Raw genomic sequence first — 141676 nt, forward strand, 5'->3', positions numbered from 1 at the left:
GCTTCACCATTTGCTTCAGCAATTAAATTAGTTATTAAATTATATTTATTTGTGCATTTATTGCCTGCGTGACCTTGAGAAAGAGAGAGAAAAAAGCCACAAACAAATATACTAATATATTATCAAATGTGAAATGTGAGTCAGTAAATGCTTCAAATGAATTAACAAACTGGTTTCGCTCAGCCAAATAATTATTAAAATTTATAATTTGCAATTTAAACAAGATGCAAATTAGGAAACTGGCCAAAAGGAATAAGAAAATGATCAATTTAAAATATTATTAATATGTTTTTAACAAATGTTAATTGAAATAAAAAGATGCACAACAGTTAAAAGATATTTAATATAAAAAATTTTATATATATATAAATAATGTTAACTATTATAAGCTGGAAACTGTTGTTAAAATAAAAAATGTTTATAGTTAAAATTAAATTATTAAATAAATTAAAAATAATTTTTTGTAATATTCATAAAATACATATACATATAATACATAAAATAAATATAATTCTTTAACAAATATTTCTGTTGCTAATATTATAATAATAATATATAAAAGAATTATAATATATACAATATTATATATATATATATTATTATATATATATTAATGTAAGTTTTAATAAGCTTAACTTTAATTTTAAATAAATGTATGTACTACATATTTAATATATTAATTATATTACAAAAATCTTTGAATATAATAAAAATTACGATGTAATTACTAAATTAAATATATATCTAAATTAATAATAATTTTATTTGAAATAAACACAACGGTAATTTGTATATATATATCAAATAATATTCATTGTATATAAACATTAACTATTAACTGCATTTGCTAATTAGACTAATTAAATTTCCTTGCATGCGGAAAGACATAAATTAGACTAAATAAATTATAGCTAAAAATAAATTACATTCTTATACTATTTCTATGAAATTTGTCAACATTTCATGCCTATAAATAATATGAGTCACTTGCAATAGACGTGCATGCAACTAAATTTGCATATCTATTTACATGCACTCACGGATACATACGCATGCACACACACATGTGTGTTCTTATTGGAGCAACAGCTGCAGCTGCAGTTTTGGGTCGTCGTCCACGCTGAAGTCGAGTGCCGCTGACGCAGCCAAACTTCAGCTGCATGCGTCGATATGGTGTTCGGGAGGCCGAGCACTTGAAGCCGGCGTGCAACAGCAGCGCAATGATAAGAGCTGCCGGCAATGGGCGCCAAGAAAATACGCGAAAGAGTGGGATAGAGAGAGAGCGAGACCGAGCAAACATAAAGAGCGTTCAAGCACAAACTAAGAGCAGAGCACAGAAGCAGCGCAACAAAAGCTTCAGCAAAAGAAAGAGCGACATAAAGAGAAGAGCGCAAAGGCAAAAGCTCTGCAGCTGTGGTGAACTCAACAATTTTGAATTTTTACTGCTGTCACATTATACAAAATACGTTAAAAAAAAACCTTAACAAAAAAAAATTATAATTATTAATGCTTAATGAAAACCATTTTATATATTTAAGAAAAAAGTATAAATTGCCTTTCATTTTATAAATCCTTAAACTGTAATTAGAACATACATACTTCAAATTTTCCAGAGCCCACAATTGTGTATTATTTCTGGATATAATACATTTCGAGCTCATCGTTTAATGATGCGACGTGTCGTCGCGACGGCGTCAGCAGCGACGTTGGCAGCGGGTGCAAACGCGACCTTGACCGTGAAATTTAAATTTAGAAGCTACGGCCGGCTACGACGTAAAAAAATTGCAAAAAGCTTTTTGGCTTTCTTTGTGTAAGTGTAAATGTGCAGGCACACACAGACACATCGGAGAGTGTACATATGTATGTATGAATGTGTGTATCAGAGCTAAGGGAATTATAATTGCAATTAAGCCACAGGTATACCCTGTCTCTCTGTCTATGTGTATATCATACGTACGTATGTATACCTATTATATATGCAATTTATATGTCTCATGTGCCTTTTGGGATATTTGCGAAATTCGAAATTTTATTTTTATCAGCAGCAGACGCCGCCAGACGGTTTAATTGAAATGTGAACTTGCATGCAATTATGCAAATGGTCTAAGAATACGATAAGCGAATGAACATTTAAAAATAAACATATGTTGGCTTATTAGGATATAAAATAAATATACAACAATGGAAAATACTCTATATCTACGCAACTGATGTTTGTGGATATGTTTTCGTTAAGTAGATCTTGTAAATGGGTCTCCTCAAGAAATATGAGCAATTGTCAAGACTTTCATATATGTAATTACAAATTATCTTAAACTGCGACTTCTCCAAAATTTGCATATAAAATGTAGGCATACAATAACTTTCTTTCTATATAAAGAGTTTAGTCGTACTCTACGACATGTAACAAGTCTTCTTGATGTGACGAATATGAAAATATGAATATTAGAAATAATATAAACAAAAATATTATATAATATATTTAGTTATTAGATGCTTTTATTCCTTAAGCTAATAGCATAAAATTTTCATTTTTAAATATTCATTCGTCTAAAAGAGAAAATAATAATATATGTTTTGTCTTTGATGCATTTAAAATAATCTTAAATAACGACAATTTCAAAATTGATTAAAATATACCGCGACAGTGTCACAGTGTGCCCAGTATTAAAAAATACCAACATACTGAAAAAATAATATAAGAAAATATACTTGTGTATAAATTAAATCTGATAATTATAAACAGCAATATACAAACAAATGGAATATTAAAGCTTTTTACAAAATAGATCGTTTTATTAAAATTTAATATTAATAATTTGGAAAAACATATGTTCCGATTACACATATCTTTTAGCCGCCACCTTTTTGATGGCAGCTCATCGAAAGTTATCGATAAGCATACATTTTTGCAGTTGGCGGATTTACTATTTAGTCTGTGTCTTAACTTGCGTTATTTGATTGAAGCCATATATTTTCCCTAAATATATTAAAGCCGCTGTGACTTCCAATAGTGCTTTGAATTTATATTTGTGTCAGCCTTTAGCAATTGTAAAAGCTGTTAATTAGTTGGCAAAGAACTCTCGCGCACGTGGGACGCTAAATTATTGCACAGCGGACACATTCCATGCCAAAATGCTAGAAGATTCGTTGAGCGAATATTTTCTGTGCAATTTCAATGATGCACAGCACATTGAGGGTAAGAAATAAAATAGAATAAATAAATTTGTCTATTACTATTGTAAAGAGAAAATTATTGCGCAGATTTGCCGGCTGATGAGCGACTGCAAAAGCTGTGGAGCAGCCAAGAGCTGTGGTCAGTGGACGAACTACAGACAATAATAAAACGCTGGCAAGGCAACGATCAGCTGGAGCTGAATAGCATCGAGCAGGCAACAGAATTGTTAAATGACTTCCTACAATTGATTTTCGCCTTTGTGCAAAATAATTTCACTGGACCATTCGATAAGCTGGAAGGCTGCACAGAAATGCTGAATGACCTGAAGTTGGAGCAGAGTGAGGCGATGGAGCAGCTAAAGGCCAGCGGCGAGGAGCTGAATCCAAATGTAAAGACTGCACAATTGTTGCTTATAGCCAAGCAAATGCTCAAAACTCTGAGCGCTGCACAACCCGCATCGAAGGTGAGTTTACTTGGGCCAGATTAAGTTTGAAAATGAGAATAATCTTTGCTAATGCATCAAATTCCTCTGCAGGTCATCTGGTGGTGGCGCCTGCGCTTAGTCTGCCTGCAACAGCACATCCTGGACGACCTGGCGAGTGCTTTGTACGAGGAGTTCAAGCTGGCAGCAGCTGAGCTGCGTCCCCATTTATCTGCTTTCGCTCAGCTGGAGCTACAAGCGCTGCTGCTACTTGAATTAGCCAACGGCTATTTGCAGTTCCATCGTTCCGATTTGGCAGCCGAGGTGCTGGATGAGCTCTGTGCGCATTTGCAGGTGGAACTAAATGTGGAGGGTCTGCTCGGCCTGCGCACCAAGTTTCAGCAGAAGGCGCTGCCTCAGCTCTGTCTGAAAGTGGACCAAAAATCTTCGGAGGAGACTTTGCCCAAAGCTGAGTTGAGCAATGCTACAACTAGTTTGCCACACTTGCTGCTTCTGGAGGATGACACTCGCCTGGAACGTATTCGATTTATAGATCCAAAGGACAACGAGGTGATGACGCTGCCCAGCGTTCTGCAAGTCCTCGTGCTGGCCAAGGTGTGAGTATGAATCGCTATACATAAGTATTCTCGTAACTCTGACTTACGCTATTTCCTTTGCTTTTCAGCAAGCAACTGAAGCGCTCTCAGCCGAAGGATCGTCTGGCAGATGAACAGCTGGAGCCGTATACGCGAACCTTGCTCTATCAGCAGCATGGACCTCTGCAGGTGCGTCAATCTGCGTTGTTGCTCAACTGCATCCAGGAATCCAATCAACGACGCACCGTGGAGCGCAGCTGGAAGCAGTGCGAGGAGTGTGTCAAGCTGCTCGACAACGTGGAGAAGTATTCGCTGCGTGAGCGGCTCTCATATGGCTTCGCCTCGTTCCTGCAGCCCAAGTGGCAGGTGCAGCTGCAACTGGTGGATCTGTTGCGCTCACTTGGCATGACGAAGACGGCGTTGGATGTGTGCCTCCAGATCCAGGCCTGGCAACAGGTCATCGAGTGTTACACCAGCTTGGAGCTGCGCCACAAGGCGGCAGAAATAATACGCCAGGAGTTGGAGAAGCAGCCCACTGTGCTCCTCTATTGCTTGCTGGGCGATGCAGTCGATGATCCGCAGTGCTACGAGCAGGCGTGGGAGTACTCCAAGCACACCAGCGGCAAGGCTCAGGCCTATTGGGGCAACTACTTCTATAGGCGTGCCGAGTACGCAGCGGCCATCGATCACTACGAGCTGTCGCTGGAGATCAATGCGCTGCAGGAGCCGATTCTGCTGCGCTGTGGCTACTCGGCCATTCAGCTGGAGCGCTGGGCAACGGCTGTCAAGTGGTATTTGGGCTACACGCACCTGGAGCCAAATGGATTTGAGTCGTGGAACAACCTGGCCAAGGCGCTCATCAAGCTGGGCGACAAGGAGCGAGCGCACCGCCTGCTTGGCGAGGCGCTCAAGTGCAACTACAACAACTGGAAGGTGTGGGAGAACTATTTGCTCGTCTCGGTGGACACCAATCACTGGGAGGATGCGATGCGTGCGTACCAGCAGCTCGGTCAGCTCAAGCAGCATTTCCTCGACGAGGAGGTGCTCACGCGCATTGTCTACGGCGTTGCCAGGCAAATGGAATCCGAGTCCACGTCGCAAGCTATGTCCAGTTCGCTGCGTCGCCGCTTAACACAGATGATGGGCCACCAGTGCATTCAGCATGGCAATGAGCCCCTGGTCTGGGAACTGGCGGCCCTGGTGGCAGCGACGCCCATGAAGAAGGCCGAGCGACTGGTCAAATGCTATCGCGCCTATACGGCCAAGGAACTCAACTGGGCGTGCCAGCCGGCGCACGCCAAGAAGGCGCTCAATCTGTGTTTGGAGGCAGCCGAGCTGTCGATAGCCGCCATCAAGGATCATGCCGCGGACGAGAGCGAGACCATGGTAACATCGCAGCTCAATTCCTGCCGCCTGGCGACCACCTCCTGCCTCAATGCGCTAGGACGCAGTGGGCCGGTGAGCGGTAACAAGGATCATGCGGACCAAATGCAGCTGCTGGAGCAGCAGAACAAACAGCTCGCCAATATAGTGTCCCAGCGCATGAATTTCAAGTCAATGTAGATAAGGTTTATTAAAACGTCTTTCATATAATCTATACTCTATATATTTCTTCTATTGTATTCCATTTTCTATATTCTAAAGCGTATTCAGCTTCGTGGTGATGAGGACGCGCACGCTTTGATCGAAGGCGCCGGCAACAGCCAAGCCCAGCTTGTCCGGATGCCAGTCGAAGCTGTGCACGGGCTGGGAGCTCAGGGTTACAGCGCTGATCATATGCAGTTTGCCGGCGACGCCTTCCTTGTTGCCATCGGCATCCTGGAAAACGCGTCGATCCGGGTACTCGTACTTCCAGAGGCGTATGGAGCCGGTGCCGCTGCCCGTCAGGAAGACGTCGCGGTTCTGCGGTACGTGGCGCACGGTCCAGACTGTGGCCTTGGGACCAGTGATGACGCCATTGGAGCCCACGCTGCGACCAGCATTGCGCTCCTCCACGTAACTGAATCCCTTGGTGGGGTGCTGGGTGCGCATATCGTAGACCAGAAGGCCGCCCTCCAATGTGGTCACGGCCAGCTTGTTCATGGGTATGTCACGGCGATCGAACTCCAGGCCGCAGATGCCGTTCCTAATGGTCGCCTCCCAGCGCACGCCCATGGCCCGCAAATCGAATAGCTTCAGGTCCCCGTTGTCGTAGCCAGCCGCAATGAGGCGCTCCTCAGCGTTGAAGGTGTTGCCAAAGGCAAGGGCCCAGCAGTCGCGCCGTAGATTGCTTCTATTGACGCCGTCACCCATCTGCGCTGGCGGCGATATGTCCACCACGGGCTCCTGGCCCTGGCGTATGTCCCACACCTTGACAGCTCCATCCCGACCGCCAGTCACGATTTCCGGTGCTCCACACTCCAGCTGGGTGCCGCCAATCGCATCGATGCAGTTTATAATGCCCGTGTGGCCTTTTACATTATATACAGCCATCTCGGGGCGCTCCAGATCCCTGTGTGGGAGGACTATATATGTATTGGCATCTATTATAGAGCTAATTAGCCACTTACAGCACTTGCAGGCGCCCCTCAAAGTCGCCAATGGCCATGTGCCGGTTGCGCAGCGAGGAGGCGCCAAAGGTGCCACACTTAAAAGCAGCCTTCTTCTCCACTGATTTGACCTTCTTGAGCTTATCTTCGTTCAGCTCGTAAATGTCCAATATGCCGTGGCTATTGGGCTTGGAGCCAAGCACCACGAATTTGGCCGACAGGGGTATCCATTTGGTGTCGTATACCGTGTAGGCCACGGATTCGTGTAAATGTTCAATCATCTGTGGCTTGTCCATGTTGCTAGCTTTTTTTATATATTCAATTCTGTCTTTTAAATGTTGAGTTTCGAATCTATTGAAAATTCAAAAGCAACTTGTTTTCGGAATGTTGCCATGGTTCCTTTGATAACATTCGGCCGACTAATAATCGCCGGCCCGATAACACGCGAAATACAGTGATATCGATTATGTTGAAAGAGTATTTTAAAATATACCACTGACCAGTGAATATACCCTGTTGTCAGGCAATTAGTATTTATGAATTTATATTTTTATATATTTAAGGATATCAGTTTTACCATATATATATTATAGTGTTTTATTTTGTAATTTAATCGAAGCTTCCGTATATTACAATTTTAAATTATATTCGTTATTCTGCAAAGAGATACCCGTCTCCCATGGGCCATGGACTTGAATTAATAGTGAGTATCTCAACTATCGATAGCTCGTGTGAGACTATCGAACGTGGTTTGATGCCGTAACAGCGCAAAAATATAAAGAGTTGGATTGTTAAAAGAAAACATGCTGCGCGCAGGCTGCCAATTGCTCACTCAGTCCACTGTGGCTGCCAAAACAGGCAGCAATAACTTTGCACTGGAATTTGTCAGGTGGCGCCGCAAACCGCGCTGGCTGCCAGTGGCCAAGAGCAAGCTCTTCCGCGTGCCAGAGCGTAAGAAGCAGAGCGAGGAAGAGCGCACGGAGCTAATGCGGCTGCACAATCACTACAAGTGAGTCTAATAAGATAGAGAAAAACATTCATTTATAACATCTCTCTTTGCCATACAGAACCCAGCTGCGGTCAGTGCGTCAATATTTGCGGGAAGAGGTAGTGCGCCAGCAGGAGACATCCACTGCCGATCACATAGTGCTGACGCCCGAGCAGGAGGAGGCCGAGTTCCAGCGCTGCGTTGAGGTAAACAACGCTTGGAACGCCAAGATTGCCAAAGAGCGTGAAGTGCGTTTGGCCAAGGAGCGCGAAGAGAAGGTGGCCTACGTGCAAGAGCGCCTCGAGGCTGGCAAATTGCGTGAGGAGGAGCGGCGCGAGCGAGCCAACGAACGGGTACGCTACGAGATTGAACAGTCCAAAACATTCATTACACGCGAAAATCTGGATGAGGCTATTGAAACGGCGCTGGCCAATCCCGTGGATCACAACTTTGCCATCGATCTGGCGGGCAACATGATAAAGGGGCGTAGCACGCAGCCGCAAAGCAACTAGGACTAGGAGAAATACTTGTTTCGTTACATTTATAAAAAATAGAGTTTACTCGGTAATCAATATGCAGTTAAATAACTTAATCGCCCTATATTTACAAAAATTATTACATGCGCCTAAACTAAACTAAACTAAATCTAAATTGGATTCTGTTGTCGAGTTTGGCGAGTGCTACGTGGCAGCAGATGATCCCGTTGCTGCTGTGGGTAATGTAGACGTTGCGGATTTTGGTTGTCGGGCATCTGCCTCCAGCTGCTTGAACAGATGCTCCCAATCGGGCGTGGCCTTTAGCTTGGCCTGGATGGGACCCAGATTAATCATGTTGCCGCTCCTTTGCTCCCGATTGCTGTTGATGGACATGACCTCCTGAAATACACAAATTTTAAAATTTGAGATCAGGAAATTTGAGGCAAATTCATCTGCGACTTACCTGAAGGAAACCTGAATCTAAGCCTAAATCTAAATCGAAGTGCGTGTCACCCAGCTGAAGCTTAACCCGGCCGGAGCGATAGCGTAATATCTTGCCTATTTGACCCTCCTCCAGCTGCGTTAGCATACTGTGCTTGGGCGTGCCTTCCCGTCCCGACGTGGGTAACGGACTATTGGGCTGCTCTGAGGCGGCAGCACTCGCCGTCGGCTGCTCTGTGCCTGCTGCTGGTGCTGCATCTTCACCTTCGTCTGCCACGCAGGGCAGCACGTTGGGCAGTTGCATGATAAACAGCTGCGATTGGGGCGCGTCGAGAAAGGCGGCAATACTGCGCGGATAGCGTCCATATTGTGCGGGTGGATCCTCCGGTCTGGACTGCACGTGCAGTTGCTGTAAATGATGCGCCACAGCCAAGGAGTCTGTGAAAGGGGAACTTGAAATGATTTGGAAAATTGCTTTGCAAATTGCTGCCTACCTGTTGCATCCGCATTTTCCCTTGGTATGACTGAAGATTCCTGTTTTAAGTTCAGCTTTTGGCTGTTCCAGAGACCTGGTCAGGCAGAGTTTTAATAGCTATTAGCTTATTAGGCAAGAATTCGTCCACTCACCCTCCTTTAGCATCACCGGTTTGAAGTTCAATTCAGTCTTTTCAAGGTCACTTTCCTCCTCCTCGGACTCGTCGTCTTCGCTGGCATCGCTGCCCACTAGCTCGCGTACTCGCTGATCGGGCGTCTTATCATCCTTGCGCTTTCGTGACACCGCCACCTCTTCGCCGCCGCGCGCATAGGACGAGCCGCCGCCACCGCCGCTTGAGGGTTTTCGCACGTGCACTGCTCCAGCGCCTTCTGAGAAAACGCCTGTTGTTTGAATGAGTGTTGAATTACCATTGCCAGCGCCACGACCACGAGTTGCACCACCAGCGCCACGAGCACCGCGACGACCACCGCGAGGCTGGGTAAAGTCCTTGGACGTCTTTACATTGCTGTAGAAAAATGTACTCGCATTAGTTTTAATCCTCGACTTGCCTTAACCAAGAGCTACTCACATGTTCTTGTTTCGCACTGCATTTAAATTGGGGGCAAATACCTTCTTAGTCGCCGTTGCCCCTCGTCCACCCAGAGTTAGATCTCGAGCTGGCGTTAACCGTGACATTCCGTTGGACATGTTGCTCAGTGGAGTTGTTGTCGTTGTTGTGCTGGCTGTGGCCGCTGGCTGGGTCGCTGTTGACGCTCTCTTGGCTGGCATTGTTAACTGCCGTTCGGCACTGCCGCTGGCCAAATGCGGCCACAGAAGTTGGCTATAGAATTTATGTTGATTATTGAGAAATTCAACGAGCTGGGATTTGACGATGATTGAGGTTAATTGAAACAGTGTTGTAAAATGCATACCATACACGCACATGCCGATAAACATGCTAAGCGAACCGATGTATCGCCGCACATATTCAGTGTTACCGTATCCAAGGCAGCTTGTACTGCGTGCTTTGCAATCTGCGCGGCATTTAAGCTTACTGTGTGTAAATATTTATTTATTTATTGTTTCAAGTGATGTGTAAAGTGGTTTCATGCATCCACATAAATGTTCTGTGTGTTAGTGTAACTTGTTCACATCAAATACGCCTCGCATTGCAGATTTTCGTGCCGCGCGTCTGCTAAGCTGAGATGCCGATCAGCTGTATGTGTAATTTGTGTAATAAAGCCGAATATATCGATAAGATTATAAATATTGCAATTGTTTTCGCGGCTTGATTTTGTTGTTTTCAAAATATAAGATCATTAAATGCAATTGATGGTGTGATGTTCTTTAAAGTTGTGTTTTTGTGTTATTGTTCGGCAACATGCAAGCTCGTGTTTAATATTAGCTTGTTAAAATAAATCGCATTTGCGTGTAGTGTTTGTGATTGATCAGCTGAATAGTCTGTAAAGGTAAGTACATATTTACATATATTTATAGACACGTTAATTCTGTATGTAAATAAATAATGTTACCTATAATTAGATATGCAATATGAATTCTAAGTTGCTCTGTGGTTTATACGCACACAAATTCAGTAAGAATACAGGGTATTACGCTTTCTACTATGTGCCATTTATGCTCGATGCTAATGCCATATGTTTACAAACGTGTTTATAATTTGATACAATTGCTTTCCATGTCTCTCTGTCTTAATTGAGTGCACGCAAACTTTTAAGCAAACAAGTTTAATTCATATTTTATTTTTGCTTTAATATCACTAAGCTTACACTATACTTTATTTCCTGATAATCCTTTTAAATATCGGACTAGATTAAGAAATGACTGATCATAAAAATACATACATATATCATTTCTGTATTATGTGTCTAGCCGGGTATCTAATCTTCGAGTTCGAAATCGAAATGTTCTATCTTGTTGGCAAAGTTCAATAGAAACATGTTAACCCGTGAATAATACTATTGGGCACACACCTGCTAATATATCATTGTCAATAACGACTTATGGGCTGTTCCTCTATAAAGCATAGTCCATGCGAACTTTGAACAAACAAACCTTTCTGTCTGCATAGTTTATGCTAACTGATTGAGTACGATAAAAATATTTGAATCAAAAGAGAATTAGTTGCATTAGTTCTTATCAATATTGTTTGACTTGGCTGATATCAACGGATTAAGAGTTGTTCCCTTTCTCTATTCTCTCTCTCTCTCTCTTTGTCTGCGCTGGGGAGACGATTCAGTAATTCTCTGTTATTTGTGTGTTAAAACAACTAATGTCGTAACTGATAAGCTCAGGTCGTTCAATTGAACGGGGGAAATAGTGAATTTCATAATGCCGCAAACGTTTGCGCGCTAGTATTTCGGAAACACTCGCCGCGCACGGACGCATACGAGGGCAGCACCTGAAACAAAACAAAAAAAAGAAAAGCAAAAACATGGATCTAACTGGAGAGAAGACAGCGGCAGAGGCGGCTACCTCAACAAATCACGATGCAGTCTATATAGCAAAAGCTTTGGCAGTGGCATTCAATAGTGAAAGCTTGCGAGTGGAGAGCTTTCACAGTGAGCCAATTATACAGCGTGGCGAGAACTTCTGCAGCGTCATCTATCGGATAAAAGTTGAATTTCGCAAGAGCGATGATGCACCGTTAGAGCAAGGCAACTACGTGCTGAAGGATTTGCTGCCCATTGTGGCCGAGGTGGGCTCCAATGAGAAGTTAATGTTCCAGGAGATATTGCCCGCCATGGCAAAGATATTGGATAAGTCTTCGCTGGAGGAGCACAAGCTGAGCGCTGAGTAAGTGAACTCTCTCATTTAAATATCATAAATATGTTCATATTTGTTTACTTTCAGCTGTCTCTTTGTGGAGCGTGAACCAGGCAAAGAGATCTATTTGCTGGAGGATCTCTGCGCACTGGGCTATGGCTCAATGAATCGCCAAAAGGGCTTGAATCTGGCGGATGCTGAGATTTGTGTGCACAAATTGGCGCAGTTTCATGCTGCTTCGATGCTGCTGCTGCACGAGCAGCCGGAACTGGTAGGCCAACTGTCGCCCTCTCACTATGCCGAGGGCCTGGAAGACCCCTTTGCCCAGGTTATTGTGGTGAATGGCACGGCCTTTGGCGCAGACGTGGCCGCCGAGCTGCCGGGTATGTCCAAAATAGCAGACAAAATGCGAGCTCAACTTCCGGCTGAGTATGAAACGCGCATGAAAACTGTGGTGAATGGCAAGAATACGGCGATGCCAGTCATAGTGCATGGCGATCTCTGGCTGAACAATCTGATGATCAATGCTGAGGAGAAGAAGGCTATTATTGTGAGTACATACATACATATATATGATATATCCAGGATTTATTGAAATTGCAATTCTTTCACCTTTCAGGTGGATTTCCAAAACTGTTTCATTGGCAGCGCCGCCATCGATGTCCAGTTTTTTCTGTATACCAGCTTGCAGTTGGATGTGCTGCTGCAGTACCGTGAGCACCTGCTGAAGCGTTACTATGAAAGCCTCTGCCAGACCTTGACTGCCTTAAATTATACCGGCAACACGCTGAGCTACGAGCAACTGGTTGAGGAAATGCGCCAGTGTCTCTTCTATGCCTACTATGCCGTCGTCTGTGAGCTGCCCATTTGCTGTGCGTCCAAGGAGGCGGGCGAGGACTTTACCGTGGCCACTTTCATGAGCTCCGAGGCTATACTGGCCAAACGTCGCCAGCTGTTCGCCAATGAGCGTGTGCTGGAGACACTGAAAGCAATCTTGCCCTACTTTGATGAGCAGGGCATATTAGACCCGTTGTAGGGGGGGGCAACGATTTGACAGCTTTGCATTTGTATTATTTATAATATTTAAGCTATAGTTGATGGCGATGGTAATGTTCAAGAGAGTGAGAGAGAGAGAGAGAGAGTGAAATCTATCTCTGTTTGTTTCTTTGTACTTTAGTTTAACACTTCAAGCAATATTGATCTAAGAGATCTAAATGTATTCTAAATCAAATTTTCTTCCAAGTTTTATATAGTATTAGGGCATATCTAGATAGCACTGAGTAGAATAGAATTTGCACAAACTTATACAAACTAATAAAAGATTTATATATGTATATATGTATTCAAGTCAGTTGCTAAACAAAGACTTGAACTATTAAATGCTTTCTTCGCTCGAGCAGGAGCTGCTGAAAGTAAAGAGGGCATGACATGTGCCTCTTATGAGCTGCTGTTGGGTTCGAGCGCAGACTTCACTGTAGCCGTGGGTAGCTTTTGCTATTGGTATTGCTATTGCTATGACAGCTACACAAGTTGCATTACTCAAGTGTTTCGGTTTGTTGTGTTTATAAATAAATTTTCGTGTCTGCCAAAGTTTCTGGCCAAGATTTACGAGTAAGAGCTGGCAATTGAATGCATGTGTGTGCGTGTGCGTGTGTGTGTGTGAGCCTTGTTTGGCTGCATTGAGTGCGATAAAGTTGGCATCGCTTACTTCACGCTCCCTGCCCCTCCCCCCTCCCCCTCGTTGAGGTGCAAAATATGCAAATCGCTTTGCAGTTATTCTTAGAAAGTTGTCAGTTTCGCAAGCGAGGCTAAGCCAAGCGTGCAACGGCAACGTGGCAATGTGGCAACGTGGCAGCCTGGGGTAAGCAGTCCAAAATGCACTTGACACCCTGCAACTTGTAAGTTGTAAGTGTTTAAAAAGCAATTTATTGTTTTGCCCAAACTCAAGCAGCTCTGTCCCAGTCCACGCGTTCAGTGCTTTAGTCAGCTTTGCATAGAATTTTCTTGGGCTTCTGGGAGTCTGTGCATATAGATTTCTATTCGAAGCTCTCTAGATTCATTGCTAGGCAATTGGAGTCGTATTTGCTTTCATTCTCTCTCATGGCTGCTGACTCCAGTGGAAATTCCTGCACCAAGTTTGTCTTTCTGCTCCCCATTTTTTTTGTTTTTTTTTTGCTACTGCAGCTCGTCATGGTGGGGCAATACAAATCAAAGGCATAAAGTCCGGCGTCTGCAGCTTGAAGGCATTAATTGCATTCTGCAGCATCACATTGCACTTTCAATTAGTTGCAAATGCCTTAGCTCCCAGCCCCTGCAGTCCGTTCAGCCCCTTCTGTGTGGCTGCAATGCCGCTGGCAAAGTAACAGGAAACGGAAGTTAAGTGCTGAGGCGAGGCGTTAAGTAAAATCAACCCCCGGCCCCCTCCTCCCACACACCCGACTGCAGATGAAAGCAGCAACAAAGCGGCTGCCCAGCCATGACATTGGAGAATTATGCATTAATTGAAAGGCGATTCGCAGGGATGTGCCCTGACTTACGCATAGGTGCAACAACTTTGACAGCAAGTAGATTTGTTTTGGCAGCTCCAGAAAGTTGACCCTCACAGCTACTGTCTGCCGTTGGAGTTGCCGTTGCAGTTGGAGTTGCAGTTGATGCAACTTAAGTTCCCCTTCCATTGCATGCACTTTGCTGCCGGGCATTTTCCTTTCTCCCAATGCAAACAGTCAACTGTCTGCCTCTGTTTCTGTCTCTCTCTCTCTCTCTCCTGCTGCCTGCTGCATTTCAAAATACATTTATGGCTTTCTTTCGTCTTGCATTTCGAGGTTTTTGCCAGGTCGCTCTCATTGGGGTTGGATCGTGCTTTCTGTTGGCTTTAGCCGCACACTCATTTGTTTGTTTTCAATGTTAATTAAGGCTTACGATTACCAAAATTGGCTCAAGGGGTTTGCTTCTCTCACATGTTTCTATCAACTTGCATGCGTGGAGTTGTGAAATGTAATTCTGTAAATGGATTTGTATCAAATCTTTGTGAACGCTGATAGACAGTGAACATTTTTTATCTTTTTATACCCTGAACCCATTGAAAATGGGAAATCAGGGTATAATGGTTTTGTGAAAAGTATGTAACAGGCAGAAGGAATCATCGCAGACCCCATAAAGTATATATATTCTTGATCAGCACGACGAGCTGAGTCGATATAGCCCTGTCCGTCTGTCCGTCCGTCCGTCCGTCCGTCCGTCCGTATGAGCAAAAGAATCTCAGAAGATATAAGAGCTAGAGAGCTGAAATTTGGCATGCATACTCGTGTATACCATAGGCAGTACAAGTTTGCTTTATTTTTACGATAACTTGTCCGATAACTTTTTTATCGAGAATAATCGAAAAATCGACTTGGTTTTTTCAGCCTAATTTTAACACTTTTAGACCTGGAGACTTCAAATTTGGGTTGTATATAAAGTTAATGGATACAAAGATTTTGTAATTTACAGATTTTGGATACCACGCCCCCTTCTCCCCCAATTTGTAAAAAACGCATTTCAAGTACTAGAGACTTGTGCTTTGGAATGTACACATATTTTAACCATATGATTACGCTCTGAAAGTTTCATTAAGATCGTATGTCTACAAAAGAAATTATTCAACAAATAAATTCTCATAATATTGCCCACATTGCAGCGCAGCCCAAGCGCAGTCGCTGCTAACTGCGCAGTCAGCAGAGCGCGTGCTTATAAGTGCATGTGTATGTATGTGTGCATAAAAGAAGTCCAGACTGATAATTATATCATCTTGGAGGGTTCAGGGTATCTCCTAGTCGAGCAGTCTCGACTGGAGCCTTCTTACTTGTTTCATATTATGCTTTATTTTAAATTTGTTTTTATTGCATTTATAATTTCTTTACCCGTTGAACTAAATTTATTTTAATTTTATAATTAATTTTTATTTATTTATTAATAAGTTAGAATTCATATAAAATTAAATCTAACTAAGGGTTAAGCACTGGCAGCATATTTAAAACTTGATGTTATTTCAGATTCGAAAATTCATAGAAAAGGTAATTAAAGTCTGGTTCTTGTTTTATAAATCCTCACTGTTATTAACATTAATCTGTTAGCAGTTACATTTCGCTGCCTAACACTACATATATCAATATGTTTATCCACTGCTCATGGGTATAAATTTAGTTGCTGGCTCACTAAATCTAGCGATTATTTTCTTATCACAGCTTTTTTCAATTAGCTAACACCACTTTGGCAAGAGTTTGAGTAGGAGAGAGCGAGTGAGCGCGGGAGTAGAGTGAGAGTGAGAGTGAGAGTGAGTCTCAGCTTAAGTAAGCGACGTGCACACAATTAAAGGCAATAAATTTGCACATAAGACCATAAATCAAAGTCCGATCATAATCGCAAAGCGCCAAGCAAAACACAAACAAAACCAAACACAATCCTAGAAAAACAGCGAGCGAAAACTGAACTTCCTGACTATCGGATGGATATATATACCGTGCCTATAGTCAACCCCCATTCAGTGGACCCCAATTGACCGCAGTGAGCTTTCTCTGGCTACTGACTGCGGACTGCGGACGGCGGACTGCCTTTATTAATTGTACAACTGTCTCCAATCATAATTAATGAACTTTGGGCACATCCTCTCAGAGACTCGCATGTCCGCTCGGAATTCAAATAAAACTAAAGTCGTTGTAACACAAATGTATTTTGGCACACCATAAATCTTCTGTTTGGCAAATCTGTTCTGGGTATTCGCTGTCTAATGGATGACAGTTTCAATTAGGCACATTAAAGGATTTTCCAAGGCTTATTCTCGCTTGCTTTATGAGTTTCTAATCTAATGTGAGCTTACATGAGTGGAAAGAAGTTTAAAGTATTTTTTTTTATTATTTTAGTCGAATTTACATTTCAAGAGGTATAAGAAAAATTAGCAGAATATATTACAAAAGTAAAACCCTATGCTGCATTAAAATGAGAATTAAATTGTTTGTACTTATGTATACGATTTCTCAATCAGGGACTCTTTTCGTCTAGTCTCTAACTATGAAATTTTACTCGTAAGCCTGTCTAGTTTTCAGTTTTGATTAAAAATATTCGATATATCTTTAACTTTGTCAAGAAATCGATTGAAATCGATATCAGACCATATTTCAATAAATACAATCGACAAGTTTTTTAAGTAATCTATTAAACACGGTATAATACTTTAACGACTTTTTGCACATTTCATAAGTCATAATAGTTATATGATATCAATATCACAAAGTACACACGGACAATAAGTTCTTCTTCTTCTTCTTCTTTACCGACTCCTCCGAAAATAGATTTAAATGAAATCGAGATTTTTTGTAAATAATCTTGAAGGGTATTTCTGGTGTAATCCACTCGCAGTTATCCAACTCGAGCAATCTTATTTACATATCAATTCAATGATTCTGATTTGAAGCATTGCAAACGTTTAGCTTTCTGATCTACAAAGGCGTCAAAAATGGACACACACATAGACTCAGATATTGAGTGTAACTAAATGCTAGATCTATTAAGCTAAGCTGTACTTGTGCATCACCAGCTAAAGCTAATGACTTGCAATAAATAATTTTCAGTTCACAAAAGAAGCCACAGAGAATTTGCATATGAATGCCTGGTATCTCTTATGGCTGGAAAATGTCGTAGTCTTATGCCGCCTTTGCAACCCCTCAGCCCTCATCGCTGGTGAAAAATTGGACAGCTATAGCAAACAGCAAGCACACATGATTACCATTTGAGAGGCTCATTTCAGGGTTGGGGATTTAGGAACAGACCTTTTCTATATACAAACAGCTAATGACTAATGATGCCACAATTTATCTTGACTGATTTGTAAGCAAGTGTTAATGTTTTTTAATCTACGTTACGTCTCTTGCACTATGTAACATCAACCACCTCCCCTTGCTCACCACCCACCGCCCACAACTCACACATGTGTGCATAATTACTTAGACTGAAAAGAGCTTTTGTCATCGTTTTCAAATTATATTCAAATTCTGCCAACGCGAACTCCACTGACAACGCTGATAAATGAGCCACTGAAGGAAAACTCAACTCAACTCAACCCAACTCAACTCAACTTGCCTCGTCGCTCTATGAAAAATTAACGCAATTTTCTTATTTGCATTTAAGCTCGGCGAGCAAGTGGTCGTATCATAAGAGCTACTCCTGATAATTATGTGGGATTTGCATGTGTAATTTTCCACGCTAATGCCTGCGACTGCAAAGTCATTCAGATTGGGAATGGAGTTACTCTGGGTTTCTTATTAGGAAAGAACTCTTTTACTCTCCCTCTCTCTCCTTTCTATACGTTTCTCGCTCTGGTTCTATCCATTATTGCATGGGGAATTGCAATTATGAAGTAAGAAGTAAGAATTCTCTTCATGTTTTTAGTCTAAATCAAATTTACATTGAGAGTTAAAATCGGCAATTAAATCTATAAGAAATGTTCTCTTAAATCGCTTAAAATTATGTGAGCTAGAAGTTAGAGTCTACTTATAGTTCTACTCTACTTATATGCTCTTATCATGACGTATGCTTCTCTTTCTCCCTTTAATTTTATTTCTCTCTTTCACTTTTCGAGTAATGCCAAACAAATATGCAGTATTATAAATATATCATTTATATAGTATATAAATATATCATATATATAGTATTACAAATATAACATTTATTTATATACATATTTCAGCAAGAAACGCTCGACTGCGAAACACCCAGAATAGTGAATTTAATATTTCAATATAAAATATATGCATCTCCTTTATGATTCTACATAAGTGATTTATATATACCATTTCTATATACGTCATATCATGACATATAGTTGTCAATGCTCTGCATCTCTGTACCGTGCACAATTGCCTTTACCCTTCCAATCCCAAACTAAACTCTGTCGATGTAAAATATCATCAAGTGCGCAAATAAATCTAATGCAATTACCTTAAAAGCGCCAAACCATAAAAACATATATGCGCTGACTGCATTTTACAAAAAAATAAAAATGAAGAAGAAGACCAAGATTTTTATGACATTTACGCGCGGTAATAAAAACTAAACAAATTCCCATTTTGATACGAAATGCGAATGGCGCCAAGTCCGAGCCGAAGCCGCTGCTAACTGATTGATGAATTGCTCGACTGGCTGCGGGTTTTAATGGCTTACAAGAGGGGGCTGGGCGGGGCTGGGCTGGGCGTGGCTGTAACGAGACATCTTTTATGTGGCCCACAGACATGGGCCAAAAAACTAATTACCTCTCTTGGACCTAGAGCTCGTCAGCTTTTTAACGGCGTCCGCTTTATAGACGCAGCCATAGACGCTGCGGTTTGGTAGTCGAATATATATATGTATATGTACATATATAGTTTTAATGGCATTTTGCATACGATTTACAATTTGTGCTGCACTGCATCGATAAAGGGACGACCCTTTTGCTTTTCGGAGCACATTTACGACATTCTGAGCGAGAGACCAGCCGGCAAATTTGACGCATAAAAACGCATCGTCGCCAGCATAAAAGTAGCTTGAAAGTTTTTTGGGAATGTGTAGCAAATATATTTCCCTATAAATGTTATTCATAGTGTCAACGCCGGCAGCTACGGCCTGGAGCAGGGGCGACAGCTCTGCTCGGCTCTGCTCTGCTCTGCTCGGCGTGATAACTCAAAATGTGTGAAAAGGTTTTTGACATTTGTGGGCAACAATGCAGAATTTATGGCTGGAAAATGTCTTTTTGGATTTTACTATTAATTATGATTGGACGGCAGTTAGAGATATTTTTTGATAACTCTGAAGGACATAGCTGAGTCTGTAAAGTGCAGTTGGTTTAGGTTTTTAATACAAAATAATTTAATAAGAAAACTCAGCAATTTATTTTTATTTTCTGTTTTATGTCTTATATTTTATATTTTTTATTTTATATTTTATATTTTAAATTTTATATTTTATATTTTATATTTTATATTTTATATTTTTATATTTTATATTTTATATTTTATATTTTATATTTTATATTTTATATTTTATATTTTATATTTTTTATTTTATATTTTATATTTTATATTTTATATTTTATATTTTATATTTTATATTTTTTATTTTACATTTTATATTTTATATTTTATATTTTGTATTTTATATTTTATAGTTTATTTGTTACATTTTATAATTTATATTTTATACTTTATATTTTATGTTATATGTCTTATATTCTCTCTATATCTCTATGTCCATCTCTATCTATATACATATATACATATATTTCATATTCTATAAGTACAGTATTTGGCAATCAACTGAGAAAAGGCCATGTTGAGGCTTTCACGTAGAATTTAAGTTTATTTCGTTCGTCTCTAAGTTTACAGAGAGCCTCAAGTAAACAAATGTTTAAAAATTAATTTAAAATAATTAGAGCTGTTTAGATTGCAGAATCCCCTCGCTGGGCATGTTCTTCTCCTGCCAGTTGTAGTCCGACGAACAGTCCGGCGTGCTAGTCTGCTCATAGATATCGTACTGCTCAGTGTCGATTTCCATGTCGTTATCTACATAGTTCATCTTCTTCATATCCGGGTCGAGCACTTGAGGATCCACTGCAACAGTGGGAACTGTGGTCATCTTAGGGTTTGAAGACAGCAGCTGGGCCTTCAACATTTGCAATTGCTCGAGCTTCTTGTGGATGGTCTTCTTCTTCCACACGTATAGTTTGGGCAAGGTGAAGAGTAGGATGAAAGCTGGAAGCAAGATGAAAGATTCGAGTTAGAGAGAACGTCAACTGAGGCCATGTTCATGCACTTACCCACTACAAGTAAAGTCATTCCCTTGATAAAGTCGCCCACAATATTGAGGCAGCAGAAAATTAATAGCATCTTCAGCGAATCGAGCATATCCTCCACTAGGAACAGCGATCGCAAACGCAAGAGTATCGGATTCAGTTTGGAGACCAAGAGATGAGCCAGCTGCTCGGCGGTCTTCCTTGAGATGGTGACATCCATGTCGAGATAGCGCTTCAACGGATGCTCCGCATTGCCGCTCTTGCGCAGCTTCCGCATGCCCCACACGTAGCAGCAATAGGCAATGCATATCGATATGGTTATGGCACCAGCAACGCTTACCACGCTAATCACCGGATTGGTGGCCATGTCCAGCAGCAGAGTCAACGTGAATATAAAGAACAGCGCCGTCCTGCGCCAATTCTGCCAGAGCACGAGCGCCCGCCATGCCGTAAACGTATCAGGCATATTTTGATCCATTCTTTATGTAGTTAGCTTAAAATCAAATTATTTTAATATTGAAATCTAATTCAGGCAGCAGACGAGTTGCCAACTGTGATTCCTGTTATATGAGATTTGGAAAGTAAAAACAGAAAAACAAAATGAAAGTAAAATCAAAATGTGAATAAGGCAAATAGGTTTGAGAGAACTTGACTTACTAGATTGATAGCAGATCTGAGCTCAAAGACAGCCTGCTAAGCTATCAAATTTCCCTTTTTTAAGAGAGACCATATGTTGCCAGAAGTCTTCTTTAGCTACCTCTACAAGTAATTTCCTATATTTCTTACCCTTTTTCTGCGTGTTTAGCATAAGCAATATCTGTGTCATATGCGCTCCCTTGGGACTTCAGCTCACGTCTAATTTGCATAGAATGAAATTCTTAATATGTTTATTTAAAGCTGATTGCATTTCTTGAAAATATATATACATACGCATACATTTTATGTTTGGTCGCTTTTGATCTGTTGCGCCAACAAGTGTCAAGTTTAACACTCCGACAGAACCTATTGAGACTCAATGAGTTGGGCAAACAGCACTTGCAGCCGAGGTGTCATCGGCAATCGGGTGTTCGAGGAGAGAGCTCTTAGCCTTCTGTGGCATGCCATCGAGTGGCATTTGCCAATTGATTTGTCAAAGGAATTACGCTGATATCTTGGGCAAATAATATAAATCGGTGGCGTTAAAATGACATCAAGTGCGCGACAACCACCCTCAAAATTACAAAAAACCAAAATTGTTGTAAAATACTTCCCACAGTCCAAGTATTCGGCACTTGAGCCCATTCGACCGAGCAAAGCAAATACAGTGTAAGCAGTTCCCTTTGAAAAGTACAAAAATCAAAAATAAATAAGTAAAGTATAAGGTAAGATGTGTGCGGAATAATGGTAATAAATTAATAAAAAGGTAGTTGTATATTAAATATTTTTAAAATAATTTATATGTGTTAAGACATAAATATTCTAGATAGCATTGGCATTCTATTTATGAAAATGCATTTGTAAATGTTTGTATGTAGAACATTGAATTAGAGAATGTAAGGATGTAAGTCTAGGTTTGCTTCATTGTGTGTTAATGGAGTTTTTGTCGGTTATATCAACAATGCAATTAATAGAGAGAACTAGAATTCCCCAACAAGCTATTTTATATACAAATTCATATGTGAGCCAAAGATTTTAAATTAAATTAAGGGAAGTTGTAAAAGAGGGAATAAAAACACAGATATTAATTGTAATGAATGAATGAGCACCATAAAAATTACAAACTTAAAAAATAAAATAAAAGAGTTGAAAAATATAAATAATAAAGAGTAATAACAATCTTTAAAGTATAAAATAGAATATTAAAAAAAAAAAACGTTTATCAGGGCTTAAAAAATATAAAATAAGAAAAACTAAATATAAATAATAATAAGAAGATATAAAGTATATGAATATTTGTAAATATATTATAAGAAAAACTAAATAAAATATGTCGATAAAATAATAATAAAATATACTAAAAATAAAAATAATGATCATAATATATAAAATATATATAAATATAATATATAAAATTACAAAGAACATTATAATAATGTGGAAAAAAAAGAATATAAAAATTTATAAATATATGAGATAAAAAATATATAAAAAGAAGTCGAAAAACAAGAAGAAAATATAAATATAAACTATTATAAAAATATAGAAAATATGCAGAAGTCGATAAATATAATATAAGAGCAAAAACATTTATAAAGAAGTCGAAGTTGCCCTCATAGTTCAGCTATGCACTACATGTATTACACTTATACAGCGCACGTTCATCTATTAGCAAGTGCCTTGCAAATCAAATAAGCCTCAGTCAAAGCACACATACCTATACACACACATATATAATACACACACTCACACACACACACATGTGCAACATTGTCAACCATAAATTTAACTAATATACAACTCTGCCCTACCCACCGAGCTCCAACTACTACTTCAACTCCAGCTCCAACCCCAACCCAATTGCTGGCCAAGTCGATAGGAATGTGGTGCAATAATCAAGCCAAGACTCGGCCCAAGACTCGAGTTACAGTTACAGTTAAGGTAACGCATGGCAATGGCCATAAAATGACACTGAGTGTCAGTTTCAATTAAACATGTTGACAGCTGTAAGGGCAGCAGCCTAGCCAAATATTCAGCAGCCAACATAGAGAAAGAGGGAGAGAGAGATAGAGAGAGAGAGAGAGAGATTCAGCACGTCTGAGGGGTTGCTCAGGCTATTTCGATTTTAATACAAGAAATTCCTAGCATTGTTTGGCCATGCATTGTATCGACTATATTGTATATATGTATATATATGTATGCATGTGTTTGTGTGTGCGTGGATTTATTCATAGAGTACAGCATTTAAATGACAACTTTATTCCAGAGTTTCGCCCAGTTTTTTGCTAGCTGGTCGAAGACGTCTCTGATTTCTGACAGCCAATTGTAAGAAAACATTCATGGCTATTACAAATTTAAGTAATTTTATGTGTTCAGCTCCTTCATTTGCATTCAGTCATTTATTTGTTTTGCATGCTCTGAGGATGCTTCAGGTTGATTTTCTTGAGATTTTTCGCACAGTTTCGTGTTGTTGTTGTTGTTCATTGATCAATTGACAAGTTGTCAAATGTTTTATTATGCTCGGTGGACGTGTTGTCGTACTGTCTCCGCTCCAGGGAATTTAGTTTAATTAAACTGCCGACGTTTGGTAAATACGAGCATTTGATGTCCTGCACATGTGACGTTTGCATATTAATTTCCTGTAATTTTGATTGAGTTTTGCATAAATTTGCAAATGCTCCAAAAATCAGAGCAAGAGTCGAGGCAAGTCGAAAGAGACTCTGTTTATATTTGCCGAGACTTACCCTCGCCAATGCTTATGGCCAACCCGTCGAAGCACCTCAGCACCGTCTCATCTAATTGCAGCCCAGCAAATACTAAGAATTTTTGTGTATTTTTCCTTTTTTCTGCGAGCTGGGCTGGAACTGGGGCGATGCTTTGTTTTCGTCACGGCCGAGTGGCGAAAAGCAATCACAGAGCAGTTGCACAAATATCTGGCTGCCGCAGTGGAGGGTCTTTTGTATTATTGGTGAAATTAGAATTTCTCATTAAAATAAGTGTTGCTGCTGCCGGACCCGGTTGACTTGACTTGAGACGTAGTCGCTCCGAGCAAGGTGCTCGGCCATGGCATCGGACTTAAGTTACCAGATTTGCCCACTTCCACGCTTGCCGCTCATTAGTTGCGCCTCAGAGCTGACAGACAGACAGGCGGACAGACAGACAGACGGACAGACAGACAGACGGACAGATGGACAGACGGACACAGACAGTGTCTCAGTATTTGTGCATTTGTATCTTTATTTTTTTTCTCTCCCCATTGTGCAGCTCCATGACAGCCTTGCCACTTGAGTTTCCTTGTCCATTGGGGCAGCTGGGCAAAGCACCTTATAAAGGCATTTTGGCATTTTCAATTTTTAATGGATTCTGTATCCCAGTAATTAAAAGTGCAACTCTTCTTCTATTTCTCTTCATCTAGACTCGTCATTTGTGTCCCGTCTAATAGGCTTACCAACCGAAACACTTGGCTTTAATGCATTAAAAAATATTCCCCATTTGCACTTTGATTGTTGAAGCAGTTGCTGATTTATCAGACGCGTACTCAAGTCAAACCTTTTAGCCACTCTTTGGCTCTAATTGTTGCTAGAGTAATCCAATTTGTGGCTTTTAAGCACATTTAGCAACCCTTTTGCGGGCGGGGAGTTTTGTAATTGATAAGGGCTGCAACTATCGGGGTAATTATTAAAGGGGAAACTGCTCGCAGTGGAAGTGGAAATCTAGCAATCTAGCTAACTTGCCTTAACTCACACATACTGAAGGGAGAAGCATAAATATTTATTTATTTATTTTATTTAAATGCTTTTATTGAGCTTTATTTCCCTTGAATATTTAGTTAAGAATTATTTATTTTTATAATTATTATAGTTGTTAATATTAATATTTATATTAATAGAATTATTATCTTTTGGTTTATTTTTTATATCTAGTAAATATATATATATATATTTATTGAGCTTTATTTCCTTTGTATATTTCGCTAAGAATTATATTTTTAGTATTGTTGTTATTATTAGTATTTATATCAAAAGAATTATTATTATTTTTTGTTGTTAATTTTTTATATTTAGTAAATATGTATATTTTATTATTATTATTTTTTTTGTTTTGTTTTTGTTTTTTATTTATTTATTTATTTATTTTTTGTATTTACAGGTTGAACCAACCTGTAAACACAAAAAAAGAAAAAACAATAATAATAATAAATAAATAAATAAATTACCCCAAAAAAAAAAAAAAATAAATAATAATAATAATAATAATAATAATAACATTTTGACTTAGGGAAATTGTAAAGAATAATTTACATTAAAGAGATCATACTAATATTAATAGTAATGTAATATAAATTATATTTTTCATTTTTATTTTGTTTTAGTCAAACATGTGCACATACGAAAACAAGAAAAATCTAGTCAATTCAAAAATATCCATTATTGAGTTCAGGGCATGCAAAAATTTAAGTATCATAGAAGATTGAAAATAGTTGTTTTTACATTATTATATATTATTGATATTACTAGTCTAAATGACTGCCTGCAACTTTTGAAATATTTCTTCTAATTTGTTTTTATAATATTTGTATAATGTTAATTCTTATTTCTTATTTTAATTGTAATATTTTACTTACAACACAGTGTGATCAGACTATATGATATTTGAAAATACGTGAATATAATATTTTTAAATGATATTACTGTGTAGCATGCCAATGTAAGGGGGTACTCCAGCAAACTCAGTTATAAACGACTCTAGTTTACTTTGATTATACTATTCATAAACTAGAACTAGCATCTACCTGCATCCAGTTGCATCCACTTGTTACTTTTGCACTGAGCTTATTCTAATATCCGCTAGAAACACAACTTCCTCTTTGGGATCTATCGATCTAGCTTCTCGACAATGTCATAAATGCAAAATAGAGGGGCTCCCCAAAAACCAAACTGCAAACCCCATTAATTTACAACAAACGCATTCAACGTAAAGTTTAGCCTCGACTTTTGGCCATTTCGGTCATTCAATGGCGTGCAACAGTGTTGCAAGTGTGGCAAACTTTTGTGGCAGCACACGCACACATATGTATGCTGTGGCCAGATAGGATATCTGCACCAGCTACATTGTTGAGTAGGCAAAAGTTTTGAATTTAACTTTTGCTTGTTTCATTCAAGTGGCGGCAACAACAACAACAACAACAACAACAACAACAACAGCAGCAACAGCGGCTGAAATGTTGAACAAAAACTTTATGCCAAAAGCCACAACAAACGCAACGGGAAACTGTTGCTGTTGCAGTGGGCGTGACAGTGGAAGTGGCAGTGGGAGTGGCAGTTGCAGTTGCAATTGTTTGCTTTCTGCTCAGTTGTGTTATTATTGTTTTGTGGTTTTTGGCATTGAGTAGCTGCTGAGCTGACAACTTTGATTCCCAGTTGCAATGCACAATGCATTCTGATAAAATACAATTTTTGTTTGTTTTAATTAATTCTGTATTATTTTTTTACATTTTTTTAATTTGTATTTTTATTTTCAGCCAGAAACGTGTTTGGCATTTTGTGTCTGTTTAACGTCTTAACTGCAGCTCCTGCGTCCTCTCTCTCTCTCCCTCTCTCTCTGTCTCTCTCCCTCTCCCCATGGCGTTTGCAGCTTCAGCTAGCTTTGGGGAATATCTTTACTTGCATTTGTTTATATTAATTTTGTTTTTTTCTCTATCTTCGTTTTCTTTTCTTCTCTCTTTTCTGTTATTTGCTGTGCACTGTAATTAGCCACGCCCTCCGACTAGTCCCTGGACAAGACAGCTGGCGTCTGCTCTGCGTCTGCCGTCTCCTGTCTCTGCTTGTTGGCCAAAATTGCTGTGCATAAAGAGTTTAAGTTGACATTTTTAGCAACAGTTTGTAATTTGGCCGTCGCGTAACCCTTTTGCCCCGATATTTGCTAATTTTTTGCTTACTTTTCCTTGCTTACATTTTACTTGCAGACTTCAGACTGCGGACTTAATTGCATTTGCCAAAAGGCGCGCCCGCTGCTGTTTTGCATTTAGATTTCATTGTTTGACAGCAGCTGAAAGGTAAGTGAGAATTTAAGAATTTAAGTTTTTAATTCATTTCGTAAACTTGGCTTCTTTTAATGCACTTGTCAATTAAAAAATCATAAAAAATACATTTATTTATTTATACAAATTATGCATAAATGTTTATGGCGCAGCTGCACTTTTATGGCTGGCTTTCAAATTAAGTCGCTCCGGCTAAAAGCCTGCTTCATATTTTACGATCTTTGGACATTTTATGCGCAAGGCCTAACCCTTCGCCCTTAAGGGCGGGGCGCTTTTTGGCACCCGCCATAACTTAATTATCCATATGAATCCTTCAGTTTTATTGCCGGCTAAGGCGGCAGCGGGTCAGCCCTTTTAATTATGATGAGTACTCTGTTGAGCACTCTGCTCCTCCTCACTCTCTCCCTCTCTCTCCTCTTCTCTTTATCTTTGCATCTGTCATATTTTTATTTATCTAAAGTGGCAAATCTTCACGGGGCCTGCTCATTAAAATGACATCAAATCGAGCCTGCCAAATGTTTTATTGTTGTTGCTGTCGTTTTTCCACATTTTCAACATTTTCCACATTTTCCACTTTCCCAGTTTTATGTCCAGCAGCTGTACATCAACATGAATTTATGGTTTGGACCGTTAATTTCATAAGCCCGTGGGCCATGCTCCAACTGCTCTACAAAATTTTAAACACTTTTGATTAAGACGCACATGCAGCCAAAAAAGGCTTTTGTCTTTGCGGTTGGCTGCTTGGCTCGGAATCGTCGTTGTCATTGTTGTGCGGTGGCGCCCGGGCGGACTGCCACACATGCAACGCATTGCTGCGGTTGCATTTGTAGGCGGGGCGTGGGCGGCTCTTTGAAGTAAGCAGCAGAGATATTGCCTTAAGGCTAAGCCTCATTTGTGGTCAAATTGTGTGCTGTGCGTCAGCCTAAAGTCGATTGTGTCAATATTGTGCCATGGCTAATGGCTAATGGCTAATGGGTAATGGGCAATGGGTAATGGGTAATGTTTGCGATAAGGATTTACGTAAGTTGCGGCCGGCTGCCAGCGTTCGATTACCTCGGCTCATATGCTAATTAGCGCCTGCCGATTAAACTTAAAGCGCTGCGGGGCCTTGCGATTTGATGGCATTTAATAGCGAGCTACAGAGCCCATATGGCAAACTTTTGCCAATAACAATGCGAGGCCATAAACTAGCTGTAAAAACACATAAAAATCATAGCATACATTTAGGAGTCGAATTACAAGTGCCACGGCGCAAAGGGGTTGCTGCCGAGTGGCATTAAAAGGAGTAGCTGCGTTTGCACATTAAAAACCCATAAAAATCGAGAATTGAATTGCCAAACAACAATACATAAAGTGGCCCTGAAGATAATACAATAAAAAATAAAAAATAAACAAGGGCAAATCTAAAAGTAAAATTGACGAAAAACCAATTGAAACAATCGATTAAAATCGATCAATGAAATTGAATCACGTGTTACAATTTCCTTAAAGCAATTCAGATTCAGTTACAATCTGTGGAGCATCTAAAGCCTCCCTCAAGATGGTAGACAAATAAAATGTGGCATTACCTTGAAAGGAATTTCGTAGCAGTTTGAGCTATAGAAATTATTTGCTGCTTATATATTTGTCTATAGTTAGTATAAAATATAAATTAAATTGAATTATTATAAATTATATATGAATAGTAAGTATAGTATAGTATAATGTAAAAATAATAATATTATAAATTTTATATAAATAGTTAAATCTTATACAAATTATTTATATAGTAAAATAATAATAAATAAAATATATAATACACAATTAATTAATAATATATAAATAATTTAAAATTATCGTCTCAAATATTTGCAATATAGAAAAAGATATATATGTAGAAATAAATATATAAATATGAATAATAATTAAAAAAATTAAATTTAAAATTATATTGAAAAGTCTCTGATTGCTTTTGAAAATCAGAGCTCACATCCAAAATAATCTCTCAATTCGATAGACCCAGTTCTAGGCATTCAGAAGTGTTTGACTAGAAGATTTACTGATGGCAGGAATAATGGTTTAAGGTATCCAAAATGTGAAGTAGTAATAGTATTATTTTGTATATAATTTATGTGAAATCTTTAAACGATTTAGATGAATTCTGCCATATCCGATGATCAAGACATATCCAAGAAAGTGGTACAAAATAGACATTAGTCTTGCTAATTTAATTATTAAAATTAAAAAAAAAAAAAAAACACACAATTTAAAAATCCAAACTTTAATTGTAAACACTGGAATCTTTTGAGAGAGTAAGCAGTAGAAATAGACTAATTTTATTTATTTCTTAACTGCAAATTGACAGATATCCTAATAATTCAATATAATCTAACGCTAGCAAGTAATTTTCTCCAACTGACTGACAATTGACTTGGGTAAAAGCTCAGCTCATTGGCTGCTATTGATGTCTTGATGCATTTGTAGTCTTCATTGTAGTTGGAGAAGCGCTGCTCAGCCAGGACATGTTAGAATGTTATCTATTCAAGCAGCCTGCTCAGATTTTACGCATTAGTCTTATTCATTTGTTGTTTAGAACTAATCAACAGCATTCGGTTTATGCATTTATAGAACACGCTCGATTGCCTTGCCTTAACATTCCTTATCTATTTTTACTATGCACCGACTGTAATCAATTTTTATGCAAGCGAATTCATATTTCGTTTAGAGTCTTGAACTCTTTCGGCAACGCATCAATTGTCGCTCGTCTTGCTGGCAAGTTCAGTGCTCTCTGTTAACCCCCCTCTGTTAGCACACAGGTCACACACAGCCCCCGCCGCCGTCCGTTACACGCTTACCCCTTGACATTCCGGGCTATCAGTTGGCAGAAGCGAAAACTTTTATGCGCTTGTTAACAAAAGCGTGAAATTCAATGCGGAAGAACGCAAATTTACGACACTGCAAATTAAACTTGATTTTTATTTAAATAAATTGCATTTTATGCGCTCGGCTAGGATATGCGATGCCGTCGCCTCGTCGTCGAGTCGTAGAGTCGTAATAATAAGCAGGCAACGGCCATAATTTGCACCGGAATATGACGGCAGGATATGTGGCAGTGGGTTTTGTTGGCTCGTGTTTGGGCGACGGGCTGGCTGCTTTATGTATTTTTATTTATTACACGCAGCATTGCCAGGAAATGTTTGTTGATTTTCCGCAGTGCGCGCACAATAAAAATCGGGGCACAGAAAAAAAAGCGAATTATTTTCTAGACGAACGCGCGTCGCTCGAATATAAAAAAAAACCCAGAAATTCTACAAATTGTACAGAGTTTTATTGTAGAGTGTTTTGAGGGTATTGTGAGTGTGTGATGGAATTTGCAAGCTATTGGGGACTGTATATGGGATCTAATATATACATATATATTTGTAAATTAATTATATATATTTTATATGGTGTATATAGATGTCATTGGAAAATAAAAGTGGGAAGTTATAAGAGAAAAATACTATTTTTTCACTGATTATTTTAAAGTGCAGTATATGTAGTATATAAAAATCATATTGTTTTTTTTTTTTATTATTTATATTATGTATTATGTAAAGCGCAATATAATATTTTGGATTTGAAAGATCTTTTACAAGACAAAATACTTCGCCTACCTTATTTATTTATATTATATTCTGTATATATTTTATTTCTCATATCATATTATATATTTTATTTCTCATATTATATTTTAAACAATATTTAATATTTTATATATTTTTTTAAATTAAAAAATATGAAAAAATTTTATATATTATAATTTACATTTCATAGTTTATAAATCATACATTTCATTTCAAAATATTTTATTTGTTTTATTATAATATTTTTATTTTTATTTTATTTTATGTAACTGCTATTTTCGTACAATTTTAGATGTTTCATTAACTTGAATGAATTACATGGAAACTTACGAGCAAAAGCCCGTCACCCTTGTTTTTAATGCATATAATGAGTATATACGAGGAACCTCATATTGATAAGGGAAAATGTAAAAAAAATGATCTAAGAGACTTTTTTTGTTATCTAAAACTACCTTTAAATATTAAACATATACAAAATGATTATTCTCAGCAAGAGCATGCAATTTTCGTTCTGTAACTCATCACTCTTACAATTATTGCCAGTTTCTTTTATTTATTTATTTTTTTTTTATACAACCTCGTCGCCGCCGTCATTAAAAACGGAAATGTGATGCGTAATTTGTGCGCCGCGAAGTATGCAATACAGAAATTTTGAATGGAGCCAGGCGAAACGAATTGATAAGGGCTTAACAAAAGGTTCAATGGCTAACGCAGATGTATTCCGGTCTGAGCCTCAAGAGCTGTTGAGCTGTTACCAGCTCTGGTAGCTGGGCAATCGCAATTGCAATCTCTTGAAAATATTGCATAAAGAAATCCTTTCACAGTTCACTTAACAGCTCGTATCTTGCAGTAGTAGGGATCTTTGGTATGCAGTGTCATGACGAAGATGAGGCGCGCCTTCTCCTGCCGCTCGCCCAAGGGCTCGAAATAGAAACTCCTGAGGAGGTGAGCCAGCACCAGCTTCAGCAGGACTATGGCATAGCGCTGGCCCAGGCAGCAGCGCGGACCCGTCATGAAGGGTATGTAGGTGGAGGGTTCGATCTTGGGCTGGGCATCGCGGGCCCAGCGCTGCGGCCTGAAGACCAGCGGCTCGGGAAAGAATTCCTCGCAGCGGCCCATATACATCGGCGAGATGATCACATCGCTGCCCTTGGGTATGAAGAAGTTATCTGAAAGAGGTTGAAGTATAGCCAAGCTAATCTAGATATTGCAGTAGAATTCGCTCACTAATTGTGCAATTGGCTGTGGCTCGGCGCGCTGTGATGGGCGCCGAGGGATACATGCGCAGCGTCTCCTTGATGCACATGCCCAGATAGACCAATTCTCGCATCTGCTCCATCGTTATGGGTGTGGCTGCATCTCGCCCACACACCCGCCAGATCTCCTCGCGGCACTGCTGCTGATACTCCACATGCAGCGTCATGTTGTACATGAAGAACTTGAGCATGGCTGCGACCAAGTCGAAGCCACCAAAGATAATGGTGTCCACCTCCTCGCGTATGTCCCTCTCCTTCAGCGGCTGGCCGTCTGCGTCTCGGGCCAGCAGCAAGTTATCCAGCAAGCTGCGTGTTTTCTGCTCACTGGACTCGGCGTCGGACGTGGCTTCGCTATTGCCATTGGCCAGATCCGAAGCGAGCTGAGCCAAACGCTTTCTGATAATGCCCTTCGTGAAGCCGTGGAGGATCTTCAGAAGTTGCCTCTCGCGTGCTGCGAGCGGCGTGAAGTAATAGATGAGTGGGTAGCGATAGAGCAGACTCTTCAGCCTGGTGTCAAATACGTGAAAGATCCTGTAAAGCGAAGCAACTGAAGTGACTGATGTCCATGTGATCTCTTCTATATAGCCTACTCACTCTCTGACTGCATCCAAGTACTCCGACTTCTCGCCCGACTGCGAGTTGACTGTGGTGCCCAGCGCCGTTTCGCAGATGGTGTCCAGCGTGTAGCAGCTGACGAGCTGAAAGAAATCCACGGGCTGATCGGTGTCGGCCAGTGTGGCCAGCCTCTGCAGCAGGATGCGCGCCTGTCGCTCGAAGACCTGCACAAACTGCTTAATCATGCTGTAGTTGAAGGTCGGCGCAACCATCTTCCGGCGATGCATCCATTTGTCCACAGCGCAGGTGAAGACGCCCTCGCACAGCCAATTCTCGAAGACGCGATAGTCCGAGGTCTTCTGCAGCAGCTGCTTGGCGGTGCAGAGTGCATGAATATCCTTGGGATTGCAGTCGAATATGTAAAGCTTGTTGCCCAGCCACAGCTTGCCCCGGTGATCCTGCAGATGGCAGTTGATCAGCTCCGCGGCGCGCTTAAAGGGACGCGGCCCAATGATTCTCGCAAAGATGTGCAAATGTCCGAGGATGGGCAACGAGGGCGGGGCCGGCCAGCTGCTGGTCAGTCGATTGATGCGCGCCTGGTAGCAAATCGAATATACGAGATAGGCCAGCACTACACCCAAGAGTAGCAGCCACATCGAAACCGGGACCAACATACCGCTCCGAGATCTTAGATGCAACTGTCTAAAATTGGCATTGCATTTCGGATTTTAAATAAGTCACAGTCACAGCTTCTTGACAAAAACTCTATTATATATCGTAAATATGGTTGTAAATTTGTTGGCAACAAAAAATGCAGTAATGAACAGATCACAGATCACAGATCATAGAGTTGCGAGCAAGGTTTCAGGTATATGTATATATACAAATCGATCGATTAGTCAACGTCTGGATCCGAAGCAGATGTGACTCTTTTTACTCGGTTGTCAATGCTTAAGTACCCCGTCTTGATTGCTCGCTGATCATTTGTTTGGTATTCTGACAGATGTAAACAAATGCTAAAATGACATTGCGAAGGGCGGGCTTGCCTGCAGAGATACCCTGGAATGTAAATGAACTGAATAAGACAGGAGTTGCCAGCTGCGAATAATGATTGAGCTGAAATCAATTTTTTTTTATAGAATCAATTCGAAATACCTCAAGTACTTCAGTTACTTCTGTTTCATATAACATACTTCTCTTATTATTTCGATTATACAGGGTATATTGCCATTAATTTGCATTGAGGATAAACAACAAAGTGCTTAGATTGAGCTCCACTCACTTGGCAAATAAATAAGTTCAATATTGTTATTGCGAAATTATAAATTTGATGAGCGATCACGTCCCACGCATACAAATTCTAGCCCATGCGAGCAAAATTGACAAACGGTCCACTAGATGCGCAAACATCGATCGTTGATCGGAAACACCCAGAGAGCTATGGAGGGCATCAGTTGGGTGATTTACAGCACTCAGCAAGTTTGCTAATTATTTTCAAATATTGAATTTAATATACATTTCATTATTTTGCGAACGTGTCACAAAATTTTTATTTGCACAGCAATTGGAATGTGATAATCTGTATAGATATGGTATAATATGAGGGGCTTTTAATAATTATGTATATCATTAATGATAATCTGATAATCATAATGATAATTTACCCAAGTAAGGGTAATTTCTAGTCGTTCTAAATTAAAAATATTAAAGCACTATCGCACTTTGATCTAAAATTTGACAGACAGGTGTTGTTTTTGCGCATTCCTTTTCTCATGTATTTGCTCAGGTCAATCGTCTTTTTATACCAGACTCTTAATTGTCAATCTACTAGAAACTGGAAACTGGCGATATATATTTGATGTACTTGCGGGAGAACTCTAATAAATATAAAGAAATAATAATGGAGCACAAGGGTAGCTTGCCAAGTGTGTGAATAGATGTTATTTTAATTAAAAATTGTTATACTTGTTCACAACGTGAAAAGAAAAGAGTATATTGGTTTTGTGGAATGTGCGACTTGGTGTTCAGGTAGCCTCGTCTGATAAAGGATTCAGATTTTATAGATTTGCATACATATTAAATTAGTCAGAACAAAAACTCTATTATTTAAAGCTTAGTAGCTTTGTTAAAATATGATAAAATAGGATAGATAAACTAAATAAAAATAAAGCAATATCATAAATTAATATATAAATTACTTAAGCAGAGCTGTGTTTTAGTCTTAGACCCCGAACAATGCAATTTGGCAGTAAAAATATTACAGAACACACTCTCACATTTAAGAACAAGGATTCATTTATTTTTGTACCGTGAACGAGTATTAAGCGGTCGATAGTGCCCGACTGCAACATTCTAAAACTTTTCATTTACTTTAAAAATTTTGTTCTTTTTTCATTTTAACATTCGGCTCACAGTTTCAGCAATAATCTTAATTAAATATTTGTTTTTGGTGTTTGTTATTGTAATTATTATTAATTGGACTTCAAACAACGTATTGCTTAGTCAGTTATAGCCAACTGTAAAAGTTGCTAACTGTTGCTAATAAGATGGTTACACTTTATAATCTTTGACTTTAGAATCTATAATTATATTAATTAATATGCATATTTAAGTCAAAGTTCAAGCTGGAAAAAACAGTGAAATAAAATATGCAATGGAAGTTTATTTTATTTTTATAAAAAAAAAATAAATTAATAAAAAAAATAGTTGTGTCTCATTAAAGGATTTGCAAGGATTTTCAATGCAATTTTTTTATTTCTGTCAAATTAATTAATAAATGAAGTATATGCCATTTATATTTGCACATTTTTTAATAAACATGCGGAAAAAAAATGGAAATGCTCTTGATTTACAATGGAAAACGTAGCAGACGGCTTGCCTTTTTATTTGATATTGAATTGAAACAAGTGGACGTTGAATGTTGACTGAGAGGAAATATAAAAATATATATATATAAATATATATATAGTATTACGAATTTATGAATACACACACACACACACACCCACTCGCTCTGGTATCTATGATATGATATCGTGCAATCCACACAAAAGCACATTAATTACAATTATTCATGTTTATTTGTGCGCAGCAACTTTTCTGTGTTAATTAGTGTAAATACACAGTCCTGTTCACATTTTATTTATTTTTTTGTGCATCCCAGCTCTTAGACTGCATTGATATGCAAAATGAATTGAATGACAGTTGCACAGCCATATCAGACTCGCTATTGCATATATGTATGTATAAAATATTAAATATGGTTAGTCTTAGGCATAAGCCAGATAATTTGCTCATGTTCGTGACAAAGGCAGGATGACTTTGTCAGCGAGTGGGAAGTCCAGCAAATGTTTGACATAAATTCCATTATCTAATGGATGCCAATAAACAGCGCAGACAAATAAACACCCAAACACAGGCACACATAAGCACACACACACACACACACACACACACACTCGTGCACAATCAGGGACAATCAGATGTAGATACAGTTGTGCACCTGACAGGACCAAAAGGCACATTGTCTCACATTTAAAATTAAAAGTGATGCGAATCTGGCAGGGGAAATACTCAGGGACGAACCCTGAGAAGGGCGAAACAATGTCGCAAACTAATTTGAATTTATGCAAAGATGTCGAGCTGCCTATTATAAGGCCTAATAGGTTTGATAGAAGGAGCCAATTGGCTATGAGATGGAATTTGTCATGAGCAAAATATAATGAATAAGAGATAGAAACCAGCCAAAGAAAGGCTGATATTATATCTGATATATTTTATTTATTTATATTAAAGTCTGAAATATATACACATATGCATATATATTATTTTATATTTTTATATTTTCTGCTATTATTATATTTTAAAAAAAATGTAAGTTGGTTGACTTAAGATAAGGTAGGATTAAATAAGTATAAATGAAATAAATTAATATGCATTAAAGTTACAAAAATTAAATGATTGGATTTAATAGATAAACTTTAATTAATGAATAAATATATTTAATAAATTAATAAACATATAAAAAATGCTTAAAAGTAAATCAGTGATTTTATTACTAAATAAAATAAAATAATAAATAAATAATTATCATATATTTTATTTAAAATCTAAGTTTGATTTATATTCTGCTTTATTATTTCTTGATCTATACTTTGTATTATTAAAGTCTAATTATTAATGACTTACACATATTTCATGGGATCACTAGGGCATTTCCAGTTCGTCATTTAGCAATTGGCATTCCCAGCTTGTTATTATTGTTGTCTGTGTGCATGTAGAGCTCTGTAATTAAACTGCACATTATCAGGAACGCCACACACACACACACTCACTTCGATATAGATATGTATAACAAGCACTTACACAGACGTAGGCACAGGCACTGGGAACGCATAATTATGCAGGCATTTGCATGTGTATTTGTTGTTGTATTTGCAGCCCCGCCCAAACTGTCACATTGCATTTCGGCCATGTGGCTGAAATTAAATTTGGTCACATTTAATTATTGTTTATGCAAAGGCATCTTGAAAATTGCCATATTGCCATAGAAATGCGCTGCCTAATAAACGGCCCAGACGAAATCTGATAGGCGATAAGAGATAGAGATTGATGCGAGAGTTAAGATTGATGGATTGGAATCATTTGTCCAAGGTTGTGTCTGAACGGCAGTATCACAATCAGATTAAAAACAATTGATTACTGAATGACTAAAGTATATATGTATATTTATAAAATTTATTTTACTTTTTCCAGATGTAGCCATTGCCAAGCTTCTCAAAATTAGATTGATGTCAATTGATTCCGTTTCTAATACCAATCTTAGTCAAATCTCTTAAGCTATATCCCAAAAGGGTTATTTAAGGATTTAACCACAATGCCTCTACCTTTTCCCCTCCCCTGCTCCGTCTCGCATCGTTTCCACATCAATCGCAACCAATTTAATTTCACAATTAAATGCAAAGACGCGATGCGTTTAGCATAAATTAACAGCATGTAAGTAGGCGCCGCAGGGTGCCAAACATTGGTCAAGGGAGGGGGGCGGAGTCTTGGGTGTGGCTCTCTGGTTTCAGGTGTTGCCGCCAAATAAGCCGCCGGGCAGTGCTTCCGTTCCGTGATGCCCACCCACAGCCACGCCCACACCCACAGCCACAGTCACAGCCACAGCTCTGCTCTCGGTGTGGGCAGCAATTTTCCATTAGTGTATTTATTGCAGAATCTAATTTAATTGACGTCATCGTCTAATGCATTTAAGTAAAAGGAATTAAATGCCTTTAATTGTACGCTTTAATTAAATTAGCCAAGATATTTGCCAAAACGCAGTCTTAAAAGATCTTATGCTTACGTGCGAAAATCCATTTAACATCCATCAAGAAGCAGCTGTAACAACAGATGAAATTGATGGAAATAAATTTCGGTTTCGACTTCGTCTGTGAACAGACAGTGAGAAACATATGTTGTGCGTGCTTACTTTGTTTTTATATCAGTAATCAATATGAGATGTTGCTATATTATATTAGCTGAAAAGAGTTAAGCCTCTAAATTCTTTAAAAATGTATGTAAACCAAATTTATATATGAGCAAAAACAAACAACAAAGATATATTTAAAAATTTATTTTTCGTAAATATTTTGCTTACAAATGTAATTTTTACAACTTACAAGATAATATAAAACTGGTTCATGAGCTGGTGACGTAGCTGTTGCTTAACAGCCAACTACAGTTTAGCAAGCAGTGCAGCTGAAACTGCGCGTTTTTCTAGCGTTTTTTACTTAACCACTGCGATTTATTCAAGTTCAAATTAGAAAAAAGTTATTTGATAATTATTATATTTGTAATATTTAAAAATACTACTAATAAAATATTACAAACTGAAGGAATAATTTAAATATTAAAAAAATATGTATTTTTTTAAAAGCGATACAAAAATGTATATTTAAAAATATTATAAAATAAAATATATTTAATATTAATAAAATAAATTTATAAATAAATAAATAAATAAAATATAAAAAAAATATATTTTGTTAAATGACAACTAAGAAGAAAGAAATAAATAGTAAAAAAAAATATTTGATGAAATTTAGTGTAGTAATAATATAAGCAAACTAAATATAATAATATTAGCTCTATGAACTGCTCTCCCTTTTAATAGCATTTTGCAAAATTTATAAATAAAATTATTAATAAATTTTTTAGCATATAAAAAAAGAGGCCTAGTTATGGCAAGCTACAAAATATTTTTCTTTATTTATTTATTTATTTTTTTTTTTTTTGCTCATCCGTTTTAATTTATTTACCTTGAGTTTAGCCGTAACAACAAATTTCAACTACAAATTATGAACAAGTTAGTCAAAAATATATTACTAGATATAAAATATAATAGAATTAAAGAAAACCACGTACATATGTATGTATAAGAACATATATACATATGTGCTCAAATGCGCGCACTTCTTAAACAACTTAGCTTAGCTGACTAATAACTATTAAAAAATGATTATAATTAAAAAAAAAATAGACATTATAAAATACATTATGTAATAAATTCTTGTCGTTGTTAAACTGGGAGTTTTAATAGCGGTCCTTAGCTTAGTTATGTTAGCTATGCATTAAAAAACTTTATGCAAAATATGAAAAATTATAAAAATATAAAAATTATCTAGTTATTTAATAAATATTTAAATTTAATACATGTATGCAGCAGTACTTAATATGATCGATATTTATCAGACACAAATTTGCGTCAATCAAAATGACGTGTTAACTGGTTGCTTTTGGCCAAATTTGCTGCTAGAGAGAAAAAGACTACCGGTTAGCTAAACGCAAGACTTAATCAGCTTTATCTGCGGGCATTAAAGAGAAGTAAAGATAATAATTATAAATATTACTTTTTAGCCTCATGCCTCGCTGCACAGACAGCAATGAAGTTTTGGTTTTTTTATACTCATTCACGAAAGTGAATCAGTATATTGGTTTTGTGCAATGTCCGTCTTGCTGTCCGTCCGTCTGTCCGTCCGTCCGTCTGTCCGTCTGTCCGTCTGTCCGTATGAACGCAATCTATTTCGGCGCTATTGAAGCTAGAGACTTGAAATTTGGAACACATACTCGTGTATATCTCCGATTTATAAAGTGTTAAAATTTTCCCGATCCGCCCACTAGGGGCGTGGCAAATCGGAAAATGCATTTTCCGATGTACCAGAAATCATGTTTGTTGAAGAGCTAGAAAGCTGAAATTTGGTATGTAGGTCCGCGTTGACCACCCAAGATCACGAGCTATGGCGGATATATCTACGCCTATTGGGGGCGTGGCAAATCGGATAAAACTGTATCTCCTAAAGTTGTTAGCCTAGAATGCTGAAATTTTGCACGTCAGCTAATGGTATGATTCTATAAAGTCTGGAGATAAATTATAAGTCTACGCCCATTGGGGGCGTGGCAAATCGGACCTGAAGATATAGTGATTTTTTAAATTCTCCTATATTTTGGACACTATTGATGGCAGAGACCTTAAATTTTGTATATATACTCGGACTGATCACCCAAGACCAAAAAGTTTTGTCGGATATATGTCCGCCCACAGGGGGTGTGGCAAACCGCAAAAGTTTATATCTCCTAAAGTATAATAGCTAGAAGCTTCAAATTTGGATAGTTGAGTTACTGGTAGCCTCCTCTATCGATTCCCCGAAAATAATTTTTACGCCTCTTTAGGGGCGTGGCATATCGAAAAATACCCTGTAATTTTCACATTTTTTGAGGGTAAGCATTCAAACTTTGCAGTTAGGGTGCCGTTATCTCTTTCTAAAAACTGACCAAAAATGAGGTGTCTACGCCCAGTTGGGGCGTGGCAAATCGGATAAACCTGTATATTCTACAGTATTAGAGCGAAACTTAACTACTAAATTGTTGATGGGATGTGAATGAGTATTCCGCAGTCGGTAACGCCCGACTGCAACGTTCTTACTTGTTTTTTTTTGTTGTTGTATCTTTTTTTATTTTGGCGTCGACTTTGCCGCTAACCTTCGACGCGAAAATTGTTTTGTACTTATTTTTTTCTGTTAACATTCGGTTTAGCTGGCAGCTCGCAGTGCTTAAAGGTGTTTTTCAGTTTTGTTTCAGTTGTTGTTGCTTCTGTGCTCAGGGCATAGCTGTGTTATGGGAGTACGAGTTTTGAATTGAAGGACGTCGGCGGCATTGGCAATTCGAAGGCGAGTCGAGTGAGCTGGCAAACTGGAGTTTGTTCTGTGGCAACCTCTCACAGTCTCCAGCTAACAGTTAACAGTTGCATTAGAGCCCAGTTGGCTGCAGTTTGCTGCTGCTGCCGTTCTACCGTTGTTACCTTTAATATACCTTTTTCGGTGATTGTTGGCCAGGCCGGGGCCAGAGCAGCAACAAGTCACGTTCCGCTTTAGCCGCCGTCCGGTTATTTCACTTGGATTCTTGGCAATTGCAGCACTTGCCGCTTGTCAGTCACTCACTTACTTTGCCAGGGTCAAACGGGTTTTTACTCACATATTTTTTCCACGATATCAGCTGGGCAGGGAATGGCCCAGGGTTCGGCCCAGGTAATGGCAGCTCAGTGACCTTTTACCTGGCGATAGGCCTAGGACCAGGCCCAGCTCTAGTTGCAGCTGTCGCATATCTTAGAATATTAACCAAATATTGATATGGCCTGTGCGTACGTGACAAAAGACACGCAAGTGTCTTATCCTCTGAGCAAACAATGCCACGGAATGCGCATAATTACCATGGCCATATAAATATCTCTCTAATTTAGGCTAAGTTTGTTTCTTTACATTGAAATTATAATTAAGACACTTAAATGATGGTTATTAAACAAAGAATAGTACGGGCTTCCTTGAGCAAAGTATGTTTAATGAGATCTAACTTCATTTATTTATAAGTTTAGTTAGAGTTCTTCTCAGCAACTTTTAAATAATTAAATTCCTTTTTTAATTAATACAAAGATTATAATTTATTGCTTTATCTAAATAAAACAATAGTAAGTATTTAATATAAAAATAGTTTTAAAATATAATATACTATATTATTATAATAATATTTTTAATAAATGATAATACAAAATATAAATATAAATAAAAAATAAATATAAAATAAAAAATTTCAAAATTTTTTAAAAATAAATCATTTTTTTGAAATATTTATAATTTGACATTAATTAATTTTTAATATATTAAACATAAAAAAGCAAATATTAAGATATAATATTTTTTAAATAACAATTAAATACTTATAATTCACAATAATACGTTCATTGATATCATTTGTGTATATTTCTACTAATTATTATACTTGTATCAAGAGTAAATATTTATATTTTTATATTAATTGCATTTTTTCCAAATATAATTAATATGTATTTATGATTTCTTTTTTATTAAATATATTATAATTACTTTAGTGGAAATTTTGGGTGATCCAAGACTATATTTGTATTTTAAATAAGTTTTGGCTTAAATGGCTTTTTCCCCTATATAATTCGTATTGATATTCAAGGCTTTTAACACTGAATTTACTTGTCTATGTAAATGTGCGCACATTATTTTGCTGACACTTGAACCACTGTGCACTTAAGATGCACTTAAATAATATCAGCCGCGGACATTAGCCCGTGACAGGTAATCGAACTCAAGACAGTGCCAAAAATAATTTGTTGTCGCTCCAAATACATGGTTATGCGATCGAGCCTATATGCATACATATATATTTTTTTGGTGTATATATATACAACTATATGTATTGGGCTTGTTCCAAAATGAAATCGCTTTGTGTATATCTTTTTGTTTTGATGCACAGCCGCTAATTAACCCAACAGTGAGTGCCAAAAGTCAGCAACAGGTGAGCAGCAGGTAAGTTGGCTCACTCTCTTGCTCCATCGCGTGATCACTCGCTCACTCTCCCGCTCTCTCTCTCTGTCTCTCTCTCGCGATGAGCCGTCAGCTGTTTGGCTGGCTGGCTTGAGTCGAGCTGAGCTCAGCGCTTCGGCCGCTGCTTCAGTTCTGCTGTAAGCCGCCTTCAGGTTGCACGCGTCGCTTTGCGTTTTGTCGCGTGTGTTTCGCCGCGGATTTACAGTTACAGTTACAGCTAACAAACTCGTGCCGTGTGCGCTTGAATGCCAAATTTAATAGCCTCTGAGCCACAACAACAACCGTTAACGGCAACTAGCGTTTAATTTAAAAACGTTTTCAAACTGAGAAGAAGCAACAAAAAAAACCGCAAAAGTAACTGAAATAGAAACATATATAAAACGCAAATCGTTTACTTTCGTTTTTCCAACTTTCATTTTTGTTTTGTCGCACTCGCACGAGTTTTCATTGAAAAAAGTGTCACTGTCAGAGGCTGCGCTGTATTACACAAAAGCTGCCATTAGAAGGTGATAACAAATCGGGAGTTCAATACGACAAGTTATTACAAATAATACAAAAACAAAAAAAAAAGAAAAAAAAACTAGAAAAAAAAGCAACAACGACAACAACAAACACAACCATTCGATATGGCGCTCATGGACACCGCTTGGCGCTGCCGCCTGATGATATTTGGAGTCGCATCGCTGCTGCTGGTCGGCGATCTCTTTGGCTACGGCGGTTACAGTGTGCGTGGCGTTAAATCGGATCATCCGGATGAGGTGGGCGTGCAGGGTGGGGGTCCCCCAACCGGACCCGCTCCGGCTGCCAAGTTTCAGCAGAAGAATGCCGAAATCGACATAGGCGAAGGTGAGTGACTTTATGCCATATTCCACCCCACGTATTCCACTCCGTATGCATTTCAGTTTTGTAATTGAATTTGGGTTTCGTTTTTTACGCAAATTTAAGCTTGACTTTTGTTTAACCGTTTTTTCTTCATTTTTTTTTGGCATTAACAACGCAAATTTTTACACACTCGGCACATTGCAACACATCTGTCTGTCTCGCTCGCACTTTTATTTTTATGGGTTGCTTCATGAATCGAGCTCTCTGTGTTGTCTGTATATTTCTTTATTTTTTCATATTTTTTAAGTCGCGCTTTATTTGTTTGTATCAAGGTCAGTTTCGATTCATAAATGGAAGCTTCATGCTTTTCGATTTGTAATGTAAAAAGCTGGCAACACGTGTAAGCAAATAATTGAATTAAAGCTTTGTCAGTTAACCGGAATGGGCTGCCCTCTTATATACAAGGCGCTATAATACAATTTAAAAAATGTTAAATGTTAATTCATTTTCGATAATTGCCAATTAATAATTTTTAAATTGGCCAGCATGAGAATACAAAATATATTTATATGGACACATATAAATAATAATTTTAAAACTTAATTTTTAGCAATTTCCTATTATGATATAATTTTGATAATCAACTAAAACTGATCTCAAAACTATAAATGCTTTAAAATAAAATTTTGTACAGTTTGTAAAATCAGGATATAATTTTTCAGGAAGGAGGCAAAGTATATTTTATATTCTAGCGCAGTTTGAACTGAGTTTTGTTTAGCCTTGTCTTCAATAAGCTGTTCTTACATAAGACTTAGAAACTCTTTCTCGCATTATACACAATTAACTTTAGAATTCTAGGCAGGGCTGTATAGACTACTTAGGTTTTATAACTTGGCTTTGTACCCATGTTGCGTCGCTTTTCAGCTTGAACTGTCTAGACTATTTCATAGACACTTAAATGTTGACATTTAACAGGCCATTTAAGTGTTGGCTGGCCAAAAAAAAAAAAAAAAAAAAAAAAAAAAAAAAATCATTGCCCCGCATTTTAAGCAGCTAATTAAAAAGTTTCCACACGAGTTTTTGGTTTTTTCTATATGTCTCGCATGACATGCTATTTGTTTGCTCATTTTTGTGCGTAGGCATTATCTAAGGAACTTTTTTCTAATGAGACTTTAATATCAATGAAAAAATGTCTAGTTTTCGGCAACATGCAGTTCTAGACTAAATTCACGAGAGACTAGTTTAATAAAAAATATATGAAATGTATTCCTATTTTTAGCTCATATCAGTTGACAATCTTAAATCTAGTTTTAAACAGCATTGATATTTTTATTTATATTTTAACACCGATATCAACTCCAGTTTGATCTAATATACAAGCAGCTCACTCAGTCTATTTGCTTATTTAAATTGATTTATTTTTCTTTCTTATTTCACGGCTTCCCCTGCAGCCCGAGTAACAGATATCGAGGAAGAGCTCGCGGTAGACGGCGTTCCATATTATTTACATATTATTTAACGCTTTGCCGGACATGGTCTACCCATGCCCATGCCGCACAAATGTTTGAAGCTTTCGAAGCATGTTTGTAACCACTTTCCAATGCCCAGCGATTTGCATAATTTTATAGCGTCACGGTAGGCAAGTGACATAAGACTCATAAATGATTTCTGTTTTGTTTTTTTTTCCTCAACATGCGGGTACGATTATGCAATGCTTCGACTCTCGATAACATGAGAGTAAAGCTCAATAAATAAAAATTAATTAAATACAAACGAAAGTCAAAGTGCAGCTTGAGGCAAGTTTTTTTTTTAATGGGAGCTGAAGAATCTATTGAAATTTGAGGTCAAAAAGCTTTAAAGATAATATTTTGAGAGTAGCTCATGTTAATGGGAATGTTATCTGCAGAGCAAGTACACTAGTGCAAAGAGAGTGTTATGGCAGTGGGTTAAGCACTTGTCAAACTTCATGTTAGTATTTAACATTTAACAGCTGGCAAGTGGTAAAATTAATTATATCAATGTGGCAGTTGCTTTTTTTTAATATTCAATACGCTGCCTGTTAAGTGACTGTTAACTGGGGTGAATTATAGTATTGGTCATTATTATGATGGAATTATAACTTTCTTATTGACTGTAGCTTATGTCAATGTCAAATCTAATGTTAATATATAACATTTACAATCTTAGCTTAAGATTGTGTAGAGTGTTATGTTAATAATGCGCATACAGTATGTTAATCGAATGTTAACAAGAGACTTTGACTTTTCAGCGAGGTCATTTCCGGCCATTAATGATATTATCTTCAATCATATGTTAATTTGTTACTTGATTGATGTTATTTTATGTTCCTGTCAAAATCAATATAAAAGTTTAATGGCAAGTGTGTTAAGTGAATGTTAGCTGGATAACAGCTGAGCTCAGCTCTGATCAGCCCTAACCTCTCGTTTCGCCTCATCAACAAAGCACTGGTGCAGTGTGAATTTTTAACAGTTAAATGTTAACTTGACACTTTAGAGCTACAGCTGTAAAATCTAACCGGAATAGCATAGTTCATTAACATGAGATCATCTGCTATCGGCTTTGAGGTATTTCTCTCTCTCTCTCTCTCTCTCTCTCGTCTCGGCTGATTTGATGTTTGTATGCTTGGGTCTCTTTTGGTTTTTGCTTGCGTCGAGGTGAAAGTGGAAAAATGCCAAGCAAATAAACTTCACGTAATAAAATCAACGAACAGCGACAAGTTTTCATTTGCTTCCCAGTCCCCCGTTTGCATGTGCTGGAAATCTGTGTGGGAAACTGCACTGCAACTTTCCTAACCACCATGGGGAATCTCTCACAATATATTTGAATTGCCCCGCATCTAGCTGAGTTTAAGATTCCAATGCCGTATGGTCTAGACACAAGTTCAGAGCAGCGCTGCTCTGATTATGCCAAGTTAACAGGAAGTTAGCGGAACAGAATGCTTGAGCACAAAAACCTTAGAGAACTGGACTGGACTTGCGCTATTTTCATGCAGATTGAACTGATTTAAGCGTGAAGCATTTGAGCCAATTGGAAATGCCGGCCGAAAACCAGTTAGGCTAAGTAATACCCGCTCTATGCTGACAAACTAGTTCTACGGAAATCGAGAGTGCCCTGAAATGAATTCTCGGCTATTGCATAAAATCGGTGCTAATAGCTTGCAAAATGGAATTGTAGCTAACTAGGGTCATTACGTTACAGGTTTCGTTCACTAAATCGTACGACAGTCAATCTAAATTTATTTTCTTTGGCATGCACTGCACGTTGTCTGATAAGTGCAGTGCGTGATGAACATGCAGAACTTGCAGTTATTTATCGAGGCCCAATCAAAGCAGACACACTGAGTACGTGCAGTTAGATACAAAGTGAGCTCATTTCGGATATGGTTTTGATAACACTCTAAAGCCACTCGCCGAAAGAAAGATTCAGCATCGTATAGAATGCATTGCGATAGTCGTCGTTGGGAATCAGGTTTGATTTGAGCACCGCCTCACAAGCAGACTTGGCTAAAATATTCATTGGGCCATAAATTAAAAGCCACAAATTATTAGTCGCCACCCTGCGTGCCTTGCGTCACTTTTCACAGGCTTCGAGCCCAAAAACTCTTTTCCGCATACAAAGTCCAGCTGGCTGGGGGTAGAGCAGCAGCAGCAGCAGCAGGAGGAGGAGGAGGAGGAGGCACAGCCGCAGTTGGATTTCGCTGATTTCTGGTTAATTGCCAATAACTGCCAGTTGGTTTAAGCTTAAATATTTTAATATTTATACAACACCATAATTAATTAATCTAAACATCGACCAAATGACTAAGCAAATACTTGTCTCGGCGTTGAAATTCGTTTAGGAAAAAATCAAAGTTCAACGCACGTTTTGGCCTTGCAGGGGGCGAGTTCTCACTCGCCTGACCGCCTGTCACTGTCTATTGAAAAAAGCAAAAAATCAAAACAAAAACATAATCGCAATATTGAAACTCGATTCAAATATTTAATCAACCGAACCGAAATTAAAAGTGAAAAAGGTTTATTTATAAGTTAAGTTAAAATTGTTGCTTCTAGATGCTGCCAGCACTTGCCATTTACCTTGTTGGCTATTTAAAAGCTAAATATTTGCGTTGATGTTTAATTAAAGCCAAAGTTGCCACAAACAGAAAGTTCAACAATATAAATGCGCATTTATTGTTAAGCATATTTCGTTTATTTGCGAGTCTGAGTATACTCTCCTATATATATTATATATACACTGTGGGACATTGGCATAACGCCGCCTAGACGTTCTCTGTTAATATTCAACATTTTTTTCAACGAATTTTCGTTTATTCTTGCTAAAATTAAAGACAACTGGGTTTTTGATTATTTTATAAAATTAAACAAAAATTTGAATAAAATAAATGCCTAGAAAACATATTTAAATTTAAATTTAAAAAAATTATAAATAAAATATATGTTAAAAAAAAAGAAAAAAAAATTAAATTGGTTATAGCAATAGTTATATTTATATTTTATAAAATACAAAAATTATAAATAATATAAATGCTTCAAAAATAGAAAATAGATTCAATTCGTTATCACAATAATTTAATATTTTGCAATATATTGTTTTTACGTATTTTAGTATTTTTTTGAGCTAACTTTTGAAGCAATGTAAAAGAAACATGTATATTAAAGCAAAAGTTTAAACAAATATTTAAAAAAGTTGATTAAAACAAAAACGAAGTTTAGTCAAATTAAAACAACAATTTTGGCTTCAGGTTAATTTAATATTTTTTAATAATTTTGATTTCTAGTTGTTTTCAAATTTGTTCTATTTATTTCTTATATTAAAGCAGACATTCGAATTTTTGAATTTACTTAGAATATATAAATCATTTTTAATTTGCGTAGCTAAGAAAAATATAATAATGGCCTCTGTCGCTAATCATCTTTTACGCTGGTTTGACGATATAGAAATTTGATATACATGTGCATATAGCTCTCCCTCTCTATCACTCTTCTTCTGGTATATGATATGATAGATTACACATATATGCAGTACATTAATGATCCACAAATATTTATATATATTGACGTATATATTTTATCCAATATGGCTTCTCTACAATACCTTTAGAGTGCATTCATATTCAACTTGGAGCTTTTGAGAAGTTTCTTTTCTTTTGATTCCCAAAATATTTTTGAATTTCGTTGCTTTGGCCTTGACGTGTTTATTTTTGCGCAGTTGAAAGTTTGCTCTTTGTCAGAATACATAGCTAAGAAAACAAAAATACCCAAATTTGAGAAAAAAAAACTTAAAAGTGCAAATGCAAAAATTAGATCAAAATCTTAAAATATTTTTAATTAAACAATTTGAGTAATTTGCAGAGCACGACTTTGATGAGTTTTCGGCTGCAGCTGCACTCAAGCCCGTGGCAGCTGCGGCTATCACTGGAGCCAGCCTGAAGACCAAAACACAGCTGTCGGATACCATCAAGGAGTCGTGTCTGCCCAAGATGCTGTGCGAGCTGGCTGCCAAGCCGGAGTACCAGCTGAGCGAAAAGGAGCGCGAGCTGCTCAGATTGATAAGGTGAGTGTGAGACGTAATAAACTATATGTATAGTAAATAGAGTTCAGCTGTAGCTTGTAGTTTAACCCTTTTAAGTGAGAGCAACTGAGAGTAAAAAAAAAACAACATATAAACACTGTTTTAACTGCCATTGATCTCTGCTCTGTCGGGTCGTTCAACGAACTAAAAGCTCAGCTTACAAAACACAAACTGAAGATGTTTACAGTCGTATTGAGCACTTGGCCTTGTTTGGACAACAGCATCGGCAAGATTTTCCACTATTGGCTCGCATCGATCGGGCCTAACCTACCTCACATAGGCAATGCGACGCGCTGTAACCTCGCACTTGAGTCGAAGGTGAGCTGTTACCGGCTACACACAGAATCGTTTGTGTTCTACTGAGCAGCTGTCTCCACACACACACACACACACACACACCAATACGACCCCGTGTGAAACCCTGAGCTGTATAGAAATATATATGTATATGTGTTTAGACAAATTTTGTAAACGAATCTTCCGCATTTTGCTGTCGTCTCTTGCAGATCGCCGACTATGCCCTGGATGATGAATATGCCGCCGAGCAAATGGTATTTCGCTGCCCATATGGGTGAACTGATGCGTCACTCTAGCGACAATCTGAGCGGTCCCATGGGCTGTGCCAATCTCTGGCCCAACTGCCCCATCAGCTCCAAGAAGCTGATGAAACTGAGCTATAAGGTGCGCGTTTAGTTGATGCCAGCCAATGTGATCATAGATTATTAAATTAAGCACTAGATGTAGTAGGCGTACGCACACACGCACACACACATACAGACGAATATCGCACACACACACACACACCTACACATAAAGATGATGATGATTGTATACTGACGCTGAAGAGACTTACCTATTGTACCATAAATTTTTCGCTCTCCAAGGCCCTCGGCTGGCTGCCAAGCATTGACAAGTGCCTCCACAGTGCTGGAGCCTGTGACGGCATGACTGATGTGACAATTTGTAATTCGTATCGATTAGCTAGCTCTAAGTGCGCTAATTAGTCATTAAGCGTGCCTAGTCTATCTCAATTATATTTTAGTTAACTTAGCCTTAGTTCAATGCGCGTGTAATTGTAAATAAATGCATATTGTTATTTAATATGAATTCCCAAGTGCATTTTGCTTTTGCTATAACTAATGATGCGACCATTTATTCAAAGTATACATTCGCAAAATATATAAATAAATGAATATATATATAGAACTATAATAGAGCTACATTATCTTGAAGCCTAAACGCCCTTCGGCGTGCAAAATGTATTTATAATTGTTATTTCTTAAGTGCTAGGAAATGCTGTATTAGAGTTAATGGCAACTGTAATATGTGAGTTTGGCGTGTCGCACTTCAATCAAGTTTTGCAGTGTGACCAAAGCCCAATCACGATAAGCCAACAGAGTGAGTTAACACTTTCGTTGCTCATTATGGGAGTTGTAACTGAACTGAAAGTGCTTGCAACTGATGATTTCCTCATCTCAGTAATTATAGCGTGTAGACTATAATATCTCAACATGATCAAGCTAGATTTTCCAATCGAATTAACTAGTGTTCAATGTCTGAGAATGGAGTATGAGTAGTGGTATTTGGAGGCTATAGCTGACTGAGCTGATGAAATGTTGGCATGTTGGCTATAAAAGTCTAGTTAAATAATAAGTCTAATTAAAAATAATACAGTAGAATCCGGTTATAACGACGCTCAAGGGATCGTCATTATACCTTGAAAACCACATAAGTTTACTCAGGAAATTTTTTTCTAGGAATCAGAGTTTTTGACTCAATAACCGTAGGGACGCTATAAGTGGAGTCGTTATAACTGGATTCTACTGCAATTCTTTTATATAGGTATAATTCTTTTATAATTTATTGAATGTCTAAGGCTGTGTAACGAGTTTAATTGCATTTCTGTAACTCTGGGCATCGCTAGATACCTCAGAAACCATTCTCATTCAATCCATCTCCTGCAAATTTTGAGTTTTGTTGTTAGAAGTCTGCGTCGATGCTTACAGAACTCCAGCTCTGATAGTTTCCACTGAAGCACTTCGATTGTCCCTCCACTCAGATATGGGAGTCATCTGAATCTCCAACTCATATGCAAATTGCAATGCAATTCATTGCATACTTTTGGGCAGAGCGCAATAATTGAGTCACATTGAAGACGAATTCGCTTAAAATGCAAATCGTTTGTTGACATTGCACAGTTTCAACGAAACGGCATTAAAAAGTGGCAACAATATTTGGGTTCGCTGATTGCCTCATTGAGCATGCTCGAGGCGTAAAACTGACCACACACATACGCCTAAATACGCCGTAAAATAATCAAAGAATCTGAGCGAAATGGCCGAATTATGACGCACATATTAAATGGCTAATTAAGTGTTAAACAATAATTTGAGCTGAGAAAGTAAACAAGTCAATTCGCTGGCCAATTCTAGCGAAATTATTATTATTATTCATTCTTGCAGCTCTGCAATGGACTTGTGGGACTTGTGTGGCATAATCGATATTATCATGGCGGCCCGAACACGTTGCGTTTGGCAAGAGCCGCGATTTAGGCCACGTCTGCTTGCCAAAGACCAAAACTAAAAACACGTTAAAAACAATCGCGCGAAATTACGTTTCAGTTTATTTGGTGCCTTCATTGGATGGCTTAACACAAAACAATAAACAATAAAAGTAAACAATTTGTAATATCAATGGAATTGGGTCACTCAGCCGGTTGTTACGCTCGTTGCGTGCCAAAAGTGGACCTCGGCGGACTTTCATTGTTTCGATTTGGGGATGGCGAGCGATGCAGCTCTCGCTATATTTGGTCTGACGTTTGACAAGTTGTTTGTTGTTGCCGTTGTTGTTGTTGTTGTTGTTGTTGTTGTTGTTGTGCAATGTGTGACGAGTGCCGCCAGCAAGTGCAGCTCATGAGACTCTCAACAGCCAGTCGAACTTCTATCAGTCTGTTGCATTGCCTAATATTTCCGCATTGCATTGCCCAAACGCAAAGGAAAGGCAGACACTCTCCCAATCCCCCTCTCACTCTCCCACTCTCTCGCCCTCTCACTCTCGCCAGCCCAGTTCCCACTTGAAATCCGGACCTGCGAGCGCGCAACCAAAACGGCAAGTGTCAGGCAACTGGAAAAACATGAAAATTACGCGGCTCAACAAAGGAAGCAGAGCAACAACAACAAGCAACAACAACGTGCAGATGCAACAATTGGCGTGGTTGCACCACCAATACCCTGCGAATAATTTTATGTATATTTTAAAAAGCGTAAAGTTATTGAAGTATGACTGGATATATTAATTTGTTAGTTAATATTAAATTATAATTTATTATTATTATTATTTTTTTATAACTACTTTGATTGCCGCAGGAGTATTTCCATTTATATATGTTATTATTAGCAATTATAAAATTATTGTTAATTATTCTTATACTGGTTGCATATCTGTTATACACATTGTGTTATACTATATGTATGCGTAGAGGGAATTGTATGGAGAGGAAGGCATAAATAGCTGGGCTGTTCATACCTACCTTTATCCTACCTTTATATCTCCATTTTTCCCTCTGTCTTTCTCGCACTATCTCTCCGTGCTGTTTTCCTTCTATCTCTTTGTCGCTCTATGTTTCACACTCTCTCTCTCTTTTCGTAGTTGGTTCCTATCTCTGTCTCTTTCATTTCTTCTCTGCTACTCTCCCTTTTTTGGTATTTCATTCTCTCTGTTTTCATTCGTTTTCTTACGCTCTCACAGCCTTACCTTGTTTTTTCTCTCTCTCTCTCTCTCTCTCTCTCTCTCGCTCTCTGTCCCTTTCAGACTCACTCTCTCCCTCTTAGAATCACTCTCTCGCTCTACTATCATTCTGATTTCTAACACTGCTCATAGATGAATCTTAGGGAATACAAAGAATCTGCCTCAATAAAATTCGTCTGCTTTTTTGGCTGGTCTTATTAGAATATCATTATCACTATATTATCACTTTGCTGTCTCCATAATGCTCAACCATACCATACCCTTTTCATATTTTTGCTTGGGTATCAACGTACACACCCAAGTTGCTGCAAATGTAAGCCAAGTTAGCAGTGGGAGCTGCCAAGTTGCAGCACTCCGCCGTTGCAGCTTAATCCGCAAGTGTTAACAGGCGCCGTCTTGCGTAACCAAGCAATCGACTGATTGACTGACTGGCCAAGAGCCACAGTGGCAGCATTGTCGGTCAAGTTTCAGCTTGAGCCTGAGTGAACGAGCGATCGACTGATTATGTCAGTTCTAGTCAGCAATTAGCCGTTATTAGACTCAATTGTGTGGCTAACGGCAAGCACAGCTAGAGCAACTGGCCAAGTGGCCAACTGACTCGTTCTCGATATAGATAAATAGCCATGATCAGTTCTCCTAGACATTTACTCAATGCGCATGGAATTGAAAGTCAAGCTGCACATCTATATCAATCTGAACTGAATTGGCCTGGCCAAAATGCGTGGACAGCGCAACGTGCTCCATGGAGCGCAGCTCACGCATTTGACAAATGATTGGCCAAACGATTGCCCAAAGTTGAGTTATTAAACTGAGCCGCAAATTGTGTTAATTGGACAAATCAACAACAGCAAAATTTGAGTGTGGAAATGCGAGCTGATGATGCTCATGATCGCAGCACTAACTACGGCTAAGGCGTGGCCGTTGACTGAGTTTGCTGTAAGCCAAGTTGGGAAGATGCGTCTTAACGAGCTGTTAATAATTTGTTAAAGAGGGAATGTAAAATACTATTCACAGTTATTATATGATACCAATTGCATGATTATGATGATGATTATGATATGATTAATTATGCTGATTTGCTTGCTTCTTGAGCTTAACTCAAGTCCTAAGGCTGAGTTATATATACGGATATTATTAATTATAATATAATGATATAAATACATAAATAGCTAAATATAGATTAGATTAGATAGCTAGATTATTAGATTATTGCTCTCATCAGCCTATACTAAACTTTTGGCTTGTCTAAGTCGGATGTTACATATATTTATTTATATGCTGGCATATACTAAATAAAAACAATTATTTTTCTTAATTATTAAAGAAGACCGTAAAGGTTATCTCGTATATACTGCATATGAATATATAATTTCCCTGTGAGAAGTTTATCACTCGAGTCCCAATGCTCATCTCTGAGTTAGAGTATACATATTCATATACATATATACTAACATATGCTAAAAACTACTTCATATATCAGTTTAAGTATTATTTTGCTTAACACTTAGCCCCGTGCAAATTGCTAAACTGCTTAACAGCTGCTGACTTGGGGTCTTGGGCTCGAGCCTTAACCTAAGACACAGAGCGGAATGGAGCGAATGTGGCTAAAGTGACGCAGATTAAGTAATTGATATGCAAAACCTAACTGTAACGCATACCAGACGCGAGGCACGCCAGCCAGCCAGGCGGGGCAGACACGCCAAGGCACAGCGCCTAAGTCAAGAGGAAATTACAGGTGCGAAAGTAACGGCCACTAAAATGGAGAATTTCATAACTTTTCATAATTGCAAACAGAGAGGAAAAGCGAGAGAGTGAGAGGTAGAGTAGAGTGAAAGAGCGAGAGTGAGTTAGTGAGAGAGAGAGAGACAGAGGCAACAGCTGAGCTGCAACTGGTTTGGTTGCTTTTAAAACTATTGCACACACACACACACACACATATATCACACACTCACTCACACACACACTCTTAGAGCTGGGTAGGCTCGGCTGCGCCCTCTACTTGACCATATTGCCTCACTTTCACTTGTCTTTGGCTTCTTTTGCTTCCGCACGAAACTTGGTCAAAATGCAAAGCAAACTTGGCCACCAACTTGGCTCGAAGAGCGTCGCTTGCTGTCGTTGTTGTTGCTGTTGTTGTTTTTTAGCTTTACACTTTATTTTTGTCATCCTCTCTCTCTTCGAGTTGTAGTTTTGTGTTTTGTGTTTTGTTTGCTGCGCTTTGGCGGCCCGCTGCGGCATTAACTTGGCTCAGTCACTCGAAGACTTTAAACGCACCAAGTTGCCTCGTCGTCTGGCCTCCGCCATCCAGCATGAATCTGCGCTACATTTGCACCTTGTCGCTGCTGCCCACGCTCTATGTGCTGCTGGTGCTGCTGCTGGACTATGTGGAGCAGGGCTTGGCCCAGAATCCGGATCCGCTGTTCGAGCTGCCCGTGCAGCTGGTCGGCTTCCCAGTGATCGTCCTGTCCGTGCGTCTCTCGCAGTTCGCCAAAAAGCTGGCCTACTCCCTCAATCCGAGTAAGTTGAACACGTATGGGCGTGAAAGTGCAACGGCCGCCCTGTGCCATGATGAATCACCTCTTAATTTCTTTTCATTAAGTGAAAGTCAAAATATGTGCATAAATTAATAATTGGCCGGTATTCAAAGCAGCTTAAGTAGCTGACTCTATGTTATGCCGAAAACCAATTAATTATGATGACGAATTGAGTTGTGGACATGGAAAGAAATATTTTGTACATCTTATGTGGGTAGAGTGAGTTTTAAGCCTGCCTTAGAAAGGGCAGAACAGCCTTGAAAATTGTATAATTAAACAATTTTGTCTGAATGGCATTTAGTCTCATAATACACTGCGCGTCATCAGGTTAGCGCCCCCCTTTACACTCAACCTCAAAGCTAAATAAAATCTAAACCAGCAGAGCTCCATCTTTGAAATTTTTTTACATTATACTCCATTTATTTCTCTTTAAAATACAAAAAGAATGGCTACTGTAACAATAAGGATTATTTTTTAATAATTTTTTTTGTAAAATGTACAAAAAACATGTAACAAAAATTTGGTCATCAGATTAGCGCCCCCTGCTCTAAATTCAATTTATTTAAGTTAATTACCAAATATAACACCTGTATTTTAAGCAATTGTTATTTTTAAGTAATATTAGTAGTGCGTAGTGCCGTTTTTTGTTTGAAATTACTTAAAAAATTCGATTAGGTATGGAATTATAAAGTTGTTCAATATTATTCAAGGATATGGTTGATTAAGCGTGTTCAGTACCTTCGATTAACTCTGTCTTTGTACTATAATGCTTTCCGGACTCATATACTTTCCTGACCAACCATCCCCAGACGTTTCCAATGATATTAAGGTCGAGTGAGTATGGTGGCCACTACATGAGATCAATTTTTTGGCCCTGAATCTAGGACTTCAGGGATCGGGCGGTCTGAATTGGGGCATTATCATGCTGGAAAATCTAATGCCGGTTTTCAGACAGGTTATAGAAATGCGGAACAGCAGTTTTAAACACGATATTATTGTCCTATGCGTTCATGCGCGATGTCAAAAATTGAAGCTTGCAAGTGCTGTAGTAAGATATTGATACCTACACAAATGCCACACCACCCCCCCGCCGCAGCGGCTTGGAAACCGTTCCAAAAATTGTTCTTCTATGAGTAGGTCATGGATATAATAATTATAGCCATCAGTTCCTTCCAAATTCAATTTTTCTCATCAGAAAAGCCAACATGCTGCCATTGGATAGGCCACGTCATGTTCGCCCGGCCAAAATTAATGCGTATTTCTTTTCTCAGCATATCGACTGGTGACTTTTTTTTTACATTCTGTTTCTTTAAGTAATTAACTTTCTTAATTGCTCTTTAGACCGTTGATAAGCTCGTCTTAACACTGATTTTAACTCTAATCTTGGTGGTCGATTCGTGGGAATTCGAAGCTTCTTGAACTAATGCTCTTCTATTTCCTTCTGAAATCACTTGATTATTGCCGCTTATATAGTTTTTTCCATAGTTTTCCCTATTTGTAAGAAAATTGCCACTTAGTTTTTGTGTTTTTCCTGATTTTTCAGCAATTTTATGGTTGCATAGTCTAGATTCAAAGTATGCCTCAATCTTTGATTTTCAACCAAAGATAAAACTGTTTCTTTACCCATACTATAAATATATTGAATACTTTGAGCTTCACAAAAAATTTGGTGAGTGTAATTGCCAAAATAAGCAAGATAAGTACAATTGCATTTGGGGGCGCTAATCTGATGACGCAAAATAAGTGCACACATTTTTTGCGAAAATAGAGAAGGATAGAAAATAAAACATAACGGGTTTTCACTCGCGCTTTTTTTTGGTATGAGAGACATCTCATATGATGATAATGAAATAAAAAAAAAACCAAGAAGTTGTGTGCAATAGGCAAAGAGAAAAACGTAAAAGAAAATGAGTGTAAGGGGGGGCGCTAACCTGATGACGCGAAGTGTATATAATTATTATGCCATGGCATTTCTATGCCATTATATGAAGTGAAAGATTTTATTTTCTAGTTTGTGTTGAGGATCTGTTCTCTTCTACCATTCAAATCCTATATTATCTCTGATGAGAGGCTATGGAATATTTTTAAAAATCTAAACGATTCGTATGAAAATATGGATAATGTGCATCAAAGTGTATAAAATACCAAGAATAATTTATAATATTTATTCCTTAACAAAAAAAAAAAAATAATAATAAAAAAAAAAAAAAATATATATATATATTTTTTAAATAATATATAAAATTAATTTTTTTTTCTTTCAAAATTTTATAGATTTAAAAAAAAAAGTCCTAAATTCTGTTTTTTAGCAACTCAATCTAGTTATACATTGAATTTTTTAATTTTTTAAATTAAATCAAATATTAGGCTCAGCTTTGAAGAGTACTAGGTTTCTTGAGTGTATAAAAATTCATCACAATGGAGAATCTTGATGAAAAACAAAATATCTTCTAAAAAGTTTACAGAGAATATACGAGTTTTAGTAACAAATTCGAACTTGACATAAGATCAGCAAGTTGATTATGCGCCACATTCCCTCCCAATTGGAGCAATGAATATGAATATGCTTCATGGGCTCTGCCAAACATTGAGCTGATGCAAAATATGGTCTCCCTAATTTTCAGGAGTCCTATATAAAATCATGAACTACTAAAATCTGCAGAGAGAGAGTCTCTTACAGCATTTGTTGACAAATACCAAACTATCAGCTGGCTAAGCTCATGCTGTAAGCACGAGCTAGTGCGTTTACCTCGCTTAAAAACCAGACTCTAAAGTGTGACAAAACTGGCGGTGGAGTGGCTCAAATGGCAGCATAGCTTGAGGCTGGTGGTGGTGGTGGCGGTGCTGCTGCGGAGACATCGTGCACGTCCACTTAGCTGTAGCCAAATGGGGTCAAGGCTGTGGCTGATGGAGAGAGAGAGAGAGAGATACTGAGCCAAGTTGTGGGCCGGAATGTTTGACAATCAGCCGTGCGCGCTCATTCGTTAGTTGAATTGCTGGCAATGTTTTATTTATTATTTCGTTGTCGGGTAAACCCGAGTCAAGTGGTTGATGACAAGCCGTCATGAATGCTAACAAGGGAAATACCAAAGACAAGTTGAGCTCTGTCTGCTGCACTCGCAGCTTGTGCAATCAACCGCAGCAGCAGCCAAGTTTTTGGCATTCTCATCTGCTGCCACTTTGACTAATTTCGCATTTTATAAGCAAGCAGCGACAGCCAGCAACAACTGCCAACTGCTACTAACATAAAACTTCTCCCTTTCGTCACTCTTGCAGATACGTACCGTTCGCGCAGCAGACGAGACGCCGGCCAGCCGCACGCCCTCGACGCCGAGTTGGCCAAGAAGGAAATTTTGCGCGAGTTCGGGCCACAGGCTTGCATACTCGAGGAGCCGTGCCGCATGCATGCCGCACGCTCAGCCAGCCAACGACGTTCTGGCTTTGCAGGCAACACCGCGCCACATGCGCCCTGGTCCGAGGTCTTGAGGTAGGTCAAAGTTTCAGCTATCGGATATGAACAACTAACTGAGGGCTGTATGGTATGCTATACGTTGGGTAAATGGTGTTTACTAATGATTCTAAGATATCATAAGAGTCTAGCTGTGTGTCTGCTTGATAGTCGATTGACATGGGTAACATTTAATCTATTCATAGGAATATTTCAGTCTTGACTTTTGCACAGGAGAAAGAAAATAGAAATCAAGCAAAAACAAAATTCCAGCAAAGTAGAAAAATACTAAATAGATAGAAAAATACAAAATAAATGTTTACTAGATAATAGAATAGCTTTGGATATTAAAACATATTATTGAATAATTATAAAACTGTAAAATTTCTTGACAATAGATAGTTCAAAGAATAAATAACAATATTTTTTAGTATTTTATTTTTAGTAAGTCCTACCCTATTAAATTTGTTTATTTTATATGATTTTATCAAGAACATAAATCAAATAGAGGACACAATTTTTTTTTTACATTAGGTATATTATAAAATAATTCAAAAAAGCAAATTCCTTGACGCTAGATAATTCAAAATTTATTTTTTAGTATTTTGCTTTTAGTAAGTCCTTCCTTATTCAGTATTTTTCTTTTATACGATTTTTTGAAGAGCATAAATCAAATAGAGTACACTCACATTTCAATAGTTAAAGGTATATCCTCCCTTATTCTCATCCTCATCACTATCTACAGTTACTTTCTCATTCGCATTTCTGCTTGCAAATCTTTTATTTAGAGATCTTCTTTATAGGGCATCAAATTTTCGTTCTGCTCATAGTTCGGATAATTTTCTCTTCTTAGTAATTTCTTGTTCAAGTGGAACGCTGACTTTATGGCTGCCCAGCTGACAGACAGACAGTAACAACTTGAACTGTTGTGCCCCTCTCAATCTCATTCACCTCTCTCTCCTTCTCTCTCTCTATCTGTCGTTGCCTCGATTGCTCATTTGGCATTCCCGTCGCTCTGCGCTGCTCTGCTCTTCCAAATGAACATCTCGGATTGCATTCGTTATGGCTAGGTTGCAATTTGGCGCTGCTGTTGTTGTCATTTGGCAAATGAATGGCTTGTTTTTAGCTGCGAATGTTTTCCAATCAATTTTTATTATTTCTTTGCTGTTTTGTATCCGTTACCATTGCCCTTCCCCTTCCCCCTGCCCGTCATTGACAATGCTAACTCATCTGCGCATAATTTAATGTTTCCCCCCGCTATCCCTTCGCCTTTGCAGTTAGAGATGCACGTACTGCTTACTCCCAAAGTTTAAATGTGCATGTTATTGCATTGCCATTGCCATTGCCATTGGCATTGTCATTGCCATTGGTATTCCCATTGCCTTTGGATTTCAATTTGTAAGTTTACATAAATTCTCTTCGCCTGATGAGTTAGTTGCCCCGTCGCTCTCGCTATTGTCATGGTAATGCCATGCACGACTCTTCCGAGTTGAGGAAATTATTCTTTTCCGCACTGTTGGCCATTTCTGCATTTCCTTGCGCAGCAGTGATTCATAATTAATTTCTCTCTCTCTCTCTATCTCTTTATTTCTGCGTAATAAAAACACTCCTTAAGTCTTGGCCTGGCTGCCCACAGATATTTTGATATGTTTTCTGGTTTCTTCTGTTCTGATGGCCAACTCGTTTAAATATTTAATTCTTGTTTATTTTCTGGCCAAACAAAAGCCAGTTTCAGACTTAAACAAAAGCTCTTTGCATGGAAATCTATGGCATACGTGTCGTATGCGCAACATTTGGCATTCATAGTTTTGGCCATTGTTGTAAATTTCATTTAATATTGTGTCATATCGCACTCGCACTTGCCTCTGCCCCAACAACAACAAAACACATGCATCTGACACTTTCACACTTAACATGCAAAATTTTCAACACTCAAAAGTTTCTTTTACACACGCCCCCCGTCTCCGACCCCGCCCTCGTCTCTCAGGTCTCTGACCGTGGCCAAGTGCCTGGCCCCCAACGTGTCAAGAGCAAATATTCCAAATTATTTTTGAAATGTGCTCTACGTTGTCTCTCCAGCCGTCGCTTTGCTGATTCGTCCGTCTGTTCGACTGCTTCACCCCCTGGTCGCCCCCTCGCCCCACCCTTTTTGTGTGTTGTTTGCTTAGTTTGCGTTGCGCTGCAAATGTAATTGGCATTAGAAGTTTTGTACGTTTGCCCACGACGTGTTTTGTAATAATAAAATATGATTAAAGTTTTTGATTAAATTTATGCAAGCGCACACTGTGCAGCCCTGCCACAGCCCCAGCCAGAGCTCTGCTGCTGGTCAGTTGTGCCAGTCGATGCACCTTTTCCTACGGCTTCGAGTCCGGGCTCAACCAGCGGGCACTGCAGATGTGTTTGTTAGCGAGTTGATTAAATTATCCCACTGCAGACGTGTGAAACTCGAAGCGAGTGTGTGTAAACATGGGCTTGGGCCAGCCAGGTAATCGACAACAAATGAGATGGACGAGTGAAGAAAGAGTGTTTTAAAGACAAGAAATAAATCACAAGTTGAGGGACTTAAATTATATTAGCTACCATATTTAAAAAATATGTATAAAATAAATTAAATATTAATGAATTATTTTAGATATATAAATATAATACTTTAAATATATAGATGTCATCCTTGACTTACTAAAAATGCATCAAATTCATCTTTGATATATCAGAGGTTTATTTTAACAGCTAGAAATGACCAACATAAGCAATTAAAGTCTTTCAGTCTAATCTTTAATTATTCTTTTTATTTATTTTTATTAATATATTTTATATAAATATACAAAAAAATTTATATAAAATACATATATATAAAATATAAATAAATATTTATAAAAATATTTTATTCTAAAATTAATTTGAAATACCTTTTGACGAAGGCTTATTATTATTATTATTTTTTTTTTTATAAATTTTTAATATACATATGTATATTTAATAATGTTAATTTTCCATATACATATTTATATTTAATAATGTTTAATTTAGGCATAGCATAATTTTCAATTAGTTTTAGTTTTATATAAAATCTAATGTCTGATAAAAAAGTATTTTTTTTTAAATATATATACATTAGCTCATTTTTGACTAACTAACAAATGCATCCATATCATCTTTTATGCCTAATCATTCATTTATGTAAATATATAAAATATTTAAATATCTATTTGTTATATATAAATTATATTTTCATTTTGATATATGATTTTGATATATATTTTGATATATATGGAATATTAACATCTGCTTGACTCACTAACAAATGCATCGAGTTCATCTTTAACATGTCACTGAGTCCACGCCCAGTCTGCTTTAAGGCTCTCTAATACCTCGTGCCTGCCCAGCCCAGTGGCAGCTCGCAAATTACTTTTGTTTTTAATATGGCCCCAGTCCAGAAGGGGCTGATGCAGAAGAAGAAGAAGAAGAAGTAAAAGGGCTGGCAGTGTTGTGTATATTACCCGCTACTTATAAGTAATTATTTTTGTAATCCGCTTTCGTTGCCGACTATTGTGCCTGCTCCTGCTCCTGCTCCTGCTCCTGCTGCTGCTGATGATGATGATGATGACTGGCTGACTGAACAACATCTCTTTGGATGCGCCGTACTCAAACACTCAACCACTCAGGAACTACAAAGTGCAATCAACCGGCGGCTTGAAACAATGGTATCTGCTCTCGGTCTTTATCGGCGATGCTGTGCGAGATGTGCCGCTATGCAAGCACCTGGCCAAGCGGATGCCCTGTCCAGGCGCCGGACCACTGCCGCCGCCCCAGCCGCGCTAAGAACCAACTGCAATACGGGCGGGCATTTATTTTATTCTTATTTTATATATAGTATATTGTATATTGTATATTGTATAATGTATATAGTATATTGTAGACAACGCAGTTGCCGGGGCTCTGCATCATCTGCATCATTTGCATCGTGTAGTCAGTCAATCGCATGGACATCTTTTATACGTTCTTTCCAAACTCCAACTCCGACTCCAACTCCAACTCCGACTTTAACTTTCTTTTCTCTCTTTAGTTATTCTTCATGAATTCGTACTGCTAGTTGTTTTTAGGGGTTCTCATTTAAGCGACAGACCCAGCATAGGCTTAGACTTGCATAAGTATGAAGAATAAGCAAATAAATCAACAAGAACAAAATCAAAAAATGAAAACTCTCTGTGTTTGCCTATGCCGGGGCATGCCTGCACTTTTAAGAGCACATATCCAGCTGGACTGACTGCCCCCACTCAGCTCACTCAGCCCACTCTGGCCGGTTCGAAGTTTCATTTGTTCGGACAATGCATTTTACACTCGAACCATCCGCCCCCCTCCACCCCAACCATTTGTCTGGTTGCAAACAAAAATTGATACGCCAAAAAGCGTGCAACGGAAAAAAACAGTTGCATACTTTGCAGCGCCGCGCACAAATTGTTGACGCAAGGCATTAAGCTGCAGACTCGTTGCACATACCCTAGGCATGTGGCACAGAGGCTGTCATGATGCATATATAAAATATACTACGAATTGGATATTTTCAGTTTAGCTGCGCATTTTAGCTGCAGCTTGTGCTATAAAAGTGTCGAGTTGTCAGACTGTATAAGGTATAAAGTATAAATAGCATTCAGTTATTGAGATGTTCAATAAGAATTGCCATTTCATCTTGAATATCAAACTTGGGAAAATTACTTAAAAACGTAGACAGATTGTTTCGTTATGATAGATATCAGCATCAGCACAGGAAATTTGCGCTCTGACTTATTTCAATGTTAATTCAGGCAGAGATCGGTGCGAACTCAAGAAAATCTTGGTATGAAGATGGCCTCCATCATATTTTAAGAAGAATCATTAAAATAATAAGGATGAAAACTGGTTGGAAATATGAGTACTGAATGCTGAATTATGAATGATGAATTAGGAATTATGAATTTCGAAGTACGAATTATGGATAATGAAGAACGAATATTGAATAATTAATTAATGAAAAATAAATATTGAATAATGAATAATACATAGTGAATCATAAATAATGAACAATGACTCACAAATAATAAATAAATATTTTTTGTCTCAATATAATATATAATAATCCAACATAAATTATGACTGATGAACGAATGTCGAATGATGAATAATGAATTATTGCACTCACAGAACAGAGTCCAAACTAAGCCGATGTATCGAAAAAAAAAAAAATATATATATATATATACATAATATTATATAATATTAGATATAAATAAGTGAAGCTTCATTGTTTATTTTATAGATTCAGCATATAACAAAAGCAAAGCAATTATTTATTTTTAATCAGATACTTATAATCAAAATAATAATTGCTCACAAAAATCTCACAATTTTAAATTGATTTACAAATTTACAGAGTATTATGCAATCGGTATCTCACATTGCTCGCAAGCTACGATTTTTTTGTGCAACTCTTGTTTGTTTCGCTTCAAGTACTACAACTACGGCTTTTGGTAAAATACACAGCCCCAACCCTAGGCCCGACTCTGGTCCGCCCTCGGCGCTTTGCTATTTATTAACTCGTTGCATATGCTTGCAGGCACTGTGCTGGTGGGGCAGCCCAGCCCCCACAGTGGGCGAGCAGACGGCAAGCGCTGCTTTGAGCTTTGGTGACGTTGACAACCCTGGCTGTGAGCTTGCTGCTGTGTGTGCGCTGCACTTTTTTGCACTTTGCATTTTTGTGTGATTTGGCTCTGTGAAGTCGTGAGGCGGCGTCCCATTGGGAAATGTGGAAATTGTGTGCGGATTTCTTTCTCTTTTTTTTTTTACTGGCAGTCTCCCTCCGCTTTATCACATTTAATTTTTCAAACGTATTCCCTGCGATGACGCGCGCCGTTTGTCTCTAGATTTATGTGGCATTTCTTTTGCATATTTCATTTGCCTGAAATACTTGTTGATTTGTTGTTGTTTGTCGCCGCGAACAATGGCAGCGCATTAAAGAACCCGCCTCTACTTGTGGCTTAACATGTTTTTAATAAATATTCAAGTTGGTTTAAGCGTTAACAATTATTTACAGACTTAGAAACTAAAGGGGCACCGCCTCTACGACGCTGCTTCTATTTACACTCTACAAGGCTAACGGCTGCCCAGGTAGACCTTACGGCCGTCGGGCCTTATGTAGTACTCGGTCACCCCCTGGGAATTGGTCACATAGATATTCTTATTGTCCTCGTGCTGGGGCCTTCTCGTCGAGGCAGGCTGATAGCTGCTGCTGTACCGATTGTCGCTGATGTAGTTCGCATTCGGATAGTCGTACTGCGCACTGTAGGTGGGTCTGTCGCTCGACTGATCGAACCGGACAGTATTGCCGGGCAGATACTCGCCATAGTTCATGAAGCTCTGCCTGTGACTGTGGCTCTGGTCACTCGTCTGGTAACTTGAGGTGCTTTCTAGGCGGTAATGGGAGCCGGGCCTATGCTCGTCGCTGACGACCAAGCGCTGCTCCTTCTCCTCCAGCTTGTTATTGTATTCGTAGCTGGGCGCATAGGTGGGTCGATTCAGTATCTTGCCTCGGCGTATGTGCCGCTCGTAATGGTCGGGAAAGAGGACTCGGGCACCACGCTGCGGTGGTGCCGCGTTCTCGTAGACAGCATTTGGTGGTGCATGTGGTGCAAGTGGTTCAATCTGTCGGTCCTCCCTCAGCTGTTGCTCCCTGAATTGTTCTTCTCTGAGCTGTTGTTCCCTCAATCGCTCCTCCGCCTCCTGCTGCTCCTCTCTAAACCGCTCATCCAGGTCGTCAAGCTGCTCGTTGGTGTCCCTAAAAACAATTCGCTTGCCACGCCGCTTTGGCTTGCCGTAATCCTCCTCGGTAAGTCCATTGGGCAGCACAGCCTCCCAGCCCTCGGCCAGCTGCAAAGTTTTGGCTTGGCGCTCACCTTCGCTCGGCTCTTGGGGAAATCTCAATTTTCGCTGAGCTGCATTCCGATTGAACTCGTAGATAACTTTACGCTGGCTGTCGCTCTGTGCTTCCGGCGTTGCATCCGGAAACCTCACAGCTCCGCTGTCATGCTGCTCATCGCTTTCAATGTTCTTGAAGTGCAGTATTCGACTCTCGCCCCCATCCTCGTCCAAGTCGTCGGGAAATTGCAGCACACCTATCAGCTCGGTGTGCGCCTTGGCCGCCTCCGCCTCGTCATCGTCTTGAAACCTGACTGGTGTCTGGGTATCTAAGTCGTCTTCCTCATCATGAAAATCAACGGGCATCAAGCGGCCATTATCCGTCTGAATGCTGCGTTTAATTTCCGTTGGCAACAGACTCCGCCTTCGACGGCGTCGCCTCTGGTACTCCACGCCGCTCATATACTCGGACAGCACGCGGGTGAAGAAGCTGCCGATGCCATCAGCAATGTCCGTGCTCGGTCTTTGTGTTGGTCGCGCCACTGGCCGCGGCGTGGTGCGCGTCACCTGCCCCTGCCCCTGGCTCTGACCGCCGTTGGTTAGCGCCGAGAGGATGCTAAACAATGAGCCACCGCCTCCGCCGCCGCCGCCGCTGCCAGATTCGCTTTGTTGGGGCACAGCTGGTTGCTCTTCCGGCTCGCTGAAGAACTTAAAAAAGCCGCCGCGATGATTGTTCAGATAGTGAATGATTTCCATCTGTTCGGGGGTGGCAGAGGACGAAGTTCAAGTTGAAGTTTTTAATAATCATTAAACACCCCCTGATTGGCAAATCAGACAAACAGCTTACCTCATTCTTGGGGCATCTCTCGTAGGTCTGCACACAGCTCCGCGCACCTCCGCTGATGCCGAGCAGCGCCGCGCGTCCGTAAATGAGCGCAGGTGAGGCAACTGGGAAGCCGGCGAGAAAGCTGTTTGGATGGAAAGTAATCGAAATAATTATCAGAACTTGAGAGTTTCCTTACAAGCAGACATCATACATATACTACATTCATTTATATGAATCTATTTCCCAGCTTCACTGCAAGCTCAATCACTATTATATTGCTCATTATCTAGCCCAGCTGCCTATAAAACTTAATTGAGTAAATGCCAATTTGCAACGTATAGGCAAAACCATATCAATTTACGGACGAGCTGCCCCCACACTGCTGGCCATGGCTCAATCAGAGCGTGGCTCATTTCGCAGAACAATCAATATGGCTACGGCTCGGATCGACTTGCATAATGAATGAAGTCTAATCCCAGTTAACGCTTGCTTGAAATTAGGCAAGCAACAGGGCTGGGGGTGGGCAGGTAGAGGCTTGGCAGTAGCGGGTAGAGGCGTTGGGGTAGCGGGTAGAGGCATGGGGAATGTAAATTTAATAATATTTACTTACAAGTAAAGCCCTGGCCACATTATTTAGACTGGCAATTGTGGTGCACTTGTGCTACGGCTACTCGGTACTCACTTGGTTATGGCCGGGGACGTAATGAAGCCCGGCAGCTGGCCACGTTGCGTCTGGCCGGCAATCATCTGGCAGAGCACCTTGGGCACACACTGCAAATCGTCGTTGCGTGCGATGTTCTCCAGGGCTCTAATGAGTTGTGTGTTGGGCGGTCGACTGCTCTGCTGCCCCGCAGCCTGCGTGCCTGCGAAGGCGCCAAAGAGACTGCCTAATGGGCTGCCACCAGAGAAGGAGGAGGAGGAGGAGGAGCTACCTCCACCGCCCAACAGCAGATTTGTAAATTGTGGCGCATATTGTTGTGTGGTGCTCAGCAACGTTGCCAAAGTGGAGAAGCCGCCTGCCTGTGGCTGTGGCTGTGGCTGGTAGGGTGGTCGATAGCCAGGCGCCGGACCTGGACGATAGTTGTACTGGGGTGGACGCTGCTGAGGCGGTATCTCGCCAATTTGATACTCGTAGTAATTGTGGCCCGGTCGCTGAGGTCGCTGAGGCTGAGGCTGCTGCTGCTGCTCCTGATGCTGAGGCAGCGGCTCGTACTGGTAGTGCGTGGGGGTATTGTATTCCGATTGTTGGGGCCGGTAGCTGGAGCTGGGTGGCCGCTGCAAATAATTACCAAAGTTGTTTGCATAATTAGACGACGGTGGGCCGCTGACGTCTTGCCGGTTGTAAGACGGTCGCGGGTCCTCGCGGGGTCGCTGCGTGGGCGTGGGCACGAAATTGGATGTCTGCTGGGCGGCATAGCTGGGCGGCGGATAGTCGTGCGAATCGTATGAAATTTTATTCGATGTGGCCGCAGTGGGCGTGGTCACGGGTCGACGATACGATGTCGAGGGGCTCTCGTCGAAGACGTAGCCGGGTCGCTTCAAGTAGACCTCATCCGCGACAGCGGGACGCGGCGAGTGGCTGCCAACGAGCAGAGACGATTGCACCGTATACGCCTGATCCCCCTGCTCCCCGGGCCGCTCGCGCTGGTACTGTATGTAGGTGGGCGTCGGAGCTGTCGCAATGAGCGAGTGTGAGTGCGAGGGCGTGGCCGTGGGCGTGGGTGTATATCGATAGTTTTGCTGCGTGAAGGGATCCAGATAGCTGACCACCGGCGTGGTGGGTATTTGAGAGCTCGCGTAGTTGTGGAAAGTTGTCAGCTGCTGCGGCCGCGATTCCTCTGGGAAGGCAAACACTTTGTCCATGGCCGAGTGCTGTGAGCTGAGGCTGTTTAAGGAGCTGGGCAGCTGATGCTTATAGTTGGGCTCCAGGTAGCTGGGCGGATAACGCGGCTTGGCGGCGTTCATCACATCCGACGGCGTGAACTCCAGCATCTGGGACGGCCGGAATCCGCCATTTGTGACCCGTGCGGACGTCTGGCCGGACAGCTGCTCAGCCTGGGGGGCGCCCACTTCAGGCAGCGGCTCGGAGGGCAAAAAGTTTTTCAGCTTTGCGGAAATCTGTTTCTGCCTGTCAGGAAATGCATGGGGGGAATAGGGGGGTTAGTTGAGCTGGTGTTGGTGAAATTTGCATAAATTAAGCTTGACATCAATGGAGACTCACTCGTCATTTCCGGCGCCATTTCTTATGCACGACACGTCCCCGGCTAATGCGATAATTAGAAATGCAATTTTCCATAGCATACTTCGCGGCGGTTGCCGAAACTCAAACTGCATGCTGGTTGTGGGTGGGCGTGTGGATGTGGGGGCGTGGCGGTGTGTGAGTATCTCTTGCAATTGGAAATCCCCAGCTAACGTCAGCAATTCATAAGCGTAAGCCACTTTTCGCACGTCGCCTGCAATAATAACATAAAAACTTGCTGTCAGACTTGACGTCTCTCTCTCTCTTACTCCCACTCTCTCCCCCTCTCTCTCTCTGACTACAAACTGAAAAAGATTGCGAATTTCTCTAGAGTCCTCGCGGCAAATTTCTCGCAACATTTGCACATAAATTTATAGATTTACCCCATTGAAAGCAAGGGGCGAAGAGATAGCGGGCGGCTGCATTTGCATTCATATTAATGCAATTCTCACGTGCTCGTCGAGAGCTCAAGACGACGACGACGACGACGAGGACGACGTCGAGGACGACTTGACATTTGTTTAATTCCGTTTTTTATGATTGCGCCGTGTTTATGCAGCCGCACGCCGCAAACGCGACTCGACTCGAGTCGACTCGCCGTAATCATCAGGTTTATTTCGACGCTGACTACGCCGTATAATCATATCCATAATCTTTAGCTCTTTTGGGTGCTCGACGCTGTCTCTGAGCTCTCCTCCGGCTCTGAGCCTTGTGCTAGATTATTCATATTATTGTGACTTTTTATTTGCCACCATTTGTTGCCACCAAGCGTTGACAGGCCTTCAAACTTTAATAGGCACTGTCTGACACGTCCGTCTGTCTGCTCTGGACTTTTATTTGCTCAGCTCTGTGCAGCGAAGACAGTGGGAGAAGAATTGTGATTATAAAAGCACAGAATAATGTCAGGATAGCAACTGCGTTTTTAAATGCTTTGTAGATAATTTTTTTTAGCTTATATATTTTTAGTTTTTAAGTTTTTCATTCATATAAATATATATTTTCTTATTTGTTTATTTTTATTTATGTTTATAATTTTCTATTTATTTTTTTAATTTATCAGCTTTTAATATTTTTTTTTTAGCAATTCATCTATTGTTTTTCCTGTTTTCTTTTATTTTTATTTATTTATATATATATATATATATATATTTTTTTACTTGTTTTTATATTTTGATACATGTTATTTAGTTATATTAGTTATTATATATTAATTTTTATATATTTTTATTTTATAAGTATTTATTATTAACATATTGAGTTGTCCTTTTTTCGATTTTTATTTAAATTTTTTATTTAATACCGTATAAAACATAAATTTTCGTTTTTTTTTTTTTTTTTTAAATATATATAAGTAATAATCAATTTTTAAATTTATTGACTATTTAAGTAATAATAATTTTTTATTTTTTATATATAAGTATTTATCAATTTTTAAATTTATTGATTATTTAATTTATTAATAATATTTATTTTAAAAAAATTTTTTTAATATTGGATTTTTATAAATCTTATATTTTGTCTTAAGTTGGTATATGATGGTATTTTTGTAAAATAATTATTATTATTTTTAAATTTTTCTTCTGTGAATGCTTCATCTTTTTTATATTGATATACTCCAATTAATTAGCTCAATTTTATTTTGTATTGTATATTTTCTTTCTTATATATTTAAAAAAATTTCTTTTATAGGAATTTATATTAATATTGTCATATTAATAGTTCATCAAATATATATCTTTACAAAATACACAAGATAAGTCAAAGATAATGAAGTAAAGGCACACAAATTAAGGCATAATTAAAGCACTCTTCAGACTTTATAAATTGCGTCATCAAAATTTCACTAAATTTTTGTCATTTTTAGTCAATAATCTAAAAATCAGTGAAAGCCATTTTTAAATTGCCAGAATATCAATGCATTTAAATTCTGTTATTGGTAAATTTTGGTAGCTTTAGCTTTTCAGCACTCGGTTCATTCATTGAGTTTATAACACATTTTCTGTTGTCTTTCTGCGATAAATTTCACCATAAACGTGGCTCATTTAGCGTCGTTCGATTTGCATTTGAATTGGAGTCAAGGTTGGCTTGCTTTGAGTATTTCGAGCCCATTTTTCTCATCGAGATGACGCACAAAAAGTTTCCAAAAACGATTTGTAACTGATTTTAAAGCGTTTGTGGTGGAACAAACAGATGAAACAGCTGGCAAACCGAAAAAACTACATTTATTATTTACGCTAGTCGTAATATAATAAAAACGACTATGCCAAAATGTGTTGCTCGCACATAAAATTTAAATTTCATGCAATTACACACACACACGCACACACATGCACAGTCACTGACTGCCTGACTGACAGTCTGAGTAAGTTGAAACATCAGCTTGCTGCTGTTGCAGCTGTAACTGTAATTGCCCAAAATTTTATGGTCCAAGCAACGGCGGAGACGCCGCAACGAGCAAGTACTAGAAAATTGCATTTGCTGCCAACAGGCAACAGAGGGCGCTGCACTAAAGCGAAGACGAGCTGCTACAGCAGCAGTAGCAGGAGCAGCAGGAGTAGCAGGAGCAGCAGCAAAACAGACTGCACTGGCATTTACAACAAGAAATGTCAGCTAATTTCATATGGAACGGGCGTAGAGCAGCAGTTGCACCAGGTGCTAGGATCACAAAATGCTTTGAGCACAAAATGCTTCGATTGCGCATGTGTGTGTGTGTGACTGTTGAGGCACGCACATGCTAGGGTTGTCACCTAACACGAAAGGACACTTTACGCTCGAGATGAGCTTGGAATTTTGGACTAAAGACGAACACGGATATGGACACGGAAACCAAAAAGCAGCGTACGTGTTGTGCATGCCACAGAGCCTGTGTGGCCTGTATGTGGGCGTGGCCTGTTCAATTTACTAGTGCTACAAACGCACCGTTATCTTTTATGCTCGACGCGTGCTGAGGTTCGATTTCGGTTGAGGTTCACCCGGAGGAGCGTGAGTCATTGATTTGTTTACGTTTATTTTTGTTGTTGTTGTTGCTACTGTTGTTTTTTGGCTCTTCACTAATTTTTACGCAATATTTAATGTTTCATTCACTTGCACAACTCAACGACCCAGACAACTTTCTTTTCGTGGCTGGTTGAACTTAAAAATAGTCGAAGAGGCAGCTGTTGTCACAATCGCTACGCTTTGTTTAACTCGCAATTGCGGCACAAACACAAACACAATCAGACACAATCATATATACATATATAGAGACAATTGCTTAGCCGGCTTCGATTTTGCACACTTTCGGCTTTTGATTCCACTTACTTCACATCAAATAGAAACTACAAGCAACTACGATAACAAATTCGAAACGAAACGAAATGTTGCTTTGTTTTTCAACTGCCTCTTGGTAAGAAGACAGCGCCAGCGACGTCTTTCCGGCTTTGAGTTTGGCGTTCGTTTGACACGCGACGCCGGCGCTGAGCATGCGCCAAGCCCCAAGTGCCAAGCTCCAAGCAGCGACGAGCCAATTCGAGCTCAGTCTCGACTCGCTGCAGAGGAGCGCAAGAGCAGGAGAGAGTTTCGCCAGCTCGCAAAAGATGCTCGGGCGAAGAGTGAAAACGTTGCCGAAATTATGTTTAACCAGCTGCTGGTTAGAGAGCGGATCATCAGAGAGTAACTGAATGGGAGTGAGAGAGAGGGCATGCGAGAGATTGCAGCAATTGGGTAATAATAAAATTGGACAGATGTGCGAAAGTTAAGATGAGCACAGAGATCAACTAGAAAGACAGACGGAGTAAAATTGAAGTTGACTTTGTTTTTATTACGCATAATTTATATTTAAGTGAGGCAAATACCAACAACTTAAGGTTAACTAGTTAAGATTGAAGAAGTAGCACAAGGCCCTTAGTAGAGTCTAATGAAGAATTAGAAATTAATCTGATTAGGCATGTATTATTAATATGCAGACAAGAAAGAGTATCAGTCAGTCTAAGCTAAAAATAAATATTAATGATACTCTATACATTAAAAAGAAATTTATTTTAAGATGTTAGCAATTATATTTAAATTATTGATTGTTACTTGTTTTATTTCATAAATTTTATTATGAGTCAAGCAAAATATGTTTGTAAAGCAACTTAAATTTGAGTCAAATGAGAGCTTTCTTTCAGCTCTTATACTCTCTGATTAAATAGACTATATGGATACTTGGGTATATATATCGCTTGCTTAATGTTAATCATATTAAATATGAAGCATATGAATCAAAAAAATAAACTCAAAGGCAAATCAACTCATATAAATATTTGCTTGAACACTTATACTCTGAGAGAGAACAAAATAATAATACGAAAGTAGATCGAAAATACTACGACTCTCATAGGCACATTTAAGGAAAAACAATTAGTAGGTAATGTAATAATATCATACAATTATATGAAATATATTTCATATTAAATTCGACACATATTATTACAAATATAAAATTATTAAAGATCTTGCACTCTGTGAAAGCAGAAATCAATATTTTAACAGAATACCCTGACTTGGTATATCCATATTTTGGGCCATTAGTCATCCCTGATGAAAGTTCAAAGTACAAACAATGCTTATCAAATGATTTGTGCAACAATTGAACATGTTTTCTAAAGGCGATCGAATCGGTAAACTTGTTTGCCACAAAGACATTCGTTGGGTAATCTGACAGTTGAGAGTTCGTTGAACTCGCTTTGGCTGTATAACGGCGCTAATTAAATCAGATAGTTGCATTACATTTGTAATACTCTTCTATAAAGCTACATAAATAGCCAAGCGAATTATTGTACAATGGTCGCAGCAAATCTGGGTGCCACCGCCTCAAATGGCTTAATTATAATGAGCCGAGAGCTCGCGGCGGCAACCAGCTAAGCAAATTAGCTGTTCAGAGAGTGAAAGTTAAAACCGGGCGATGAAGCTGAAAAGAGTCAGCTGAGTCAAGCAGCACAACAGACAACAGACAACAACAACAACAACACAACAGAAGAAGACAACAAGAGGTTGGCATTCAGCTGCAGTCGGGTTAAGCGACATTGAGCAATTTTCTGGTCTAGTCAGAGACCTCAGCTGGAGCGGGAGCTAGAGAGCGTGGGTAGCCCCCCACGCTGCTTTCTTTTGCCCCAGCGTAATAATAATTTACACGTCTCATCTATCGACTGGCGGCTGGGTGAGGTAACCAGCTCGTGGTACGTTTTTGACGGTCATACCGAAAGCGAAACCAAAATCTCCAGATTGTGGGCTGTGCCAGTAACGACTTTTATGAGCTAAGCCGAACCGAACTGAGGTGTTGCCAATTCGAGATCTATGCCAATGGCTGGCATTCAACCTGACGTTGCTGCGAAATTTTGTTGTTTACTTTTCGCGCTTATTTTTCGCATTTATTTTCGTATTTGGGGAAATTACGCAAAGTCAAAGTCGTGGTTTTTGGGTTCATGTTGATCAATTATAGGCCATCCATCCGCGCATCCGCTTTGGACTAAGCTTTCAGAAAAGGTCATCAGGTGGGCGAGGCTGTCAACTGGGATATTATGACATTGTTTATTTATTTGTGAATTAATAAGCATCTATATTTTATTTTATTTGCGCATTTTTATTTCCTTAGTTTTTTACGTGTTTATTTATTTATTCATTTACATTTTGTTATTGTCAATTTCTTTATTACAATTTATTGCAATTAAATTTATTTATCTATTTTTTAAATTATTTATTTTTGTGTATATGTTTAAATAAGTATTTACTAATTTTATATATTATTTTCTTTTGTATTTTATTTATTTTTTAATTAATTGTTTATTGATTGATTTATGTTTACAAAAAATACATTTACTTATATTTTTTAATTTATTTGTATTTCATTCATATTTTCAATTGTTTATTTTGTTTATATGTTTAATTATTTCATTTTCTATTTCATATATATATTTATTTGTTTACTGATTTATTTTAACAATATGAATTTACATATATTTTTGCAGTCATTTATTTATTTATGTTTTACTCATACTTTCATTTATTTATTGTTATATATATTTTTTATTACTTATTAACTTTTTATTTGAATTTATTTATTTATTTAATAATTTTTTTTATTGATTTGTTTATGTTTAAGAAAATACATTTATTTATATTTTACATTTATTTATTAATTTGTTTATGTTTTAAAATATTTACTAAGATATTCATTAATTTATATATTTTTTATTTATAAATTTAATAATATTTTTTATTTTCTTTTATATATTTTTTTATGAATTTTTTTTTTTAATTTATTAATTTTATTTTTTTTTACACTTTTATTAGGTAATTTATTAATAAATTTATTTATGTTTTTATGTAAATTAAAACATTAAATTATATATAGATTTCTGATTATGCCATTTATTTACTACTTCAAGTAGTAGTAGTACACTATATTGACTCTTCACTTTAATTCTTTACTTTCAGTCAAAATGCGCTTCAAGGAGTATCCCGAAATAGTTGTGGATGTCATACCAAAGCTGTACGAGAGCCACATCAAGGTCTTCATCACGCATCTCTATGGCATGCAGGACAAGCTGGAGCGACTGCCCAAGCAGTTCTGCAAGATGTACACCACCCAGCCGCTGGCCAATCAGCTGCTCAGCTACCTAAACAGTCGTGGCGCCAAGGTGTCCCAGCAGGACTTTCATATAGTCAAGGAGGCGCAGCCCTTGCAGCTGCGCCTCAGCGATGGCAAGCGACTGGAGCTGATGCTCTGTGCCGGCAATGAAATCGGCAACAGCCTAATGCTGCTCATCCGCAAGCCGCAGGGCGGCCGATTGCTCTTCTACTACTCAGCCATGCAGCAGGATGATCTCTGTCGGCTGATGGGCAATTTGACCTATCAGGAGTGGATTGCCCAGGGCACCGATGAGCTCTATCTGAATCTGCAGGAAGCCGATCAGCCGTTCCAGCATATGGACTTCGACGAGGTTGCCAGAAAGATCGCCGAGCATGCGGCATCCGTGGGCGGGGCCTGTGTGCTCAGGCTGCCTCTGTTTGGCTATGAGTATCTGGTCACGCGTCTAGCTCAAACCACGACACTCTTCGGCCACATCAAACTGATGAACTCCTATTTGCATAGCTATAGCTGCTTGGGTGCAGATCGCAGGCGCTTCGAGCAGCCCGGCTATGCAGTAACTGTGAAAATTGAGGCTGTCCATAGCAATGATTCGGAAACCCCATATCCACTGGAAGAGCTTCAGTGGTCTCCCATACCGAATCGAATAAATCTCATACAGCTCTGCAGCCTGCTCCGTCCTGTTTATATCAATGGAATTGTGGACTTTCATACCACGGGAAATGTGCCGGCTGTGCCGCAGTACCTAAAGCGCTATCGCTTGAGATACTCGCCCATGTCGAGAGCAGCAACAGCCGAAGACCACGCGAATGTGCCCGAGACCCAACTCATCCAATGGCCCAGCACAGAGAAAGTCTGTGAGACTCAGCAGACTCAGCACACCAATGCAACAACTCGGAAGGACACTGGCCCAATCCTAAAGCAAAGAAAGTTGCAGTTTGTCGATTATGATGATGATGATTAGAATGGGAACTTGATTAACATAAGAATAATTTTTGCAGGTGAGTAAAGTATTGATATAATATAAAGGAATATTTATAAATTATTATGATCATTATATCTCATCATACTAGGTTGAAGCAAATTAAATCTTAAATCTTTTCTCACATGGAAAGGATTTTGTCAAAGCTCGAACTTATTTATAAAATACATTATTATTTACTTATTTATTTCATCATAACTTATTATTATCTCACTCATCTTTGCACTATTCTGTTTATTTATTAACAATTGTCAAAAAGTAGTTTCTAAGTTTTTTTTTGGAATGAGCCCCAACAAAGATTTTTGCCATATTAAAAAAAAAATAAATTTTTAAATAATTTAATACAATTTTATTAAATAAAGGTTATTTTATATAAATTGTATTTTTCCAATTTTCATTTAAATGTTAATTGATCTGTCGAAATTTAGATTACCTGACTAATAATCGTATACTGATGAGCCGCCTCATTTTAAGCGGAATAGAATCACTTTATTAACTAATTTAAACTAATTATTAAAATTACAAATACTTCTTAATTTAGTCTTACACTTTTATTTAATCATTTAATATTTATTTATGCATCTTCTAAAATATATTTTATTATTTTATATATATGAAATAATCTAAAGTGAAAAAGCGAAAGGTGAAGCTCGTATGCTAAATCAAAGCAAATTAACTAATTATTGCTTGAAATATTCTCAATTGAAGAAGGAAAAGAGAAAAAATCATATGGCAAATCTCCGATCCAAAACTATTTGCAGTTAACTACATATTTAATTTCGGATTCAATGACGATGAGGCATTTATAAGAGACTCACAGAGTAAAAGCCTTCATATATGCCAACTTAACTCTCAATGTGAAATGCAAACTTATAATTTGCCCCGTCAAGTCACAGAAATCGCCCAACTCATGTCGATAGCATCTGCATTTCATTTGAATATGAATATGAATATGAATGCAAATATGAATATGAATACGAGTACGGAGCATAAACGAGTTAATGCTTTCGGTCCGACTAACGCATTTAATATGAATATCAAGTTCGGTCTGTGACCGTTGCATGTTTGCGTAAAAAAGGTTGTTAAAATTATTATGAAATGCCTGTTGGCATTTGTGCGATGCCAACCCCCGCTCGCCCACCCCAAGGAGTCGGGTGGACAAATGTCCACTTATCAACGTGTAATGAAATATGGCACATGTGCCATGGGCCCAGCTCTATGGATGGCATCCGCTTTAGACAGCAGTCACTGTAGTCGTTGGCGCCTTTGTCCGCTCTTATGGAAGTCTTTTGTCGTGCTCTGGCATGTTCTATGAATTATGTTGATGGCCAGGACGATGATACAGGAGCCTCAACTATCCGAGTGTGTGTCCGTGTGTATGTGTGTGTGTGTGTTCTCTGTCTCATTTATTACATTTTGGCTTTTTGACAGATTGCTAAGCGTAGTAACCGTTTCCGCACTAATTTCCGTGTCCTGCAACTATTCCGACATCGTTGTCGTTATCCCGTTGCCTTTGCCGTTATCCATGTCCTCTGCATGCTCATAGTCTGCAGCATTAAAAGCCAAAAGCAAATTACTCATCATATCATCGGTCAGTGGCGCTGCTTTTTATGTATGCCATGCACAGGGATTTTAATAAATCGTTTTGTCCGAGTCCTGCCGGTCTGTGATGTCAGTCCTTCAGCTCTGTTCAGCTCTCTCCTCTATCCATTCCATTTTGCCATGTTTTTATTAGTTTGTCAATAAAGTGGCAAAGACGTTGATTATGATCGCTGCTTCCCTTAACCATTGGCCATGGCCTTATGAGTTTCGCTTATGACCTGCAGGCTGAGACCATTTTAGGCTTCAGCAGACATGCAAGAGATAATATATCCTTTTGCTATCAAGCTTGGCAATCGTTTGCCTTCACAGGGACAAACTTCAGCTTCGCACTAGACTCAAGTCGGAATATCTTACACTCTTAAAGCAGCTCGAGCCACTTGTGGTATGAGTTGCACACAGAGACTAGACACGTTTCTTACATTTGCCAGCGAGAGGAAGGAACTTTGTGTGCACTTTGTAATGAATTTTTAATGCATTTTTGCTCCCGCTGCATTTTGGCTTGTCTTTGATGGGCGTTTCGGGGGGTTTTATCCAGCGTGTAATGAAATTTATTTAGTTTTTCTTGCAACTTTTGTGCTGAAAGGCAATTAGTTGGCATTACACTGTTACTCTCTTACAACCGAAACACATGCGACTATAATTATGCTTAAATTATAATTGAATTAAGTTTAAGTGGCTTCAAGTTGCGCCAAGCCACTTTTAATTGAAACATAATTTTGATTATCTGAATCCGTATGGGAGAGAGAGAGGGAGAAAAATTAAAGCATATTAATAAATTCTTATCAAATATTTATACATATAAAACGGATGTACTAAATGTACGACTCGTACTTTTTTCATAGATTTGTATAATTATATCAAAAATATTTGGAATACAATTATTATATCCTGAACCCATTAAAAATAGAAAACCAGGGTATAGCGCATTGTCAAATGTGATAGGCCCCAAAAATCATATATATTATTAATTAATCTTACAACGCATTAATATAATTATGCTATCTAACAGTGAGTTAACATTGTACTGTTAACTAACATTTTGTACGCTACTACTCATTTCTATTCGCCTGATACTTCTGCAATATATAAAATTTGGACCCCAACGGCCACATAATAAAATTCTAGACATTTATAATTTTTGAAATTTTTCCGAATAAAAAAAACAAAAAAGACTTCAACATAATCTATATACATTTATTGAAATCTCATATATATAGTATCTATCCACATAAAATGCTTTTCAATCAACGTTATCCTTAATTTAAATGCATCTAGTTTATGATCTTAAATTTAGCATTATTTTCTGGCTTCGCTAACCGCAGGCAGTTAATTAACTTTAATTTACGGAAATGGCTGCGCACAAATGTTGCCCGTTTCTATAATTTTAATAATTAGAATCGGGCGCGATGGGGGGCGGGCGCTGCCTTTGTGGTCGTGAGGCCGTGGTTTGGGCGAACAATAAAATTGCCAATGTATGACAGTGTCAGGCCCCCCAGTCGAAGGACGCATATCTCGCCTGTTGCTGCTGGCAGGTGTTGGACCAAAAAGTAATTATCATAAACTAGACGCGGCGTGGCGGCATGGGGGCGCATCCGTGTAGGGGCGACCTATTGATTAGTTTAGCTTAAAATTTAATTGAAAACTAGTGAGTATTCATCGAGGGCCTTTTGACTGGCCATTGGACTGCGAGCGACACGCGCTGACGCTCGAATGTCAAATTAGGCCGGTTGCTGTGAGGGCGTGTGCCCAGATCTGTGATTTGTGTTCAAACGCAATTCAAATTAAATATGCCGGCTCGCTTTGATTGACAGCTGCAGGCACGACGGAAGCGGATGTCTTTATACACATGTATATTGGGCAGAAAATAATAGCCCAACTTAGGCCAGAGCTCGCGTCGTCAGTCATTATCATCGCCTGCTTAAGCCGTTAATAACATATCATATTTATGTGGCACGCTGCCGCGTATCCTGTTGCAGCGAGTCGCGTGCTGCACTGCCACAATTATGAGCATTTAATCCGCGACCACAAAAACTACAAATTGGCTTAGGCTGTGGCCCAAAGCGACGCTCAAGTGGGCAGCCAACCACCCGAAAATATGTATAAATGCGAGGGTTGAAATAATCAAGGAAAAGCCGAATTATGAATCAATTTCTGAGTTTGTGAGTTTCTCAAGTGTAACTTGGCTAAAACTGAAACTCAAACTGCAAATGGAGCATACTTTGGGGCTTTATTGTACACCTAAACACGTAGATATATGCTCACTTTTAGCTGCTTAACTGAAATAATTTAATAGATTGACATGTAGATGGCGCCACTTGTCAGATTGAGGTTGCTTTCTCTACTCTACTGGATGGTCTCCTCTTCTGGTGAATTTTCACAGTTTGATACTATAATTAGAGTTGGGGCCTGGAACTCAAAGCGCTGTATTTTGTTCTCTGTATGATCTACCGATTGCTGCGCTTCTGAATCACTTATTTTCAGTTGTCGTAGTTGCGTTTTTTCAGTGTTCTTGTTTATTTCATGAAATGCCTTAACGAGCGGCATCACAGACGATCGGCAGCAATCGCACACTACAGGCACAATGGCCGCTGGCTTAAATTTCTTTTGATATTTCCCCTTCCTTTGTCGCTTGGGTTTCGCAGCAATCGGTTTTTTAGGTCTGTAGTAGGGCTTGCGGCCGCCCGAGTAGTAGTTTCGTCTCTGTATTCAATGTAGTACCGTATTTAGATCAACATTATCAACATTAATTACTGTCGTCTTACCTTAACCGAAGTTAGACATCCAAAAGTGGATGGGTCGGAGAATTTATAGAAATTGTAATTGGAGTTAGGGTTACGGATCAATACGCCCAATTCAATCAAACTGTCCAGCGACTTCAGCACATAGTCCTTCACGGTATCGATGTCTCTTTTGCGACGCATCTGCTCGGCTACCATCCCAACGATCTCCTCGCTACATACGTAAGTAGATTGCCCATTCTGCAGCCTTGCAATGGCTCTTATCACATTTCGTGTATATATCTTGGGAAGCTGACTGGCCAACTCATCCATGATTAGCAATAATTTCTCTTGAAAAAAAAAAATAAGAATAAAAATATTTTTAGTGAAAAATATGTGTAAAAAAACGTTTTATGTAATAAAAAAGTGTGCTTTTTTTCGATTTGCTCGCTAAGACGAGTGTTTGTAGAATGCCTGAATAGAGATTTGGTTATGTATACGAACTAACTTGCTTTTGAATCGATATAAATGGCACACTGTTACTCAAATATTATATTATAACATTTGAAAACAAGAGTAATCTACTGGCAGTCTCTTGTTAGTATGCCATTATAACTCGGCTTTACTTCCATGAGTTTCCAATGTCGCTAAAAATGCTCTCCAAACGTCTGGAGTTCCTGTCTAATTGCCAATTGCTTAGTAATTGCTATAGTTGTCTCTCTCTTAGTGACAATACATCCATCAATTCTCATCAAACTCCTAACTCACTTGCATAGTACGAGCTGTCAGTTTCTCTCCAAGAACTAACACATACATCGATACGACATATACATATTCATATACCTATAAAAATATATAAAAATATACTTTAGGAGCTCTGTCATATCTCTCACCATAACATCCAGAATTTCCCTTATCAAATGGCTCAGCTAGGAGATAAAGAAAACTCTTTTTTGTTTTAAAAATTTTTATTTGTTGTTTTACATGTATTTTCTTTTGTGCATTTGCATTTATAATTCTTCTTACATATATTTTAATATATATTTATGCGTATTTATTTAATTTACATATATACTTTCGTCTTATGAACATATTCATGAGATCATAGTGATATTTTATATATTTATATATTCTTTTATATATATATATATATATATATATATATATTAAATTACAGCATAAGATAAAATGTACAAGTTGTATAAATGTTGTGTTCCCACACACAGAAAAATACATATTGAAAATATTTTAAGGGGGAGCTTAACTCTATTTATAATTGGGAGTTTTGAATCGAATGCGTAAGTGTTACGATGGCAGCTCTCAATGCGAACTCCCGTTGCTGGCAGCTCCATCCTACACTGTTTAACACACAATTCAACTGTTTTGGCACCAACGATCTATACAAAAAATGGCATTTCGATTTTTGCGATATATACAAATTACAAATTACGAGTTACGAATTTACGAATTACTTAATTTTAGGTCGGAAGTACGTCGCATGGAATAGAAAATAAACAAAAAATTTGTCGCTATGTGATTCATTTGATATATATTTTGTTTCTTGCTTGTTCTTTCTGCCTTGCTTCAGTTTATGGCAACCAAAAATCTTGATGACTTCTGGGCGCGCGGCCACAAAACTTTACCGAGATCAATGTGAAAACTAATTAGAATGAATCGGCGCCAACTTCTGCCACTCCCAAGGCAAAGAGCAATGCAAATTGCTCCTTCGCTGCGGTCGGTGACAGAATATTTGCGTTGAGTTCATTTTAGAAAAATTTACAAAAATTTTCATTGAGTTTTTTGTTGTTTTGTTTTTTTTTTTTTTTTGGGTTGGGGGCTTGGAATAGTTGTATACAAATTAAATGTAAGTATGTATAATAATAAAAAAAAAAAAAAAATACGTAAGAAAAAAAAACATGAATATTAAACAAAATTTTCTCTACTTTTGCTGCTTGCTGCGTTTACATTAACTAGTGTATCTTCTCTCTCTCTCTCTCTTTCTCTAACTCTTTACGTCCCTTTCTTTGCCTTTGCCGTCTGCGAAATGATTTTATCTTAAAGCTAACAAAAAATATTGCGCTACTTACAGGCATTTAACATATGATAAACAAATACATTTACTTAGATTCGATGTACATTTTTTCCCATATTTTTTAAGTTTTTGATTTTTTTTTTTTTTTTTTTTTTTTTTTTTTTTTTTTTTTTTTTTTTTTTGCATTTAACTTTAGACATAAAAACTTAGTGTTAAGAAATATGTAAACTAAAACGCTTGGCGATCTTAACCCTAGACTTTTACAATAATATTTTCTCAATGCAAGTAAAAAATTGCTGATGTAAATGATAAAAAAATCCATGAGATCAATGCGATTTTTGGGAATAGTTTTTTTTCTTTTTCTTTTCATATGTTAATTTTCTAATATATTTTTATTTTGTTTTCATTTCGGTATTTTTGTTTTCCACTGTTCGATTAGCATTGAAACGTCAAGAAATTTAGGCAAAACTGAAATTGAAATTTACCAAAAGTTACCAAAAATACAGAAAGGGGACATAAATATAAATTTGATTTGCTGCATGTGTGTGTATGTGTGTGTGTTTGACTTTTGACTTTGGCTAGCTGTGGAGATCAATTGAGTGTTCTATAAATTTCCAGTTTTTAGAGATCATTCAACGCTTGGCTTTGAGTGTGTTAACCAAAGATAAACCTGAAAATGTTTCGTCCACCCTTTCCCGTTGCTTTTGGTAAATTTCAATTGTTGCGCAAATTTCTTGTACAATGTGTGCTTAAAACTAGATTGTGAGACCAATTTGAAGAATGAACAAAATGTAATCCACTTGAAAAATCAAAGCTTACTGACTAACAAATTTAACTAAAAACATCTGCATATGCATATATGTATGTATGTATAATAAACCATAGACAAAAATCATCACAAAAATGGCATTATATCAACTATATACAAAAAACATTTTCTTTCTCTTTTTTTTTTTTTGTTTTTCTGTGGGATTTTTTCTCTCGGATTTTTGATAACAATTAAAGCTAAATATGTTCAATTAAAATTTTAACTATTTTAAAGCAATTGCTACAAATATTAAAGATATTTTGATATTGTTAAACATATTTATAAATTTTCTTGTAATTGAAATTACAAAGTGAAGACATTGAAAACTTTGTTGTTTGACAAACAATTGAAAGTAAACAAAAAAATATATAATTAAAATATTGAAAATATAAATGGAAGCAGGATTTTGTTTTCATTTTCATTATTTGTTGTTTTTTTTTCCATTAAATATTCGTAAGATATTACGAAATGCAAAGCTAAATGCAAGATATTCGATTGCTGGAAGACCGGCCTATAAAATGTATCTCAAAAAGTATCTCAAAAATGGCAGTTTGTAGTTGATTTGTTTTATAGTAAAAAGTGTACAAAAATATGCTCGAGCTTAAATTTCAATTTGTGTTTCTCTTTTTTCTCTATATCCAAAAATATGCATTTAATATTTTAGCAAAAATATTTATGAATATAATTTGATTTGTTTTACTCTTTTAGTCTTCTTTTCTTTTTTTTGCCAGTCTACAATTTGCAATTGAGCAGTTTGAATTAGTATTAGTGTTTAAGAGAGAGAAATATGAATATGAATATGTGTATACAAATACATTTATATATTGTTCTTGTGTCCCGTCAACCGCCTTAACTTTATACACATTCTATATATGTATATATGCATGTGTGTGTGCGTTCGCTGATTTCAATATAGATTAAACTGCTGTTGCTTTAAGTATATATATATTTAGATATATAGATTATTAGAGATGCTTGTTGTTGTTGTTGCTGTTGCTTCATCGCGCTGCATACAAGCCCCAGCCCATGGCGAGCACAAAGACGGTGACAACTGTTGGCCAAGTGAAGCTCTGTTGTTCCTAAAATAGAGAGAAGCAATGGAAAGAGCATAATTAAATAATTGTTAAGAAATATATAAATAATAGTTGAGTAATACATATATCTATATACCATAAAAGTCAGTTAAACAATTGCCCTCTGGGGTCATATAAATATGCTTTGCTCCTCAAAACAAAGTCACGTGCCCTCTGCTAGTTTGACCACACACACACACACACACAGACCAAGCTGCGGCCCATTCGTAAATCAAACCAAAAACCAAGAGACCGGAACCCATGTCAGTGACCCATATATACATATGTATGTGTATGTGTGTGTATCTTTATGGACATGGTCAATGGCTGGTCAATAGCTAACATAATTATTTAGTCCATTCAATTGCACTCGACGCTGCGGCTATCATTTCACAATTTCGTTTATCGCATTCAATGGATATACCATAATAATAATAATTTATGCCACTTATTTGTGGTACATTCACGGTTGAATGGGCATTGTGGCATGTGCATGCGCATGTGTGTGTGTGTGTGTGGCACGTGTAAATGATGACTGCACAATATTTATTATGCAAATTAGAAAGTTTCTACTTTTTGGGCACATTTTAATAGAATTTGTGCATTTGTTAAATGAGTTGAAAAGGCGCTGTTTGGCGCATCTGTTTGCATTTTTTTGACAACTCGTCTCGTATTTAGACCTAATTGGTTGGCTTTTGCTGCACTTGTAACTTTCATTTTTATAAATACGTATTTATAATATCTAACAAATATTAAAGTCCATGCTGCTCATATGCATAGCTAATGCACTTTGTAATGTAATTGCTATAATGAGCAATGACAGCTCACGGTAGAATAATTCCATTTGCATTCAGTAATTTATTTTCTAAAATGAATATTTTATATTGGTAGAATATTATTATTTTAAATTAAATCTATTTTTTATTTATTTATTTTCTTTATTTTTTATTTCTTTTTTTTAATATGATTATATCATATTGCTAGTATATTATCATTAGAGAATATTTCTTTCTTAATTTATTAATTTTTTTATTAATATGATTGTATCATATTGTTAGAATATTCTCATGGTAGAATATTTCTAATTTTATTTATAATGTAATCTATTTTTTAATATGATTAAATTATATGGATAGAATATTATTATAGTAGATTAATTATATTTTTATTTATTTTTCTAATATGAATATTTCATATTGGTAGAATAATTTTAAAATAGATTATTTTTAATTTTATTATTTTTTTATTTTTATTTTTATTTATTTATTTATTTATTTTTTTTATGATTACATTTATTGTACTGAATTTATTTTAGAATTAAAAAAAAAAAATTCTATCAAATTAATTTGATTATATTTCCCATACTAATTTGAATAACCTGTCGATATACCTTTGATTGCATATATTATAATAGTCTATGCAGTCTAAGAGCTCTTCCATATGAGAGAACACACAATCTTTATCATCCACTTTTTAAATGTATCCACACGAGTATATATACCAAATTTCAGCCCTCTAGAGAGACGAAGACTGACTGACTGACCAAAACGAATATACTCTTCAATGGCTTCCTGAACAAGTATAGAAACCTTTGCACAAATATTGACATACATACGCTCAATGCAAGCCAAGCAAACGCCGATAGATACTAACTGCTGTATTGTGCTCAATTCAGATTATAAATATTCTCACGATCTCATTAAAGCTCATTTCCGATAAGGCGAATCGCCGCAGTTCGCACAGCTTCCCCACCAAGTGGGTTCGCAAAAGTGTTACGATAAGCGCAATGCAAATAAATTACACGCAACAACAACAAACGAGAGAGCAAGTGAGAGAGAGAGAGAGAGGGGGAATGGTATCAAGTGGGCAGCTAGAGCTCCAGCTATGACTGTGTGCCTCGAGTCTCTGTGTCATGCGTTTCAATTTCTTGAAGGTTGCATTTCTTTTAATTGCGCAGGCAAAAAATAAAAAAATAAAAAAGTGCGCCAACTTGAACACAATGAAGTACTCATAGAGAGACATGTGTCTATAAATATATATAAAAAATATAATATATATGTGTATGTATATTATATATGCAGCCTGACAGCTGACAAAGGCTGATTCTTTGACTGACTAAACTAGTCGCGGGAGCGAGTGAGCGAGCGAGCGAGGGGGGGCAACAACACTTGCTTCGATTAACATAAAGTCACCGTGATAGGGGGCGAGGGGAGTTCACTTAGCTGGGAGGGGCCGGAGAGGCGCAGCTGTCTCCAGAGCAGAAGCAACCGCAACGCCGGCAGCGCTGCGCAATTAATTTTTATCACACTTTTAGCATGTGCAAAGTTTTTCCTATGCCACATTTGAAATATGCACAACTCGAACTGCAACAGCAACTGCAACTGCAAGTGGAACTCCAATTGGAACGCGCCAATTGGAACTGGAACTGCTCGCCTCCTTCTGGCAATTTGTCATTGGCTGCGCCTATTTTTAGGCTACTTGGGCTTTTGAGTAATGCCAGCACGTGTCATCTGGAGCCGTGCCAGCATCTGCTGCTCAAGTTAATGAACTATGCCAGTGCCTATGCCTAGCATAGGGATTCCTGCACTCACCTTCTCCTTGTCCGGCTGCTGGCTATAGTTGCTCTCATTGGCGCTGCTGTTGCTACTGCTGTTGCTGTTGCTGCTGCCGTTGCTGCTGCTGCTGCATGGATTCGCATTGTTGTTGCCCGAGCTCGAGTTGGTCTTCTTCTTGCGCGGCGGTATGCGTCCACAGAACTCCTGGAGACGCTCGCGTCCGGCCGTAAAATTGTCATAGCGATCGTCAAACTCGTCCCAGCTGGTCTCATGATCGCTCTGATACTCGCGCTCATCCTCGCCCGTCGAGGTCAGCCGTTTGCTATAGAGAGAGGGAGGGAGAGCGGGATTAATATTAATATATTCACTTGCTTCACTTGCTTCACTTGCTTCTCCTCTCAGCTCTACAGCAATTGAAATTTAGCTGTGCTCTACTCACCGTCTGGCCGCATCCGATTGGCTGCGCTGCAGACGCATCTTGGGTCCGCCTGGCGCCAGGGGTGTCGATGCCATGATTGGGCCATGGACGCCGTAGCGGCCGAAGGGCACAGCCGTTGCCCCAGTCGCGCCCGTCGACGTGGAGGCATTCGCCGTGTTCGGCGTGGGTGGCGGCGTATAGGTGGCGTAGTAGGCGCCAGCCGGCAGCGGGTGGCCGTAGGAGGCGGCTGGATGGTGCTGCAGCATGTGCGAGACCTGCGGATAGCTGTGGCTGTAGTGCACCGGTGGCGCCGACTGCGGCGTCGGCTGCGGTTGCTGTGGCATTGGCTGCGGCGTTGTCGGCGCCGGATACGGCTGCCGGAAGAAGCTCAGCTCCTCCCCGCCCGCAAAGCTCAAGTTGGTGTGCGGTGTGCGAGGCGCTTGCTGCTGCTGCTGGTGTTGTTGTTGGTGGTGCTGTTGGTGGTGCTGCGGCGGTGGTGGCACGTATACGCCATGGGCAAAGAATATATCGCCGCCCGTATAGCTGGGCGACTGGGCCATTGAGCAGGAGGGGCTCGGCGGCGGCGGATACTGAAAGATGTGCGGGGCTGTCGAAGAGAAAGAGAATGAAATCGAATATAAATACAATTGCCATTATGATCAGCCCAGCAGCAATAAACATAATAATAATACGTTAATACTAAATAAACAAAGGTGGACGACGCACAGTGGGACCTGTGCTAGCAAAACCTGGACAAAAAATTCAAGTAACTATGAAATCGGCCAAGTGGACTATGGAATCTGCTAGACTATTTATCAGAGGGTCAGAGTCCAAATGAAATACATGAGAGTAAATAAATGGTAAATATGAGCCATAAATGTTTAGATTATTCTGAAAGTTATATAGATATAAATAATGAGAAGATCGGGCATAAAAAAATTCTCCTTAAAATGTATTATTATATACATTTTATATTATAATATTGTTTGTAATTTATTCTACGATTTTTTATATTATTATTCACGAATTATAATTATAAAATTTATTTCAAATACCAAATCCATATTCCAGTTAAAATTGTAAAATATTTTGCGCGGTTGAAAAGATATTATTTTTAAGTTCTTATTTTTACCATGCAAAATAATCAAACTGGCCCACTGTGCGACGCGCGCTGTCATTGTCCCCGGCGGCGACGACAATTTAAGGAAGTGTCTAAGGTCGGCCTGGGCCTGTGCCTGGGCTTTTAGCGCCGCATAAAAGCAATTTTAATTGCATCAAGTTCCACTCGCCGTATGCCAATCATAAAGCCCGATCATAAAACCCGACAAGTAGTAGCCCACCTTGCCAGCGGCGTCTTCGTATCTTTATTATCCTCACTGTAGGATAAGCCAGCTGCAGCAGCATCAGCATTTATGTATGCTAAGTATCTGTAAGTACTTGTCGTACGATATTTATATATATATATGTATATATATATATACTATATATGTAGACATCTATATTGCTTATCTACATCTCGTATTTTTTGTGCTGTTTCATGCAAATTGAGCAAAGGCTTTCAGCGCCGATCGCTTGAAATGCGCATAAATTTGCCGTTTAGTTGTCTCAGCTGTGGCAATATTTTCATATGATTTCCTAATGTTTATTTACTTAAAAAGCAATTGAATCGCAACATATGATTGATTGTAATGCAAAATTTATACAAATCACTGGACAATCGCCGTCGGTCAACTGACCGAAACACGATAATGTCTCAAGCAGCTAATTGCCCCTAGGGCCAGGCCAGGCCAGGCCAGGCCGATCAGGCCAACTAGCCAGAGTCTGGCTGTGGCTCTGGCTCAGTCAGCTTGTAGATAGATAGATACACGGCTAGCGGCATGCTCAAATAATGTCATTCAACGTCAACCTGCAGGCCACTAATTTGCAATTGACCCAATAGCCTTGAACTCGAAACGCGAAACGCTTAGAGCGAAAAGCGAGCCGAGTCGAGTCGAGTCGAGTGCCACCGCAGCCTCAGAGCCTCACAGCTGTTGCAGCAGCAGCAGCAGCGGCAGCAGAAATCTGCGCTTAATTGCAGCGGCACTCCTTGCTCCATGCTCATGCGCGCATTTGTATCTTACAGATACTTTATGCCATTTGAAACTAGTTTGACTTAGCTAGCAGGCAGTCAGGCACTCAGGCACTCAGGCAGTCATTCGACCAGCTGCCTGAAGCTCCATTGCGGCTCACGTGCGCCGTCGCATTTAACCTTGAAAATCTGCCCGTCCACAACAACGTCAGCCAGTCAGGCATCATTACGGCTTCGCATTTGTATCTTTCGTATTGGCATTGCCTAGCTATAGCTCTAGCTCTAGCTCTAGCTATAGCTCTAGCTGCTGTTGGCCAGCTTATATAACCAGCATTAGCCCATGCTGGTGCCTTTATGATGAGACGCGTTGAAAATGTTACTACTAATTGCAAATTGTGTGGAAAATTATTTGCCAAGTGTTAAAATTGCATTTGCATATGAGTATGTGGGCAACATAGTATCTTTCTATCCATGAGTGTATGTGTGTGTGTGTGTGCTGTTAGGTGTGGAGCAGGCTTCGACTGTGATATCGTTTAACTGGGACTTAGGCATGACTATGACGAAAATGCATCCAAGTCAAATATATGTTCAAGTTCTCAATAGAGTTATCGATAAACTATTTATGTATTCGATTAAAATCTATAGGATAATCAAAATATAATCTTGTAGCTATTGGCATTATATATAAATGAATATGAATCAATTTTCTTTGCATATATCACAGCTTGCTAAACTACTTACATAGAATCTACTATGCAAGTCCAATTTTAACCGATAAATATGAAATATATTATTCCAGCAATTAATCAGATTTAATAAAATTAAATTTTGTCCATTAAGCTCATCAATAGATATGTCTGAATTCATATATGATAATTATCATTATTCATGTCAAAACAATCATTAATAAAGCAGGAATATGGGGCTATAAAAAAAATGAGAACATTTCTTGGCACTTGATAAATATGTTGAGACTTTACGAAATACTATTTATAAATACTGATAAATATGTTATCGATAATTATTTATTTATTTTTACAATTATGTAAGCTAGCTCTAATTCTAATGCATTTCTCTGCTCTTTTAGCCGATTCTCACAGTACTTTTCTTTAGTGTCACCTCTAGATGTTTTGCGTTTTAGGACGTTTATGGCACCTTTGCAATTTTCTATTTTTATGATCGCATCTCGATGCGGGCTCTGCTGCAACTTGCAGTTGACTTCGCAGTCTGAGTGCCCATTGTTGTTGGTGACGAAACGTGACCGATTGTTAGCAATTTTTCTGCATTTGTTAAGACAAACTATTTTTTATGGCAAATGTTTAATTGAATTGCGATTATTGCGGCTCGCATTTGTCGCCTCAGTAAAAAAAAAATACAGCAACAGCTATAATTATGTGTGTAATTTACTTGAATTTTTCATTATGCAATGCTGCCATGCAATTTTTAAGGTTGCACCAGCTGACAAACATCAATCAGAGGAACAACAACAATAGCTGAAGTTAAGCTGAGCAGAACGTTTGGCCAAAGCTCAAGAATAATTTAAGCGCTGCTTGAGGAAAAATCCGAGCGGAAAAACGTGAAAAATGTTAAGCATATATATATATATTTATTATAAGTATCTATATTTGTGTATGTGTGTATGTGCGTGTTACGCTTTACTTGCCACAAGAGAACAAAACGTTTGGCATTTCATATGCTCTAACCTGTGGAGCTTATACGCTTTTATAATCAATCAGAGTTGTTATTGAACATGTTAAAATAGTTGAGTCAATCAACATACATTACAAATGTTTGAAAAATACTGAGAAAATACTAAAAAAATACTACAAATACTGAAAAATACTAGAACACTAGTTCTAGTATTTAGTATCTAGTAGCAAAATTATTGAAAATTCTGCAATATATATAAAAGGCATTTAAGAAAGAATAAACAACTGTACAAACTTCGAAATTTGTATAAGAATAAATGTTAAAAGAGTTGAGTAAATCAACATAAATTGCAAATATTTGAAAAATACTAAAAATACCGAAAAATACTAAAATATTGCACTATTGTGAAAATACTGCGGAATACTGAAAAGGCATTTTAGAAAGAATAAGCAAGTATACAAACTTTGAATTTTGTATAAGAATTAATATTAAAATGGTTGAGTAAACCAACATACATTGCACATACTAGGTATTTGAAAAATTATAAGAAATACTAAATACTAAAAATACTAAAATACAGCACAATTGTGAAAATACTGCATAATACTTAAAAGGAAAGAATAAGCAAATATACAAACTTCGAAATTTGTATAAGAATAAGAATTTGCATTGTATAGTTGAGTAAATCAACATAAATTGCAAATATCTGAAAAATACTGAAAAAATACTGAAAATACTGAAAAAATACTAAAAATACTGAAAAATACTGAAATTGTGAAAATATATTAGAAGATTCAAAGTCTATCAAAATTTCTATACTATTTATTTATTTATAAAACATATTAGCTATGCATAATAATAACATGCATAAATTCTATAATTCTATAAAGTGTATTTAAAGTCCGCCTAGACCCATCTAAGTCTGTGCTCTATAGCTCGTTTTGCAGTTCTTGATTTTTTTCTGCAGTTGATTACATGTCAGGCCCCACCGAGTCGAGTCCGTACGTCAGAACGTCAGAGTCGAGACCGCTGCAGCAACAGCAGCAGCAGCAGCAGCATATGCTGCTCATGATGGCCTTGAAGTGTTTGCAAAAAATAACTACAACAACTACTAAAGCAACAACAACAAGAACATTAACAACTAAATGCGAGTCTGAATATCAGGCAACAACTGCGTCGCAGCGCAGAAATCGAAATTGAAACAAGTTTCGATGACTGTTGCGGGCGTCAAGGCGGCAGGGGGAATTCCCCACCAACTAGCCAAGTTGGCCACTGGGCCTGAAAGCCCAGATCTTGCCGTTTGCTAAGCAGCTCTTTGCCACTTTCATAAGCCAAATGCTAGTTAACAGTTGTTGCTATGACTTTATTATGGTTTACTTAGACTGAGAATCATTTCTACATTTCATTTAGGAAAAGAAAACTTTGATGACTGCGATCAGCAAGAGCAGCTCAGAATTGACAGCACAAAGGGCATGAGTGTGACTGATTTTAATTGGATTTCAAGATTTACCAAAAAAAAAAAAAAAACAATAATAATAATATAAAATAAATAAATGAATACCAAAAATAAATGAAATTCCCATAAAATTTCACAAATTTTTGACACTACAAAATGTGTTGCTGCCTCAACTCAAATGTGGATCACAGACTGTTGTTTCACACCTGACACCTACACAGGCACAAAAACACACACACACACATATATAACCTGACTACATCAAGTTTATTTGTAATTCGTTCTTTTAAGGCGATTTGCTGTCTGTCACGAGGCGACAATCTATAAAACATGTTGAGTCCGTTCGTGCGTCCGTTCGTCTCCCCTTAATTAGTCGAGGCTGCCAACTGAGGCGACTGATTCAGGGCCAAGCTGTTAACGGTACAATTTGTAATGGCAAAACCCAAATTCGTCTGCCGCACACAAATGACTAATTGACAGCAGGAAGTGAACCCCAAAGAGAAATCGCAGTCAACAAACTTATTAGCCAAAGTTGTCAACCAGATTCTTAGACGATTTTGGTAATAAAAAAAACAACATTTATCATAACAGTTCAGACGGGAATAGCGCGAAAAAAAAAATGAAGTCAAATGGAATGCCAAACAGCAGCAGGTGTCGCTTGATCGATCGATCGATCGATCGGATCTGTCGATCGATTGCCATATCCAATTGTTAATTACCAATTTTGGTAGCTTTAATTAGCCATTTGTGTAATGTGCTTTACCGTTATGTGTTGTCAAGAGAATTTTGTACAAATTTGGCAGCTGCTATATGTATATGCGGAAATCACTTGAAGGAGTTTCGAAATGAAAGCGCAAGTCTGACTCAATGCGAACAGGAGAAAGTTCTGGGCAAAAGATCATTTCTGTACAATTAGAAGGTAAAAGTTGAATCAGAGAGATATGTATATAGTAAATATTTGTGGCGTAACTTTTTGAGTGATGTGATGAAATTTAAGTGAAAGTTCTGGATAAAAAATTTGGAATTTATAGAAGGTTGAAAATAACAAAATAGTAGTGCACTGGATGATCATATAAGAATAAATACTGTTTCTAATATTTATATTTAAATTGCTGCTAAAGTTATCGATAACACATAGGTATTGGAATCTTCTATAAGATTTGCCATTTAATGAAATGTACTTGAAAATTCTCAACATAAAATGTAAATATCTTATATTAATAAAAAAGTATTGCTGCATATACTACAAATTGACCGACCAGTGATATATTATTTCAAATAGCTATACCTCATGAACTTTCAGAGTTGTTGATAACACATAGCTGATAAAATTATCTATAAGAATTTCCATTTCATGAAATTTAATTAAAAGTTCTGAATCTCAAATTCGATGAGTTAAATTCATTATTTTAATGTAGTATTACTGGCTGACCCAACAAGAGTCATACTATTTCTAGTAACTATATTTCAAAAAATTCTATTCAAGTTCTCGATAAAGCAGAGTTACTAAAATCATCTACAATAGCTTTGCCATTGTTTTTTTAAATTTTAATCAAGAGCTGCTAAAAAAAAGTTTAGCTTTTTTTTTTGTATTATTTTCATCAAGTTTAACACCTAATGGAGCTTCATAATTATATATCTAATGAATTAAGAACGCTCAGTGACGAGGTCAGTTACAGCAGCTACACATGTGCATATATAGACGGAATCGTGTATCTAATGAGGCTGATGAGGCATCTTTTTGTTTGCCACTCAAGCTTCAAGCGCAGCTGACCAAGCGTGCGAAAAGCCACAAAAAAAAAAAAAAAAAAGCTAAAGCAACAGCATAAAAAATGTTGATGAAAAACTAAACTATTTTTTCAGTTTGCAATTTGTTTTTTTTTTTTTTTTTTTGCAAGGTTAAAGACGCAGTTGTTGGCTGTGCGTGCCGTGAGACGCGTGCCCCATGAGGCAAGTCAACTGGCAACGAATCGAACTCACTTTTGATTTTGCTGTGGACCACTTTGCACGCAAGCAATTATCATTGCCCGGCTTAGCTTTGATTTAATTGCTGCATTAGGAGCAGCATTTATGCAACATTTGTTCACTTTGCCTATGGAATGCCCTTTGTTTTCCCATTGGAATGAGGCTGTTTTGCCGAGGGACAACCAGAAGTGGAACTCAAATCGAATTCCATGAAATGCTGCGAAACACGCATTTGTTTCGTCTTGAATGGAATTGGAAATGGAAATCAGACAAATAACTGTAAATGGCTCAAATGCTTATCACGACACGAAGACAAAGCCGTGTAGGTGTAGGCAGCATATAGACTGATCTATACCCTGTAACAAGCAATTGAGCTGCTTCATTGCCTCAATGACTACTTAGATTTCATTCATATACCCTGTAAGAGCATACCTCACCCTTCAGCACATTCACTCTTACGCACTAGTTGCCTCTCTACTCTCTAGCTCCTCAATTTACCCAGGGTATGGCTATAAAAAGCACTAGCCAAAGCGCCGCGTTTTGCCTGCAGCAGCAAACTGCATGCTCGATATTTTATAAACGACAGACAAATGCAATTTTTCAATTTCTCGAGCCATGCGACGACACAGCTTAAAGGGCCATAAAATACTGCCAAAGCCAAAGCCAAAGACGACAACACACACACACACGCACACACACAATCTCAATCTGTTGTGAAAAGCTGACGCAGAAAAGTGCTGGCAAACGTCTTTGCATAGTTATTTGGCCAAAACCTTAGACCAGTTGGCGCAGCTAGCGTAAGCGGCATGCCCCAAGGCGAGGCAGCTCAAACGAAGCGATATAAAATATATTGAGCATGTGTTTGCTTCCCTTTCTTCACATGTTTCGATTTCTTTTTTTTTCACAACAAATAAATTTTTAAAGTGCTGCGAGCACTGCTGAGCGCAGCTTAAAAAACACTTGCTAAAATCTAAACTAAAATACAATAAATAAATAAACAAAAACTTGACTTCTATACGAAAATAAATAAAACTATAGCAAATAATAAAATATAAAATGGAATAAAGCTAAAAACTATACGAAAAGTGGGGACTAAAATCCTAGCCAGTTAACATATGAAAATATAGATAGATATAAATTTAACTAATATACATTCTGTTATATAAAAATGTTATATTGAAATTTAGAATTATTTCAAATAAGTTTCTTTTTATAATAAGTTTCTTTTTAAATAAATTTATTATTATAAAAACATATTTTTTTAAATTTAGATATATAATTTTCTTGAACAAAATCAACTTTAAAATCTTTTTTTTTTTTTTTACATAAAAAAATAAAGATAAAGACTTTTTTTTTTATGAAAACAATATTTTTGATTAAGTTAAATTATTTAAGTCATCTTTCTATACAAAAATTTTTTATTTAAATTTAGATTTATTTAAAATATAATTTTTTGTATTTTTAATTAGTTAAAAAAATTTATTTAATTTTTTTTTTTAAGTTAAATAAATTTGTTTAATTTTTTTATTGAATTCTAAATTATATGCATATTAAAAACATAATATTTTTCTAAATCAAAATCAGAAAAATATTAAAAATAAGTACTACAAAAATCAATTTTTTTTAATGCCAAAGTCCAAGTTTTTTATAGCCTAAAAACTTAAAAAAATTTACAAATAAATAAATAAACATATATATATTTTAAATCTCGAAGGTATTGAATAAATAAATGGCCAAAGTCTTCAAGAAAATTCTCTGTCTAAGTAAACTCAGTTATCTAAGGTGACCATTTATCTACTATTTCAGTGAATGCCCAGTTTTATGCATTTTGATTATAAATCACAATTATAATTTGTATAATTCAGTTTGCAATTGCTTTTCAGCAGAGCCCCAAACTCTACAAAATTCAAGCCATATCAATTGCTGCTGTTCGCTGAGCTGATTCATGGGGGCTCCGGCTGATTGTTTATACATACGTAATATGAGAGAGTCGTGGGGCACAAGTTTATGTTGTTGCTGTTGTTGTTGTAGCTGTAGTTGTTGGCCCAGCTATCGACTTCTTCAATAAACAATCAAATGCGATTAGTAAATGTGCAAACAAAATGCGAACAACAATTAACGGCGCACATGAAACCCAAGTAGGCAGCAGGGGAGGTTGAGGGAGCGCAGTGTGAGGGGAGGAGGTGGATAGGGGTAGGGAGGGCAACCCTTTGGACACGTTAGCGTCGAGTGGACAGACAGACGCAGCCGTAAGCGGATGACGCAGCGAAGACAGCGTGTCTGCTGCTGCTGCTGCTTGTTGTTGTTGTTGTTGCTCTTCATTTGCAATTTCGTTTCATTTATTAATATTTTTTATTATTATTGCTGCTGCTGCTGCTGCTGCTGGTGGCACATAAAACGTGCATTTTGCCGTTTTGCGGCTACAGTTTTTTTTTTCGCATTTTTAATTATTTTAATTGCGTTTCATCTGATCGAATGCTGCTCAGCATTTTTTTTTTTTTTTGCTGTAAAATTCATTTATTGTTTAATTGTAAACGTTTTTGTTGTTGTTGTTATTTGCGTTGTTAATTGCAGCTGATAGCTGGCAGCAGGCAGCCCCCTCTCAGCCTCAACATTTTTATTAATGAGCATACATAGTATATATACTAAGTGTAGTTAGTTACAGCAAATCACACTATAAATAGCTGCGATTAAAAACTGTTTGATAAGCTTTAGCTCAGTCAAATCAAAACTCTCCACGGGGAGTTTGACTTAAAGTTCTGCCCGCCACGCCCACCTAGTGCCCGCCTCGTGCCCGCCAACTCAACTGTGTTGCCAATTATAACAAGTAGCTGCTGTCTGTTGGCATATCCTGTTCTTAGTTTGCTTCCTTTTGATGCATATCCTTTTTCACTTTGCCTTGAGCGCATCCCAGGCGCATTTCTTTTGTCTGACGCTCAAGCGCTGCAGCGCTTCAGCGCCTCGCTGTCTAGGCTCAATTTCATAACAAAAACTTGAGCACGTTTCACACACAGATATACACATATATATATACTCTCTATGTATAGCTTTATAGAGTCGCGCCACTGTTCAGCTCAGTGCAAACAATTTAGCACGGCCTCAGACGTGTGAGACTTAATCAAAAGCCAACTAGACACCGAACCAGACCGCCCAGACCGCCCAGACAGCCACTTGGCTACCTAGTACAACTTACTACTTAACTGTAGCGCCTATAGCTCTCTGCCTCATCGCCAGCTAGTGTCAAGTTTATGCGCCCGTGCACCTATCTAACTCGGGCTCCAGTCAATTTCCAGCTTTCCCGCCTTACTTATTAAGCAAAGTGCCTGGCGGGCATTTAAACTTGAAATGTGAAAAGTTCATTGCGCTGAATGGGTGTGAATAATAAACAAAAAACGCAGCCCAGCTGCCTTAAGCATACATAGTTGGGCGAAAAATAATGTAGAATAGAACGATTCAGCAATGCCCTAACCGATATTATTTGAGGGCTATGCAAGAAGAAGAAGAAAAGTCTTAAGCCTCTAGCTGCCAGAAGGAGCGAAGAGGGAAATTAGGATAAATCATTCTCTTTTGATATATAGTTAAATTTTGTTATCTGATTTATTTGATATATTTCTAATATATATTAAGGTATTAATTTGCTGATTTCTAATTCAATATATGTAAATTAAATATATTTAAATTATATTATATTTACGCAAATCGAGTATTCAAAATGAAATATTTTTTATATACAAAGAAAAAATTGCTACAAAAGTTCAGCCAGTTCATGTTTCATGGCTGCTGTTATAGGGTATTAACTGTGTCTGCTAGTCGCCCGAAAAGCCAGCTCGAATGTGCCACACAGCTGTGCCACAGGCAGCATTAAACTCGAGCATAAACAATATTTTTCTTATGCGCTGCACGGCAGCTGCATTGATCGATTTTTCTTCGTTTTTTTGGTCATCAAAATGTTTATGAGGCAACAGAGATGGGGCACAAGATGCTGCTGCTGTTGCTGCTGCTTGTGGCACCGCAGGCAACATCCGTTGCAATCCACAAATTGAATGAAGCAATTAATGAAAGCAACTGCCGCAGCGACAAGCGGCAACATTTGAGATTTGCATAAAACAGCGGCAAATAAATTCACGGTCAATGTAAAACAAAATCACGAACAACAACAACAACAACAACAACAGCAGCAACAGCAGCAACAACAGCCGCAATGACAACAGCAACAACAGTCAAGAAAACAATGCACAAAGCCAGGGCTAAAAGAGACATAGATATAGACATATATATATATATATATATATATATATATGTAAGTGTGTGTGTGTGTGTGTGTGTGTATACGCCTGCCTGGCAACAGAGCTGAGTAAATTTGCATTTGTGCAGCCGCAAAGTGGAAAAAGCAAATGTAAATGCAGATGCGGCTGCCGCATGCTGCCGGCTGCTGCTGCTATTACGACTCCTGCTGCTGCCTATGCTGCTGCTGCTGACTGCTGCTGCTGACTGCTGCTGCTGCCTATGCTGCTGCTGCCATTATTGCTCCTGCTGCTGCTACTGTTGCTGCTGCCTATGCTGCTTCTGCTGCTATTTTCGCTCCTGCTGCTGACTATGCTGCTGCAGCTACTGACTTCTGCTGCTGCTATTTTTGCTCCTGCTGGTGCTCCTACTGCTGCTGCTGCTATTACTGTCACTGCTATTGCTGCTAGCTTTTGCTGCTCCTGCTTCTGCTAGCTTCTACTGCTATTACTGCTCCTGCTTCTGCTAGCTTCTACTGCTGCTGCTAGCTTTCGCTGCTCCTGCTGCTGCTGCTGCAGAAGTTAACAAGTCGCTGTGTAGGCTGTACAAAATGAGTGAGCCCGAGTCCTGGCAATGAGTTAATAAGCAGCATCACTCTCTGCTAGCTATTTGCCAACCAGCTCCCACTGCCCCTCTCCCTTACTCCCTATCCTACTCTCTTTCTCTCTCTCTGGCTGTGCGCACAATCGCGTCAGCTGTTGCCAGGTCAGCAACAGCGAAGCAGGAAGCAGGAAAAATTGCCAACGTCAAAAGGTCGCCATGTTTGCCGCCATTTTTGTTCATCGCACGATTTCCGCCAGCGAAGTTGCTGAGCAAAACAAAATGGTCGAAAATGTCAAGAGCGACAGCGCTGCCAGCGTCGACAGCAGCAGTGGCAGCGGCAGCGAAACAACGCCTAGCAGCAACAGCTGTTGGCAACAGCGCCAAAAGCAACTGTCGAATGATGCGAATGGCCAGGCCAAAAGAGAGCAGCCAAAACGGCGTCGCTTTTAGCCTGATTGTTGTTGCTGTCGTTGTTGAGGGGGGGAGGGTTTTGACGGTTGGGGCTTGGGGCACCGCACTGTCATTGCACCTTTTGTTAGGCTCGTTTTAGGGGTGGGTTTTTTTGGAGCCGCATAAGCAACTTAGGCGCGCAGCACAAAAGGCGCCAAGCCAAGCGGGTTGGGGCTTGGGGGCTGCGTCAGCTATACATGTATATGTATATGTGTGTGTATGTATATATTCATGTATAAATATTTGAGGCTTTGGGGTTGGTAGTTGACGCCGCTGATGACTAAGCGCTGCTCCTGCTCCAACTCCAACTCCTGCTCTCTTGCTGCTGCTGCTGCTGCTGCTGCTGTTGCCACGCTGAAGATGATGTGGCAACAACAACAACGAAAAAAGGGTTTGTCATCTAGCCCTCTATAGGGTTAGCTCGAGTGAAGTATTCTTCGCTAGTTCAAATGTGTTACTATTAGATAAATTATGCGACTCGAGTGCTAACAAGGGGCCAGAGCCGAGGCTCAACTCAACTAGCTTGGCTTAGTTTGAAATACCATTTAATAACAGCTTAAGAGCTTAGCGCGCAGTTGCAACACACACCGCCTCCTGCTGGGGCAATTAGCCAAACGAGCGGCAGCTGCCAACGCGTAGATTGCTTTTTAGCCAATGCTACAATAAATCGCAGATACTAAACCAAATATCTGTACATGATTCATGCCATGGCAGGGCGCGCTCTCAGCCTTAGCATAAATAATAATCAGGAGGAGAACGTTCACGTCACACAGAGCTGACGCTGCTGACAGTTGCAAAAAAAATTTAAGCAACAAAATATAGAAAAAATACCGAAAAAAAAAACAATATACAATATACAATGCCAAAAGCAACAACAAAGTTGAGTATGCTCAATGTCCAGAGTCGACCGCAGCTGACAGCCGACGACAAGGGGGCTGGGGCTGCGCATTATGCAATAGCAGCGCGTGCGAGCGAGACGGCGCACAATAGGCCAGCTTTGACCGCAGCCAAAGGCTAAGCGAACAACAACAACAACAACAACCGTTAGCTCACAACTGCTTTGTAAATAGCCGAAAACTCCTGCCGCCGCCCCGTGGCCCGCCTCTGCCCCTGCTTAGCCTAAGGTCAAATGGCGTTTAATAATATTTTTTGTTTTTTTTTTTTTTTTTTTTTTGTTCTCTTAGGCCAAGAAACGTGCACACAAGAGATACGTATCTAACAGATACACAATTCGAATAAGACATTCGACTGCAATCGAGTGCAGTTCTATTTCGATTTTTGCCTTTTTGGCGCGTGCCAATTAAACGTGCAGCAGCAGCAGCAGCAGCAGTCGGAGCAGGAGCCGAACACGGAGCAGAAGGTGGGCGTGTGCTGCTTGCTGCTGCTGCTGCTGCTGCTGCTGCTGCTGCTGCTGCTGCTGCTGCTGCTGCTGCTGGTGGCTGTTAAAACACAGCATGAGGCATGAAAATTTGTGGCTTACATTTCGTTAAATTGGCAATTGAATTGACTTATCGCAGCCAGCTCGGCCGTAATCAGAGGCGCGCCATTAACCAGGCTAGCTGACCATAAATTGCAATTGAATCATATGGCTATATGTATGCATATGTAGAGAGAGATAGAGCGAAAAAAAAGGGAGAGAGAATGTGAGTGACAGATCGTATTGTCATTTTGTGTTTGATTAAGGAACTTCTGGTTATTAAATAGTAAAAAAGTAAAATAGACCAGTTAATAACTGTTCCTCCCTTTATCTGTGTGAGTGAGAAAGAGTAGAGGTCTTTGCGATCTAGTCTTATATTTATTTATAGTGGACTACTTATACTTAAAATGGTACAGCACATATACAAAGATCGATAGTTGCTAAAAAACTTAGATTATAGAAAAAAATATTGTTTATGAGGAAACAAATAACGTGCTCTCTTATCGCTCTCTATATAAAGTGACTAATTCTTCATATAGTTCTATTAACAATTCTTCCTTTAAGCTTTCCATAAATATTACTCTTTGCCCTTCAGTAATTATTTAAAATGTTTTTATATATTGCAATGTTAAAAATTTTCAGAAGAAAATTATTGGAAGATACATAATGTACATATTTTTTTTACTACGAAATATATGACATAATATACTTATATATACGCATGTATAAGTTAAATGAGAAATAAATAAATAAAAATATATTATGTATTGTATGTATATATATTATGTATATTGTATTCAAAAATATATTATATATCTTCATATGATTTTCTTTCTTTTATAAAGCACAAATCGTTTTTATCTTTATGTAAATATTTATTCTTCTATGTAAAGAAATATGTCCTGAAAGTAATTTATTATATATTCTTAAAATATATAACGAAATATTATAAGCACGTATTTCATTATACGGAAAATAAGACATTACGCGTAATTTCAGGAAAGATAAATCATTTTTCTGATTTTAAAATATATTTTCATTCCATGCTTTACTGGGAGGAAATTGCTATTCATACTCGACTCTAGATTTTATAGTAGAGAACTGAATATATATTAGATATTTATAATATTCATATCAAATATATTTTTAATATCTAATATCTAGTATTAGTTATTTATGTAATGCAAACCATAGCACAATATATATATAGACAATTTTCCACTTTTCCCCCTCCGCCTATTTTCATCTCGCTGCCCCTTTCAGTGGCTTTACCGCTGACCAACCCCAAGCGAAACAAGTGCCAAACAAAAGTTCGGTTAGACAATGAGTGAGACAACCTTGAAACTTACACAATTAGAGAGCTGGGGAAAGACAAAAACTGACCCATTTAGAACTAGAACTGGGTTTTCTATGACTAGCAGGGGATTAGCCCACCCCCTCTCTCTCCCTTACATAGATCTATTGTAGACTCACCCGTGGCATTGGCACTGTTGATGTAGTGTCGCTGATGCTGCTGATACCATTCGCAGAGGGCGATTAGAACCTGGTCCGTGGGCAGCGGCGACTGCATCGGCGTCTGCGTGGCCGAGCTGGTTGTGTTGGGTGACTGGGAGGCGATGCTGCTGGCGCCATCTGAGGCGCCCGACGACGAGGAGGCGCCCGATGATGTCGATGCGCCCGACGAATTCGAGGTGCCCGACGAGCTCGAGGCAATGTCATCTCTCTCCTCCACCGGCAGATGAAAGGGCACAGCCATGCTGACTATGTATGTCTGCGTGTGTGTGTGTGAGTGTGGGTGCACGTATGTGTGTGTTTGTGTGTGTGTGTGGATATTCGTTGATTTTTGTTTTCTGATTTTTGGTTGGTTGAATTCGATTTTTGTTGTGCAGTGTTTCGGTTTTTTGGGACTTTGTTGTCCTGCTCTGACTCGATTACGCTTTCGTATTGTTCTTCTCTTGCTCTCTCTTTCTCTCTGTCGTGCACTCAATTAATTTTGTATTTCTTGTGCAATATTTTAAACATTAGGAATTGCAGCATTTTCTTGCATTAGTTTTCAAACTCGATAAATGTTTTGCAGCACATAAGCACTCAAAGTATTTGATTTTGTTTTTTATTGTTGTTTTTCTATTCATTCGTATGATCTTTAGTTAATATTTGTTTTTATTAAATTTTTTACACTGTTCGTAGTTGCAGTTTATTTTAATTTTGATTATAATTTTTTTTTTTTTTAATTTTAGTTTATTTAAATTTTGCTATCGATTTTTTTTGCATTTTTCATAAAGCTCGCGCAACTTATTTAAAAACACAAACAATTCGGAAAATTCAGAAATTCTCAAGGCGTGTGCGTGGAAATGACACACGAAGCACTTAAAACGTGTCGCTAACTCAAACTGCGATTGGATTTCCACTTGGCTTGGGTTGAGGAGGAAACACGTCTAACTTCGCTTCGCGGCTGAACTGAACTGAACTGCGCTGTGCGGCGCAATGTGAGGCAGAATATCTGCAAGATACGCGCGTTTAAAAAACGACTCAAATTAAGAGAGGGAGAGCGAGAGCCGCTGTCGCTGTCGCCGTTGCCGTCGCGGTCGCTGCTGTCACTGCCTCTGCCTCTGCCTCTGCCACACTTCAAGAGTGCAGTCGGCCAGCAGCGTAGGCTTATGGACATGCATGCCGCCGCCGCCACCGCCTCTGCTGTTGCTGCAGGTAGTAGTGAGCTGTAGTTGTGGCTATGGGGACACAGCGGGGCATCCAGAGTCAGCGCTGGCGTCGACGCCAACGCCAGCCACAGCGTCAGCGTCACACACAATGCAAAGAGCGAAGTAAAAAATAAAGCAAAATAAAAAGAGCGACTGAGCGAGCGAGCGAGTAGGCGGCCTGTCTGTGTCTGCTTGAGCGTGCTCACATGTGTGTGTGTGTGTGATGGTGCGAGAGCGTATACTTGTATGCGTGAGAGTGCCTGTGCGAGGCAGCACAAAGATCTTGTTGAGCAGGTAACTCAGCAACAACAAACAGCGCTGCAGCAGAGCAACGAACGTCGAAGCAAAACAAAAAGTGCGATTACGTTTGCTTTGCTGTTGCTGCTGCTGCTGCTGCTGTTGTTCTTGTTCTTGTTGTGGAGCAAAAGAAAAGGAAAAGAGCGAGAGTAGAAGCTATGCTCTATGAAATAAATCAGGTTGAAGCGACTCGGCTCACACATATCCTATACAAAAATTTGATTTGTTAAATGTGGGAATATTTTATTTCATAGATATTACTAACTTAATTATTATTTTGATTAGACTGAGTGTACACGGGTTTTCCATAGCGGAAACAATAGGGCATTGCGCATACCCTGTCTATATATGCAGATACAGGGTATATGTAGCTTCTCAGCCAGTGAGAGCGATAAGCTGAGTTTACGCGCCAAAAAACGTAGCAGATATTTATGCTGAGTTGTACAACTGACCACAAAAGAGTAGTAGAAAGTTACGAAAAGGTAGTAAATGGTTTATTGAAATGCTTTAGGCAGTTGCATAATATTTAAATGCTTCAAATATGTTAATAATATTATATTTCAATTGAAATCTTAAATGAAAATGTGTTTAAGTTTAATTTAAACAATGTTTAAATGCATGAAAATAATTTCACCATATCCTCATATGATGTGCGCAACATTGGAAACCTGTTTCATTGAGTCCACCTTCCCGTAAACAGGCTCTCATATTATGCTATATCATTCGCTCCTTCGACATTTCCATGGCACTTATTTTGCGCGCGCAAAGTTTCAGAGTATAGAAGAGTACAAAAACCCTTTTTAAGTTCTTCATAATAATTATCGTGTGATTATACTCAAGTTCCATTTTTAAGAGTATAATATATTATTTGAAATTAAATGTACGTCATTAGCTATTTTTTTATTCAATTGAATATAACTCTAGTTGTACCTAAAGCTTATAAGTTGAATGTCATTGACCTATTTCTGCGGCAAAGTATTAGTTTAGAACAACGAACTAATATTAGAAGAAGAATAATTAATAATAATTCATTAACTAATAAAAATAGGTCAATGACATTCAACATACATATTTATTCCAAACATACATACATACATGTATGTATGTAGGTACATACATATGTATTCATTCATATGTATGCATGTTTTATATCGCAATACAGTCTAATGCTATTCAATAATAACCAACGAAATGCTAGAGCAGCAAAAAGGTAGTAGATAAAAAAGTAGTAAATGAACTCAGCATTATCGTATGATTCCAATTTACTACTCCAAGTTGACGAAAACGTAAATAAAGCCGCAATGTTCGTTAAAGATAAGGCGCACTAATACTAAGCCACACACACACACATACGTACGAGCATAACGCATGGCGTGATGCAAGGATTGCCCAAGATGATGAAATTCAAAAAAAAAAGGGAAAAAAAAAACATGAACATGAATGCGCATGCAACAAGCGAAGAGGCTCAAAGAGGACTCGCAGAGAGCAGAGGCGGGGCAGCAGCGCACTGCAAGAAAAAGGGGGCTCGATTTATGATTTATTCTCTGGCTCGCCTTTTGCCTTAGTTTGATTTGATTTTTTCCATTTTTTTTTTGCTGCTCTCTTTTGGTTTCTTTCTTTTTTTGTTTTTTTGCTGGTTTTATCACAAAGCTTTTTCATTAGGGATTCCAATTACTTGAGGACGGTGCTGCTTGCCGGCAGGAGCTGCATTGCACACATAGAGATATGAGTGTGTGTGTGTGCGTGTGTGTGTATGTGTGTGTATTAGACGAAGCCAGTTGCAGCTGCCGCCTGTTGATTTCTTTTGTTTTTGCTTTTCTGCAATGAAACTGATTAAGCGTAATGTGAGAGAGCCAATGCAAGTTGGCAATGCTTTTATGATTCACATTTCATACATATGTACATATGCATGTATGTATATGTATGTATGAATGTTTGCATGTCCATATTATTATCACAGTTTCCACCTTAACAAAAAGAAAGCAATAAAATCGAAAACAAATGCCATAAATGTTTAAGGAAAACAAATTGAAATCACTTTTCAAAACACCAAAAATTAAGCCAAATAATAATAAAAAAAATATATATAAAAATATAAAAAAAAAAGAGAGAAACAAATAAAACCTATATGTAAACGAAGTATACAAATTAAAAGACTTCCCCGTTGACATTTCTGGGTCAGCGACCCAAAGAGTTAAACGAGCCAGCAGCAAAGCAAGTGGAGGGAGCGAGAGAGAGATAGAGGGAGTGGGAGAGGGAGGGCAGAGCAGTAAGTGGAGTAGTGTCCAGTGCCCAACCCAAGTTGTAGCGGCTGTTGTTGTTTTTATTGAATATGATTATGTGGCACGCTGCAAAAGCGAGCGTAAATTATTTATTACACAATTTCGCAGCAGCAACAGCTACAGCAACAACAGCAACAGCAACAATAACGGCAACAACTACAACAACAATGAAAACAAATAAATTTTTGCATTTGGCAGCCGCCACGCAAAATGTGACGAAAACGCCGCCGCCCGCTTCAATAAAAATAAATAATAATTCATATTTACTATAAGTAGCAGCAGCAGCAGCAGCAACAACAACAACAACCAATTAGGCGTTGCCGCAGCAGTAGCTAAACAACTGTAAATTGTGCGCCTGCGCAGCCAGCGCAGCAGCAGCCGCAGCAGCAGCGCAAATGGAGAACAAAACGCAGCTGAGCAAAAGGAACGACAAAGTGTATAACGGGGTATCGGGGGGTAGCGAGGCCTGGACTATGACAGGCAGTGCAAGCTGAGCTGAGTCTGTTCGACACAAATTACCGTTAAATTAAGCGCTGGCCCGTCTGTGAAGCAGCTTCGCTCGTAGGCGAGAAAGAGAGGGAGAGAGCAGTGGGAGAGCAGCGAGTGCGAGCAGATTAAGCTGCTTAAATGTGTGTAAGTCAGATAATGTTTATGTATGTATGTAAGTTGTGCATGCACTGAGCTACAAGTAGCTAAGCCCGATTTGTTATCGATAAAGTGTTATCGGGGGGGAGGCGCAACTCTTTACGCTGCCCAAGCTTACATAAATACAAATATTATTATTTCTCGTTTTCAATAACACTTTCTATGGCCTCCCTACGAGGCAGTTTATCCCCCATCTTGATGACCTGCTCTTGATAAGAGGCAGAGCAGAGGCAGCAGCAGCAGTTGCCCTCGCCCTAGCCAATTGCAACAACAACAACAGCAGCAACAAAACTCAAATGAAGCGAATGGCAAGAGCTGCGCCTGGGCTCAGCCTAGGGCAAAGGGGCCAAGGGCTAAGGGCCAGGGCAGCTAGCATTGCAGATGCTGCCAGCAGCAGCAGCAGCACGCGACCACAGCGTCACATGTGCCGCAATCTTGTGCAGCCCGGCCCCCAATGCTCCACACAGCGGCAGCCAGCAGCAGCAGCCGCAGCAGCTGCGAAAACGCCAAGAACATTGACTTTGTGGAAAGCGCAAAAGAAGTCTGAAGTAAAAACAACAAACAGACGATAGAGAAAAAGCCAAAGACGATGATGAGCATGCGGAAGATGATGATGATGGTGATGAAGAATTGGCAGACTTATGCAACTTGATGCGTGCTTCAACTAGCAAGGAGAAGGAGAGAGAGTGAGAGAGGGAGCGGAGAAGGGGACGTGGTAGTTGCAACCGCAGTCTGTCGTATCTCCGCTGGACCGTTGACAATTGCTAATGGCGAAAGGTGAAGGGGGAGGAGAGCTGGCACACACCTTTCAGGCTTTGATTTTGTAGTCATAACTAACGAAACATTCAATAAAAGCTTCTGCCAGCCCTCGCTAGCACTGCCCTGCCGCAACAGAATCCACACGCACACACACACATCCAACTGGGTCACTGACCTATCAAGTGTAAGACCTATTGAGCAGCACGCGAATGAACGAGAGAGCGAGAGAGAGAGCTGGCGAGAGGGTTGGCAGCAGCAGGCAAATGTGGCAGCAAATGTTGCCGAGGGGCAGCGCCATAGTAAAAACTCCGGGAAAAAATATATTTATGCTCCTCTCTCGCTCATTCTGCCTCCCCCTCGCTGCAGCACTCTCTCTCCCACTCTCTTCCTCTCTCTCTCTCTCTTGCATAAAAACGAAAGCGCAGGCGAACAAAAAATTAAAATAAACCAACGAGGGGGCGCCCTCGCTAGGAGCAAAAGTGTTGCCAGGCGCGCGAACGGCGGGGGCGCGATGGGATGGGAGGGGCAGCGGCATAGGCAGCGCGAAAGGGAATACAGCCGCAGGCTATACAACCATGTGGGCTGTGGAGGCGTATGGGCGCACACTTTAGGTGTCAAAGCGTGCGAATGCGAAGGGGCCACAGCGAAAAACAGCTCAAGATTCGCCTCTGTGTGTGTGTTCGTGTGTGTGTGTGTGTGTCGACTGTAAATGTGGCAATTTTATTTACATTTGGCCAGCGCCTTTTTGACTTTGGCAGGTTGCCCAATGCAACGGAGGGTCAGGTCACACACACACACACACACACACAGATAGAACTAGGCCCCCCCTTCAAATTGGGGTAATTTTTCGTTTTGTTATTATATTTTATTCTTTGACTAACTTGGCTTGCATTTACCTGCCTGAGGTTGGCTCGCTACAAAGTTGTTGCCTTTTAAGCTCTTTGGCAGCTACTTTGATGGAGTGTCGCAGGGGATGGGGGAGGAAGTGCGTTGGAAGAGGGGCTCAACAGTGAAAGTATTACTGGGGTTCAGCACAAATGGTATCTAGAGCGTTTTTGTGGAAATTAAAAGGGGAAGAAATAAAAGTAAACTATTTGTTTGGTTAGCTCGAATAAATGAGAAGTGCATAGAAAGGTCATGCCGGCAACTACAAGCAGAATATAATAATCAAATAAAGAGGTAAGAAATTGCATCGTACTATAAGTAAAGTTAACTAGATTACATGAGAAGTGCATAGAGAGGTGTTATTAAGGAATACAGGCAGAATAAAATTAGAGTAATTATGATAGCAAGGTTAACAATAAAAATTTTTAAAATGTCAGATAATAAAAATATGTGAAAATAATCCATGTTAAAGATTTGAGGGATTTTTTAAAATTGTGAGAATCGCATAGAACAGCAATAGTTGGTCTCTTTGCAGCGAGAAACTTGGCCTACATTCGCAGACATACAATAACAATGCTTTTCACTTTTCACGGGAAATGTATGATATGCATAAATAAATAAATAAAGAGAAAAAATAAAGCAAAAAACCTGAAGAAGAAATTAGCTAAAATAGATAAGATAATCGATGAGATTTTCAGTCTATGCGTTATTTATTTAATTATGTGAGTCACTCAAAGATCGATGACTTGCCCCGTAAAACTGAAATTGGAAATCAACATGGGCTTAGGGCAACAACAACAACAACGGATGACTGCCCGCCCCTGCGCCCCCACCCGCCGTCAGCCAAGTGTGTGTAGCAAATCAAATGTAGCAGTCGAAACAGTAGCCGAACAAGCAGCCAGAGTCAAAGGCAACAAAATGTCATGATTTACAATAAGAAATCATATATCTCTCGACGTTTTTTTTTTTTTATCTGGTTTTGAAGCAACAACAACAGCAACAACAAAGCTGAGCTGACAATGAGCGCCTAAAGGGTTTCCAGCTGAACTCCCCTCGCCCAGGCCGAGCCGTTACGATCCGCAAACTTCACGCAACACAAACCGAGAAATACAAACAGATGGGACGGACGGACAATCGAATGATAAAAGAGGAAAAAAAACTATGTTACAAAGGCAGAGAAAAGAAAACATTAAAATGGAAGAAAAACAACAACAACAACAACAACAGCAACAGCAAAGCAAAGAAACTGGCTACGAAACTGGGCAACAGCCAAGCCAAGAACAGGGCTCACACTGAGACGGGGAAGGGAAGGGAGCCGAGACAGGGAACGGGAACTGTGACTGGGGCTCGTTGCCGGGGCGGAGAGACGTGCGTTTATTTTGTGTAAGACAGGTAGCCAGTCGCCAAGCGGCTCGACTCCGGCCATTGTGTCTGTCTCCGTCCGTTTGTCCGAAAAGTGCGCAGTTAAAAAAATCGGTCGCCAGAGAAACCCACAGACAGACAGACAGAACAGAGTGAAAAAAAAACGATCAACATAATCGATGATGATGTGGTTGTTGTTGTTGTAGAGCTCCGCTCGAATCGACTCGACTTGGCTGGGCTCAGCTCTGCCCTGTTGGCCCAGCCGTAAATGTGTTAAAAAACGCGCAGCGAGATTAAATGAGCATAAAATACAGCGCAGCAAACGTCGAACCGCGTATAGCGAAAAACAGTCGAACCTAAACATAAGCCCAAACCAACAAAAAAAAAAAACATCAGGGAGAGAAAGAGAGAGGGAGAGGGCGATAGAGGGAAAGAGAGAGAGGGAGAAAAAGTATCTTTAAGATGCCAGACACGAAACACGTCGTCGACTGGCGTTCATCAGCGACGACCCCTGACAGACAGACTGCCCACAGTCGAGCACAAACTCAGTCGCAGTCGCAGTCGCAGTCGCAGTCGACGTCGCCATCGCCGTTGCTGTCCCAAGTCCCTGTTCCAGCAGTCCCACTTGAATAGCCCGGACCTGCCCTCGAGCCTTTCGCCAATAAAATATGCATGCTGAGCCCGGCTTGAGACCCCGGGGCAAGATCTGCCTCTGCTGCTGCCGCTTCCTGCGGCTGCTGTAGGACTCGCGGTCTGAGGTGCGATCAGTGTGTGCAGAAGTTCATAAAGTGAAAATGTGTAGCACATGTATGTGTATAGATATATCCTATGTATATGCATTGGGCGTAAGAGCAGGCCTTAAAGCTGCAGCTGATGCCCTACGTTTGCAGCAGAGATCTCAGCTCTCCCAGGGGCTGATATCTACAGGCTCAGCTCAGTATCATTCCAGAAAAGAAATTATAGCATTTCAGTCTAGATCTAAGAAGAGGCACTATTAAGGTTGTAATGATACATCGGGTTTTACGAAAGAATTATACATCTGCACTGTCGTGGGACTGAGCTCCAAATATGATAGTATATTAGTATATCATAGTATATTCAAATATGAGGTAATTCTCTTGGAACTATCCAGAGGTAAGTACGTGCTCCACTTTTGATCAATAAATATAAAAAATATCCCAAGCTAAATATTTTAGAAAATTATTTATAGAACTTCATTGTTGATAAAAAATGAACAATTAAATCAATAATTAATTTTTTCATAATTTATATTTATGATACTAAGAAAATATGTAAATTTTAAATATTGAAGTAAATAGTTTATTAATAAATAAATTTAAAAAATTTAGCTATATAATTTAATTGATTATATATATATTGATTCATTATATACAATAAACAAGTATAAAAAAAAAATTTGTTAATTTAAAAATTTTTAATTTTTAAAATTAAAATGAAAAACATTTAACTAAATTTTTAAATAAAAAATATATAAATAAAATATTTATTGGTATATTAGCATTATAATTTAAGTATACACACATTTACTAGCAATATATATATAAATTTGAATTATTTGAATAAATTAAAAAAAAAAAAAATAAATAAATAATCCAATATTATGTAATATTTATAATGATAATATTTAAATAAATTGAGAAATAATACTTAATATTATTGTGATAAAAAAATAATTTATTTGTCATTATATTATATTTTTTTATATGCATAATTATTTTTCTATACCTATATTATTCTATACATACTTATTATATATTCTAAAAATTGTTTAGCCTTCTAAAAATGTTCTAAAACAAAGCAACCTTTCAGCTTAATGGGCAGCGCATCTTTTTTTGTATTTGCTCCAGAGAAGCAGGAGGGCAGCCAGGGTAGGCAGGGCAGGCGGGGCATGGTAGGGACTGGAGCAAAACCTGGGCAAAAGCTCATCAAAAATGATGCCCCGCAGGCAAATGATGGCATGGAAAATAAAACAAGAGCCAAAGCAAGGCAGAGCAAAGCACGGCGAGGCAGAAATGAAGCCACGGCCACAACTAAAATTATACGCAATCGAGCAGCTTCTGTGCAGCAGCCAAAAAAAGAAGAGGAGCAGAGTCAGAAGTGGGAAACCCACATTGAGAGGAGGCGGACAGGCGAGCGCATCCTCCGCAAGATACAAGTCAAAGCGCTCTGCTCGACTCCTGCTCGAGCAGGCTAACAAATTATGCCTGCTGCCTGCCCTGCCCTGCCCTGTCCTGGCCTGGCCTGGCCATAAAACATCGAGTCCGTAGCCAGTGCGTATCACGATCGGCCCGGTGGGCGTGGCAGAGGCGAGACTGGGGCACACGCATTTAGTGGGAACAACAGGAGGGCACACAGGATCGCTGATACCTCGTCCAGCTAGTTCGCTCGATCTTGACTGCCTGCATCAACGCCTCAAACTGGGGGCTGCTGCTGCTGCTCCAAAGCTTTAATCATGCGTTCGTGTTGGCCAAGTTTAAGGTTTGGCTTTAACACACACTCAATGCTGTTGTTGTTGTTGTTAATTCTTTTGGCCAACTCTCGTTGTTCGTGCCTTTTATAATGATTGCATTTATCATTTATTCTGCGCGTCAACCAAATTATATGCCTGAGCTTGCCAGCCAGGGAACCACAGCCACAGCCACAGCCACAGCCACAGCCATGGCCATGTCAATATTAAAGTGCTTCGATTGAACTGTATATACAGGGTTGTCCATATTCGATGAAGCAGGCTGGCAACCCTACATCTTTTCATCTCAAGGCGGGTATTATATAGTGATATAGAGATATGATATTCATAAAGCTGATAAACTCATTAATAAAATGATTATGATGGTCACCTTCTAAAATAAAGCCATAGATTCGTCGAATATGGGCAACCTTGTAGGGTTGCCAAATGGGTCTGTAGAATAGGGGCAGTCTTGTATGTATAGATATGTGTGATAGAGTCAGCCCTATATACAGCTGGGATCATACTGACTATCTATAACGTACTATCTATCTCTGTCTCTAATTCCCTCTCTCTGCCTCTCTCACTCTCTCTATAACTTGAGCTTCCTCAGTTGACCCAGAGCTGCTGCTTTCGAGCTGCTGCAGTTGTTAGCCAAGCGCAGCGTTTGCTCCAGACTCTGCCGCTTTGATCCCAGTTGTCAGTGGTTGAGGTCAAGCGTTATTAGAGCATAACACTGGACGCTGCTGGTGCTGGCTGGCCTCAAGTTTCGCTTTCGTTGCATGGAAGAGTCGCTTGCTGATAAGATGTTGGCGTGTAGCAGCCGCCTACCCATTGACAGGCGCTGCCCAGCTGGATGCCGCTCTGGCAGAGGCTTTGGCTATGGCTTTAGCTCTGGCTGTGGCAGCAACTGGAGCGACTCACACCTCGGCCTCAGTTTGTCAGCAATTACAGTAATTCCAATTAATACGCAGCAGCAGCAGCAGCAGCAGCAGTTGTTGTTGTTGTTGTTGTTGTTGTGCCCTGTTAGGCACTTATTTCTTTTCTAATTTGTGGCGCGTGTTGCATGCCACAAATCTCAAACTCAACGAGCCACTGTGTGCCACTAACAACACACACTCGCACACACACACAAATTAGCATGAAAGCGTAAAGAGTATCTGCAAGATACGAGCTGCAACAGCGCACGCCACTGACACGGCAGAAAACGCAAAATTATTATATCTAGATGCTTTGCCAGCTGAAATGATAAATCTAAACAACTCGAAAGGGGCCGGGGAGGGGGGCCTGTGGGTCTGGCAACCAGTAGCAGGTTGGGTGTAGGCTGCATCAAGTTGAGTTTCGGGGCTACAATTATAAATTGCAAAGAGTGCGGACCACGGCCAGCTGAAGTTGCAGGAGCAGTGAGTGGTAATTGCCCTCGGGGGGAAATCAGCAGCAAGCAGTTGCCAGTTGCCAGTTGCCAGTTGCAAGTTGCCAGTTGCAGCCACTGAGGCACAGCGGAAGCTGCAACGGGCATTCTATCTACCATTTTGACCATACAATTCTAATAGCTGCAGGCCGTATCTTTGGCTAAAAAGGCAGACTACGCAGATACATTTCGATTATGGCTGCAGCAGTTACAATAACAAACTCTCGGCTCTCACTCTTCTTACTATTTTCCTTTCAGTTTTTTGTTTCGTTTTTCATTTTGAGTGATAAATGCAATTGCAGCCGTCGCCCAGCTCCATTTGTATCTGTATCTGTATCCAGGCATCTCCTGCTGTTGCCGGAGAAACCCCTATAATTACTGTTTAAAGATTGTTTTTCCGGGTTTTATTTCTTATTAATTGATGTTGCTGTGGTTGTTGTTGCTGTTGCTGTTGCTGCTACTGCTGGAGGATGCAAATGCTAAAGTTTATTTGCTGCGCACTTCGAGCATATTTCATCGCATCCGATAAAAAACTTGAATATGCTGATAAGAAATATAGACAAAATTCACAAACACATTTTATACACAGCTTTGCTTTGAAATTCTTATTTATTGTCTTCATTTGATGCACACAGTGTGATTAAATTTTTGCTAAATTTAAACTGTCATAACTTGTGCAGTTACTAATGAGTCAGATGCGTGATAAGGCCTGAGGCCTGATATCCGTCTAGTAGGAACTATAATAGTATTTGCTTACGCAATGCAAATTTAATGAAGGCAACAAATTGTTCAGATGGTAGAGCAATGTAAATAAATATTTTAACTTTATTTCAATTTTATTTTTTAGTGAAATGAGGATAGCATTTAAAACAATAATTTCGAGGGTGGTCTGAAAAATAAGAACTATGTAAATATACATAAATATATACTCTACATTTATTGTTTGAAATATTCCACATTTTTTTTTTTTAACTTTGAGCTTAAAATTTCTATTAAATTCATATATTTTTCAAAAATAATAATAATAAATAAATTAATAAAAAATTAAAGTATTTATTGAAAATTGTTTTATTCCATTTCCGTTAATTAATCAAATTAAATTAATGAACTAAAATTGTCGGTATTTTTTAAATATTCATATAAATAAATAATATAGATAAACATAAATAAGTTTACACCATATAAATAAATATAAAGATTGTAAATTAATTAATTTAATAAATGTAAATAAATATTCATATAAATAAATAATATAGATAAAAATAAATAAGTTTACACCATATAAAAATATTGTAAATTAATTAATTTAATAAATGTGAATAAATTAATTCTTTCATTGTCTATTATAAATAAATAAATCAGTTTAAATAGTGTAAAAAATATTGTAAATAAATAAATTTAACATGAAAAATTAAGTTTTTAGAAATAAAATAAAATTAGTTAAATATAAAAAGTTAAATTGTTATAAATCAAATATATTACAGCAACAGAGTTTAATAATTAAATTAATGAAAGCATTAATTTACTATTCTCTAAATTTACTTTTCAAATGCAATATTCATTTATTACAGACAAATTATATATTAATTTCAATGCAAACAAAAGTCGTAGAAGCTTCCCTCCGATTAGAGCATGAGTGCAGTACAATCATATATATATATAGAGTCTTCTTCTATATATACACACGTTCAAGAGTCGATGATAAGCATTATTTAAATGATGAACAATATGAGAATTAAGTCGCAATCAGTACGACAGCGGAACGTGAATAATTATGCAGCTAATTTGCATGGCAAACTCAGTTTATTACAGGCCGAGCCGAGACAAGGTTCTAACTGAAATGCACTTGCCAAGAACTTAGCCGGTATTTATGAGCCTGGCCGGAGTACGCGACGTGCATTTAGTGTTTTCATAAAGTGGCAAAAGCTAAACTTGTCAGAGCAGCCAGCAGCGAGCACTGAGCTGTGAGCTGCGAGCAGTGAGCAGTGAGCAGTGAGCAGTGAGCAGCTTGAGCTCGCGTGAGCTCTAGCGATTGTATCTGTGAGATACATTCGCGCGATAAGGCGAGCGAGCGAGCGAGCGGAACGCGCGCGCTGCCTGCCGCCACATTGTTGATTAAAAATAAATTGTCAACTTTGACAGTGAAGCGGCAGAGTTTTATTTATAAACTAAATGGGTGCGCAATGGAATTTTGCTCAACTGGCAAAAGGGATCGCTCCAGGGCGATCCACAACTGCTGCAAATTGGCATTTTTATTTTTGGCTCTCTCACTTTCCCTCTCTCTCCATTTCTCTGTCTTTCTCTCTGGGCTGCGGCAGACATTGGGGAGACTTTGATGGCACGCGCTGCTTGTTTATTCTTGGCTGCTGACATCAACCGGAGCAACAGCAGCAGCAGCAGGAGCTGGAGGAGCAGCAGCAGCCCGCTAACGGAATGTCTAATGCATGTTGGGACCGCCCAAGCGCCGCACCTGCACTGCCTTTCATTAAAATGCAGCCATTAACACTTTTTTCTTTCTTGCTTCTTCTTATTTTTTTTTTGCCTGCTGCCGCACTAATGGCTCGCCCCTGGGCACATATAAAGCGCAGCGAGAGCGAGCCTCACTTCCGCTGCGACACGCGTTGCTCGTGGACTTCTAAGCAGGCTTGACAATTGCATTGATTGCGTTCCACTCATTAGAATATCACATAAGAAACGAGCTAATGCACGAGGCTTCCAACTGCTCGCCGCGATCATTTATCAATGCCTGCTTGGGTTTGCCATATAAGCCGCGCCATGACACAGCCAAAATGCAGAAGATGCAATGAAATTTGTCAATCAGACAACCCGAAAAAATGACACAACACAAAATGTGAAATGCGCTTTTCCCTGAGAACTTTCGTCGGGGCTAAGATTCATTAGCGCAGCCACAAAAGTTGACAGAACTCAGAGTCGAGGAGCAGCTGAGGAGCAGTTGAGGAGCTGCTATACGGCGCTTAATCCTCGCGATGATTTGACGCTTTCAACGTTTCATTTGTATAACCAGATTTGGCTGGAGGGTACTGAGAAATTGTAAGCCTTCATACCTCGAAATTTTCTCAAGTTAGATTATGATAATGTTGCTGATGCTGAAAAGTATATATATTGGTAATAACTACTCTCTCACATGATTTGATATTGAAAATTGTTCGAAAAAAAAAAAAAAAAAACAAAATAGAGCAGATTAAGTTCAACAATAATAATTACTTATTCATCTACATTTTTTTTGCTGATAAAACTAAGTACATATAATTAAGAAATGTATAGATAGAGACTATCTATGTTTTTAATCTTAAAATATTTTTTAGTAGCAAATAATTGAAACGTAAAAACTGAAAAGTGATGCTACGAGTATATTCTAAACAATCGTTGCTAAAAAGAGTAGATTCCATACGCTGCTTACAATTTATATTCCTTATTTATATTCCCTTCGACCACACATTCAGGGCTCCTGAATCTACTAGACTTGTATTAGTCTCTCTGGGCTATTCTAGAGCGCAAGATCCGAACTAACTACTGACTGCCTGAAGGCAATTTAGTTCAGCTTAAGTTAATTATATAGAGCCATAGTAAGCTGATCTTGATTATTTGCTTTTATTTATATGTAAAATAATAACATAATTTCTATTAATATTCAATTTATACATTATATTATGAAACGCTCTTTTTCCACACACTCCATAGATTTGATATATTACTTCGACTACATTTATCTAACTTAAATCCAACTAAATTCAAATATTGATTTTCTCATATGAAACTTTCAGCACCTCGAATCTAATAAGCTGCATAAATGTCCCAAAACAAACTCATCATTAATTTATTGGTCTTGAATGCAATTCAGAGTTGTTTCCCAGGCCGATGGTACAAAGAAGTATTTGGTGTAATATCAATTTTCTCAACACCTTTGTGGGTAAGATCAATAAACCCATTGAACAGCTCGTCCACGCCGATTGAGAACTCATCAAATGGAAATTATGCACGACCAATTGTGTATACGTAATGCCCTCGGCTAGAGCCCGTTATTTGACTTTCCCAACCTGCAGAGAGCGTATAATAATCATAACTCGAATTGGAAATAATGTAGCATATTGGACAGACAGACAGACAGAAGAAAATACCCCCAAAGACCCCCAAAAGCCGCCCAATAAGGGCAATCAAACAAAACAGAGCCCGTGTGGCGTACGCAGCGCATAATAAACTAAATGGTAAACAAATATTGAAGAAAGACAGAATGTTAAGAGTTCTCCGTCCCTTGCGTCTTCTTCTTCTTATTCTTGTTCTTGATTGGGAGAGGGAGGGGGCAAGCAGAGCTTTTGACTCTTTGTTGGGTGACACAGGGCAAACACAGCGCAAAGCAAGTCTCATGCAAGTGCAAGTCGAATTGGGTCGGGCTACCTGTCCGGCAATCACATTTCGGCTCTGTCTTCCCGTATTATATTTCAATAATTCTTCACTTTAATTTTGGTTTAATGCCAGCGCGTGGGCGTCAGCTCCGACTGACAGCGCTGGGGACTGTAGCGTTCTGTAACGATAGATAGCCAAGATAGTCATCGGCGCTGCTTAATTGTCGTGACAAGTTGACAGTTCGCATGAAAGCCCATCCATTGTCTCCGAACCACCTCCCCCACAGAAATAATAAAAACACTTTTGAGCCGAACTGTCTGTATTAAATTTCGAAAACAAAATGTTTTTCCTTCTTTGTTGAATCGTGCTTTTCCTTTTACTTCTGTTTTATTATATTGCTGTTTATGCATTTATCTCACTCGACCCAATTTCTGCGTTCTGCGGTGTCGCAATGGCTTATTAAAGACCCAGGCAGACCCAGGCAGGCCCAAGCAGCAGCTGCCTGGGTGGCGAGTGCCGCATCTAAATACTGGCAATCGCATCGATGATTCATTTGGTTACATTTCGCCAACGGCTGTCGGGTTGAGGTAAATGCAACGTTCGACCGCTGCCGTTGGCTGCCCTGTGGCTGCTATGGGCTGCTGAGCCTATGCGTCAGACCTTAGCCATTTCAAGAACGCACAACTCTGACTCGGGCCTGTCCAAGCATCATCGGCATATGAGTAACTGAGCTCTTGAAAGTGTGGAAACACCAAATGGCAAAGCAAATTTCGTAGTTAAATTTTTTTGAGATTAAGCGATCTACTGAATCTAGCAGACAGAAAAATAGAAATGAAACTAGTGTCTATACTAAGTATATTTTAAACTAACATTTTTTATGCTAATGAATTATTCTCTCAATATGAGCTATCATGCTATCATTATATAAATATAAATTATTTGTGGAATTATTAATTACATCATTATATTATATTATGAATATTTATTCTAAATTCTATAACTATAAATTCTGACTGCAATAAAGATAAATTACAACATTATGTAAGATATAATTAATAATAATAATATAATTATATATTATATAATGATATAATTAATAATAATAATAATAAAAGATTAAAAAAAATATTTAAAATTACTTTTATACTCTTAGATAACTTACTCTAATATTGCTAAAAGTTTAATAAAAATATTAAAAAGATGTGGTAAAAGTCACAAGTTCAAGCATTAAATCCATAGCAAAAACAACAGTCAATCATATGTTATTAAAGTAATAAGACAATAACTGGTCTATCAACAGCTTGTAGCAGCTTTTCATTCTAATTTATGCTCAAAGTAAGAAACTGAGCTATTATTAAAATGAAATCATTTATTTCTGTATATAATTAAATACTGATAATAACTGAAATTACGTCTAATAAGAAAATTCAGAAGAATTCGAGCTATGTTTAGTTTAGCTTTAAAGTCGTTTATAGGAATTTTGTACTAAATGTCTTTCACTTGAGAAAATAATATAATGCAAAAAATTATAATATAAAAAAATAAAAATAAAAATAAAAATAAAAATAATAATAATAAATTTCAAATATATAATTGTACAACAATAATATTAAAATATTAATACAATACAAAATAAGTTTTAATTTATTTTATAAATATTTAATTCCAATAAATTTTCCCTTCAATCTATTTCCATTCATAAAACTAAGTTCATATAAATAATAACAGCTATATAATAATACTATATTTAATTCACTAATATTTAATTTATATATAATTTAATTAATATATAACATTTCCATATGCCTTCACCTTGAACTATTCATTATTAATTTTCTCCTTTCACTTTCGAAGACTATATTATATACCCAATTGTTCGCCCTATAATAAAATAAACGCAGTATATAAACACTTGATTTGTTCTTTTATGCTTTTGTATAAACAAAAAGCTTTATTCATATATAAATGTTTATACATACAATAAATAAAAACAAAATAAAAAGCTAACAAAGGCGATTTGATTAATGTGCCACACACACAGACACAGGCACACACACACACACTTACACACTCGCCAAGGGGACTGATAATGACTTTTTAAATACACTTCTAATGCGCTAAAAGGGGGCAATCGACATCGCGGACAAAGGAAGGCGCGACCAGGTGAGAAAAACTCACCGATCAAGGGGTATGAAAACTAAATACATAATGCAACAAAAAATTGCCTATTGAATAGTAATTTGCATTTTATAAGCTACTGCGGCAGGAACGAGTACAAAAAAATGATGACATTAGAGGACACCGAATCAAGCACGCCCCGAGGGCTTGACAAATAAAAAAAAAAAAAATTCAACGATTTATGCGTTTTTGATGATTGCAAAACTATGGAAATTATGTGATAAGATTGTCGTAGAATCACCCTACCTATCTCCCTGTCTCTCCCTCCCGCTCTGCTGTCTACACAGCTTATGCAAAGTACTTTTGTGATCGAAGACAAGCGTCGCTTCCAGAGATCCAGTTGCGCTATTGAGTCTATGGAAAAATAAGAAGAGAAGAGGCGAGAAAAATGCAAAATCATTTGCCTGGCCCTTTGCACGTGCGGCGCTCGATAAATGCAAGCTCTTTGTATAAAGATCGTTTCTTGCTGTCGTATTTGCAATCATTGTGCGATCATTTATGGGCTGAACAGAGCGCGTTTTGTCTCTTGTCATCAGTCGCACAACTGCTTAATATTCATGCTGCGCATAAGACCCTTGCGATGATTAGACAACATTTAACACTTGGCCTGTGGACTAGGGTATGGGCTATGGGCTATAGGCTATGGGCTATGGGCTCTGGGGGTCTAGGGTATGGGGTGTGCTCTGCCCGAGAGGGTTTTTGCTTCTTCTTCAAGTTTGTCGTAATCAGTTGTCATGAGGCTGCAGTTGGTGTTGGTCTCAGCCGGTAACGGTCTTTTGACTTAACAAGCTTATGCCACGGCATCTTCTGAGTCATGAATCAAGGTGAAAATTGTTTTTTAACAAATGATAAGTCGCTGCAATCGGGTGTAATGGACTGTATAATACTCGTTCAGTTTCAGCATTTAATATGATATTAATATATTACGATTTGACCAGGAAGAAGTAAATATCAGAGTTTGGTTTGTGGAAGAGATTTGTTATAGATAGAATTGTCAACATAGGAACTAAGACTTTGGGCTATGGATTGAGTGCACTACTATTTTCTTGATCATAGTTCTATATGTTAAATTTAATAGAGTTATGTTCAAAAATTAATGTCAAACAAAAACATTTATTTGAGAACAACATTTTAAAGGACAAAATATTTTTACAAATTTAGGAACATGACTGGGAAGAAAACAATTTACAAAATTTAATTTAAAGAAAAAAAAAATTTTAATAATAAAAGTTGTGAAAAAAGCATAAAACAACTAAATAAATTTAAATTAAATATTATATTAAATTGTATTATTTTATAAGTATTTTATGATAAACAATTTAATATATATTATATTATATTATCTTAGTTACATTATGTTATTTTGTATACTTATTGACTTACAGCCATTTAAGTACCCAAACGAATATACTCTTTTCACTCTAATGAACCAGCACAAGAATACAGTCGCATATCAATAAAGTTTTTCATTGTGCACCCTATTAGGCGACGCGTTTCGAATCATTAACTTTATGCAAGCAAAGCGCTTGTCATACTCCGTACTATGCCACCTAGCTGGCAGGCAGCGGCTAATGAGAAGAAGAGGAAGACAAGACCAAACAAAGAGACATCGCATGTGTAATGCCTACAGAGACAGATATATATAAATACCTATATGTATATAGTGTAAGTGACCGTTAATTTACTCAGCTCCTATTATCCGTTACGCCTGGGCGACGCTTTACATTAATGCGCCAATTTTTCGTTACAAAAGGCCCCAGACACAATGCCCATATCTGGGCTGAGTCGGCCAAGCCGGCCAAGCCAAGTGACTGTAATTAACATTTTCGCATTATAATTTGCCCCGTTTTTCCGCCATCCGCTGGGTTCAGCAGACGTTGAGCTGGCCTTTAATGTGTGCACATTTAAGAGGCAGCAACATGCAACAGCAGCAACAGAGATATGACTGATCCGCAGCAGAGGCGGGCGGATGTGGAGACAGTTCGAGGAGGCAGTTAACAACAGTGAAAATAATAAAAATAAAAATCATAACACGTAAAAAAAAAAAATATTTTTTTTTACATTTCATTTCCACTTTGGATGACTAATAAACAATGTCTGTAGCTCTACAGTGACTGCATAAGTATGCCTACAGCAAGAGCACAAAGCGTGAGAGTTGTTGAAAATACTAAAAAGAAAATTAATTAGCTGTGATTGGGAGCTAATTAGCTTAGCTTAACTTTAGCTGAAGGAATATTAAAAATATTAAAAAGAAAAAGATAATTAAATTTATTTAATGGAAATCCAGAAAATGTCATAAAAAAAATTAAAAAAAAAAAAATTAAAAATATATAAAATAACTAGTTAAATTTATTTAATAAATACACAAAATAAAAATAAAAACTAATTAAATTTATTTAAAAGAAATACAGAAAATATGTTATAAAAATTTAAAAAAATCTAATTTAATAAAGAAAGCAAACGTTTTCTAGTTGAGAATATTCTCTTAGCTTATTGTTTTACTAATAAAATAAAAAATGGGGCCCGCTTTTAGCTTTGAAATGGAATCGGATTCACGTGCTGATACTGAAATGTCCCCTGGAGAGATTCTGTCGCAGCCCAGAGATCACAAGTTCAATTCGATTAAATTGCAGCAGTCTTCGGCATTTAAAATTCTTGTCAACAAAGCAGCAAAGCTCAGTTTGCTCTGAAACTGAGAATCGCGAGCAAGTGCAAAGATGAGATTTGGTTTGCTCTTATCGCCCATCATTTTATTGCTGCAGCTGAGTCCCAATGCGGCCATATTTCCAGGCAATATAGGTAAGGGATTAAACTTATTTAATATTATTATCTATTCGTGGTATATTTATATATTTTTAATAGAAGTATTGATAGAATGATATATATGAAATCATTCTGTAAATTAAATAATGCAATATCGATATTTATTTTTGGTATATTAATATAAAAATATATTTATTTATTAATTTTTTTTTGTAATTATTGATTTATTTATATTTATTTATTTTTAATTTGATGATATATTTATTTTTCGTAGCAAATCAATATTATCTGAATAAGCAGCGCTTCTTATTGGAAATCCTACATCATCTTCATGAGCCTCTAAGACACGCAGAGTGTCTTTCATTGGGTCAGCAAATTGTGAGCGATAAGACGCAATATGTCGTAAGTGAATTTCAGTAAACAAACCAGAACAGACTCAAAACAGACAAATCTGATCGCACAGCATTATACCGAGCCGATGCGGGAGTATTATCGCTTGCTCAGCTCAGGTCGACTGCTGCCCAAGGATGCCTATTACAATGAGCATCAGGCGGAGCACTTCAGTGAGACCTTGGGCCTCTTTCACTTCTTCTACAACACACGCGAGTGGAGCACACTGAGCCAGAACATATGCTGGGCCCGTGTCCACGCGAATCCCGCTCTCTTCCTGCACGCTCTGATGCAGACGATGCTCAAGCGCGACGATTACCGCGTCCTGACCATGCCCAAGATCTATGAGCTGCTGCCGGCGCCTTATCATAGCGAAACAGTTGTGCGAGCAGCTGGCAACTTCAACTACATCAATTGGATTCGGCAGGAGCTGATGATGGGCAATCGAAGTCACATTCAAATGGTGCTGCCCAAGCAGCTGTTGCCCACGAATCTGACCGGAGACTTGCGCAACACAAGCAAATGGTCCGAGACCATGGCTGACGTGCAGATCTTGAGCATTGGAGAACCAAAGCAGCCTCAAGCTAAGCTGAGCCATTTAATTGACGACTACGGCTGGTCGAGCTACTGGTACTACATCAATATGGGCGTGGCACTGCGGGACAATCCCTCAGAAGCCGAGCGCATCCGCGATTGGTGCTACTGGCAGCTGAGTCAGATTGTCGCGCGCTACAAGCTGGAGCGCTACGGCCAGCAAATGGAGTACAAACGTCTGTCGTGGCTGGAGCAGGCGAATAGTCAGCTGCTGACCTGGCAAGGCCAGCGATATCAGCCGGAGACTCGCGCCACAAGGCAGCATCTCTCAGCGCTGCTGCACAAGCTGGAGCTGAGCGTGGAGCAGGCGATCGCCACTCAAACCTTAAGCCTCTCCAATGGCACGTTGATCGACTTGCGTAAGGGTCAGCATTGGCTGCTGGGCCTGGAGCAGCTGTTTCCCTACGACTTGAGTCGGCTTCAAGTGCCAACCGCCGGCCAGCCCCAACAGCTCCTGGAGCTGCACACAATGCTGCGACAGCCGAGTTTTTACGCATACGCCGATCGATTACTTCACGCCTATCGAACCTATCGCACGGAGTTTCAGTCGAGTTACTCGCAGCCCGTACGACCGACGGATATGAGCATTGAGGCTGTCCTGGTCGACCCGCTGATCACCTTCGATGAGCCCGTCGATGTGGATCTCAGCAATATTCTGCACGCCCGCAACTTTTACTATGAGAAGCGTTTCATGTGGCCTCACAGTCTGCAGGCGCGCAGACACCGACTGCAGCAGCGACCGTTCGCGATCACCTTCCAGCTGAGCAGCAATAGGACCCAGTCGATTATACTGCGCAGCTACTTGACCACAGCCCGTGGGAATGTCAATGAGGAGCCCTTCTATCAATTGGATTCATTTCTGACGATACTTTACCAAGGCAACAATACGATACGGCGCGAGTCTAGCGAGTTTCCCGGATTGATCGGTGATCACATAAGCTTCACAGAGCTCTATCACTACATGAGCTTGGCGGAACAGGAGCAGTTCGATTTTCCCTTGAACATAACTCTACCGAGCTGTGGTTTTCCCAGACGCCTGATCTTACCCCGGGGCGGTGCAGGTGAGCCGCTCGCCATGCGACTACTGGTCATAGCTACGCCGTACAACTACAAGGCCCGGCAGGGCAACGAGCTCTTCTGCGACTTCAGCAACGGCGTCAGCAGTTGGAATGAGCTGCCGCAAGGCTACCCCTTCGAGCGGTTTGTGGAGGAGGCAGAGCTGCAAGGATCCCACGTGTATTGGAAAGCAGTCGAGATAGAGCACAGGGATTATGGAATGGCTTAGAGCAGAAGGGGTAAATCGTTTGAGCACTACACTCGATCGGTGCTTCGACCCGTTGATATGAAGTGTATAGCTAATGCCTTTTTTGTAACGTAACCCAAGTCCATAAATAAAATTTAAGTCCACTATACCGTTGTGTCTATTTTTCCAAGCCCAAAAACCTTTAACGGCAAGTGACGCCAAATTTGGGTAATTACATGGGACAAACGGACAGACGGACAGTGGGACGGTCGCTGTGCCGGCCCGTCCGACGGCACCGCATGAGACCAAGCAACAGCCCAACCACATGTATAAAATATTAATCAAAATCACAAAAGAACAAGCACAAAAACGTAGAATCAAAACAAAAATTAAATAAAAAAAGAAATGAAAAGAAAAAAACCCAAGAGCAGCAACAAGAAAGCGCAGCGAAGAAAAAGCATTAGGAAGGTGTGGCAGAAGGGAGGCATCGGCGGCAGGGGAGAGTCAGTGGGCAGGGGACAGGGGAGCAACACACACAGCAAACGTTGCATGGATGCAAAGCACTTTATAAAGTTAAACAACGAAGCACAACGAGCAGGGGTTCGGTCGAGAGGCAGCTAAACTTGTTATACGCAATCGAATCGAAAATATGGGCGAAATAAAGCGACGCTCAGAGTCGATGGCGGGACGGACGGACGCACGGACGGACGGAGGAAGGGAGTTCGATGACGACGAAGTAGTCGACGGGTTGCGGCTGTAAATCTAGAACTAGTTTTGTTTTTTTCTCTCTCTCTCTCTTTATATTCCACTTGTATATGTGTATGTGTGTATCTGTGTGTGTGTGTGTGTGTATTTGTCTTCAACCCAATGACGCGGTATAAAAGAAAATATTGGACACCTGCACGGTTTCGTATCGCAGCAATAGCAACAAATACAACAACGAGGCGTATGAGGGACAAGTGAAGCCCAAACCCAAAACCCGACAGATGAGCGGTGCTGCGGTACGGGGCGGCTCGACGGTTACGTGGGGCTAAGCGAGCGCGATAACTGCGAGCCGTTCCGTGCCGAGCCGAACCGAGCCAAGAGCACAGAAAAAGTTCGAGTCGAAGTGTAAATACGCTCAACGAAATCCAGAGAACCAGAGAAGAACAACACAATCGTGAGTAGATCATGGAGATAGGCAATATATATAGCTAGGGTGCTGCACTACCTCTCCCGCTACTCTAATAGGCTGCCTCGAAATCTCGTAGCCTTATCAGTCCCTCAACATCTGAGTGCCAAGTGTGTAGGGAAATCAAAGTGCTCTGCCCAATTTTCAGGGTAGAACGACAAACGATGCAGGCGTGACGCGTCTTAGATTTTCCTCTAGGTACTCCATATGTAGCTGCAAAATTTTGCCTGTCCTGTGTATCTAAAAAGAATAAAATACAAAAACCAAAAACAAAAAGGCAGCCGAGCGTATAGAATGGAAAAGAAGAAGGACGAAAACTAATGGCCAGGCTTTTATTTCCAAGAAATTTAAAACTTTACGAAAACGAAAAATGGTGTTAGGGTGTAGACGCCGAGCCCGAGATCGAGTCGGAGCCGGAGCCACTTAAAAACACATGGTACACTGCTTGAGGATCGTTGGGCAGTTTAGATAAATGTAGACAGCCAGCAGGTAGCTCGAAAATGGTAACTGGTACCGGGTAGCTCTGACCCTGTCTCTGGACAGCCCAAGAGGAATGGAACTCGGCATTAGGTTTAGGTTTATTGTTTGACGCTCAAAGGTTTCACTAGATTTTTGTTGTTGTATTTTTTCTGTGTTTGTATTTTTTTGGCAGCGGCTTTTGCAGACAGAGGATGCGAACTAGACATTTTCGTATAATTTATGGGACAGCATCTATAAAATCGAAAGGCACAAACCTATTATAGACCTTTAACGAGGCGTGCAAATTGTTTCGCCTGAAAATTCAGCACTGCCAAAAATATCGCGCAAAAAAATAAAAAATGACAAAAGATGCGCGACTTCCATATTGGGTAAATCAATTTGATGCGATGTGCGATGTGCAGTCAGCTTAACTGGTCAGGCGAGCCACTCAGCACCCGCTCATTCAAATCTGTTTGCGCTGATATATATATATAAGCATATATATACAGATAACTGTACAGTCAGTCGTATGGCAAACAGAACTGCGAAATGGGAACTGTTGGCTGTCGGCACTCGAGACGCTGCCAGTTTGATTGCTTTTTGAACTTTCCGACTCAGTCTGGAGTCTCTGGCACCCAAACTCCATCCAGGCCCACACTCCGCCCCACTCCCACTCCGGCCCACCTCCGTGCTGACCGAGTGGCATTTATGCATAATTAATAAATTGCCTCGCATGCAAACGAAGACGGGGCCCAGATTGCAGCGATAAAAGTGGCAGCCAGCTCCTCCAGTCTTATGACTAAAATTAAAATTATCCTTACACATTATTGACAGCCACAATAACAACAACAACAACAACAACAACAACAACAACAGCAACAGCAACAAGAGCAGCAGCAACAGTTGCGAATCGTAAAACAATCGAAAGCTCCCCGCCACGTCTGACCTAACGAAAGAGAGAGCGAGAGGGCGAGAGAGAGAGCGAGAGAGCTCCGCAGATAGACATCCCCAACCAGAGACTCTGATAGGGGCCAAGAGCCAATGCCAGCTAAGATCTTCAGAGGCGATAACGTATGACTGCTTGAGGAAGTCACTCACAGAGCCGCTGCACTGCGCCGCTGAGTGGACCTCAAGACTAAGCAGATGAGTGGAGTGGAGTGCGCTCGCACAGCGGGCAGACAGCAGCGGGTGATGATGAGGTTCAATAACTGCAAATCAAATTGAATAAATGAAATGAAACTGAGAAAAGAACTACGTTGTACATTTAATATATGATAAAGTGGAACACTTTGAGAAGGGAATAATATATTTGGAGAGTGAAATTTGAGAAGAACTTCAGGCAGTCAGATTGATTTTAGCAGCAATTAGAATATTGCAAATATACGTTTGTTGTCGTTGACTGGAGCAGGCGAACAATCAGCTGCTGACATGACAAAGCCAACCATATCAGCCAGAGACTCGCTTCAGTAGAAAACGGTTCACAGAACGGCTGCAAGAGCTGTGCAATATAATTGGAATATATAGATTTGAGATGGACTGATTTGGGAGATATATGTTTCAAATTTATTTAATTGAATTATAAACTATTATTATTATTATTATTATTATTATTAATTTTTTTTGTTGAACTAATTTATGTTTTATTTATTTATTTATTTATTTTTATTTTTTAATTTAAGTTTTATTTATTTAAAATGAGTTTTTGTATGTTATTTATTTTGTTTAATTTTTATATATAATTTTTAAATTTAATATTTACATATTGTTTTTTATTATTTATTGTAATTTACTTAGTTTTCATTATTTTTTTTTTTAAACTAATTTTGTAATATTTTAATCAAATTTATTTTTATTTTTATTTATATATATTTTTAATTTTATTTATTTTTATTTATATATTTTATTTTATTTATTTATTTTATATTTTATTTACGTTACATTTTTAATTTTGTAACATTTTAATTGAAAATATTTTTATTTTTATTTATATATATTTTTGTAAATTTTTTCTTTTTTTATTTATTTACTTTTTTTATGTTTTTGATTATGGAATATTATAATTTAAGTTATTTATATTTATATATTTTTTTTATTCAATTTATTTTATATTGTTAATTTTGAAATATTATAATTTGTTTTTTTTTTTTTTTTTAATATAATTTTATTTTTCATTCTACTTGAAAAATCAGAATATTAATGTAGCGAATGTCAACATAAAAAAATAAAACTTTAACAAATATATTCTTAACGACAAATATCGATAAAAAAAAATATATATTTTTTTAGACATATTCCGTATAGCACAAAGAGCTCAACCACAGACTAAAAACTCTCACGCCTGATGCAATAGTAATGCGACGTTGCCTGCGCTATCTCCTCGGCGTGTGAGCGTCTCAGAAACTTCTAGAACTACCCCAACAAAGCCATTAAAAGCGCCTAAGCCGGGTTGACCCACTTTCACTGATCACAAAGTGCGAACAGCTGCCCACCCGGACCTACTTTCGATGACACATTGTGAATTATTTTGAACAAAGTGGACAACCCTTGAGAGCGAGAGCGAGATCGAGGCAGGGCGAGGAGGTGAGAGGGGGCAACAGTCGGACGAGTCGAACGCGTCACAGATGTCACATACATCACTCATACGACGCTTGGGACAGTGAAAACACAAGGAATGCTTCCGCTTGGCGACCTGAGACACTCACACACACACACACACAGAGAGACACACACGCACACTCGATATGCGAACGCCCACACGCAACGGCACTCACACGTTGCTTGAGCTTTGTTGCCAACAAACGGCAACTTTACAGCTGATTAACGAGACAAGGCCACATTTGGAAGCATGTTTCAAAATTCGAAGAACTCCGGCGAGCCGTCGTCATTTTGTAAGCGATAAAATGTTTCAGTCCCAGTGTTTTGTAAGAGCAGCAGCAGAAGCAGCAGCAGCAGCCACCGAACAATTAACAAACTTCAGCCACCCCACAAAGAGCTTCTTATGCATAATGGATCGTTATGATGTGTGTGCGTGTGGGTGGGGCGCAACGTTCCTCAATACACGACCGAAAGTATGTCAAATTTCGTTAATCTCTCGTCGCGATTTGTGTGTCACAAGATATACAGAGTTGCGCTGCTGCGGCAGCTGAGAGTGCGGCATATTAATTTTTCATTAGGTTTTAATTAAAATTCACTTTGCCTTTTTTTTTTGGGCAGCCAGTCAGCTACTAAACTAATTAAGGAGTCGATTAATATGCCTGTGGCAACGACAAGCTATAAATACCCGTTTCATGAATTGGCCATTTGGCCATTTGGCCAGAAGCCAAATATCTGAGTGGGGTGTCAACGCAATGTGCGAATGCGAATGCAGGGCCTGGCAGGGGGGCCTATAAATACTATATACTAGAACTATTACTAGCTGTTGCTTGGCAATACGACTTCCACACTTAATATGAGCGTTTGTGTGTATGTATGTGTGTGTGTGATGGGTTAGTATGCTTAGTGAATATATATGTATGCGTGTATGTTCCTAACCAAAAGTTCACAGAGAAGCACAATAAATTTATTGCTATATAAATAAAAGAGGGGGAATCAAAAATTGTTCACTGAGAGAAAAAATTAGAGAAAAGTGTAGGACAATTAGTATATGCATAATAGCAACTGAGAGAGAGAGAGAGAGAGAGAAAGAGAGAGAGAGAGAGAGAGAGAGAGAGAAGCATGGATAGCGTGAGAAAGGCAGACAGAGAAGAAACCCAGATAGAGAAAGAAATGGAGAGAGATAGAAAAAATCAACGCCGTGGGAGAAATAAGAATTAAGAAGAGAATAAGACAGAGAGAGAGAGAAAGAGAGAGTCAGGATCTTATAGACACACAGTGTGAGCGAGACAGTAGAAGAGAATGCGAGAGAGAGGAAAAAATTGACAGCGAGACACACTGGGAACGGGCAAGGAAAGGAAAGAAAGTGAAAGAGAATAGCAATGCTCCTGATGTAGAGAGTCAACGGAAACTATAATTTTAAATGTATTAACAAATTAATGAGAATCACAAATTAGGGCGATAATAATATTTACTTAAATTCCGCCTTAGAATTTAAGTCACTTAATCTGGGAAAAAATTACTTCAACTATCATAGTTAGGTTTTCTGAAATCTTACAGTGTATTATGCCCTGCCTCTTCACGACTGATTACATTTCACGTTTTACATTTTTGGGCGCATGACATATAGAACTCTTGTTATTTTTAGAATTTATTGCATAGCTGTTGATAGATTCATAGAGCAATTGCAATTTCTGCGCTTTGCCCATCTGCCAAATTAAATTTTCAGCATTAGTTTTCCGCACGCGCTGCGGCGTTATTTTTAAAGTTCTTCCATTTTTTTCCAGTTCGTTTGTGTCGCTCGCACATGAATGGTTGGAGCTAGGGAAATTCGCTCAAAATATATATTGCAATATATTTTTCAATGAATTTGAGGTGTGAAATGTTTGCGCTGCTGCTCAAACAGAGACATAGCGAATGCAAACATTGAAACTAGGGAGATTGCTGGAGGAAAGAAAATGTTCAGCCTAGAAATACCCTGTAAAAAGTGGGAGATGATTTAGATAAGCAGGCAAAAGCAGATTTCAATTTAAAGAGACGGAGTGAATCAAAGAGAGAGAGAGACAGACTGAGAAGAAAGAGAGAGAGAGAGAGAGAGACTGAGAGAAGTGATAAAAGGAGACAGTTGGAGAAATATAAGAAGAATGAGAGAAATATAAGACAACAAAAAGGAGATATTGAGATATATTACTATTTTTAATGATTTTCAACAAAATCATAATCATTCAATGGGCATTCCCCTTTATCGCTCTTCAGTTTACATAGGGTATTTGGGTAAACAAAACAGCATTTAAGAGCGCCAAATAGGCGAGCGAACGGGGCGGACGCTTTGGAAAAATATTGCCAAACACTTTGAATCAGGGGCGTTGTTCTACGGTAACTTGTCCACGGCACCGTGTGGCTGTGCGCGCATTTTACTTTTGATTAAATTTTTGCAGCGGTGAATTGTAAACATATCTGACGTGTAGAGCAGCAGAATATATGAGTTTTAATACAGTTTATTGCTCTGAGTATGCCGGAAGCATACGCTATTGAAAGATATCATTTATGATGCTCATACTAATATATATGCATACACTTATACACATATATACTTTTATTGTCGGTGCAAAACTAATAATTGGGCGCGTAGCCTTCGAGTCTGCCACATCATACATAATTCACACAGCTCAAGAATCAATTTCACAAAAATAAAAGCAAAAAAAAAAAAAAAAAACAGCAACACTTGATCGACTGCACGATCGCGACATATTTGTCAATATATAATTTTCGACCGAGTGGGTACCAGCTGAGCCAGCTGTAAGCGATACTCGTGCCAAGGATGTCAACTTCTTGGACATCGATATCGGCACTCTGCGTCTGTGTGGAGGGAAACTGTATGTCAATTGCTTTGGCTTTTTCGCTTGTTTTTCATTATTATTTGTGTGTTTCGGCAAAGTGTAAACAAGTTGACCAATTACCAGCTCCCCGGACTCGGCCAGCTTTGCTTTGGCTTTATCAATTCTCTTAATGTTTTTTATGCATTTTGGTTTATTATTATCTGCTGTTTCTATTGCGGCTACCATTAAATTGCAAAAAATAAAACTTTAACGAATAAATTAAATTAATTAGCGCAAATCAATTGGGAGATTCGAAAAAATATACGCAATTTATATGGAACATGATTAATAGATTATAGATAAATAAATCTATCAGAATATATAACTTTTGAAGGCTTTAGCTGAATTGCATTACATTATTTTTTATTTTTAGAAAGTCAAGGCAATTGTAGGTCCTAAAAACTACAAAATATACGTAGGATCAATAATAAAAATCAAAATGATTGAAATAATATATATAAACTATATAACAAATCAAAAATAAGTAGAGTAAAAGAATTAACTTAATAATTATAATAAATTAAAAATAAATAAAATAAAAATAATATATTTTTATATATATAAAATAAATTAAAAATAATTAAAGTAAAAGAATAAATTTAATAATTATAATACATTAAAAAAAAATTAAAAAAAAAAAATATAAAAACAAAATAAATAAAAAAAGGTAAAATAAAATATTAATATAATAAAACATTATAAAAAAAAATAATAATTCTATAATTAAAATAATTAAAAAGTAGGTAAAATAAAATAATCAATATAATGTTAATTATAAATGACAGATAAATTGAATTGAAAAATTACTTTAAACTTAAAATAAATTTATACAGTTTAAATTAAAAGTAAACATTAAGAAATATATCCAATTTATTTCAGCCATAATTAAAAGATCTCGACAATTATAGTCTTATCAACAGCTACTCGGAACTTTAGCTGATTTTAATGAAGAAATTCAGATTGGCTAGCCGCTACGCATCATTTAAATGGATTATTATATTAATACCCTCACCACAAAGCAATCGAGCTCATAATTTGTCGATTTCCGACTAAAGACGGTCAAGCAAAATGCTCGACGGCAGCAGAAAAACAAAAAATAAGAAGGAATGCAACAGCAACACAAGTTTCGCATTAAAAAACAAACGGCAGAAGAAGCCGCAAATGTTCGCAAATAAAAACAAAATAAATAAAAAACAAAATTGGGTCCCTCGTTGTAATCCAATGCTGAGACAACGTCGCGCTGCACTGGATGAGTCATGCGAGTCCAAACCTCGGATAGGCACGACCGTTGGCGCAGCTCTGTGAAATGTGTGAAGCTTGCAGTCCAAGACATTGGCACGAAAAAAAGGGCTCAGGGTCGCCGTCGCCGTCGTCGAAGTCGCATTGTTTTGACTGCAAAACTACCTGAAGCAGAGAGCACGGGTCGGGCTGTAAAGCTGGAGCAACAAGTTGCTAATCATATCAAGCTTCAAATTGTTGATTATTTAACTTTAAGCGAAAGATCGGCGAGAGATTCGTGCTGCCGTTGTTGACTTTGCCTCTGCCCAAGCGGATGAGTCACGGGTTGCACAGGTAGAGGTTGCTGCGCTCTGGATCTAGACAGAGCTGGAGAGCCCGTCTGCCGACTGCCGTCTGCTGTCCTTCTGTCTCGCTGTCTTTCTCTTTGGCTTCACTTTATTAGATGTTGGAGCCCAGGTAGATTTATTGTATAAACAGCAAATGGGCAAATGGGCAAATAAGCCAACGGACAGGAAGGCAAAAGCTCTAAGCCAACAGCAACAACAACAGCGCAAAAAAAAATTATTTATATATATTTCGCTTTATTTATGGGTCTGGGCTGGGGTTTGGTTTTGACCACTTGCCGCCCCGAAAACCAAAAGCAACAACAACCAAGTCCATGACTCATAGTCGATCAGTCGATACCTCTAGATATATGTATGTACATATGAATTTGTGTGCGGAAACTGAACTCCTTTTCCAGCAGCACTTTATTATTATTATTATTATAATTTTTTTTAAAAGAGCACAACAACAAGAACAAAGTTGATTGATTTTATAGGCGCGATAAGTTTATTGTAGGCCGGAGCTTTGGGGTCGGTCCGGGTCGCATGTCTGCGGGATGACTAATGCTTGAATTTGTGATCTCTTTGTTATAGCTCTCCACCTATGTGTGGAATACACATAGTGGAGTGACGCTAGTTATTAGCACTTATAATGCGCTGGAGTGTCTTTCAGTCGAGTGTCATTGACACCTGAGCCCCGGCTGCGATTTCTCAGTGTGTGTTTTTGTGTGTGTGTGTATATGTAAGCAGCTAATTGGTAATTAAACATTCAACTTAGGCATAGGCACAATACGATTGCTTGCTTAAATATTTGTCAACGTCTCGCACAAGAGTTTTTGCTTTGGCTTGGCCTGGCAGTTTTTGAAGCGATTAAACAATTAAATGAAACATTGTCTGCTCGGTGCAGAGCAACGAAAAAACTGAATTAATTAAACAAACAAATGGCAAATAGAAGCCATAAATAAAGACCATAACTAATTGCTGACACAGTTAGCCAGACAAAGACATTAAAAGCTTTTGGCGTGGGCGCCGGCGCACCGTACCGCAGCCGTATGGCTGTCAGCAAAGCTTCTGAGCGTGGCTCACACAACAGCCAAGGCAGCAAAACGAAATCAAATTGGACAACACCTGCAATGGAAATGTGGAGCGCGTGCTCAGCCAAATGGGCTGACCAGGCAAAAAGCAAAAAGTCAAATTTGTATCAAATTCATGGAAATAAAATTAACAAGAAGTAATAGTTGGGGAGTTAAGGCGAAGTTTGAATACGCTGGATTTACTATTTGGCAAACGAAATTTATATATTTATATTCATGTTAAGTTGTGTTCACGAAAATATTAATGCATATGTATATTTATAATGCAAAAATTAAATTAAATTAAATAAAATTAAAATTAAATTAAAATAAATTTATAAAAAAAATTCTCCTTGCATTCTATCGAAATGCAAAAATTAGTTAATTACTCATTTAAAAATAATCCAGTCTGATTTTTTAAAATATATTTTTATTTTAATTTATTAAACAAGTTTAGTTGTTAAACTAATTTTTAAAAGCGTACTTTTAATTTTGATATATTTTGTAAAAAGTTTGTTACCACTTATTTCAAATTAAATCGTAAAACTAATATTTTCGTTAAAAAAAATTGTCCATATTAACAAAAAAAAAAAAAAAAAATTTTTTTTATAGATTTAGTTTTTTTTTTAATTTTTTAATTTTTTTATTTAACATTTTTTGTGGTACCTTTAGTAGCAATTTAATTCAGTATTATTTCATTATTAGTTATAGGGTTTTGTATTATTTTTCCAACCTTATAATATATTAAATATACTTTATAATAATTATTAATATTAAATAAATGATAAAAATAAATAAAGCATGTTAATCTTATTTTATTCAAATCCAACTTGTTTTCAAAATTCATCTTAATCTTATAATCTTTATCTATCACTCATTCCTTTTATCCAACATTTACTGCGCAGTCACACTATTATTTTTATGTGGCCGTAGTCCCATCCAATTAGACTTATGAATTGAGTTGTCAATAAAACTACCTATATTTGTATACTTAATTTAAATTAATTAATTAAATTTAAATTTAAAAACTAATTTTAATTAATTAATTTTCTAATCAACTCCTAATTTTAATGAAAGAGAATACGAGAGAGGGCAGAAACGTTTAACGTGGGCGCTCGCAGCTTGCATCGACATTTAGAGAATGGAAATGTGAAAACTGGGCAGCTGCCATTGAGTTGGAGCTGGGGAGAGCCGAGCGAACATAAAAATCAGTTTAAGTGCAAACAAACAAATTTCCAGTAGCACTTCTCAGAGATAATTTCATAAATTTTCAAAAATGACGCGACTTTATTTTACGAGCAAAGTGTGCGCAGGCGCTGTTGCAGTTGCAGTTGCAGTTGGTCTAGACAGTCAGACTTGAAGTTGAGTTGTTCGAGATGCTTTGATAAATTACAGACAGCTTTTTTCTTCTTCTTATGATTATTATTATTTTTTTTTTTTTCGTTTTTTGTGGCTGTAAGAGCGATTTATATGTGTGCAGGTAACAAGAGACGACAGTTGGCACGAGCCATAAATATTCCATGCAGACGACGATGCAGACGCCAAATCAGCTGCATCATCCACAGCAACAATTACAACTTTTGAGGCAACAACAACGCCCACTTTAAGCACCTATGGAGCCCTCGACACCTCTTAGCTGAACAATTCAAAAGTAGGCAGTGCCTGGACAAATAAGCCCAGGGCATGTTCACAAAAAGTAGCTAAGATGCTGTTGTTGTTGCTGTTGTTGTTGTTGTTGTTGCTGTTGCCGTTGGTGTTTTCCTTTTTTTCTTCTCTCATTCTCTTTATTTGATTTTTATGTTTTCTCTTCTTTTAATTAAAAGGGTTACCAACTGTCTGCCAAATCAGAAAACAAATCTAAACAAAATAAATGACTTTTACTCCAACACACTCAAGCTTCTTTTTTCTTAGGCTTTTAGGGCTACAGCGACTCAGCGATTAAACAAGTCATGGCCGAAGTTTTGACTCTGGCTTTGGGATTTGGCTTTGGCTTTGGCTTTGACTTTAGCTTTGGGTTCTTGGCCATCCTATGAGAGAAGAGTGTGTAGAGCAGATGGCATAGGCAGCCAACAATTGATTGAGAAACTAAGAAACTATATAAATGGCAGATGAAATCCAGAAAATATATTTTTTGTGGAAATATTCTTGATTTTCAATATAAATATTTTAAAGACAATTTTAGAGTAAGTAAAAAATTTACAAAAAATATTTTAATGATTATTGAAAACAATTCTCGTTTGTCTTTTTAAAAATGCGCAGATATAACTGAAAATATGAATTTATGAAATATATTAATAAAAATAATAATATGCCTATTATTATGAATTTTAACGTTTGAAATACCAAAATAATAAATATAATTATAATAAAAAAATTAAATAAAGTCACTATTAAATATAAATACTTTTAGTTATATTCAATTATTAAATTAAGAATTTCACATAAAAAAGTATTCATCAATTATTATTAATAATAGTTGGTTCTATTTAATTATTTATTTAACAATTAAATTTTATTTTATTATTATACATATTAACTATTTAAATTACTTATTATCTTATTAATTTATATTTTGTATTTTATTATAATTTATAATTTAATTATTGTATAATAAATATATTTCAGATATCATGCATATATTTGCAATCAAAAAATTTATTAAAATTTGGTTAGAAATTCAGAGTTTTTTTTTAAAAGTTATATAATATTTTTATTATTTTAAAAAATATGTACAAATAAGACATATATTTTAGATACCTTAATAGATAAATAAATAAACTATAAAAGCTTGGGAGATGCTTAAGTTTAAAATTATGAGTCCCTTTCATTATATAAAATATATTTAAATGAATAAAAGATAATCTTGTTTCTAACAGTTGTACAGAAATATATTTTTCATAGTATTCCATATGTTAACTTGTAAAAATATTTCTCTATAACCCTCCTAAGCTTCCTTTAAAGATTACCAAAATTGAAACATTTCGTAATCAGCTTGACTGCAAAGTCAAAATACCATAAATAAATATAAATAAGCCGATAGAGTAAATATAGCCCAGTTCATAAAGAGTATTCACAGACAAAAAGCCAAGACTCATTTGGTCTTGCCTCTTTTAGGGCTGCTGCTGCTGCCGTCTGGGCGTACATTTACAACGGCAACAACTACAATTATAACAACAACAACAACAACAGTAGCAGCAGCTACAACAAACACGAAAAAAAAAGAAAATAATAAAAGCTGCGCGGCTTTGGCACGTGCGCAGCCCGAAGTTGGTATAAGAGCCGCCCCCGAGACCCGCCCGTCCGTCACAATTGGAGTGGAGCTCCAGCTCCAGCCTCCGCTTTGGGGCTCGGCCAGCCAACAGCTTGAGGTCCAACTGGCCCCAAACGGCCAACAGCAGCAAATTGAGTTCCATTTCAGGTTTCGGCTCTTGAAAAATGACGTACAATAGCGCGCTCTTTTTTCTTCGTTGTCTTTTTTTTTCTGCCTGTTTTGCTTTTTTTTTGTGTTTTTTTTTTGTGTTTCGTTTCTTTGGCCGTATAGCCTGGTAAATCAACTTGTCTGTTTTGTCTGCAAAGCGTGGCTCAGGTGTTGCCAGCTGGCTCTGGGATAGTTAGGTAGCCAGCGTTTGATGACTCTGTTTCAAAGGTATCTCTGTATCTGTTGTAATCACAGTGGCTTGATTAATTTACGACATAAGGTCAAAGTTGCTCGGAGTCTGTACAAAGCGTTTAGCTTAGCTTTGGCTAATGGGTCAAGGCTCGAACGGTAATTAAATGTCCCAAGTGTGTGTTGTTTTGCGGCTTAGCTTAGAATGACCCATGGGGGCATTGTCTTGCCCAAAACAGACAAACGCATAAAAATGCCGCAGATAATCCACAAAGACAATCTCTGTAGTATGTACGTGTGCCTGTGTGTGTGTGTGTGTGTGTGACTGCAGTGGCCAAAACAATTTTGTCTCATTAGCCTACAGATTTTTGCCGCCACGCATGCGCCGCAGTGGAAAGTACAGTTAAATGGCCAACTTGGCCAGCTGCAGTCAGCCAAGGCATCTATCTGCCTTGGCCAGATACTGCGATAAGGCGTCGCGTCGGCGTTGCCATTTGTATGCGTGTGTGTGTGTGTGTGCTGCCAGCTGCGACTCGAGCCGAGCTGCCAGTTGTCCAGCTTCTGTTTAGCCGCATCCAATAAAAATGAAACCACATCATACTTCATATCTATCTCATACCTGTTACGCCAATTCAGTGCGGCTGCCAAAAGCATGGCAAATCTTAAATGTACTAGCACGATACGAACACTCCAACTCCGACCAACTGCAGCAGCACCTGGCCCGAGCCTGACTGCTGTCAGACGCTGCTGTGACGAGTTAGAAGTTTGCTGTGAGCCGTGTGCCCAGGCCGTGTGCTGGCCCAGGCAATTGCCCGGTGCCTCAATCAAAACATTAAACCTTTGCGGCAACAAATTTGGCATGGCTTTATTAACGATCTCTCTGGCTGGCTAATAGGCCCCTGGTAATGGACTCGGAACAAAGTGAGCCCAGAGCAGGATTAGCTCATTAGCCGAAGCTGAGACATGATTGGGGCGACTAATTTATTGTAATGAAGCAAGGAATTCAAATCTGTTTTTCTCTCTCTCTCTCTCTCTCTCTCTCTCTCTCTCTCTCTCTCTCTCTCTCTCTCTCTCTCTCTCTCTCTCTCTCTCTCTCTCTCTCTGTTATTAGCATAGGCTGATCAGGTGCGAAACGCCATGAATATATATATAGTGCCAGTGCTACAATGTAACGCTCCCATGTGTTCAGTGTTGTATTTAAGGCTTTTTGGGGATTAGCCTAAGAGGATCTTGGCGCATTAGCAGCGGCTGCACACCTAGAACATTATTATATATGCCAGGCGAAACGTTTCATATATTAACTTTTTTACGCCAAACAGTAAATTAAAACTACTAAGGATAGGCAACAAGCAGGGAGTGTTGGACTTAAAGATACTCTGTAGTAGACAAAATTCCTGGAAAACTTTAAAATGCGTATGTATTTCCACAATAAAGAAAAGACTATTTGGATTAAAATATAATTTTAGCAACAATAATCTTTTAGCCTTAAAATTTAAAGGGTTTAGAGCTTTAGAGCAAAAATGTTATTGGTCTTTATATATCAAGCAGTTTTCGTTTGTAAAGGATAATCTATTTAATGAAAAGTCATATTAAATTTATGTATATTTATACTCATTCACGAAAGTGAAATAAGTACATATATTGGTTTTGCTTTTCTCTGTCAAAATGATATACCTTTACTGAGTCTTTAAAAAATAGAGTATGATAGGTGTATAGAAATTTCAATATATAGTATATATTCATAGCAAGAACATTCCTTATAAAATATGCATGCTCTCTTTTGCCTTGAGACTTAGAATAGACAACAAATGTAGAGTCCCACTCGTTTAAATACATTTATAGCTACTACATAAACTAAGCTAATAACTGTTTTTAAAACTAATTATAGCGCTGGCTCCTTCTGACTACTAAGCTAAGCAATAAAAGAATATTCAAAGACGTTGATCTTGAGTTGAGCTATGTTGTGGACTTCATCATGTTTATCTAATTCCGTCTCTCAATCCTTGTAAGCCACTTTAATTAATCAAGAAACAGTCTAAGCTTTTGACTGTTTTCCTTTCCTATACAATGTCATGTTCGCTCTGAAAATTCTTATACCTCCACCACTTTTTTTTTTGGCTCTAGGGTATTACAGATAGAGCAACAATAGAAGAGTTCAAGACTCAAATAAATAAATGCTATGCATTAATTTCTATATTACATTCGGTTTATATACATAAAGCCCTCTTCTCTCACGACCTCTATATACCCGCTTAGCACTTTTACGACTACAGGGTATGAAAGATCAAGCAACAATAGAGTGCTGCCAGACACTTGAAGCGCTGCTAAGCCCAAATATTAAACAAGATTTTTGACTACCAGTGTTAACACATTGTGCTGCATGTCGTGGCTGGCCTGAACTACCAACGACTGCAGCAGCAGCAGCAGCAGGAACAACAACTACAACAACCAGGCGGCTCTACAATTTATGGCCCTTAGAACAGATTTTAGGCACGACGACAGGCCGAAGCCACGAACTGAGCCAAAGTCACGGCCAGGGGCTGCGAGCGGCAACGGCGGACGCATTGCACACACGCAAACGTCAGTGGCAGGACAGGAACAGGT

General features: G+C 38.5%; 14 protein-coding genes and 2 long non-coding RNA genes across 18 annotated transcripts; 8 read left to right on the plus strand and 8 right to left on the minus strand.

Moving 5' to 3' along the window:
* The first annotated feature begins 2887 nt into the window (after positions 1 to 2887).
* On the plus strand, positions 2888 to 5799 carry LOC6582912 (tetratricopeptide repeat protein 27). The gene is made up of 4 exons (XM_002008558.4): positions 2888 to 3199; positions 3265 to 3641; positions 3714 to 4216; positions 4285 to 5799. Exons 1-4 carry the CDS (start codon positions 3136 to 3138, stop codon positions 5756 to 5758), a joined length of 2418 nt encoding a protein of 805 aa, XP_002008594.1. The 5' UTR covers positions 2888 to 3135; the 3' UTR covers positions 5759 to 5799.
* Positions 5743 to 7152, minus strand: LOC6582913 (dynein axonemal assembly factor 10). The gene is made up of 2 exons (XM_002008559.4): positions 6745 to 7152; positions 5743 to 6686 (listed from the first exon to the last, which is right to left on the minus strand). Exons 1-2 carry the CDS (start codon positions 7017 to 7019, stop codon positions 5834 to 5836), a joined length of 1128 nt encoding a protein of 375 aa, XP_002008595.1. The 5' UTR covers positions 7020 to 7152; the 3' UTR covers positions 5743 to 5833.
* Positions 7153 to 7435: 283 nt separating this feature from the next.
* On the plus strand, positions 7436 to 8356 carry LOC6582914 (probable 28S ribosomal protein S26, mitochondrial). Its single transcript, XM_002008560.4, has 2 exons — positions 7436 to 7732; positions 7791 to 8356. Exons 1-2 carry the CDS (start codon positions 7527 to 7529, stop codon positions 8221 to 8223), a joined length of 639 nt encoding a protein of 212 aa, XP_002008596.1. The 5' UTR covers positions 7436 to 7526; the 3' UTR covers positions 8224 to 8356.
* LOC6582915 (DNA-directed RNA polymerase III subunit RPC4) lies at positions 8247 to 10015 on the minus strand. Its single transcript, XM_002008561.4, has 5 exons — positions 9693 to 10015; positions 9256 to 9629; positions 9123 to 9197; positions 8651 to 9066; positions 8247 to 8586 (listed from the first exon to the last, which is right to left on the minus strand). The coding sequence occupies exons 1-5, from the start codon at positions 9890 to 9892 to the stop codon at positions 8392 to 8394; spliced, it is 1260 nt and encodes a 419-aa protein (XP_002008597.3). The 5' UTR covers positions 9893 to 10015; the 3' UTR covers positions 8247 to 8391.
* Positions 10016 to 10083: 68 nt separating this feature from the next.
* LOC6582920 lies at positions 10084 to 62995 on the plus strand. Of its 3 annotated transcripts, none has more exons than XR_006357556.1 (3): positions 10084 to 10572; positions 27286 to 27375; positions 58635 to 58718. XR_006357556.1 is itself a non-coding variant. In XM_002008566.4 (3 exons), the coding sequence occupies exons 1-3, from the start codon at positions 55134 to 55136 to the stop codon at positions 62626 to 62628; spliced, it is 576 nt and encodes a 191-aa protein (XP_002008602.1). In that variant the 5' UTR covers positions 55077 to 55133; the 3' UTR covers positions 62629 to 62995. The 3 variants fall into 3 exon arrangements, 2 of the variants coding, with proteins under 2 accessions (XP_002008602.1, XP_043865745.1); XM_002008566.4 differs by lacking the exons at positions 10084 to 10572; positions 27286 to 27375 and adding exons at positions 55077 to 55341; positions 62472 to 62995 and having other exon boundaries at positions 58635 to 58845; XM_044009810.1 differs by lacking the exons at positions 10084 to 10572; positions 27286 to 27375; positions 58635 to 58718 and adding exons at positions 60848 to 61291; positions 62472 to 62995.
* Positions 11387 to 13229, plus strand: LOC6582916. The gene is made up of 3 exons (XM_002008562.4): positions 11387 to 11917; positions 11975 to 12437; positions 12507 to 13229. The coding sequence occupies exons 1-3, from the start codon at positions 11556 to 11558 to the stop codon at positions 12921 to 12923; spliced, it is 1242 nt and encodes a 413-aa protein (XP_002008598.1). The 5' UTR covers positions 11387 to 11555; the 3' UTR covers positions 12924 to 13229.
* On the minus strand, positions 20232 to 21335 carry LOC6582917 (reticulon-1-A). Its single transcript, XM_002008563.4, has 2 exons — positions 20709 to 21335; positions 20232 to 20643 (listed from the first exon to the last, which is right to left on the minus strand). Exons 1-2 carry the CDS (start codon positions 21160 to 21162, stop codon positions 20321 to 20323), a joined length of 777 nt encoding a protein of 258 aa, XP_002008599.1. The 5' UTR covers positions 21163 to 21335; the 3' UTR covers positions 20232 to 20320.
* LOC6582918 (probable cytochrome P450 312a1) lies at positions 31227 to 33669 on the minus strand. The gene is made up of 3 exons (XM_002008564.4): positions 32816 to 33669; positions 32193 to 32752; positions 31227 to 32134 (listed from the first exon to the last, which is right to left on the minus strand). Exons 1-3 carry the CDS (start codon positions 33448 to 33450, stop codon positions 31791 to 31793), a joined length of 1539 nt encoding a protein of 512 aa, XP_002008600.1. The 5' UTR covers positions 33451 to 33669; the 3' UTR covers positions 31227 to 31790.
* LOC122757503 lies at positions 37475 to 38308 on the minus strand. The gene is made up of 2 exons (XR_006357561.1): positions 38121 to 38308; positions 37475 to 38016 (listed from the first exon to the last, which is right to left on the minus strand). It is a non-coding gene; the product is annotated as an uncharacterized LOC122757503 (long non-coding RNA).
* LOC6582919 lies at positions 42811 to 50184 on the plus strand. Its single transcript, XM_002008565.4, has 3 exons — positions 42811 to 43509; positions 48858 to 49059; positions 49584 to 50184. Exons 1-3 carry the CDS (start codon positions 43290 to 43292, stop codon positions 49768 to 49770), a joined length of 609 nt encoding a protein of 202 aa, XP_002008601.1. The 5' UTR covers positions 42811 to 43289; the 3' UTR covers positions 49771 to 50184.
* LOC6582922 lies at positions 58756 to 76731 on the plus strand. Its single transcript, XM_002008568.4, has 3 exons — positions 58756 to 58845; positions 75219 to 76373; positions 76446 to 76731. Exon 2 carries the CDS (start codon positions 75224 to 75226, stop codon positions 76334 to 76336), a length of 1113 nt encoding a protein of 370 aa, XP_002008604.1. The 5' UTR covers positions 58756 to 58845; positions 75219 to 75223; the 3' UTR covers positions 76337 to 76373; positions 76446 to 76731.
* LOC6582921 lies at positions 64811 to 72210 on the minus strand. The gene is made up of 5 exons (XM_002008567.4): positions 72063 to 72210; positions 68745 to 68976; positions 67206 to 68651; positions 66545 to 66665; positions 64811 to 66453 (listed from the first exon to the last, which is right to left on the minus strand). The coding sequence occupies exons 2-5, from the start codon at positions 68855 to 68857 to the stop codon at positions 64936 to 64938; spliced, it is 3198 nt and encodes a 1065-aa protein (XP_002008603.1). The 5' UTR covers positions 68858 to 68976; positions 72063 to 72210; the 3' UTR covers positions 64811 to 64935.
* Positions 76732 to 80162: 3431 nt separating the features above from the next.
* On the minus strand, positions 80163 to 81138 carry LOC6582923. Its single transcript, XM_002008569.4, has 2 exons — positions 80719 to 81138; positions 80163 to 80656 (listed from the first exon to the last, which is right to left on the minus strand). Exons 1-2 carry the CDS (start codon positions 81004 to 81006, stop codon positions 80300 to 80302), a joined length of 645 nt encoding a protein of 214 aa, XP_002008605.1. The 5' UTR covers positions 81007 to 81138; the 3' UTR covers positions 80163 to 80299.
* Positions 81139 to 84185: 3047 nt separating this feature from the next.
* LOC6582924 (cell death protein hid) lies at positions 84186 to 103561 on the minus strand. The gene is made up of 4 exons (XM_002008570.4): positions 102866 to 103561; positions 87581 to 88166; positions 87178 to 87463; positions 84186 to 84592 (listed from the first exon to the last, which is right to left on the minus strand). The coding sequence occupies exons 1-4, from the start codon at positions 103146 to 103148 to the stop codon at positions 84512 to 84514; spliced, it is 1236 nt and encodes a 411-aa protein (XP_002008606.2). The 5' UTR covers positions 103149 to 103561; the 3' UTR covers positions 84186 to 84511.
* Positions 103562 to 109045: 5484 nt separating this feature from the next.
* LOC116804297 lies at positions 109046 to 114048 on the plus strand. Its single transcript, XR_004364267.2, has 2 exons — positions 109046 to 111452; positions 112149 to 114048. It is a non-coding gene; the product is annotated as an uncharacterized LOC116804297 (long non-coding RNA).
* Positions 114049 to 123310: 9262 nt separating this feature from the next.
* Positions 123311 to 125896, plus strand: LOC6582925 (larval serum protein 1 alpha chain). The gene is made up of 3 exons (XM_002008571.4): positions 123311 to 123538; positions 123777 to 123904; positions 123966 to 125896. Exons 1-3 carry the CDS (start codon positions 123457 to 123459, stop codon positions 125769 to 125771), a joined length of 2016 nt encoding a protein of 671 aa, XP_002008607.1. The 5' UTR covers positions 123311 to 123456; the 3' UTR covers positions 125772 to 125896.
* The last annotated feature ends 15780 nt before the right edge of the window (positions 125897 to 141676 follow it).

Source organism: Drosophila mojavensis, unplaced genomic scaffold (assembly GCF_018153725.1).
Source record: "Drosophila mojavensis isolate 15081-1352.22 unplaced genomic scaffold, ASM1815372v1 contig_74, whole genome shotgun sequence".
NCBI lineage: Eukaryota > Metazoa > Arthropoda > Insecta > Diptera > Drosophilidae > Drosophila > Drosophila mojavensis.

What these genes read in the sequence shown, in the direction of transcription:
- LOC6582918 (XM_002008564.4), bottom strand. Translation starts at nt 33,450, where the DNA reads ATGTTGGTCCCGGTTTCGATGTGGCTGCTACTCTTGGGTGTAGTGCTG. An exon ending in TACTTGGATGCAGTCAGAGA is followed by an intron (nt 32,753 to 32,815) that starts GTGAGTAGGCTA and finishes TTCGCTTTACAG; the next exon opens with GATCTTTCACGTATTTGACA. An exon ending in CACAGCCAATTGCACAATTA is followed by an intron (nt 32,135 to 32,192) that starts GTGAGCGAATTC and finishes AACCTCTTTCAG; the next exon opens with ATAACTTCTTCATACCCAAG.
- LOC6582912 (XM_002008558.4), top strand. Translation starts at nt 3,136, where the DNA reads ATGCTAGAAGATTCGTTGAGCGAATATTTTCTGTGCAATTTCAATGAT. An exon ending in TGATGCACAGCACATTGAGG is followed by an intron (nt 3,200 to 3,264) that starts GTAAGAAATAAA and finishes ATTATTGCGCAG; the next exon opens with ATTTGCCGGCTGATGAGCGA. An exon ending in GTCCTCGTGCTGGCCAAGGT is followed by an intron (nt 4,217 to 4,284) that starts GTGAGTATGAAT and finishes TTTGCTTTTCAG; the next exon opens with CAAGCAACTGAAGCGCTCTC.
- LOC6582923 (XM_002008569.4), bottom strand. Translation starts at nt 81,006, where the DNA reads ATGGATGAGTTGGCCAGTCAGCTTCCCAAGATATATACACGAAATGTG. An exon ending in GATGTCTAACTTCGGTTAAG is followed by an intron (nt 80,657 to 80,718) that starts GTAAGACGACAG and finishes CATTGAATACAG; the next exon opens with AGACGAAACTACTACTCGGG.
- LOC6582925 (XM_002008571.4), top strand. Translation starts at nt 123,457, where the DNA reads ATGAGATTTGGTTTGCTCTTATCGCCCATCATTTTATTGCTGCAGCTG. An exon ending in CATATTTCCAGGCAATATAG is followed by an intron (nt 123,539 to 123,776) that starts GTAAGGGATTAA and finishes TATTTTTCGTAG; the next exon opens with CAAATCAATATTATCTGAAT. An exon ending in GCGATAAGACGCAATATGTC is followed by an intron (nt 123,905 to 123,965) that starts GTAAGTGAATTT and finishes CTGATCGCACAG; the next exon opens with CATTATACCGAGCCGATGCG.
- LOC6582915 (XM_002008561.4), bottom strand. Translation starts at nt 9,892, where the DNA reads ATGCCAGCCAAGAGAGCGTCAACAGCGACCCAGCCAGCGGCCACAGCC. An exon ending in ACCGGTGATGCTAAAGGAGG is followed by an intron (nt 9,198 to 9,255) that starts GTGAGTGGACGA and finishes CTGCCTGACCAG; the next exon opens with GTCTCTGGAACAGCCAAAAG. An exon ending in GGAAAATGCGGATGCAACAG is followed by an intron (nt 9,067 to 9,122) that starts GTAGGCAGCAAT and finishes CCCCTTTCACAG; the next exon opens with ACTCCTTGGCTGTGGCGCAT.
- LOC6582922 (XM_002008568.4), top strand. Translation starts at nt 75,224, where the DNA reads ATGCGCTTCAAGGAGTATCCCGAAATAGTTGTGGATGTCATACCAAAG.
- LOC6582917 (XM_002008563.4), bottom strand. Translation starts at nt 21,162, where the DNA reads ATGGATCAAAATATGCCTGATACGTTTACGGCATGGCGGGCGCTCGTG. An exon ending in AATGACTTTACTTGTAGTGG is followed by an intron (nt 20,644 to 20,708) that starts GTAAGTGCATGA and finishes TCTTGCTTCCAG; the next exon opens with CTTTCATCCTACTCTTCACC.
- LOC6582919 (XM_002008565.4), top strand. Translation starts at nt 43,290, where the DNA reads ATGGCGCTCATGGACACCGCTTGGCGCTGCCGCCTGATGATATTTGGA. An exon ending in CGAAATCGACATAGGCGAAG is followed by an intron (nt 43,510 to 48,857) that starts GTGAGTGACTTT and finishes AGTAATTTGCAG; the next exon opens with AGCACGACTTTGATGAGTTT. An exon ending in GAGCTGCTCAGATTGATAAG is followed by an intron (nt 49,060 to 49,583) that starts GTGAGTGTGAGA and finishes CGTCTCTTGCAG; the next exon opens with ATCGCCGACTATGCCCTGGA.
- LOC6582924 (XM_002008570.4), bottom strand. Translation starts at nt 103,148, where the DNA reads ATGGCTGTGCCCTTTCATCTGCCGGTGGAGGAGAGAGATGACATTGCC. An exon ending in CAATCGGATGCGGCCAGACG is followed by an intron (nt 87,464 to 87,580) that starts GTGAGTAGAGCA and finishes CTCTCTCTATAG; the next exon opens with CAAACGGCTGACCTCGACGG. An exon ending in AGCAGCCGGACAAGGAGAAG is followed by an intron (nt 84,593 to 87,177) that starts GTGAGTGCAGGA and finishes TCTCTATTTTAG; the next exon opens with GAACAACAGAGCTTCACTTG.
- LOC6582916 (XM_002008562.4), top strand. Translation starts at nt 11,556, where the DNA reads ATGGATCTAACTGGAGAGAAGACAGCGGCAGAGGCGGCTACCTCAACA. An exon ending in GAGCACAAGCTGAGCGCTGA is followed by an intron (nt 11,918 to 11,974) that starts GTAAGTGAACTC and finishes GTTTACTTTCAG; the next exon opens with CTGTCTCTTTGTGGAGCGTG. An exon ending in AGGAGAAGAAGGCTATTATT is followed by an intron (nt 12,438 to 12,506) that starts GTGAGTACATAC and finishes TTCACCTTTCAG; the next exon opens with GTGGATTTCCAAAACTGTTT.
- LOC6582921 (XM_002008567.4), bottom strand. Translation starts at nt 68,857, where the DNA reads ATGCAGTTTGAGTTTCGGCAACCGCCGCGAAGTATGCTATGGAAAATT. An exon ending in AATGGCGCCGGAAATGACGA is followed by an intron (nt 68,652 to 68,744) that starts GTGAGTCTCCAT and finishes ATTTCCTGACAG; the next exon opens with GCAGAAACAGATTTCCGCAA. An exon ending in ACGTCCCCGGCCATAACCAA is followed by an intron (nt 66,666 to 67,205) that starts GTGAGTACCGAG and finishes CCATCCAAACAG; the next exon opens with CTTTCTCGCCGGCTTCCCAG.
- LOC6582920 (XM_002008566.4), top strand. Translation starts at nt 55,134, where the DNA reads ATGAATCTGCGCTACATTTGCACCTTGTCGCTGCTGCCCACGCTCTAT. An exon ending in GGCCTACTCCCTCAATCCGA is followed by an intron (nt 55,342 to 58,634) that starts GTAAGTTGAACA and finishes TCACTCTTGCAG; the next exon opens with ATACGTACCGTTCGCGCAGC. An exon ending in CCCTGGTCCGAGGTCTTGAG is followed by an intron (nt 58,846 to 62,471) that starts GTAGGTCAAAGT and finishes TCAACCACTCAG; the next exon opens with GAACTACAAAGTGCAATCAA.
- LOC6582914 (XM_002008560.4), top strand. Translation starts at nt 7,527, where the DNA reads ATGCTGCGCGCAGGCTGCCAATTGCTCACTCAGTCCACTGTGGCTGCC. An exon ending in CGGCTGCACAATCACTACAA is followed by an intron (nt 7,733 to 7,790) that starts GTGAGTCTAATA and finishes TTTGCCATACAG; the next exon opens with AACCCAGCTGCGGTCAGTGC.
- LOC6582913 (XM_002008559.4), bottom strand. Translation starts at nt 7,019, where the DNA reads ATGGACAAGCCACAGATGATTGAACATTTACACGAATCCGTGGCCTAC. An exon ending in GAGGGGCGCCTGCAAGTGCT is followed by an intron (nt 6,687 to 6,744) that starts GTAAGTGGCTAA and finishes CCTCCCACACAG; the next exon opens with GGATCTGGAGCGCCCCGAGA.